The following is a 144179-nucleotide window of genomic DNA, read 5'->3' on the forward strand; positions in this document are numbered from 1 at the left end:
ACAACTTAAGGAAACTGTTACATCAGAGATGGTATTTTTAATGAAGTACCTAGTGTTTTTGTTTATTTGAGGACTCACCATTTCACCATTCCTGGGGGCCTCGGGCGGGGAGTCTCAGGCCTCAGTTTCAAGGAGAACTGTGCTTCCTTTGAGAGACTGGTATCTATCAACCATTTTTCTCCCTTTTCTTTGGCTTCTAGGAAGCCTGAAGCTACATTCTCAGCTTAGCCTGGCTCACAAATGGAAACTTACATTTACACGTCTAAACCTATTTTACTCTGCCTTGATTTCATTCTGCCACTCCCCCTGCACTTATCTTTGATTTCTTCCTCTGAATTTTCATGGGTATTTCCAAAAGCTACCTCCAGTCCTTTTGCCAAACAAGGTAAAGTGTAAACATACAAGTGCCTGCAACTACCAGTGATGCAGGAAGTTTGTTCTCCTCTGGGTACTGAACGCAGCTCCTTTCTAAGCACAGGTTGCGTGTCTGTAACTTCTTTGCTGTTATTTCCTTTATTTCATCTATAAAATAGGGGCGTGGATTCGCGATGGAAAGCAGCATAGCCAGGCCTTAGGAAAATCTGGAGAAGCCAGCTGAGCCCCAGAGGCTGTGGAGCGGAGAGGCAGAGGAATCTGCTTCTCTAATGAAAGGGCCCTTCTTTCCGGGGGATTATAAGAATATTCATGACCCTTGAGATCAGCAGGTGAGGCCCAGCCCTCCCCACTCATCCTTTGGGCAAATAGTCCAAAAAGCTGAGGTTGCCTGGGTAAGAAAGGAACAGTGGGAGCTGGAAGATTTTCCCGCTCCTCTTGGCCCCCAGCCCCTGTATTTTCGGGGAAGGGGAGGGAGACTTGTCCTGAGGTGAAGCACGGACTGTGTCTTTCATTTCTAAAGAGCAGGCAGCAAGGCCGAGGCAGAAGTCCCGTGACATGACTCGAGACACAAAATGGAATCTTAGCATCGAAGACCCCCTTTGACAACAAGAAGAAAAGCCCTTTTCTTCCTAGCCCGGATTAGGCGAGAAGGGAATTCTCTGGAACATGTGTGCATTGTTTCGTGGAGGGCAGCCGGGCTGGCCCGGGGCTTGCCTCCCAAAGTCAGCCCAAGGAAGCTTGTCCCCGTGTAATTAAAAGGGAAGGGAAACAGCAGGGCGTCTTGTTCCGCTGCTGCCCACCAAAGTGGGGTCCCCAGGGGACGCTGTGGCCCAGGAAACTGGCTAGATGAATGGCTGCCGGAGGGCTCGCTGGATGTGTGGGCCCTGGAGACAGAGAGAGGGCAGGGCACGGAGTCTCGGCAGAGCCCTTCTCGTAAAACGGGAAGAAGAGAAACGCTCTCAGGCAGCAGAGATGCCTGCACTTCTTGCCACCTGACCGGACAGCAAGGCTGCCCTGGGGACAGGGCACCTGCTGCGAGGGGTCAGCTCCTCGCGGAGAGCAGGGCCCAAGGCCGTGTTGCCAGGCCCTCGTTTGTCCAGCTGACGCAGGCTGGCCCCTCGCTTTCTCCCGCTGACAGTGAGGCCGGGAGCCCGGAGGTCACAGGTCAGGGCGGGACGCTGAGGCCCGGGGCTCACAAAGGGGAGCGGGGAGCTTCCCCTGGCAACACGAGTTTCTGGAAAGTGGTCTCTCGTATTTGTCAGTGGTGAAAGTGTCTCACTCAGAAATGATTGGGAGCAATAAAACCCAGAGCTAGAGGCTAAGATATTTGGCATTTATAGAGTTTAATCCAGTTAAGGAAAAAAAAAAGAAAGTTCCTTTTCCTATAAAATAAGAAAACTTCCTCATGAAAAGCTTTCTAATGCCATTTCCCGAAATCTTCGGTTCAAGATGTAAACTTTCTGCTTCAGCTTCCCCAGCTCCCTCTGCACATCTGGCAGGTTGGATTCTAGAGGACTTGAGAGACTCTTGATCGGCAGTCTGGAAATTTGTGACTCCTGACCCCCAGGTCCACAGGGAAGATAAGAGTGACAACAGCCAAGCGGGTGGGTTTTCTAAGACCCCGCACATTCTGCCTAAGGCCACGCACGTCCCAAAGGCCTCAGCAGCGAGCCAGCAGGCCTGGGCGCTCTGCTTTCTCTGGTAAGTGATGAATCTAAGTCAATATCGTAAAGGCGACCCAGCCCTTCTGGCTCCGCAAATATTGGAACAAAGCCCTGAGCACAGCCATGCTGTTGACAGTTACGAGATGGTGGCATTGTTGTCTTTGTCACCATGAAGTGCAGCTTGGTGGAGCCTGGCCTAACACCCTGTGTACACAGAGGAGACAGTGCACTCGGAGGCCCGGCTGTTAGCTCTGACAACACGCGCAGGCGACCGGCCCTCAGCCCCTCCCAGGGGCACAGCTGGGGTGCCGGACACACTGCGCTCTCCACCTACTGGGGGCTGCCCAGCACAGTGTCCGGGCCACATGCTTCCTTTCCTCTCTCTTTTCATTCATTTGTTAAAAATACTTTCTTATTGAAATATAACGTACATGTGTCCCCTGTCCAGCTTGATGGAAACTGCCACAGCCTTGTATCCCTCAGGTCAAGAACCTGAACGTTTCCGGCATCCCACAGCCCACCTGTGCTCCCTCCCAGGATCACCTCCTGCAACAGTGACCACTCTCCTATTCGGACTTCTAACGTAAATTACCTTCCCCTGTTTTAAGCCTTCTGCGTTTGAAACTTTCCCTTGGCAGTTGAAGCCAAGGTACTGTGTGTTTGTCCAGCAAGGCGTGGTTACAGTGCCGTGCTCACGCTGATCTCACCTCCGCCCTTGCTTGGGCAAGCCCCTCAGTGCTCTGGTATCAGGTTGGCCTTGCCAAAGGACAGAGTTGGTCTGAGTCTCGTGGGGCCCTTCCAGTGCCAGCGTGTGGTCCCGGGCTCCATTATGGGGCCGGATGGGCTGTGCATAGGAGGACTATAAGCCCATGTCCATGCACGGGCTTGGGAGTATGTTCTAAGAAGGAGGCGCTGCCCTGCCCATCATGCCTCACTGTACCTTCCATGCCGCCATCCAGAAACATCAGGAGACAGGTCAGTTCAGGATTCTTTCCACACCACTGGAATACACCCGATTCGTTCCTGTCCTGAATCTGGTCCGTTCTCCTATCTGAAAACTGTCCCAGGCAGATGGAGAGAGGGAGGCTGGAAAATTCCCTCTTACTACACTCTGCTGAGTGATAGATATCCCACTCCTTTTCGCACTCCTAAAGCCTTTTTCTGTGTGTGCGTGTGGAGTGGTAGTGGTGGGATAGGGTGGCAGGGAGAGGAACTGGCTTACAGACAGCATGCCAGAGCTGGGAGTTCAACTTCTTCCCTCACAGGTGAGGAACCAGACTTGAGTCTGCCCGCCTGGTATGCAGCAAAAGCCAGTCTACTTACACCGGGTGGTGGTGAAGGACAGTACAGCCTTTATTGCAGGGTCCCGAGCAAGAAGAATGGGCAGCTGGTGCTCAGAAGACCTGAACTCCCCGATAGCTTTCAGAGAGGGTTTTGAAAGGCAACATTAGGGGTGAGGGTTGCAGGTGGACATTCTTCTCATTGGTTGGTGGTGAGGTAACAGCCTGGTATTTCTGGAGTTAACATCATCAACCTGGTTCTGAGGTCCGCATGCCTGTGGTCAGCATAGTTAACTTCTTCCACCTGCTGGGGGTTTTATTTTATTTTGTTTTTATTAACATCTTTTTTTGGAGTATAATTGCTTTGCAATGTTGTGTTAGTCTCTGCTGTATAACAAAGTGAATCAGCTATACGTATACATATATCCCCGTATCCCCTCCCTCTTGCTCTGCTGGGGTTTTTTTGTTTTGTTTTGTTTTGTTTTTGTTTTTGTTTTTGCGGTACGCGGGACTCTCACTGCTGTGGCCTCTCCCATTGCGGAGCACAGGCTCCGGACGCGCAGGCTCAGTGGCCATGGCTCACGGGCCCAGCCGCTCCGCCGCATGTGGGATCCTCCTGGACCGGGGCACGAACCCGCGTCCCCTGCAACAGCAGGTGGACTCTCAACCACTGCGCCACCAGGGAAGCCCTTCTGGGGGTTTTAGTATCTGCAAAACAACTCAAGGATACGGCTCAGGATATTACCTATAGCCCTTGAGGAGGAACTGAAGGTCCTTGACTTTGTTTTGTGGCTAAACTATTATTATTTGTCTTGCTTGACTGTTTTCCTTTGCTTTTGCATTTCCTCACTTCTCTGATTAAATTTGTTCTTTCGAACTCAGAGAGTCTAGGAGGCTCAAGCTTTCCTACAAACAGTTTGGTAGGGATTGAACATGAGGAGGAGAGTAATAATGCTGGATCATAGACAATAACTTTAGAGAACAAGCACTCCTAAAAGGGGCATGGAGTGCTGTGGGAAGACAGACCAAAGAAAGCCCATCAACTTAGGTGGCCTTTTTGGAGGAGGTGGCATTTCAACTGCACAGAAGGATGTACTTCAAAAAGTGAACTGTCATATTTCACCTTTGGCGTAATAAGCTCTTAATTGTGATAATGGCTAAGAAACTTTATACAGTGTATTGATGTCATACATTTTACTTCGACCTATGTTATAAAGTCCCCAATACATTGCTATTATTTTTGCTTTAAACAGGCAATTATGTTTTTAAAAATGATCTTTGAAAGGGACTTGTAATAAGAAAGATCATATACACTTACTCATGTAGTTACCATTCCTGGGACTCTCCAGTCCTTTCCATAGATCCAGATTTCCATCTGGTATCATTTTTAATGAATTTCTGTTGCTATTTCTTATAGTATAGGCCTGCTGCTGCTGAACTCTTTCAGCTTTTTATTTATTTAGTTTTCTGAAGTATAGTTGATTTACAGTGTTGTGTTAGTTTCAGGTGTACAGCAAAGTGATTCATTTTATATATATATATATATATATATATTCCTTTTTAGATTCTTTTCCATTATAGGTTGTTACAAGATATTGAATATATAGTTCCCTGTGCTATCCAGTAGGTCCTTGTTTTTTAATTTATTTTATATATAGTCATGTGTATCTGTTAATCCCAAACTCCTAATTTATCCCTCCCCACGCCCCACCCCTTTGGTAACCATAAATTTGTTTTCTATGTCTGTGAGTCTGTTTCCATTTTGTTTTGTTTGTTTGTTTTTCCTGTAGAAAGCATCTCTTTTTATTCCTTTTATAGCCATCTAAACCGACAAGGAAGGAACTTCCTAAAAGATTTATGAACACTAATTTAATGAAACAGTGACTTTTACAAACCAAAGACAGAATGCAACACACATTATTTTGGTAAAAAACTGAGAAACAGAATATTAAGCCATTAGTATATTAAATAAAAACAACTTTTAGTCCCCCATACCTTGTTCCTATATCAACTAAAGATTCTTAAAATAATTTAAAGCACTTGGATGTCCTTGGAAATTAATATTAAAACGCACAATAACATTTCTGTATTACATTTTTTTTTCATTGTTTGAGAAGAGCTTTATTTTTTATTTTTTTGCGGTACGCGGGCCTCCCACTGCTGTGGCCCCTCCCGCCGCGGAGCACAGGCTCCAGACGCGCAGGCTCAGCGGCCATGGCTCACGGGCCCAGCCGCTCCGCGGCATGTGGGATCTTCCCGGACCGGGGCACGAACCAGCGTCCCTTGCATCGGCAAGCGGACTCCCAACCACTGCACCACCAGGGAAGCCCCTCTCTATTACATTTTCATAGATATGATTATAAGGGATAGTAAATTGCATATTCTTTCGTTCAAAATATGGAAATCTGAAACGCTAAAACAAAATTGACAAAGTTATTATCGGTTTGTGCTGGGTTTTACCTAGTTTTAACCCAAATAGTGATTTTTATTACATACTACATGCATTTGAGGGTATAAGAAATATATTTTTCTTTGTTACATAGAATGCTTAATTGTAAAATGCTTAAATACAGCTCTCGAGGAACATTTCCATGTTCTTATCAATGACCCTAAAGTGAATAGAAGGCATTTTTCAAATTTTGGAGTGTGAGTTTAGGGGAAAGCAGGATGGCAGGTGACTGAGATCCAGAGTTTAGGTGACGTGGCGAGGTCGTCCAAGTAGCAGGCTGCAGAGGGATGGATGGGACCCAGGGTTTTCTTGTCTAAAAATGCTGCAGATTAAGGGGAAGAGAATCTAATTACAACTGTAGAAACTTTTAATTTTTCAAAACTCAATTAGGTGTGTGTATGGACCATTGGTGTCAAGCTTTAACACCTGCCTGTTGCCGTAAGTGCCATGTTGCACCACAACCCCCAGCTTCGGCACACTTGCTGTTAGCAGCTAATTCTTTTTTACAGAGAGTCACAAATTGGGAATAAAGTTCTAACCCCTCTTCTTTTCCAGAGTTAGAGTGATACTGCACGCTTCTTCCTTTTACTCCCCGCCCAAGGGTGGCTTGAGGGATGGTAAGAATGTTGCCAGATAGATCCAATATAGAGACGTGCTTGCCATTTTCTGTTTCACTTAATTTCACATTTAACAGTGTATTAATCATTTTGGGAAGAAGCTCTTTATCAGCTCCCTTGAAAAATCACACGTAGATCACTAATCCTCTCTGGACCTCCACCCACTGGGCCGCAGTGTCCCCCTCGGCAGGGCGTACTTGCAGCTGGGCGTGCAGGCACTGTTGCAGGAGGGCCCGGGCCTGAGGGGGCTGGCCACTTTCAGCGATGGCTCAAGCCCACGCGGATATCTCACAGGTTCCGGCCTCCCGCTGCACAAGCTCACCCCCCGGGGCTCAGGGCTGTTTCCATTTTGTAAATAAGTTCATTTGTAACATTTTTTTTAGATTCCGCATATAATTGATATCGTATGATATGGAGGTTCATTTAAAAAACTAAAAATAGAGTCACCATGTGATCCAGGAATCCCACTCCTGGGCATATATCCAAAAAAGACAAAAACTCTAATTTGAAAAGATACATGCACCCGATGTTCATAGTAGTGCTGTTTATAATAGCCAAGACATGGAAGCAACCTGAGTGTCCTTTGACAGATGAATGGATAAAGAAGATGTGAGATATATATACATATATAATGGAATATTACTCAGCCATAAAAAATGAATAAAATATGGGAATTCCCTGGCGGTCCAGTGGTTGGGACTCAGTGCTTTCACTGCTGAGGGCCTGGATTTGATCCCTGGTTGGGGAACTAAGATCTCGCAAGCCTCCTGGCACAGCCAAAAAAACAAAAAAAGAATGAAATAATGCCATTTGCAGCAACATGAATGGACCTAGAGATTCACATACTAAGTGCAGTAAATCTTCCAGCTTTTATATGTCTGCAGAAGTCTTTATTTCACCTTCATATTCAAAGTTGTTTTTCTGCTGGGCAATGAATTCCTAAGTGGTTTTCCTTTTCAGAACTTTAAAGATGCTTCTCCACTGTCTTCTGAGCGGTGGTGTTTTCAGTGTGAAATCTGTTATGATTCTACTTTTTGTTCCTTTGTACATGCTGTGTCTTTTTTCTCTAATTGCTTTTTAAATTTTCTTTTTACCACTGGTTTTAAACAGTTTGATTGGGATATGCCTTGTACTTTCCTTCCTGTTTCTTGCGTTTGAGGGGTTGTCCACCTTCTTGTATCTGTGAGTATACAGTTTGTTTGTTTGTTTTAATTAAGTTTAGAAAAACTTCAGCGATTATTTCTTCAATATTGTGCTCCTCTTCTGTGATCCCCATTACACATGCATTAGGTCACTTGCAGCTGTCCCACAGCTTACTGATGGTCTGTTCATTTTTTTTCCTGTTCTCTTATTATCTCTTTGGCTTTCATTTTGTGTTTCTGTTGCTATGTCATCAAATTCGCTGATCTTCTCTTCTGTAGTTACCTATCTGCTGTAAATCCCACACAGGGTATTTTTCATCTCAGACCCAGGTGAATGAAAACTTGGGGTGGTGGTGGAGAACCTATGCATGCAGCTGGGGGAATCAGAGAAGGTTTCATGGAAGAGGTGGCATTTGAGATCAGCCTCAAATGACGGGGAGTGAAGGTATTTCAGAAGAAATAGATGCAGATAGAAAAAGATAGATGCAGATAGAAAAAAAAAGTTCATCACTAGCTGAAGACAGCAGAAACAAAGCGCAGAGATCAGGAAGGGCTCTGCTGGTGTGGGCACAATTTGAGTGGAGTATGGTAAAGGGACAGGGGATGAGCTGGAATGCAATTGAGGAGAGCCTTGAATGTCACAGTGAGTCTTTTACATTTTTAGAGGCAAAAACATTAGACCAGACTGAAATAAAAATCCTGAGATAGAGCCCAAAACCAAACAAAATCAAACCCAGAAAATCTGTTAGAGGTGGTGTTACAAGATGTCCCTTCCTCTCCTTGGTAATCAGCTCTCGCATATGAAATAACAAGAGTTGAATATTGCTTCACCGCTGTTTGGTATACATGATCTCTGAGGTCTCTTTCTACTCTCAATATGCTCCAGGAGTCAACTTAATTTCAGTAAGACTGGGGAGTCATCAATTGTTTTTCAACAGGAGAGTGACATGCTTTTCAAGGAGATGAATATTTGAACATTTATAAACAAGTCTAGTAAGTTCTCATTATAATAACAGTTAGTGAGACTTAGAGGGAACGTATTATACCCATAGATGAGAGTGTGCATTTTTCCCCATTCACAGAAGAAATGAGGATGAAGAGGACCAGAGAGAGCATGAAGAATATGTTTTTGAAGGCCTATTTTGCAATCAAGTGAACAGCAAATGATGGCTTCAGGTATTAAATACAATCCAAAACTGTTCCAATGGGGAGTGCCAGCTGAGAGCTGGGACACCATATGACCCAGCTAGCTCCTTCGAGCACTGTGGTAGAGTGGTAGCAAGAATTACAGCAGACTTGGGTTCAAATTTTTACTGTGTCACTAATGAGATTCTATAACCTATATGAGTCTTGGTTTCTTCATCTATAAAATACTAAGAATAATGCCACAGCTCAAAGAATTTTGGTAAAATTTAAATGTGATTAGCGGGACGTCCCTGGTGGTGCAGTGGTTAATAATCCGCCAGCCAATGCAGGGGAGATGGGTTCAATCCCTGGTCCGGGAACATCCCACATGCCGCAGAGCAACTGACCCCATGCACCACAACTACCGAGCCTGCACTCTAGAGCCCGCAAGTCACAACTACTGAGCCTGCACACCAAAACTACTGAAGCCCACGTGCCTAGAGCCCGTGCTCCACAACTAGAGAAGCCACTGCAATGAGAAGCCCACGCACCACAACGAAGAGTAGCCCCCACTTGCCTAGAGAGAAAGGTGAGAAAGCTCGTGCACAACAACAAAGATCCAAAGCGGCCATAAATAAATAAAAAGTTTTAAAACTGTGATCAGCATGTAATTAAGGGTAGTTTCATCAATATCCCAGCACATTTTTTTTAGTAGAAATTGACAAACTGATTCTAAAATCCACATGGCAGTAATTCAAAGGACCTAGAAAACCAAAACAGCTTTGCAAAATAAAATAAACCAGAACAAGATTAACAATACTTGATTTCAAAACTTACTGTAAAGGTAGATTAATTAGGACACTGTGATGGTGGCATAAAGACAGACAAATAGATCAGTGGAACAGAATAGAGAGTACAAAAATAAACCCATGCACATATGAACACCTGATTTTTGACAAAATTTCAAATATTATTCAATAAAGAAAGGACTTTTTTCAACAAATGGTGCTGAAACAATTGGATATGCAAAAAAATCTTCAACTTGTGATAAACACAAATTATCATGAAATGGATTATAGACCTAAATGTAGAAACTGTAACTATAAAACTTCTAGAAGAAAACATAGAAGCGTTGCAAGCTCAAGTTAGGCAAACACAACTAAAGCACCATCCATTAAAAAAAGAAATTGATAAATAGGACATCATCAAAATTAAAAACTTCTGTTCTATAAAAGACACTGTTAAGGGAATGAAAAGACAAGCCACAGACTGGAGAAAATATTTATGGATCTGAGAAAAGACTTGTACTCAAAAAATATTAACTCTCAAAGGTCAATCATAAGACTCAAATAACCCAATTAAAAATATGGGCAACAGGGGCTTCCCTGGTGGCACAGTGGTTGAGAGTCCGCCTGCCGATGCAGGGGACACGGGTTCGTGCCCCGGTCTGGGAAGATCCCACATGCCACGGAGCAGCTGGGCCCGTGAGCCATGGCCGCTGAGCCTGTGCATCCGGAGCCTGTGCTCCGCAATGGGAGAGGCCACAACAGTGAGAAGCCCGCGTATTGCAAAAAAAAAAAAAAAAAAAAAAAAAAAGGCAACATATTTGAATAGACATTTCAGCAAAGAAGACATAGAATGGCAAATAAGCACGTGAAAAGATGAGGTACAAATATACACCTATTAGAATGTCTAAAGTTGAAAACTGACCATGCCAAGTGTTGACAAGTATCTAGAGCAACTGGAACCTTCTTACACTATTGGTGGAAATGTAAAATAATACAACCACTTTGGAAAACAGTTGGCAGTTTCTTAAAAAGTTAAATATATAGCCCACCATATGATTTAGCCATCCCATTCCTAGGTGTCTACCCAAGAGAAATGAAAGCCTGTGTCTAAACAAAGATTTGTACACAGATGTTCTTAGCGGCTTTATTTCTAACAGGCAGAAACTGGATATCACTCAAATGTCTACCAACACAGAAATGGATAAGCACACTCTAGTATATCCACACAATAGACTACAACTCTGCAATTAAAAAGAATGGACAGGGCTTCCCTGGTGGCGCAGTGGTTGAGAGTCCGCCTGCCGATGCAGGGGACACGGGTTCGTGCCCCGGTCCGGGAAGATCCCACATGCCGCGGAGCAGCTGGGCCTGTGAGCCACGGCCGCTGAGCCTGCGCGTCCGGAGCCTGTGCTCCGCAACGGGAGAGACCACAACAGTGAGAGGCCCGCGTACCGCAAAAAAAAGAATGGGCATGCATGCAACATGGGTGAATCTCAGAATGATGATGCTAAGTGAAAGAAGCCAGATTAAAAAAAAATTAAAAGAGGACATATTGTATGATGCTAGGAATCATACATTCTCGGAATTGCAAACTAATGTGATCGAAGATCTGTGGGTGGCTGGGGACAGGATGAAGGTATTATAAAAGGCGCCAGGGAACTTTTGGGCCAATGAGTATGTGCACTATCTTGATTTTGGTGATGGTTTCACATATGCAGAGACTTACCCCTTGTACAGTTCAAATATGTGCAGAATATTGTATGTCGATTATACCTCAATAAAGAAACAAAGAATATAGGCTTCTCCGTTGCACAGACATGGATTCAAATCCTGCATTTAAATCCTAGCTCGCCACTTAAAGGCTGTGGGAACTTTGGCAGGTTGCTTAACCTCTCTGAACCTCAAATTCTCATCTGCAAAATGAGAATGATAATATTCCTACGTTCCTTAAAAGATGATTATGAACATGGAATGAAACAATATAGATAAATTGCCTAACAGAATACCTGGGACATAGTAGATGCTTAATAAATATTAATTGTTATTATATCTTGATAGTGCATTAAACCTGTCCATCAATTTGTGATCATTTGACATCATTTCTATATTATGCCTTTCAATAAATGGCTATGGTATGTCTATTTAAAAACAAAAAAGTGCTTCCCACAGCACCTGGCATTTGGTAAATACTCAATAAAATTTCACCCTTTTTCCACGCTTACCTTCCCCGACTGAATTTTCCGTGTTTGGTTAGGAAGAGTCTTGGCACTCTAGATCAAGAGGGGACGCCCGCTATACCAGGCAGGAAAAGCCATCTTCTGAGAGAGACAATTCAGCTGAGTCTAGGTCTCCCGTCTTGTCCGCAAGAGGATGTGGCTGATGTTGACTGCACCTGATGAGGCCTGGAGGTACCCTTCTCTCTGGGTTGTGACTTGGCCTACGAGGGGCCTGGCACTGTGGAGGCCCAAGCGCTCCTTTTCTCCCAGGCCTCATGGAACTTTCCACATCTACAAGTGCTGGGCCGCCAGGCAGTTTGTAAGCCTCGGCTCTCCCTCCAGGGTGGAGCAAGCTCTTTGAAGGAGGTGGCCTTATTGTCCAGGAAGATTCTTTGGCCACAAAGGCCCTGCCGAAGTCTCCACAACCCTGGAACAAAACTGGGACTAGAACTTTCACAAAAGAACAAGGCTTGCTCTGTGTGGCCGCAGCAGCTGAAACTTCAGCCAGGAAGGCTGAGAAGGCAACCCCACCACTAGTTTGTTCGGGCAACAAAGACGGCCCCCTTTTGGTTAACCTTTCAGTTCCTCCGAGTTCCCTGACAAAGGGCCCTGGGGGAGCTGGGAGGTGTGGTCGGGATGGGGTAGTGGCCAGGACTAGCTAGCAGGTTTCAGATGCGGTGGAAATAAAGGGAGTTTGTTTAGCTTCTCCTGGAAGATTTGCCTGTTTGCCTGGTGGCAGCTGACTGTGCCAGTTTTGAGAATCAGATCGGACCCACAAATAAGCCCCAATGGGAAGTGAGCTGAGCTCTGAAGCCCAAACCTCTTCAAAAGGAGATCTGCAAGCATTGTCTGCAGTCTGGGATTTGGGGAATTCTGGAAGGCAGGTGGCTTCCATACCCCTATGTTTACCAAATTTTAACTTCACACCAAGCCCATCTGTTTCATGTTATTTCTGGAGGCAATGGAGGCTCAGAGTGCATCTGAGCTTTGGAATCAGAAGAATCTTGTCCCAGTCCTTCATTCAACAAATACTCAAAATTGCAGTGTGGGCAGGTTGTGGAGGATACAATAGCGAACAGAATGCAATCCCACCTTAAGGAGTTCACAGCATAGTACTTTGGGTCTACTGGATCTCGTTGTATGGTTGTGGGCAAGTCACTGAACTTTTTGAGCCCCAGCTCCTACATTTAACAAGTGGGATTATAACCCTTTTAAAGGATTGTGATAAAGATGAAGTGGAATTAAATGAGATGATGTATGTCATTCCCCCAAGGCCTAGCACAGAGCAGATACTCTACAAATCTGGCCATGATGGCTCTCAGTGATTGGCAGGCTTTCGGTCCAGGCTGGTCTCATGGTCCCAGGGGACCTACATCAGCTGGGAAGGGCCAAGGCAAAGTCTGAAGAGAGGCACCTGGAAGTTTCCCAGAGCCTTATCCACCCTGGGGAGGTGGAAGGTCCAGGGGGCCATGTTACTGAAAATGTAGCTCCCTCACAAAGCAGGAGTCCTAGCTTCACTAAGAGCATAAAAATGAGTCACTCTCATTCATTCCACACACATATGTATTAGCACCTTCCATGGGCCAGATGCTGGGCACATAATATTACTATGACACCTGTTTCAAGGAATGTATGGGCCAGTGTGGGAGACGGACAAACCACAGACAGCTACAATGCCTTGCACGGATGGGGGTGCCCTGGATGACAGACGACCCAGCCTTGGTGTCCTGCGGGCTGCCCCCTCCCCCTCCCCCCACCCAGGCAGTGACCTGCAGAGTCCCCTTCCTGCAGTGTGGGTCTGAGTCTGCCTCTCTCCAGCATCTCCCTTCCCCGTCCAATGTGCCCTGCCGCGCTGACCACACTTGGAGCTCACAGCACCCTGCTTCATGGCTCAAAGATCCTCAAGGGTTAGGGAGCCACTAACGTGCATGTGGGCCTCTACATCCCCAGCCTTCATGTCCAAACGTACATCGCACGTCCTCTTGGCTCCAGGAAAACCGGTCACCATTTCACATTCAGACCTACCCAGGTCCCTTCCCTAATGTCCTCCCACCCCGCTTCTGGCAGCAGGGCCACCATAATTTTATACATAGATTCTTTTTCTTAAAAAAAACAGTCTTTAATTCTGTTAATTCTCAAACCCATTTCTAAGTAGTGAGAGCAATGGCTTAAGGAATAACATTTCCCAGCACAGGAAAGTTTGCTTTGCAGTCGTTTATATGATAAATGCTCTTTACAAAGTGCTCTTCACAGATATTCTCTTCACAAACACTCGGAGAAGGAGGCAGGGTGGACGGTATTACCATGATTATGCCCATTTTACAGATGAGCAAATAATATCAAGAGCTAATGTGACATGGCCCAGTTAAAATGCAAATTCCAGGTCTGTGAACTCACACCCCATGTTCCCCACTCCCCACCCCCCACCATGTTAAATTTAAGCCCAAATGAGCTCTTTTTCTTTTTTTTTTTTTTTTTAATGAGCTCTTTTTCATTGGGAGATCGGCGTAATGAATACATGTCTACTGAACAAATTGGCAGAAGAACCTTCCAGTCAGCACGGCTGGTATCCTGGTGAAGGCAGGGGTGCCTAGCAGCCGGGCTAAGCCTGCTGGAGTCTCAGCGTCACCTTCTGTCACCTGCAGTTCTGCTCAGACATGTTGGATACCTATTATGCGGCAGGCCAGTGGTGGTAGGGGGATTTTAGGGGCATCTCAAATCCCACCCCTGCCTTCAAGGAGCAAGCGGTCCTGGTCTTTGGTGGGTAAAAGCCACGTGGGCAAGTCTGCTCTGTGAGAAGAGAAGGGATAACATGGCATCGGCAGATATGGACCAGGGCGGCAGTGATGCTGAGGCAGCCATCAGAGGGGCAGGGACAGAACCCCAAAATGCTCTGTGGAGGCAGTGGGACTCACGAGAGCTGAGGGAGGGAACCAGAGATTCAAGGAAGGGGCAGAGGAGCAAAGGAAAGGATGAGGATAGGATGGATGCAAGTGGAGGGGGCAAGTGGGGGACCCGTTCCAGAGAAGCCTGTTGCTCTCTTCCTTCTAACTCTCTGCACTCTTTCTAACTGAATTTTCTTTCTTTCCAAACTAGGCCTAAGTCCCATTTGATACCATAGCTTCAGATTCAAAATAGACATCTTGTATTAAGTTTCAGGCCTTTAATTTTATTATCGGATAAATGGAAAGTTTAGGATTTTTTAAAACAGAAAATACGAGATGATTTTGAATGCACATGATCCCTGATGGATCCCTAATAGGAAAAATCCCCAAACAAACCATTTCCTTGCTCCTGCTATAAACCGGCCTACACTCGGAATGAACCCTCTTTGCAGCCATATAAAAGGCCAGCGACGCCAGCGGCCTGCTTTCGGCCTTCTCCAGGGACTGGCGTTTTTTTCCAGCTGGAGCCCGGGCTGCTTGTGTCTGGCTTGGACGCCCCTGTTGCCGGGAGTGCCACCCACTCCTCCAGAGGAGCCCATCTGGCTGGGTGCGGCCGGAAGGAGCTGCTGGAGAGAGACCTGCAGTGTGGAGAGGGAAGTTGCTCTGAGTGCCAGAGTGACCGTCCTTACAGGCAGTCAGGGGACAAAGCCCTGGAAGGAGATATTGAGATTTAATTGTGCAAACCCACGTGGCTGATGGGAAGGACACGGGAGGCGCTCTCGGGGGCTTCTTTCTCCTTTCTTCCCTTTCTTTCCTCTTTCTCACTTTTTTCCCCTGACTGATGGAATAAAAAGAAACGATGCGTCTGTCTGTCGTGGCCTGGGGACCTTCTTAGGGGTTATTTGAAAAGAAATAAAACTCCCAAACAAAACACAGTTGTATTAGCACAAAAGTCCAACGCCATGGTTGAAGTCTCCCTTTCCATTCCCAGGGACGGGTTTCCCAAATGAACCCCAGCTCATCCGTGCAGACAATGGGGTCCCCAGGGAGCTGCACGTGATCAGAGCAGTGAGCGAGGGGACAGGCGGGTCAGTGGGAGGGGAGACTCTCCTGCCTGCCAGCAGGGTCTCTGTGACCTGCCTCCCAGCCCTGTGAACAGGGCATATGAGTTTCCTATTTTCAGCCTATGTCTCCTGTGTTCAAATGTGATCCCAAATGCCCAAAGATCAAGGTACGGGGCTCGTCCTGACGTCGCTTTCTGTTTGCGTGTCTTGTCTGCATCCCCCATGAGACTGCAGCCTGTCACCCAGCGCAGGGCCTGTGCTGAGGGTACTGGATGCATTTTGCTGAACAGATGTGTATGTTTACCTATGCCTCTTCTCATGTATTTTTTAAAGTTTATGAAGATCCTAATTTACCTTCATAAATTAGGAGTTTGGAATTAACAGATACACACTATTGTATATAAAAATAGATAAAAAACAAGGACCTACTGTACAGCACAGGGAATTATATATACTCAGTATCTTTTAACTGCCTATAATGGAAAAGAATTTGAAAAATTATATATCTGAATCACTTTGTCATACACTGGAAACTAACACAACATTGTAAATTATACTTCAATTTAAATAAAAGGGGGGAAGTTTATGAAGATCCTTTACAAAAAAGCAAAAAACAAAAAAGATATTCCTCAGATGCTGGACTCTGGGAAACCATGAAACCTGGCACCAGAACCTAAAATGGGAGCTTTCAGACCTGGAGGAATCTATGGGGGTGCTCCAGGCAAAGTTTTGGCTGAATTAAAGGAAAGAGGTAAGAACTCTTACTTATATTATTATATTAAATAACCATGTAACTGAATGTAGCTGAATTTGGGGCTGTCACAGTTAAACAGAATATTTTCTTATTTTTGATGCTGAGAACCCTTGGTAAGCAGTGGCCTCTCTCTGTGATAAAATCTCGTGTGTGTCCACCAGGAGCTACTGTGTCTGGGAATGGACATAGCCTTGCAGAAGTGAAGGTGTGGGATTTCCAGAATCATAGGAGAGCAGAACTGGAGAGACTGGAAAGTTCCTTCTGTCCCTCATTCTGCAGATGCAGAAATGAAGGCCCCAAGAGAAACCCTACTTAGAAGGAAGATGGATTGGATCCTCTCCTGCACCTTCTCAGCCCAGGAGGAGTTTACCTGGGGGAGCTTCCAGATCCCACCTCAGACTCTTAGGTTGTCCATTGTGCTGATATTTTAAGTGGGGAAGTTTAGCCTGCTGGGCAGGTACCTTGCCCATTCTCAGGCTGGCCCAGGGCTTTCAGCCACTTGAGAAATGCTCCAGAGGAGACACAAGTCCCATTTGGGGTCCGCATCAGCTGCAGTGTAAGATGGCACCCTCAGGGGTTCCTCCTTACCCAGGGTCCCTTGGTGCTGGTTGAGGCTACATCCCCACATGGCCTCTGGTCCACCTTGGGCAGTGGGCACCCTCCAGAGCAATGCCAGGGTGGAGACTGCAGAGTAGAGTCCCAGCTAGCAGGGAGGGGATGCCCACACCAGCCTCGCCTTGCTTTCCTAGATGCTGAGGGCCTGAGCCCGGGGGGGGCCAGGTGTAAGCATGGGGACTGCCTGGTGTTCCCTTTTTCTCTCTCTCTCTATGATAAATGATGTTGCTGAGTGAGGCTGCCATGGCGATAGCGGTCCGTGACTTTGCCTCCTTCATCTGGCAGCTTCCCTGCCCTTCTTCAAAGTACAGCTTAAGGGCTCTAAAGCTCTTGTGTGGCCTCGGGGTGGACACTGCGGGCCCAGGGCAGACCTGCCCATCTGTATCCTCTTCTTCAGTTGTATCATGGAGCCTCATTAGCCGGCCTCTGTTAAGCCTTGAGCAGAGTGACCGACCATTCACAGCCATCAGGAGGACCTTGGCTTTACTCTCAGACTCTGGGAATCAGCCTGGATAATCTGGGGCTTTCACAGGATGGACAAGCCCCATGTTCGTTTTTGCTGCGGCAGCTCCCTGGGCTTCCAATAGTTTTCTGTTCTGTCACACTTTCCTTTTACTTTTCTTCTCCTAAAAGAAGACTTCTCTTCCCCATGGTAGCGAAAGATGGTAGATTGAAGAGGGCAGAGGAACTGGTTTAGGAACAAAGACAGGAGGAAAGGATGAAGCTGCAAAGGGGCCAGTGGGACAAGAAAGAACATGCAATGAGGCGCTGGGAGAGCTGGGTGTCGGCCTACGTCTGCACTTAGGTGAGTCTTCCCTGTCTTTGCCTCACTGTTCTCATAAGTAAAATGGGGATCAAATAGACCTCCTCTCTGGGTTTATTGTAAAACTGAATAAAATAATGAATATGATGGAGGTTTGCATACTCACATGGCCCAGGTCTGCAAACTTCCATTGACCCACAGAAACTTCTCTGGCAGAGCGAAGCTAGCAGACAAGGTGAGCATCCTCTCTTTGCTAATGAAGTGGTTACATAATACTATGCCAAGCCTCCAGGTGTTGTGGGTGCAGAGAGGAAATCTGATTCCCCCTCGTGGTTGGGTAGGGAACAGGTGCAGGGGGCGGGGCAGGGCGGGGCCATCGCCCCAGGATAGGAGGAGGCCCTCAGTTGGACCCTTGGAGTGTCCTGAAAGGGAAGATGACTTGCGATTGCCCTGATGGTCACGCATTAAGTTTTGCATGAGAGATGTTTGGCCAACACTTGGGACTTTGGGGAATTTTTTAAATGACAGATCCAAGAATTCCCATCAATTCTGGATCCCGAGCTTCATTTCCAAAATGACCTAAACCACCCCTTGTGGCCAGTGAGTTTCCTTTGGTCAAGCTCTGGGACTGACCCTCTCTGAGACTGGATTAGCAGGTAGCTAGGAGATTTAATCAGCAGAGCCTCTGCACCTAAACTCTCTTCTATTACCTACCAGCCTGCCCTGCTGCCTAAAACCATGGAGGGGCGGGGCAATCACACAGAGGGAGGGGCCAATATCTGTCATCGGTCGCTGAGCTGTCTCAGGGCTGAGCGGGGCAAATCCTATTTTTTTAAACACATATTGCTCTGCAGCTTGATCTTTTTCATTGCATATACCTTGGGTACCTTTCATTCTAGTATAGTAGACTTCCTACATGCACATTTTAATTGCTGCATAGAGAAGGAAGGACCATCCAATAATCAGAGCTGTCCAGTAACAGCAGAAGAGCCTTGGAAAGTAATGAGCTTCCCGTCATTAGAAGTGGTTAAGTGGATACGAGCCACACATTAGTCATCGTGAGGATTCCTGCACTAGGTGCAGGGATAAGAATATGCATTGGACACTGAACAAATGCTGTGTCCTAAACACCATTCTAGATACAGTTGACACTTGAACAATCATGGGTGTTGATCTGTGTATAATTTATAGTCTGCCTTCTGCATACACAGTTCCTCTACATCTGCGGATTCAACCAACCATGGACTGTGTAGTACTGTAGCATTTACTGTTGAAAAGTATCCACCTATAAGCGGACCCCTGCAGCTTAAACCTGCAGTTGTTCAAAGGTCAACCGTGCTTTCCGTGAGCTCTCTCATGGAACATTCACGGAGCTCTATGAAGTAGGTAACATTATTATTCCCATTAGTACAGATGAGAATATGGAGGCCTGGGGAAATTAAGAAACATGCCCAAGGTCACAGAGCTGATAGATGGCAGAGCCCAGACTCAAACCTGTGCAGGATGCCTCCAGAGGCCAGGGTCTCAATCTTATTTCCATGACACCTATCCTTATAAGAGATCTCCACGCAAGCACCCTTCTATTTCTGGGATTCAATGAATTCCCAGTTTGCCAAGGAATGGCTCCATTGGTGTTCTTGTGAAGTTGGACCTAACTAGCTGGTACCTTCCCTTGTTCAGCTAGGTGGTAAGGCCAAAAAGAGAGGCATGTCTTTGAGGAATGAGAGGCTGCCCCTCGAGAAAGGAGACAGTAGGAATATCTACCCTGTTGCATGATCTGCCTAGGGAGGGGCAGGGGCCATCAGGGTGTGTCCTCCAGTTGGCATCCAGGGCCCAGTCCTGGGGCAACAGATGTTCCCCCCCAGGGTCTTTGCAGTCCTGTGAGTGCTACATCGGCCGGCCGTTGGGCATTTTAACCTGGCACTCCATCTGGTTTGTGTGCACAAGGCTTAGCTTCAGGCCTGCAAGGAGATGAAACCAGGTCCTGGCACATCTTGACTTGGCAGCTGAGTGGAAGTCAGCCGGTCCCAGAACTCCTGACCCTCTGAGGACTGGCTCTTCTGTGGCCAGAACACCTAGCTCCACGGGTACCCATGCCTGCTGATTGGATTTCCTCACAAGGGCTCCTAGGGGCCTTTTAAAGAAAGAGTAGGAACAGTAGAAAACACATTCCCAGACACAGACTCTTCAAGCTACCATTTACTGAGCACCTACTATAACCCAAGCTACCATTTACTGAGCACCTACTATAACCCAATCTACCATTTACTGAGCACCTACTATAACCCGAGCCTTTGACAAAATGCAATCTCAACTGTTGCTTCTGGTGTTGCCTCTACTCATAGTAGGAAAAGTGGATGGAGCACATGTGTCAGGCATTGGGCTGTGCAGGAAATTGAAGGCAGTGGTTAGAAGTGAGCTGGTCCTGGCTTTTCCACTTACCGACTGTGTGACCTTGGGCAACTTATTGAACCTTTCTGTGCTGTGCTTTTTTTCATCTATGAAATGGGGATAAGAATAGTATGTTGTTCCATATAGGTGTTGAGATAAGATAAAAGATATATGAGAGACTGATACACTAGAGATTGAGATAAGACATATAAAACACTTAACATAGTATCTAGCCCTTAATAAACATCATCTTTATTATTATTATCTCACTTTTTTTTTTTTTTTTGGCTGTGCCACGTGGCATGCAGGATCTTAGTTCCCGGACCAGTGATCGAACCCATGTCCCCTGCAGTGGAAGCACCTAGTCTTAACCACTGGACCGCCAGGGAAGTTCCAGCATCTCACTTGTTGTTAGCAATAACTTATTAGGTCAGTGTTGTTATTATCTCCATTTTATACATGATAAAAGCGAGGCACAGAGAGGTCCAGTAAACTGCCCCAAATTATATAGCTCGTGCATGGCAGAGCCAGAATTTAAACTCAGGTTTAAATTTCTGGCTCCAAAACACTCCCTCTTACCTGTCAACTGAAAGGTTAACATGAACTTTCAGGAATGTTCCTTAAATTCCTTCTAGTCATTGACATTACATGGAGATGTCAGCAATTCCCACTTACAGGCTATTCATCTGGAGAAATTGCTTAAACTGGTCAAAAGGTCGAGGGCCTTCCACAAGGAATTTAAGTAGTAAATCTTCCAAAGAAAAAGCAGTGGCAGATGTGAATTGAAAGGTAATATAGTTTGTTGGAGAGACCCCTAGGCTGGGTCAAGAGATCCATGGTCCCTTTTAGATCTGCCACTAATTTGCCACATGTACTGTATTGGCCTTCTCTGGGGTCATTTTCCTTATTTGTACAGTGAGGGTTGAGTCTCAGTGCCCTTCAAGGGACCTTCTGATTCAAAGAATTTTTATACTCATTCATGCAACAAATTTTATTGAGCACCTACTATGTCAGGAACCATTTTAGGAGCTGGAAGTGCAATAGCAAACAGCACTATGAGTGTGGGCCTTGCCTTCCCAGGGCTTGGAAGGAGACAGAAGGAAGCAGACAATGGCCGCAAAGTGGTGGATGTCCTGAAAACACAGGGCTGTGGCACCCACAGGAGGACTCTGAATCCAGCTTGGGGGGCCAGGTGAGTTATCCTAGAAGAGGAGTGTTCCAGTTGACACCCCAAAGATCCAGTAGGAGCTACATGGTGCAGGGACGGGGAGAGGTTTCTGAAAGACACGTTTGTAGAAGTGAGTGAAGTGTAGGGTGGCTAGGTCACAGAGGGTGAGGGGAGAGGAGGTGACTGGACAGGAAGCAAGGCCCTGATATCGTGCCAGACTTTGGTCACCTGGTAAAGCATTTTGATTTTATCTTTAAATCATTCAGGAACATACCAGAAGTTTTGGGCCAACTTGTAATTCAGAAAGATCACCCCGACTCCATGGTGGAGACTCAGAGGACGTAAGAACGGAAATGGACAGACCTGAAAGTAGCTACTGCATCAGACTCTACAGCAGAGATGCTAGCCCTGCCGCAGAGGGCAGGCCATGGGGAAGAACAAGACGGGAGGGAGTTTAGAAGGTGGAACAGGCAGGAATTGGTTTCTGGTGACTCAGTGTGTAGCAAGAGTGGAGGAGGGAATCAAGTAGCAGAGCGACAGCAGAACTATGTGAAGGGGATTGGGTCGTAGTTGGGTGCTGACCTCCAGCTGGGCCACACCCGGGGCCCTGAGCCGGGCCTTCTGCTCTTTGCTCTCAGCCTTTGCTCTCAACACAGCCTCTCTGGATGATCACGTGCCCCTCTAGGCTCACAGCTCCAGCCCAGACCTCTTGGGCAGGTCCTGAGCTCCAGATCCATCCATCCAGTCGCCAAGTGGTCATTCCTTCTTGGCCGTCGCTGAGCACCAGACACCAAGGTGTCAAGCCAGAGCCGTTCATCTCTGCCACCCTCAGCTTCCTCTCCTCCTTTTGGGACCCACATTTCTGCAGAGGGCCCCACCCTCCATCTGGCCCACTTTCAAACACAGGTTGTCCACAGCCACGGGGAGCAGTGTGTGCCTGCAGAACCACCGTGCATCTTTGAAACCTTGGGCCTGGCTTAGCAGGTGGCAGTGAGGGGCAGCGGGGAGAGAGCAATTATCGGCCTTCAAGACTCCGCCTGCGCTGTTGGCAGCAATGTTTCTTTCCTGGGTGTCAATACGAACCCAGGGTCATTTTTCAGCATTTGCCCGTGGCTATAATTGCATAAGGCTGAGTGGCTCTCCAGAGAATCCCCGCCGTCCTCCATTCTCTGCCTGGACAGTGCTCTATAGACACGCCCCAGGCCATGGATCATGGTTTTCACATAACCCATTAATTACTAAATAAAACAACCCAGCTTTCAACCTGATTAGCCCAGATTAATGGCCAGCAGCGGGTTTCACGCGCCTGCAGAATTTATCACTGAAAAGAACTGTGTTTTTAATGATTTAGCTACCTGGCCTAGTAGGGCCCGCTCAGGGCCCCCGGCCCCCGAGAGGAGTTAATTGCTGTTCTTCGTTTCTGACCTGTGACAGTTCCCATTAGCCAGGCTTGGCCTGCTTGATGACAAAGGATGGCAGGAAGCCCTTCCCTCCTACTTTGTTCAGAAGATATATCGAGGTCAAATGTCCCCCAGCTGGAACAGGTTGAGTCAACCTGTAAATTTATATGCTTTTTTTCCCCTTCCCCAACTCCTGCCTTTTCTTTCTTTCTTCCTCATTATGTTGAAAGAATGAATGCTTTTTAATTGTTAAATTTCACCAAGAATTCTAGGACCTTTCACAGAAACGAGAAAAAATTGTATATCCCCTATTTCCTTTTCTCTACATTTTGCATGATTTAGCCCTATTGTGGAGGAGATAGAGTGAAAAAATTTCTTTAATCATTTATCATTGAAAGATCCTTTGATTAATAAGCTATTCAAATATCAGAAGTGATCACCAGCATCTGACCCAATTCTTGTGTTTTCCAGACAAGGGCGCTGGGTCACAAGGTCAGGGAAGTGAGCTATCCAAGGTAACATGGAGAGTTAGTGGTAGCACTGAGGATCGCCAGGGCATCCCAACAACCAACACGGCCCACTCCTTGTTTATGAGTCATAAAGATACCACCACTTACTGAACACCTATTCTGTTCCAGACATCATTTTATTTAATAGTCACAACAACCCGTGAGATGGAAACTATCCCAGTTTTTGAGGTGAGGAGACAGAGCCCTCATTTTGTGCTAGGTTGGTGCTGTCCAGTAGAACTTTCTACAGTGATGGGAATGTTCTATGTCTGTGCCATCCCATAGAATGGCCACTAGTCACATGTGGCTGTTGAGTGATTGAATTAGGGCAACGGTGATTGAATTTTCAGATTGTTCATTGCTGTTAAATAGAAACACTATGGGGCTTCCCTGGTGGCACAGTGGTTGAGAGTCTGCCTGCCGATGCAGGGGACACGGGTTCGTGCCCCGGTCCGGAAAGATCCCACATGCCGCAGAGCGGCTGGGCCCGTGAGCCATGGCCGCTGAGCCTGCATGTCCGGAGCCTGTGCTCTGCAACGGGAGAGGCCACAACAGTGAGAGGCCCGCGTACCACAAAAAAAAAAAAAAAAAAAAAAAAGAAGAAGAAAAAAAGAAATACTATATATGTTGATACAGTGTATGGTGATTTTTGTATGTTGATCCTATGTCCTGTAATCTTGCTGAACTCATTAGTTCTAATAGTTCTCTTTTTTTAGTTAATAGAGTTTATTTTTTAGAGCAGTTTCAAGTTTACAGAAAAATTGGGCAGAAAGTACAGAGCATTCTCATTTACCCCCTTGTGACCCTTTCCCACCTTGCACAGTTTCCCCTATTAAAGTCTAACATCAGGTGGGGTCTGTTACAATTAACCAATAATAATACACTATTATTAGCTAAAGTCCTTAGTTTAGGGTTCACTCTTTGTGATGTCAGTGCTATGTGTTTTGAAAAGTGCATAATGTCACCTATCCATCATTAAAGTATCATACGGAATAGTTTCACTGTCCTAAAAGTTACCTGAGCTCCACTTATTCATACCTCCTTCCCTCCTGCAAATACCTGATATTTTTTTAACTGTCTTCAAAGTTTTGCCTTTTCCAGAAAGTCAGATATTTGGAATCATACTATATTTAGCATTTTTAAACTGGCTTTTTCCACTTAGCAATACATACTGAAGATTCCATCATGTCTTTTCACAGCTTGACAGCTTACTCTTTTTTATCAGTAAATAACACTCCATAGTGCACAAAAAATTGGAGATACAACAGTTTGTTTATCCGTTCACCTGTTGAAGGACATCTTGGTTGCTTCCAAGTTTTCACAATTATAAATAGGACTGCTATAAACATTAGTGTGCAGGTTTCTGTGTGAACATAAAATTTTGTATATTTATTTGTTTTAAAATCTTTTTTAAAAATTTACTGGAAGGGCTTCCCTGGTGGCACAGTGGTTGAGAGTCGGCCTGCCGATGAAGGGGACACGGGTTCGTGCCCCAGTCCGGGAAGATCCCACGTGCCATGGCCCGTGAGCCATGGCCCGGAGCCTGTGCATCTGGAGCCTGTGCTCCGCAACGGGAGAGGCCACAACAGTGAGAGGCCTGCGTACCGAAAAAAAAAAAAAAAAAAAAAATTTACTGGAGTATAGTTGATTTATAATGTTGTACTCGTTTCAGGTGTACAGCAAAGTGATTCAGTTACACATATACATATATTCATTCTTTTTGAGATTCTTTTCCCATAGGTTATTATAGAATACTGAGTAGAGTTCCCTGTGCTATCCAGTAGGTCCTTGTTGGTTACTTATTTTATATAGAGTAGTGTGTGTATGTTAATCCCAAGCTTTTAATTTATCCCTCCCCACACATTTCTGCTTTGGTAACTATAAATTTGTTTGTAAATAAAATTTTAGCTTATTTGGCTAAATACCGAGGAGTGTGATCGCTGGATTGTATAGTAAAATTATGTTTAGCTTTGTAAGAAACTGCCAAGCTATCTTCCACAGTACCTGCACCATTTTGCATTCCCACCAGTAATAAATAAGAGTTCCTGTTGCTCCACATCCTCACCAACGTTTGCTGTTGTCAGTATTTTCAGTTTTCACCATCTGCGTAGATGTGAGATGGTATCTCACTGTTGTTTCAATTTGTAATTCCCTAATGACATATGGTGTTGTGTATCTTACCATATGCTTATTTGCTGTCTGTATATCTTATGTGGTGAGGTGTCTTTTAAGACCTTTGCCCATTTTCCTTTTTTTTTACTTTTAATTTATTTATATTAAAAATTTTTTTTCATATTAGTCAACCATTTTATACACATGAGTGTATACATGTCAATCTCAATCTCCCAATTCATTACACCCCACCCCCAACCCTGCCGCTTTCCCCGCTTGGTATCCATACATTTTTTCTCTACTTCTGTGTCTCAATTTCTGCTCTGCAAACTGGTTCATCTGTACCATTATCTAGGTTCCACATATATGTGTTAATATATGATATTTGCTTTTCTCTTTCTGACTTACTTCACTCTGTATGACAGTCTCTAGATCCATCCATGTCTCTACAAATGACCCAATTTCATTCCTTCTAATGGCTGAGTAATATTCCATTGTATATATGTACCACTCTTCTTTATCCATTTGTCTTTTGATGGGCACTTAGGTTGCTTCCATGACCTGGCTACTGTAAATAGTGCTGCAATGAACATTGGGGTGCATGTGTCTTTTTGAATTATGGTTTTCTCTGGGTATATGCCCAGTAGTGGGATTGGTGGGACATATGGCAATTCTATTTTTAGTTCTTTAAGGAACTTCCATACTGTTATCCATAGTGGCTGTATCAATTTACATTCCCACCAACAAGAGGGTTCCCTTTTCTCCACACCCTCTCCAGCATTTGTTGTTTGTAGATTTTCTGATGATGCCCATTCTAACTGGTGTGAGGTGATACCTCATTGTAGTTTCGATTTGCATTTCTCTAATAATTAGTGATGTTGAGCAGCTTTTCATGTGCTTCTTGGCCATCTGTATGTCTTCTTTGGAGAAATGTCTATCTAGGTCTTCTGCCCAAGAAATGGCAGAAGACCTAAATAGACCTAAATGTCTACTTAGGTCTTTTTGGATTGGGTTGTTTGTTTTTTTAATATTGAGCTGCATGAGCTCTTTATATATTTTGGAGATTAATCCTTTGTCCATTGATTCATTTGTAAATATTTTCTCCCACTCTGAGTGTTGTCTTTTCGTCTTGTTTATGGTTTCCTTTGCTGTGCAAAAGCTTTTAAGTTTCATTAGGCCTCATTTGTTTATTTTTATTTCCATTACTCTAGGAGGTGGATCAAGAAATATCTTGCTGTGCTTTATGTCAAAGAGTGTTCTTCCTATGTTTTCCTCTAAGAGTCTTATAGTGCCCAGTCTTACATTAAGGTCTCTAATCCACTGTGATTTTATTTTTGTGCATGGTGTTAGGGAGTGTTGTAATTTCATTCTTTTACATGTAGCTGTCCAGTTTTCCCAACAGCACTTATTGAAGAGGCTATCTTTTCTCCATTGTATATCCTTGCCTCCTTTGTCATAGATTAGTTGACCATAGGTGTGTGGGTTTATCTCTGGGTTTCTATCCTGTTCCATTGATTTATATTTCTGTTTTTGTGCTAGTCATATTGTCTTGATTACTGTAGCTTTGTAGTATAGTCTGAAGACAGGGAGTCTGATTCCTCCAGCTCCGTTTTTTTTCCCTCAAGGCTGCTTTGGCTATTCAGGGTCTTTTATGTCTCTATACAAATTTTAAGATTTTTTGTTCTAGTTCTGTAAAAAATGCCATTGGTAATTTGATAGGGATTGCACTGAATCTGTAGATTGCTTTGGGTAGTATAGTCATTTTCACAAGATTGATTCTTCCAAAACAAGAACATGGTATATCTCTCCATCTGTTTGTGTCATCTTTAATTTCTTTCATCAGTGTCTTATAGTTTTCTGCATACAGGTCTTTTGTCTCCTTAGGTAAGTTTATTCCTAGGTATTTTATTCTTTTTGTTGCAATGGTAAATGGGGGAGTTTCCTTAATTTCTCTTTCAGATTGTTCATCATTAGTGTATAGGAATGCAAAAGATTTCTGTGCATTAATCTTGTATCCTGCTACTTTACCAAATTCATTGATTAGTTCTAGTAGTTTTCTGGTGGCATCTTTAGGATTCTCTATGTATAGAATGATGTCATCTGCAAACAGTGACAGTTTTACTTCTTCTTTTCCAATTTGTATTCCTTTTATTTCATTTTCTACTCTGATTACTGTGGCAAGCACTTTCAAAACTATGTTGAATAATAGTGGTGAGAGTGGACATCCTTGTCTTGTTCCTGATCTTAGAAGAAATGCTTTCTGTTTTTCACCATTAAGAATGATGTTTGCTTTGGGTTTGTTGTATATGGCCTTTATTATGTTGAGGTAGGTTCCCTCTATGCCCACTTTCTGGAGAGCTTTTATCATAAATGGGTGTTGAATTTTGTCAAAAGCTTTTTCTGCATCTATTGAGATGATCATATTGTTTTTATTCTTCAGTTTTTTAATATGGTGTATCACATTGATTGATTTGTGTATATTGAAGAATCCTTGCGTCCCTGGGATAAATCACACTTGATCATGGTGTATTATCCTTTTAATGTGTTGTTGGATTCTGTTTGCTAGTATTTTGCTGAGGATTTTTGCATCTCTATTCAGTGATATTGGTCTGTAATTTTCTTTTTTAGTATTATCTTTGTCTGGTTTTGGTATCAGGGTGATGGTGGCCTCATAGAATAAGTTTGGGAGTTTTCCTTCCTCTGCAATTTTTTGGAAGAGTCTGAGAAGGATGGGTGTTATCTCTTCTCTAAATGTTTGATAAAATTCACCTGTGAAGCCATCTGGTCCTGGACTTTTGTTTGCTGGAAGATTTTTAATCACAGTTTCAATTTCATTACTTGTGATTGGTCTGTTCATATTTTCTATTTCTTCCTGGTTCAGCCTTGGAAAGTTATACCTTTCTAAGAATTTGTCCATTTCTTCCAGGTTGTCCATTTTATTGGCATAGAATTGCTTGTAGTATTCTCTAGGATGCTTTGTATTTCTGCAGTGTCTGTTGTAACTTCTCCTTTTTCATTTCTAATTTTACTGATTTGAGTCCTCTGCCTCATTTTCTTGATGAGTCTGGCTAATGATTTATCAATTTTGTTTATCTTTTCAAAGAACCAGCATTTAGTTTTATTGATCTTCGCTATTGTTTTCTTTGTTTCTATTTAATTTATTTCTCCTCTGGTCTTTATGATTTCTATCCTTCTGCTAACTTTGGGTTTTGTTTGTTCTTTCTCTAGTTCCTTTAGGTGTAAGGTTAGATTGTTTGTTTGAGATTTTTCTTGTTTCTTGAGGTAGGCTTGTATAGCTGTAAATTTCCCTCTTAGAACTGTTTTTCCTGCATCCTATTTGTTTTGGATCATCGTAGTTTCATTGTCATTTGTCTCTAGGTATTTTTGATTTCCTCTTTGACTTCTTCAATGATCTCTTGGTTATTTAGTAATGTTTTGTTTAGCCTCCATGTGTTTATGTTTTTTATGTTTTTTTTCCCTGTAACTGATTTCTAATCTCATAGCGTTGCAGTCAGAAAAGATGCTTGATATGATTTCAATTTTCTTAAATTTACTGAGGCTTTATTTGTGACCCAAGACATGATCTATCCTGGAGAATGTTCTGTGCACACTTGAGAAGAACGTGTAATCTGCTGTTTTTGGATGTAATGTCCTATAAATATCCCTTAAATCTATCTGGTCTATTGTGTCATTTAAAGCTTGTTTTTCCTTATTAATTTCCTGTTTGGATGATGTGTCCATTCGTGTAAGTGAGGTGTTAAAGTCCCCCACTATTGTGTTCCTGTTGATTTCCTCTTTTATAGCTGTTAGCATTTGCCTTATGTATTGAGGTGCTCCTATGTTGGGTGCATATATATTTATAATTGTTATATCTTCTTCTTGGATTGATCCCTTGATCATATGTAGTGTCCTTCTTTGTCTCTTGTAACATTCTCTATTTTAAAGTCTATTTTATCTGATATGAGTACTGCTACTCCAGCTTTCTTTTGATTTCCATTTGCATGGAATATCTTTTTCCATCCCCTCACTTTCAGTCTGTATGTGTCACTAGGTCTGAAGTGGGTCTCTTGTAGACAGCATATATATGGGTCTTGTTTTTGTATCCATTCAGCAAGCCTGTGTCCTTTGGTTGGAGCATTTAATCCATTCACATTTAAGGTAATTATCGATATGTATGTTCCTATGACCATTTTCTTAATTGTTTTCTGTTTGTTTTTGTAGGTCCTTTTCTTCTCTTGTGTTTCCCACTTAGAGAAGTTCCTTTAGCATTTGTTGTAGAGCTGGTTTGGTGGTGCTGAATTCTCTTAACTTTTGCTTGTCTGTAAAGCTTTTGATTTCTCCATTGAATCTGAATCAGATCCTTGCTGGGTAGAGTAATTTTAGTTATAGGTTCTTCCCTTCCATCACCTTAAGTATATCATGCCACTTCCTTCTGGCTTGTAGAGTTTCTGCTGAGAAATCAGCTGTTAACCTTATGGGAGTTCCATTGTGTGTTATTTGTCGTTTTTTCCTTGCTGCTTTCAATAATTTTTCTCTTTTTTTTTGCCAATTTGATTACTATGTGTCTTGGCATGTTTCTCCTTGAGTTTATCCTGTATGGGACTCTCTGTGCTTCCTGGACTTGGGTGGCTATTTCCTTTCCCATGTTAGGGAAGTTTTCGACTATAATCTCTTCAAATATTTTCTCTGGTCCTTTCTCTTTCTCTTCTCTTTCTGGGACCCCTGTCATGCGAATGTTGGTGTGTTTAATATTGTCCCAGAGGTCTCTTAGGCTGTCTTCATTTCTTTTCATTCTTTTTTCTTTATTCTGTTCCGCAGCAGTGAATTCCACCATTCTGTCTTCCAGGTCACTTATCTGTCCTTCTGCCTCAGGTATTCTGCTATTGATTCCTTCTATTGTATTTTTCATTTCAGTTATTGTATTGTTCGTCTCTGTTTGTTTGTTCTTTAATTCTTTTAGGTCTTTGTTAAACATTTCTTGCATCTTCTCGATCTTTGCCTCCATTCTTTTTCCGAGGTCCTGCATCATTTTCACTATCACTATTCTGAATTCTTTTTCTGGAAGGTTGCCTATCTCCACTTCATTTAGTTGTTTTTCTGGGGTTTTATCTTGTTCCTTCATCTGGTACATAGCCCTCTGCCTTTTTATCTTGTCTCTTTCTGTGAATGTGGTTTTTGTTCCACAGGCTGCAGGATTGTAGTTCTTCTTGCTTCTGCTGTCTGCCCTCTGGTGCCTTTTGCCCATTTTTAAAATTGGGTTGTTTCTTTTCTTATTGTTGAGTTTTCAGAATTCTTTTTATATTTTGGATAACAGTCCTTTATCAGATATGTCTTTTGCAATTATTTTCTTCCAGTCTGTGGCTGGGAGTCTTGACAGAGTCTTTTACAAAGCAGAAATTTTTAATTTTAGTGAAGTTCAGCATATCAATTGTTTGTTTCATGGACTGTGCCTTTGCTTTGTCTAGAAAGTCTTTGCTGAACTCAAGATCATCTAGAATTCTGTTATGTTATCTTCTAGGAGTTTTATAGTTTTGTCTTTTAAATTTAAGTCTCTGATCCATTTTGAGTTAATTTTTGTGAAGAATGTAAAGTCTGTGTCTAGATTCTGTTTTTTTTTTTTTTTTTTTTTTTTTGCATATGGCTGTCCCATGGTTCCAGTAATATTTGTTGGGGTTTATCTTTTCTCCATTGTGTTGCCTTTGTCAAAGATAAGTTGACTCCATTTATGGGGGTCTATTTCTGAGTCTGTATTTTGTTCCATTTATCTATTTGCCTATTCTTTCATCAATACCATACTGTCTTAATTACTGTAACTTTGTAATAAGTCTTAGGGTAGTGTCAATCCTGATTTTGTTCTTCTGCTTCAATATTGTGCAGGCTCTTCTGGGTCTTCTGCCTCTCCATATACACTTCAGAATCAATTTGTTGATATCCACAAAATAACTTCCTGGGACTTTGGGGTTGCACTGAATCAAGTTGGGAAGAAATGATATCTTGACAATATTGAGTCTTCCTATCCAGGGACATGAAATATCTCTCCATTGATTTAGTTTTCCTTTGATTTCTTTCATCAGAGTTTTGTAGTTTTCTTCATATATATCTTGTACATATTTTGTTAGATTCATACCATATTTATATTTCATTTTGAAAGGGTGCTAATATGAATGTTATTATGTTTTAAATTTCAAATTCCAAATGTTCACTGCTAGTGTATACAGGAAAGCTATTGACTTTCGTATATTAACTTATATCCTGCAATTTTGCTGTTACTGCTTATTGGTTTCAGGAGTTGTTTTTGCTTTAGGGTTTGGTTTGTTTTGCTTTGTTTTTTGGTCTATTTGTTTGGATTTCTACATATACAGTTATATTATCTGCTAACAAAGACAGTTTTTTTCTTCCTTCCCAATCTCTATGTTTGTATTTCCAAACATTTTCTTATAAATGATATTCACTTGCTTTGTTGTTGTCTTTCTTCTTTCTTTTCCTCCTTTTTTAAAAAGATCTAAAATTTTACTATGAATAAGTGGCAAAAAAAAGTCTTTAACTTCTAACATTTATTTTCAAATCCTTAAACTGCATTTAAATGGTCAAAGTAGTGCAAATTTGTGTATAAACATTTAATAATTAGGAACTAATAAAGGAATCCTTGTTCTAAATGGAAAATCATTTCTTCTTGAAGCTCAGAACTTCCTGACAAGACTGTCTTCTCCTTTTGAAGTACTTCTTTTTAAGAAATTCCTTTAGTAACTATTCTGTTTATAATAAAAGTTCTCAGTTTTTGTTTGTCTGAAAATGTCTTTGTTTTGTTCTTTTTCTTACATAATATTTTAGTTGGGTTTACAGTTCTTTTTTTTTTTTTTTTTTTTGGGGGGTACGCGGGCCTCTCACTGTTGTGGCCTCTCCCGTTGCATAGCACAGGCTCCGGACGCACAGGCTCAGCGGCCATGGCTCACGGGCACAGCCGCTCTGCGGCATGTGGGATCTTCCCGGACCGGGGCAAGAACCCGTGTCCCCTGCATCGGCAGGCAGACTCCCAACCACTGCGCCACCAGGGAAGCCCGGGTTTACAGTTCTTGGTTGACAATTATTTTCTTTTAGCACTGTTTTTCTGTTGATTCCAAAAAAATATGTATTCTGCATATTCCATTAGATCTATCTTCCAGTTCACTAATTCTTTCTGCAGTGTGCCTAATTTCATGTTTAATGTCCTCCTACTTTTTTCCTCATCCATTTAGTTTTTAATTATAAAAATTATATTTTCTTCTGTTTAGAATTCTATTTGGTCTTCTTCCACAAATGCCTGAGCCTGTTTTAGAGTACAGTCAACCCTCAGTATCTGCAGGGGATTTGTTTCAGCTCCGGCTGCAGATGCTAAAATCTGTAGATGTTCAAGTCCCCTGATTAGCCCTCAGTATTTGTGTATTCTGCATCCCACAGTGAAAATCTGGTGATTTTCCTTACTTTCAGGTCAGCTTAGTTCTGAATCTAAAAGTGTGCCTGTTATATTTTATACAGAATATCTATGTGTTCTATTTCAGGAGGAATTTTCAAGCTCTCTAGCTATTTTCCAGAAGTGCCATAGCATGGGCATCTTTCTAAAAGTAGTCACATTTTCACTTATTGTAAAATATCACCTCTTCTTTGAAAAAATGAGTCTTGTGTGTATGGAAAATATCTACTAGACAACATACTACTGGTATACTACCTATCACTGAAAAGGCAGCAAATTTGGAATAAGTTGTCTTTTTGTAAGAGAAAAAAATGTGCCTCATTTTTAAGTGCCTTGCCATGAGATAACCTGTGGGGTCTTTATTGTTACCATCTGCTATTTAAAATAATTACTAATTCATCTAATTGTGCACATGTGAACTGCAACCCTTTGTAATAAGCCTAGAGGGAGAAAACAAATGAGGGTTTTTCTGTCTACCTGTCCAAGTTATGTGTATCTCAGTGACATATCTTGGATGAGGGCATCATTAATGTTAATAAGATTTAAATTCTATAGGTTATAATCAAATAAAAATATATAGAAGTACTAATATTTTATTTCCCTCCTCCTAGTCGCTAATCTCACCTTCTCTCTGAGGTACAGGTACCAGCCCCCACACGGAAAATATTTTTGGTTGTCACAGTTGGGGGAAGGTACTCCTGGCATCTAGTGGGTGGAGGCCAGGAATTCCGCTAAACACCCTGCAATGCATGGGATAGCCTCTGAAAACAAAGAATTATTTGTCAAAAATGTGAAAAGTGCTCAGGTTGAGAAACACTGATTTAAAGACAAATTCCTCAGTGTGGCAATTCCAGTGTTGTAATTTAATTCCACACTGCTAGCCTTCACAGTCCTCTGATTCCGATACACTGGGTGATATATGCTTCTCTCAACCAAATAATCCATATGTTGCTCATTTCTGAACTTCCAGTTTTTAACACAGTTCGTGGGGTTTGTTGTGTGAATTGTTTTCCAGCTGTAGTATTTCTAATTTAGTCTCTACCTCAGAACTACATGGTTTACCAGGTTTAAGAGAAAGGCACTTTTCCCAATGCTTTACTTCAGGCAATTATTCAGGTAACACTGTTATTCTAAACCATAGAGACTTGTAGGTTTTTACTTTTCCTGTGAAAGTAAACTCGGGGTGACTACAATGCAATAGTGATATCTTGTATGGCCACAGGTTCTGGTTCCTGTGGGATCAGAGGTGGGATGGAGCGAGATGGGGTGAGGGGTACAAGAAGGGAATAAACATGATAGAGTGTGTGTATTAGGGGCAGATTTTAAAAGTTCCATATTTGGGCTGGAGGGCATATGAGGTTCAGATGGCATATGTGAACCTCAGGTTAGTTTGGGTGAGCTGGTAAGCAGGGTCCAGGGCAGACAGGTAAGGCAGGCCAAAGAGCGGGAGAAATGGAATACAGACTCCAAACCGCTCATTAAAGAAGGCTTGGAAAAACGTGTGTTAGACATTAGCAGGGAATTCTTCACCTGTTTCTGTTCAAACATGATACACACCCGGCTCAATCAAAGAGTGAGAGGTCCATGGATGGAGTAAAATAAACCATTGTGGTGAGGCGTGCCCCGGACTCCACTGACCTGTGGACCAGGCGACGTGTTCCTCCCTTTTCTCTCCTCGTGACCTCACCCGAGCGTGAGCCCACCCTGCCTCCAGATGCTGCCTGGACCACTGGTGACTTTCCACTTCACGGAATGTCCAGATCGGAAGGCCCTTAAGCCTCGTGTTTTCCATTTTTGCCCTGTGTTTCATTCCCTTGGAAGAAACCAAGGGAATGGTGGCGTCTGGTTCCCTTTCCAAGTCAGGCTTTTATTTTTGAGGGCAGTCCTCTTTGGTTGAAGAGGCCTGAGAACAGGCACTATCCTTGATCTCAGAGGCCCAAAAAGGGAAGTGAGTCAGAAGCGTGCCCAGGGCTCGCTGGCATGGGAAGCATCCAGCTTGTGCCTGGAGAAACCCAATTCTCAGCCTCAGGGAACAGATACAGAGAAGCTCCTTAAGCCAGAATCAATGTCTTTTCCCACAAGGAGTGAGAAAATAAAATCCATGTTGAATCCTCTGCTAATGAAAAGGAGACAGGACCGCTGGGGTAGAGGCGGCCAGGAAGCATGGGAGCAGGTATTTATCCATTGAACTTTTTCTGCTTATGCAATAGATCTTCATTATCTACACTGTCCTGTGGTTCTCCAGCTCCCCTGGGAGAAGCTTAATTGACATAAACTGCTTAATAAGTGGTGGCTGGTGCCCCCGAAGAGGTGATGGAAGGGGAAGGCTGTGTCTTCTATCTCTCAGTTCAGTGTGTTTCCTTTCTCACAGCTTATCTTTGAGATACTGGCCAGAGTCAGAGAAAAGAGGCAGCTGGCCCCCATAGGCATTTGCTCTGATAGAAGCTGACTCCAGGGCAAAGCTGCCAGTCACTTTCCCTCATGAAGGGACACAAGGCATCCATTCTATGTCCTCTTTTGTGCAGATTTCCTCCTTGGGCACTGTCTTGGGCTCCCCACAGGAGTCATGCTTCCCTTTATTTTATTTACCAAACACTTAGATATCACTCACAGTGTTCCAGATCATATTGTAAGTGCTTTATAAGCATTAACTTATTTAATCTATAGAAGAGGGTTACAAAGTTAGGTATTGTTCCTAAGCTCTTCTTAAAGATGAGGAATATGAGACACAGAGTGTAAAGTCTGCCAACCACAAGGAACGTGGTGGCCTCCATGTAGCTTCTGATCCCTGCTCTGGGCGCAGGCATGGCCTGGTGTCCCTCTGCTCACCATTTAGGTTGAGTCCTACACGCATTCCTCCTTTTCTAGGGGTCCTTCACATGCTGCTCCCCACTTGCTATTCTGCCCTTTCCACATCTCTCAGCCCTGGAGGACACATCTACATGGTCCTTGCACATACACTTCCATACACTTCCAGCTAATTCACTGTCCAAGAATTTCCTCAAACATCAAGCATCAAGAAGAGACATTTCTCTCCTAAGAAATAACCTGAAAAAATGTCAAAGATTTATGCATAGAGATATTATCTCAATGTCATTTGTAAGACTGAAAAATTGGGAACACCCTTAATGTTCAGTAAGAGGGGATTGGTTAACAAAATACGAAGGAGTATCATGCAACCATTAACATTTCCTATTTCAGGAAGATTTTTTTTTTTTTTTTTTTTTTTTTTTGTGGTATGCGGGCCTCTCACCGCTGCAGCCTCTCTCGTTGCGGAGCACAGGCTCCGGACGCGCAGGCTCAGTGGCCGTGGCTCACGGGTCCAGCCGCTCCGCGGCACGCAGGATCCCCCCGGACCGGGACACGAACCCGCGTCCGCTGCATCGGCAGGCGGACTCCCAACTACTGCGCCACCAGGAAAGCCCTCAGGAAGATTTTAAAGAGGGAATATATTAATTAATGTTAAGGGGGGACATGGGATCTAAATTATATATATCACAAGTGCTTAACTATCATCAGTGGTAAATGGGTGCGGGTAAGAATATTTTTTCACTGATATTGTTTAGAATCGCTGTCACATAATGAAAGGCAGGCAGCTTTTAATTGTTTTTATTATTGTTTTAAAATTTTCTACAGACAACTTACCTCCTTAGGGTACTCCCGGCTGACTGTTCCCACCATGACCACCCCCTTGGTATGTCACTGCTATTTTGGGATGTAATTTTGTCCATCAAATGTCATTTAATTGCTTGCTCAAAGTCTATCTTCCCTACAGAACTTCAAGCACTATGAGGGCATCTCTCCAGTGACTGAAGATGTTGAACCTCCTTTCATGCACTTATTTGCCATTGATATATCTTCTTTTGTGAAATGTCTTTTGCCCATTGAAAAAAACAACTGGACTCTTGGGTTTTCTTTTTTTTTTTTTTAATTCTTAATACAGATTTGTAGAAGTTCTTTATGTGTTCTGGATACAAGTTCTTTGTGGGACATTTTTTTAAATTGAGATATAATTGACATACAACATTCTATTAGTTTCAGGTGTACAACATAATGATTTGATATATGCATATATTGTGAAATAATCACCACAATAAATCTAGTTAACATCCATCACCATACAGTTTTAATTTTTTTTTTCTTGTGATGAGAACTTTTAAGATCTACTCTTGGGCTTCCCTGGTGGCGCAGTGGTTGAGAGTCCGCCTGCCGATGCAGGGGACGTGGGTTCGTGCCCCGGTCCAGGAAGATCCCACATGCCGCTGAGCGGCTGGGCCCGTGAGCCATGGCCGCTGAGCCTGCACGTCCGGAGCCTGTGTTCCACAACGGGAGAGGCCACAACAGTGAGAGGCCTGCATACCACAAAAAAAAAAAAAAAAAAAAAAAGATCTACTCTTTCAGCAACTTTGAAATATACAGTACATTATTATTAACTATTGTCACCATGCTGTACATTACATCCCCAGGATTTATTTTATACCTGAAAGTTTGTATCTTTTGACCCCCTTCACCCATTGCAACCACCAAACAGTTCTCTGCATATATGAGTTTGTTTTTATTGTTTGCTTGTTTGTTTCTAGATTCCACGTATAAATGAGATCATCTGGTTTTGTCTTTCTCTTCCTGAATTATTTCATTTAGTGCAATGCCCTCAAGGTCCATCCATGTTGTTGCAAATGGCAGGATGTCTTTTTTTTAATGGTTAAACAATATTCCATTTTATATATTAATATATATGTGTGTATTTTTTTCTTTATCCATTCATTTGTCAATAGACAGTTATTTCCATGTCTTGGCTATTGTAAATAATGCTGCACTAAACATAAGGGTGCACATATCTTTTCAAGTTAGTGCTTATGTTTCCTTTGGATTAATATGTAGAACTGGAATTGCTGGATCACATGGTAGTTTTATTTTTAATCTTTTGAAGAACCTCTATACTGTTTTCCACGAACAATCTGCACCTATTCACACTGCCACAGTGTTCCCTTTTCTCCCCTAGTGAGACATTTTATTATACATATTTTGCCTCGGGCTGTGGCTTGTTTTCCCTTTTCTTAAAAAATTCTTTTAATGAGTAGAAATATTTAATTTTGATAAAGTCCAGTTTATTGATTTTGAAATTTCATAGTTGGTACTTTAATGTCATCTTGAAGAAATCTTTGCACACCCTGAACCTCAAAAATATTCTCCTTTTTCTAGAAGTTTTAGCTTTTAGGTTTAGATATAGGATTTATCTTGAATAACAGTTTGGCCCTCCATATCTGTGCATTCCAAATCCATGAATTCAGTTAACCATAATCGAAAATATTAGAAAAAAAGTTCCAAAGAGCAAAACTTGAATTTGCCAAGTGCTGGTAACTATTTACATATCATTTACATTGTATTTACAACTATGTACATGGTATTTACATTGTATTAGGTATTATAAGTAATCTAATGATGATTTAAAGTATACAGGAGGATGTGTGTAGGTTCTGTGCACCATTTTATATAAGGTACTTGAGCATCCTCAGATTTGGGTACCCGTAGGGGTGAGGGCATCCTGGAACCAATCCCCTGCAGATATCAAGAGACAACCGTAATTTTTGTGAGCTGTGTGAGATGGGGTTCAGGGTTCATTTTTTCTAAAGTATGTCCAGTTATTCCAACATTATTTATTGAAAAGACTTTTCTTTCACCATGAATTTGCCTTGGTGCCTTTGTCAAACATCAGTTGATTGTATATGTCAGGTCCTGTCAGGCCTGTTTCTTTTTCTTTGTGAAAGGAGGGAGTCTGTTTTTTTGTTTTGAGGCTAGTTTTAGGCCCTAGTTCTAGGTCATGGCTTCTACTCTTAAGGCATAGGCTTTCTGAGGGCTCCAATCAGTCCTCAAGGTACTTTTTAGAAGGTGCGTCCACTCTGCTCGGGCCAGAAGTCCACTGTCTCTCAGGGCTGCAGGACTTCTGGTGTGTCTGTTCAGGTCTCAGCCTTGCAGTGTGTGACCTTTGCTAGGCCTCGTGGATTTTTAGTTGTGTACGTGTAGCTCAGTTCTCAGCCACAGACCCCCCAGTCAATCCCCATGCGGACTTCAGGGGTGTGCCTTTTTGTGGAGCTCTTTCTTCTCTGATACCCTGTCCCACGAAGTCCAGCCTCTTCTGTAGGCTGGAGCTCTGATCTCTGCCTTCTGAGCTCTGAGAGCACTACTCAGCTTAGGCTCACTCTCCACTGTTGCAGGGCAATACCCCTGGGCAGAGAGCTGGGGTGAACACGGGAGTCTCCTCATACAGTTCACTTCTCTCCAAAATCACAGTCTCCAACTGCCTGTTGTTCAGCGTCTGAAAACATCTGCCTCGTATGTTTTGGCCCTGCTTGTGGTTGTTTAAAGCAGGGAGACAAATAATGTACCAGTTACTCTGTCACAGCCAGAAACCGAAATCCCCATGTGATCTTAATTCTTTGAGAAGGTAGCCTCCTGATGTTGCAGAGGGAAAGGGTCCAAGTCCTCTTAAACTATTGCATATTCTTTAATAAGTCCCTTTAGCTCAAAGCAAGAAGTCACGTGTCACTCAGCCTTGGTTGACTGAGCTATTTAACTGAGATGGTTATGAGGATTAACTAGAAACTGGCCAAAATGTACTTATAAAGAGATAAATGGCTGCTTTATTGCTTAAAAAAAAATGTCTAGCTGCAAACTCCCAAAAAGGAAGAAGGTTCAATATCAAGCAGACTTATTCTTCTAATTTTCTCTCCTACATCTAGGAAATAAATGTGGTGTCAGAGCATATGAAATCATTGTTCCCCTCTATACTCGTTACCCTCTGCCAGAATCCCTGCTTCCAGGTTAACAGAAAATTGAGCTCTATCTGAAAGCAATGGGCACTGAATATCCTCATGAAAACCTATCTCAGGGGCTTCCCTGGTGGCACAGTGGTTGAGAATCTGCCTGCTAATGCAGGGGACATGGGTTCGAGCCCTGGTCTGGGAGGATCCCACATGCTGCGGAGCAACTAGGCCCATGAGCCACAACTACTGAGCCTGTGCGTCTGGAGCCTGTGCTCTGCAACAAGAGAGGCCACGATAGTGAGAGGCCCGCGCACCGCGATGAAGAGTGGCCCCCGCTTGTCACAACTAGAGAAAGCCCTCGCACAGAAACAAAGACCCAACACAGCCAAAATAAATAAATTAATTTATAAACTCCTACCCCCAACATCTTAAAAAAACAAAACAAAACAAAAAAAACCTATCTCACCATAAGATGTCACTTCCTCCTTGTCCAGTGATTAGTCGTACCTATTATGCTTGCCCTTCACTCCCTCTTTTTTACTTCAGAGTGCTTAGAACAGTTTGTAATCACACATATATCTGTGTTGTTTCTTTTTAATCTCTCCTAATTTTTCATCTGCTTTTAATAGATTACAAGCTCCACGGAGGCAAAAACATTGCCTGCAACCCCAGTGTCTAGCAGAATGATTGGTATATAGGACCTAAGGATTGTTTGTTGAATGGATAAATAGAGGAATGAGTCTATAAATGAACAGACCCTTTTGGAATAAGACCACAAAGGATACAAGTGGAAGGACTTAAAGGATTCAAAGAGAAAGGACTAGTTCGTAAATAACTTCAGTTTTTAATCTTAGCCACACAAAGACCGCTTAGCCAGAGATAACTGTCAGTAGCTATTGTTTTGCTCGAAACAGAAATTGTTCCTGGAGAGTCCATCAAAAGATGCTGCTACTGAGAGCTGTCTGCCCTTTCCACAGGGGCTTTTGTGACACACTGGATTTTGTACCCAGACCACACAACCATAATGGTCCTCCCCGACAGTAGCATGTACCAGGTAAAGACGTCTTGTTCTCTATGGGAGGGCTCAGCATGCATGGGTTTTAATACCTCCCAGGGCACTGAAGTTTCCACACCTGGCCCAGAGAACATCTTGTCTTCTCTTGGTTACAGTAGCAGAAGAAATCAAGAACAAAGGCAGAACATTCTTTAATTGAAGGAGCCCAGGACACAGAACACTAGGGACTATTTATCAAAACGTCCCATCATGTGGGTGGTGAAACTTGATCTAGGGACCAGGATGGGACAAAATGAACCCAATGTCACCCAGTGAGTAAAGAGCGTCATGAGAACTAGCCTCCTCTAGATGACATCTGCCTCTAGTCAGGCTGTTACTGTTTGTTTGTTCCTCCTCTGTCCCCCTCCCCACCCACTCCTGCCAGTATACAAGGCTGCGTTTCAGCTTCAGTCACTTACACTCCCAAGTAAGAGCATGATACTTTCTAATCTGGTGTGACTGGAAAAAGTCAGAAAAGACGCCTTTTTTATTTTGGCAACACACTCCCAGGTCAATGAGACCTTGGTCAAAAGTTCAATAACTATTTAGAATCAGTAAACCCTGCAATGGGGATCAGGGGAAGATGGAGAGAGAAGCGGCCCAGGAGTTTAAAGGCCTGAACACATGCTATTTCTGACTTGCTGCGCGAGCTACAGGTAGTCCTTCCCTTCTCTGCCTCTTAGTTTCACCATATGTGAAATAAGGGAGCTAGAATAGATCATCTCTACCTTTCCGTCTTACTTACATCTTATTCTAAAAGGAAGGAAATGTATACTGCCATTTTATAGATTTAGAGAATCTCTATTTCTCTGTATGTTCTCAGAAACAGAAAAGATCCCTTGTTTCTGTGGAACTACGCATACAGAAGCCGAAACTTGCAGACCCGGGAGGTCCAGTGATGGTGGACGTCCTGGATAAGTCTGCAAAGGCTGATGCAATCACAAGAGCCATCCCCGCCAGCCCCACTGTGGGTAACAATAACTTTTCTGCACACCCCCACTCCACTGGGGTTTAGAACATGAGGATTCTACTTCTCGTTTTTCCTCTGACCTGCTGGAAAGTCTAATCAGCTCCCTTTCGTGATAGGACGTCATCTACAAGCTCAATAAAGACAGAAACAAACCACTCATAACTATTATTTTTATCCTAGGATGAGAGTCGTGTTGGATGAGGAAAAAAACCTAAAAACTTCTTTAAAATGTTAAGGGGGGCATAACGTTACCAGCTCAAAGTTTCTATCAAAGACAGTCTTCTATGAAGTCCATTTAAATTTGCACAAGTTTTTTTTTTTTTTTTCTACAATGAGTCTTACAACATCTTTCCCATAAGGAGAAACAGCTATGGCCAATAGAACCATGATGAAACTGATTAGCAACTGTGACCATCACAAAGTTGTCAGCTATTACTACCCTAATTCATCTTACATTTGTATATAACAAGACCTGATGCAGAGGTATTGAATATGCATAACTTAAAATATACAATGCATATGATTATAAAAACAGAAGACCATGTGTGTCCTCGCCAATGGTCCGTGCTTACAGAGGAACCCGGTGGCTGTCTAACCTCCTCATGAGATGTCACCTAATATGGAGGGAGAGGCAATGAAGAATGCTGCATGTGACTGACATGAAGGAGTTTATGAAAGGCGGGGGAAACATTCTGGGTGTAATTAAGAAACTGGAAACTAACAAGTTGAGGTCATTAAAAGTGGGGGAAAAAATGGAACAAGACAGCCTTTTTGTCATGCTTGACCATAAAAGCCATGTTTTTGTGTAAAGTTGAAATGTCATTCTTAGGTGGAGCTGGGCTTTTCCAAGTGTACTAACTCTCAGAACATGTCAGTGGGGTGGAGTTGTTCCAGTAGATTCTCAGGATCTTCTCCAGCAGCGGATTCTCAGAGTTGGGTAGAGGTAAGGCAGGGCCTTGACTGCCAAGTGGCTTTTCTCCTGACGACTCTGGCCCCTCCCATGGGGAGCACCGCCATCCAGCAAGCTCAGCAGGCTAGAGACAAACTGCTGGAGAATCTCAAGAAAGCAGGAGATCCCTGCTCAGGCAGGGGCAGGGAGGTGCCTCCGTGGCCTGGTTGGAGAGGGGATGGTGGGGTGGATCGCAAATCCAGAGGGAGGAGAAGCCCTTTGAGTCTAGGCAGTCTGAGCTGGAATAACTAGATCCTGCCCCTCTCATCTACCCAAGGACATTATTCCAGTTATTTTCCTCTCCTGTGTCCTCAACTATCCCTTCTCTGTTAGATCATTGTCAACAGCCTAAACAGAAATCATAAGTAGGAGTCCCAAAGCCCCTTGGACTATCGCTCTCTTTCTCTCCTTCCCTGTCCTGCCAAACACCTTAAGAGATTTGCCTTCTCACCTTATCACCAAATTCCACTCCTCCAATTCTTGCTTGATCCGCCAGCCAGACTCTTTTCCCACTCACCGTCACCCTATTTCTCTACCCAAACTGCTCTTATCAAGGCCACCAAGGGTCTCCATGTGGCTTAATCCCATGGCCAATGCTCACTTCTCATTTTCTTGACCATCAGCATCTCACCCAGGGAGTCATTCCCTCCGCTTGAAATTCATCTTTCGCTTTGCTTCCTAGACATCATACTCTCTTGATTTCCTCCTCTTGGAGCCTCGACCTCACCTCAGTATCTCCTGTTCCTTCCTCTTCACAGCCCCAACTGCTCCAGGTCTCCGTGTTTGGATCCCTTTTTTGTCTCTATAATTGGCCCCTTGGAAAACTCATTGTTCTTATAGCTTTAAATAATAAGCTTTCAATTTTATATATCCAATAGTATTAGTCTTCCTTTGTTGCTATAATGATACTATAAGCTTATTATATTAAAATAACACAAATCTATTATCTTGTAACTCTGGAGGTCAGAGTCTGGAATGAGTCTTACTGGGCTGAAACCAAAGTGTCAGCTGAGCTGGTTCCTCCAGAGGCTCCTGTGAGAATCTGTTCCTTGCTTCTTCCCACTTCTAGATGCTGCCAGCATTCCTTGTGTTGTGGCCGTATCACTTTGATCTCTGCTTCCACCGTCATATCCCCTTCTCCTCTGACTCTTACTTCTTCTGTGTTCCTCTTATATGAACCACTGAGATCACACCTAGATGATCCAGGATAATCTCCCCATCTCAAGATCCTGAACTTAATCACATGTGCAAAGTCCCTTTTCTTGTATAAAGTAACATTCGTGGATTCTGGAGATTAGGATGTGGCCATTATTCCACACCAGCCTAGACTTCTCTCTAACTCCACATTGGGATACCCAACTGCCTATCTGCAAATCTGCTGGGATGTGTAATAGGCATCTTAACACCAGCATAATGGTCAATGAGCAGTTCCTCTTGCAGACTTCCTCATCTCAGTTAATGCCAATCCCATCCTCCTAATTGCCCAGTCCCAAAACTCTGCAGTCCCCCCTAATTTCTCTCTTTTCTTCCCTCACATACCACATCCAATTTCAGCAGCCAATTCTCTTGTCTCTCTCTTTAAATTATACCAGAATCCTCCCACTTCATACCATGTCCAATGTTATCAGACTGTCTCAACTCACCGTTAATGTTCACCCGGATTATTGCAACACCCTCCTAACTGGCCTCCTAGCCTTTTGCACTGCCCCACCCACTGCAGTCAATTCTCCATACAGTCGCCTGAGTGGTCCTGCTAAAACCAAAGTTAGATTATGCTGGGGTTTTTTTTCCTTTTTTTTTTTTTTTTGTGGTACGCGGGCCTCTCACTGTTGTGGCCTCTCCTGCTGCGGAGCACAGGCTCCGGACACGCAGGCTCAGCGGCCATGGCTCACGGGCCCAGCTGCTCCGCGGCAAGTGGCATCCTCCTGGACCGGGGCACGAACTCGTGTCCCCTGCATCGGCAGGCGGACTCTCAACCACTGCGCCACCAGGGAAGCCTGCTGTTTTTATTTTTTTTCTCAAAACTCTTCTTCAGTGTCTTCCTATTTTACTAATAATGACCACCAGGCCTTGTGTGACCTGTATCCTCATTAGCCCTCTGGCCTCATCTCCCACCACTGTCTCCTTCACCTACTCTGCCCCAGCTACACTGAACTCCTGGATGTTCCTTGAAAATGCCAAGCATCTTTCTACCTCAGGATCTTTGCACACACTCTTTCCTCTGTCTCCGAGGCTCTTCGCCCAGATGTCCATGTAGCTCACTCTCTCACATCTTTCAAGTATTTTCTCAAACGTGTTCTCAGTGATGACATTCCTGACCTCCATAGGGAAAAGCCCAGCCCATATCCTCCCCCATCCCAGCCTCCCCCACCCCAGCTCTCTCTCTCTCCCTTTCCTGCTTTCTTTTGTTCCATCACTTTTTTCTCCTCCAGTCATTGCTATTTCTCAGTCTATTTTACTTACTTGTTTTGTTTGTTGTTTTCTTCTTCTCCTTTTAAAACTATAAATTCTATGAAGGTATCCATTTGTGTCTGCCTTGTTTCCTTTTATAACCAGGAATGGTACTTGGCATATAGTAGAACTCAATACGAATTTGTAGAATGAAGAAAAGAGGGTTTCGCCACATAGGTGTCCAGGAGATTAGTGAAATGTGGCATTTACTGCACCTGTTCTTTTATTAATTTAACCACTCAGTGTTTGCCGAGGGTCTGCCCTGAGCCTAGACCTCAAGGAGCTCATAGTCTTTGGGCTCACATACGTGCTGTGATATTGATTTATAATAAATATAGATTTGGAGCTCCCAAAACCCTTGGAATTTCCTGTGCGGAGAGTGATAAATGTGTCTTATGTTAATAAGGTGAACTTTGGAAGGCACCCAAAGATGGGGGTTGGTTGTCTGTGGAGCCCACCGAGTAATTAGAGGGTTGGAACTTTCAGTCTCACCCCCCTGATTTCTGGGGAGGGGAGAGGATCTGGAGATTGAGTTCAATCACCAAAGACCAACAATTTAATCAGGTGTGCCTGTGTAATGAAGTCTCCATAAAACCCAAAAGGACAGGGTTCAGAGAGCTTCTAGGCTGGTGAACCAGAATGCTTCCACATGCTACTGTGTTGGCCCCCAACTCCATGGAACAGACACTTCTTTGTTGGGGACCTTGCCCTATGTATCTCTTCATCAAGCAATTGATTTGTATCTTTTCATATCCTTTTGTAACAAACTGGTAATCTAATGAGTAAACTGGCTTCCTGAGTTCTGTGAACCACTCTAGCAAATTAATTGAATCCAAGGAGGGGGTCATGGGAACCTCTGATTTATAGTCAGTTGGTCAGAAGCACAGGTAACAACCTGGACTTGTGATTGGCATCTGAAATGGCGGCAACCTTGCGGGACTGAGCCCTTACCCTGTGGATTCTGATGCTACCTCTGAGTAGATAGCGTCAGAATTGAGTTGAATTGTGGGACACTCAGCTGGTGTCCGAGAATTGCTTGGTGGTGTGGGGAAAAACCCCACATACTGGAAATGGTGTCAGAATTGGACATGCAAACACCTAACTTTAACACAAAGCTGACTTAAAAGTGCTACAGTAAGAGTTCAGAGTGCAGTGGCGGGCACAGAGGAGTGAGAGAGATATTCGATCCTGCTGGTGGCTTTGGGTAATTGGAAGTAGCTTCATGGGGAAGGTGGCATTGGAGCTGCACCTTGATGGATTTCTAGTTGTACTGTAAGCCTCAGTACGGTAGCTTTGCCTCATGGTGCAAGGCAGTGTCGGTGTTCCTTCAAAACCCAGCATGGGACCCGGTTCCAAGACTGGGACCCTGACACACACCAGTCTGATGGCGGAAAGGTTAAACTTAGGAGAGCAACCTTCTCCACAGCCTGGCCCGTCTCAGAGGCCTCTGGGGAGAGGATTGAAAAGATCACATCTGCCAAGCAGAAGGCAATGCCTTCAGCGAAGTCCAAGTAGAAGTAGTGTCTTCATGATGTTATCCCCAGGGTCTGGGCAGAGAATCTGGGCAGGAGATCGAAGCCTTGCTGGAGAGGGATGCAGGGTAGGCAGAAGCCAAGCCCCTGCGGCCCCGAGGCTCTGTCGTGAGGGCTGAAGGGAGTGTCATTTGAGAGCAAGGATAGAGTAACGGGCTGTGCAGTCCTGAATGGCTCCCCTATCTCTGTCTCCCTGTGGCCTTGAACTCCCACTTGTCCACAAGAGGACAGAGGTTTTCTGAAATAACAATGCTGGGTTGCCCTGGCTTTCTGGAATCTGACCTTCTGTTCCCGTGTCAGACTTCAGAGTGGGGTCGTCTTGGTCTCTTGTTTCTCATTTTCTTCTTCATTCACTCCAATGTCTTTAGAGGCAAAGGCAGAACAAGTAAAGGGGAGACTAGGCTTTGTAACTGCCATGGTTTGTAAGTGCCCCTCCCCCTTTGGCTGATTTCTCAGGGTCATTGGGCTTTCTCACGGGTTTGAGTGTGTTATGAAACCGGTCCGCAGTGGGGGAGAAGCTCTGTGTAGATGTGCCCCTTGACCGTAACGATGGTGGCATTTAACACGCACTCTCTGCCTGCCTGGCCCGGCTCTGGGCTCCGTGAGGCTGCAGAAGAAGGAAAACTGGTGGCCATCCAAGCTGAAGATGGTGGTGGCCTGTGGCTGGGTGCCAGGTTTCTGGGCTGCTCGCTGGGTCCTGGCCATGGCCAGGGTGGCCTGTATCAGTGGTGCCCATGGCAGAGCTCGGCTGGCACGTGGAAAGACTTTACCTGCTTATCGGCGCTCCCCTCTGTGGGAGTGAGCGTGCTGAATGCCTCCCAGAAGTTGCTCCACGCAGAGCGCCAGACACCCAAGGTCATGGCCTATCCCATGTCTGCAGCAGGTGTAACCCTTCCCCTGGGGTGATGGTAACCAGTCTCTATTTGACAGCCCTTGGGTGAGTCCCTTTCCGACCGGCTATGAAGTTGAATAAACAGCACCTAGGTCACTCTCCAGACACAGGGACCACTGCCCTGGTTGGGACCATCACTCGGCAACATACTCTGTACAGGACCTTCAGCTTGCTTTGCTCACTCGGATTAACTGATGACCAGGAGACTGGTTGTTCCTCCCTTTGCTTGTGGCAGGAGATGGCTTAAATATATAACCAACCTTAGGAGAACAAAAAGTGGTAAAACCCATGCTTCTGCCTCAAGGAGCTGGCCTCTGTAAGTTAACCCCTAGACCCAGATGTTCTGGGTTGAGGCAGAATTCGGTGTTTGAAAAGACGGTGAGGCTGAGGCGGTGAGACTGAGGGAAAGTAGATCCCAGAGCCGGGCTGCGGAAGATAAGAGGCCAAGAGGACATCAGAAACCCGCCGTCTGCACCTCGGCCCTGGACAAGCCACCACAATAGACCCAGAGTCAGAATCGCCGCTTTAAGGCTAAGCACACACTTGTCCACACCCTCAGTGCCGGTAACTTAGTTTTAAATTATTTATTTGAATTTTCAATACAAACTAATGAAAAACGCTCAAATGACAGAACAAAACTAGCCCCATCTCTTTTCCTCCTGTGATACCACCTCTAGCCTCCTGCGATTCTTCTGATTATACACACAGGCGTTTATACCGAGCTAATTGGAGCCGGGCTGCCAGGGGAGGAAGCCCCGCTCTGCCACTTACTAGCTCCCTGTGTGATGGAGGGAATCTTCTCCCGGCCTCCTTTTTCTCATTTGTAGAATGGAGATAATAACAGAACCTACTTTTCAAGGCTCAAATGAGTGAAATGTAGAATGATCTGTTAGATGGATGTGAAATAAAATCAATACTACAGGCGGATTAGGCAGCCTGCAATCCCCCCAACCCCCAGGCCTCCTCGACCCCCGCTAAGCTGCTCTCCTTCGCCCTGTAAGCGCTCCATCTGTGGGTTTGCAAACACAGAACCCATGCCTCTGCCCCAAAGAGTTTCCCCTCTGCAGGGAAGCTCCTGTACCCGAGAGCATTCAGGCACTGGCCTCTGCAGGGCATATGGCCCCAGTGCTGGTCACTTCTTAGGCTTAAGGCTCTTCCGGAGCAAGGGGTGTCATATTTATCTCTGTATCCCCTGTGCCCTCACGGTACATGGCATACAGAAAGAACTTAGTCAATGCTTGTTGGAAATAAATAAAAATATCTTCCCACCTAATGGTTCCTGATATGCCTTTCCCAGTGATCTCCCAGCAGCTGCAAGGCAGGACTGGGACTACTGTCTCTACTTTCACAGGCTCCGAGAGGGATGCAGGAGTCCAAGTTTCCACGAGCGGCAGGCTAGGCCATGGACGCAGGTCTCCATCAAGGACACTTCCCGCCGGGTCGGCCTGTCCTCTTAGACTCTACGCCGTTTCTATCCCAGTGGTTACCTTCAGCTCCTGACTCACCCTAGCCATCCCCACAGGCCCTGCTTATAACGCGGAAGAGATGCTCTCTTGGGGCCTGGGAGCTCCGTGAGGCAAGGGCTCCCCTTGAGGCAGGGAGCCGGGCTGGCTTGTCCACTGGGCCCTGGACCACAGCCTGCTCTCAGAACAAAGCCGCAGCAGTGAAGCGGCCATCCGGGCCCAGCTGCTCTGGTGTCGCTGTCTCCAAACACCCTCATGCACCAGGCAGTCTGTGCAGCATGCGTCCTGGCCCTTACCCCTCCTTGAGCCTGCCCCACCCCATTCCCAGGCCCCCGGGGCGGAGGAGGGGATGACTATACTAGATATTATTTGGTAATTAAGAAGGAAAACACGAAGAAGTGTGTTTTTTATTTTTTTCTGTCTGTCGTTTGGTTGCATCAAAATGCTTCTGCTTTCCAAATGGCCACATAGGTTTACCCCACCCTCCCCTCAGATGCAGCCTGTCTCTGCTTCTGGCTCCTGGGGCTGTAGAGCTGAGTCAGCAACTTCGGCTGTGTGGAGAGAGGCTGCTATTGAATCTTGTGACCAGGGTCCCTAGGAAACACTGGAAAAATAGTGCTTCGTAACTGTATATCACCTATCCCTTTACAGGTCACTTCCTCATCCATTATTCATATGACCCTCACAGCTCTCTGCCTAGGTCAGCAGGATATTACTAGGGGCAAAAATGGATTTTGTAAAGTAAATTGGATTTTGTCAATGAAATTGGCCGTGACCCTTATCACAATCCTTTGGTGTGAAACTGCTGCACAGGAGTCTAATACAGCCCGTGAAAGAGATGATGAAGTTAATCCCCAAACCAAAACGTAGCCTGGTGCAGAGCCAGCACACCTGGCTTCTAGCCTCGATGGCCAAGAGAACGTGGGCAACGCGCAACCCCCTCTGGGTCTCAGTTTTCCTATCCGTGAAGTGAGATTTACGATATTCAAGATCTTGCCTAGTTATTTGGATGAGCTAACACGATAGGGCTATTATACACCTACCGTTGAATCCCCCCACCCGACACACACCTACACACTCTGAAGTGGGGTAAATGTCTGCTGAAATCAACAAATTCTTGAACTTTTCCCCAACTGTTACCTAATCGGTAGGCAATGCCTGTCTTAAGCATTCGATCCTAACCTGACTGTGTAATTTTCTTTTTAAATTGATGGCTTCTGTGCTCATGAGTGTTCAAACTTCTCCTGGAAGTTCAAAAGGGTTGTAAGAAGATAGGGAGGCGCCCAGAGAACCCAGTGGGGCCTGTACATTGTGACATCTTTGGTGTGACCTCAGAAAGTGATGCTCCCTCTGTTTCCTTATTGGCAGCAGAGGGAGAGGGGAGCAGGACCTAGAACCCTCCTCTTCACTAGAAGACCGAAGGAATAAGCAGTATGGTGGCTGCTTCTTTCTGGGTCCTCTGCTTCTTAGGAGAGGAGCAGGTTTGAGGCTGCCCTGTTTGCAAGTTCAAACTCTACTCAGGGCAGCAAACATGGGAAAGCGTGGTGAGTACACAGCAAGTCTTACTTGTGCTGTGAATTGAATCTTAATCTCCAAATACCCTTAGAAGCAAAAAAAAATAAACAGGAGCTCAATCAATCATTTTGCCAAGCTCAGTCCTGTACAGCTGGGGTTGGGAAGTGCTAAACCCCATGGAAACGACAAATGTCATCAGTTCAATGAACAAAACCCAAGGTTGAAAAACAGAGCTTTCAACATGTGTTTATCCTCAATGGACCTGAATCACATGGTCACATATCCCTTTCTACTGGGCAGAAACTGACTCCTGACTGAGTGAAGATGAAGAAAAGTTTGAATTTAGTTTTAAAAAGTGGTATTATCAGAGCAAAAAATTATAATGATTTTATAAAATGTAGTAGCAGTCACTTAAAACAAATACAGTTTATTAAAGCATATATATTGTGATAATGTTGGAGAGGGAATTAAAATAAGATGAAAATTCATGGAAAGGCAAAATTGTATTAACTGCTTTTGAACTTAATAGTGTTCTTTTAAATTAAATTAACTGTTCTGAGTCTTCATTCAGACATTTTTGGTAGCCCTTGCAGAAATTCTAACTAATATATATTGGTTATATACTAAAAAGTAGAGAATCAATATAAGCTAGTGACATTAATATTTGTTACATATCCAACAGATATAAAAAGATGCATTTTAACTGTGTTAATAGAATTTTAAAATTCCATAAGAGATATTTGAAGTATAGGTCCTAGAAAAAGGAATGCGTTCAATGATCTACTTTGTATGTGTTTAACTATAAGAGCTTCTCACTTAATAGAAGGAAAAAAAAAAAAAAGAGGTTTTTATTGTGGTTCCTGAAAATTAGGATACAAATTCTTGCAACTGCCTAAAGGAGTATTTGGAAAGAATGAACAGAAAAGAAAGAAAAAAGAAGCAAGAGTCAGCCGCAGTCCACTCTCCGCTGACAAGTTTTCTTAAAATAAGGCTGTTCAAAGCTACGGAATCCGAACACCGGGGTCACAGGGAGAGGCGCCCTCACACCCTCCACCTGACGCCTGGCCTATTACAGCTAATTCCTTTCACGTGTTGGGTAGAACAGGCGCTGGATAGAAACTGTAGGCGCAGCGGATTCTTTCATCTAACAATCCGCAGTACTTCTTGTTTTATGGAAAGAGCTCCAGAGGTAAGCAAGGTTAATGACTTGCCTAAAGTCAGGGGGAAAGCAAGGGGGGAAAATGGAAACAGAACGGTCTGCCCTGACCTGGCTTGGTCTTCACTTCTCCTCTGTTCCTTTCTGTGACACACAAAGCAACTGATCAGGAAGCAAGATGAAATGACATTTTTCCTTTGCTTATCCTTTTCGACAGTTGGAAAAACTGCTCTGCTGAGATGGCGCCCAATTTCTTTCTAAAGCATGCAATAAATAAGATCTCCTGAAAGTGCCTATAAATGGCATCCACGTCGGTCCATCATCATCACCATCATCGTCATCATCATCATCGTTCTTCTTCTTCTTCTTGGTGATGGTGGTGGTCCTCAGTAGTAGCATTTTAGGCTTTCTACCATCACAGCCCTTTTGAACCACAAAGCCCTTAAGGCTTCTGATCCCGAGGTCATGAAGGCTGCTCCTTCCACACATCCTGATTTGTGAAGGCTCAGAGGAAGGTCACCGAGTGGGCCAGTTAGAGGGATCCAGCCTTCTGCTAGGTTTAGTATCCTGTTCAAGGCCTGGTGGTAGCTACGATTTGTTTTTACCACCTCTCACTTCCTGTCCCAAGAGGCACCCTTAGAATAAGGTCCTTATATTCAGACTGAGAGTTTCCAGGAAAGAGAATGTTAACTCTGTTGACAAATTCCAGTGTTGGGACGCTCCAGGTCTTAATTCTTTGCGCAAACTTTCCATCCTGAGTTTGCATGTCCCCTCGTGCTCCTAATTAGTCTTGTCACGGGCTCCTACGCTATTGTTTTAAACACCATCCTGTGTCCCAGGAGCCAAGGGGTCCTTCGGGGTGAGTAGTGTTGTATTTGTGTATATTTTAAAAAAACGATCGTCGCTCTTCTCGCTGTGGCGGCCATCAGTCTTCAGTGGAGGTGTTGCCATAGAGATGTTGTCTGATCCATCTCTATTGCTAGCCCCCTTTACAGGGGGCCGTGAATAGGCACTGAGGTAGGTAAATGTATGCAGTGACATTGAGCGGATGATTCTATTCTGAAAAATTCCTGCACAGTTTGTTTCTGTGCTTGTCTGAGGGCTGGGACAGGGTGTTGGGTTTTGTCGCGCGTGCTCTCCTCACAGGCCCAGAGTTAATGCAAGCCTTGTTTGGAACCACTGAAGCAGAAATTTCCCTGCTGCCAAGGACAAAAGCTTCACAGGCCACCTCAGAGGCTGCTTTGGGAAGGCTGTGTCTCCTGGGCTCCCAAAGGAAATGAGAGATAACGTGGAACACGGAGGAGCGCCCTCAGAATTGTCCCAGACCTCCTGGTCCCACCGGACACATCTGGCCCTGTCGGACACATCTGGCACCATGGAAACTCCTCTGGCTAAGTGCGGGCTTCTCCAATCAAGGGTTTAATTTGATTTGTCTTTTTCCAGGCTGTTGAGAGAAATCATCTTGAAGATGTGTGTGCTTTTCTGTTTATGGTGATAAGTGTGTATTTGCACAGCTCTCTGCTCTGTCTTTTCCCTCTCGGGCGCGGGGGTGAGAAGCTCTCTTAGGAAAAACAATGATCGTTTCGTCGGTTCATGCCTTTATGTTTAAATCAAATAACACCCAAGTCTTCTTCCCCCTCTGAGAAAAAGAAAGGGAGGGAAGAATGGAGGAAGGATTTATTGAGAGTCTTGTGTCCTTGGAAAGTCACCATAAATGAATTTTGTTGAAGAATGAATGAATGAATGTTTAAAGCTAGCTTGATGCAAGTTAGGAGTTTCCACAAATATTTTTTCCGTTTACTCTTCACAACCCTGTGACACAGGGGTGATTAGCCCCTTTTTACAAAAAGGTTAAGTGACTTGACCAAGGCCACGTGGAAGATGAATGGTGGTCCTTGGAACTGAATCTGGGTCTTTTGATTCCAAGTCCAGGGCTCTTTTTCCAGGACCTCCGCAGCCTTGCTTCTAGCTTCTGTGTTTGGTGGCCTCTGCCCGTGGGCCAGAGATACTTTAGCAAGGTCAGCTTTCTCCCTTCAGGCGCTAGCATAGCCTGGGTGAAGCCCATTTCCTCATGCTCCTTGCCCTGACCTCTGTCCTTGGCCATTTGGCCATGGCCAGCCCCTGCCTGATGTTAGCAGCATCAAAGAAGGGAAGGGCATGAGACACAAGTGGAAACTGCAAAGCTACACACATTTCTTGAACTTCGGGAATAGGTCCAGGGTGGGTTGTGTGACGGTGCTTCTGGCCCCCAGATGTTTGTTTGTCTGTTAAGTTGCTCCATGTGTGGCTCATGTCAGCTGAAAGCTGGAAAGCAGGGGAGGGAAAAGCTTTGTCGCATGGCCTGGCAGAGCTGTGGTGTATGGATCTGGGGACACAGAACTCCAGTGTTCAAACATCCGTTGGTTCATTTCCTCACTCGTTTTCTCACTCGCTTTTAACCTCATTCACTCATTCATTCACATACTCAGTATACACCCTGGGGAGGACTTGAGCCAGGCACACGTGTCCAGTGCAAAGGGTGCAGAAATGAAGAAGACGTGTGCCCTGTTTCCCATAAACTCAGAAATGTATAGTTATAGCACCAAAATAACAGCAATTAACATCCGCCCTTTACAGTTTACAGAATACGTTCACATCTCATATCCAACCTTCACCATATTCTATGTGGTAGGAATTATTGCTAAATCCATTTTGCAACTTTGCAGATGAGAAAAACGACGATCAGAAAAGCTATCCCAAGTCCTTTGAGCGCAGGTCCCGTGTGATTTTGAATAGTTCCAGTCTGGAAGCGTTTTTTCTTAATCCCTCTGCCTGCCTTTTTATGACCAAGGAGTCAGCTGGTTTGGGATAATAAGAAGTCACTTGTACCAGCTCTATTTGACTCCTTCAAATAGCTGGGGAGTAGCAATATTTTACAGCACTCTCCCAGAAAGACTGCTTTTGTTATGTTCTTGAGAGTTCCAAAGTGGGTGGCAAGGTTTCCACTATTTGGGGCTAAAGTAGTGATTTCTAACTTGGTATGCACATTGAGAGCTTAGAAACACTCAGGTCTGTACCCCAACCCAGAGACGGTGATTAATTGGTCTGAGATGGGGTCCAGGCATTGTGTTTTTATCCATGTCCATTCTAAGCTAAGGTGTTCCTTGACCCTTTCAGTTTCACCCTGTCCTGCAGGTGTCCCCTGACAAGGAGTGTTGGTAGAGGGGATGTATGCTCCAGTGACCTTGGCTTGCGGTGTCTCATGCCCTGCTGGGCTCCCTGCTGCAGGGTTGGAACCCTCACGGACAGTTGTCTGGACACTAGAAGGTAACATCTAAATAGCAGTGATCTGGAAAGTAGGATGAGTGACCAAGGTTAAAAATCGCCTTCAGTGACCCAGGAAATTCCTGTGAAATAGTCATATATGATTTCCCCACTTTCATATACAATACTTACAGAGGTAGTGTAAATATTGTACATGAAATGTGCCCAGGAGAGGGGGCACAGAGATGAAACAGACATACCCCTCCTTTCATGGAGCTCATGGTCTGGAAAGGAAATACACACAGAGATCATTTCAACAGAATGTGACATAGTAAATGGGGTGACAGACGACCTGCCTGCAGAGCCTCAGGGAGGCTGCACCTCGGAGAGGACACGTGATTTGGTTTTGAAGGGACAGCTGGATTTTTCCAGGCCCAGCTGTGGGAAGCACGTTGAGAGTAGAAGGCATGGCAGGAAGAGAGGCAGGCAGTGAACAGCAAGAGTGAGAAATCCAGCAGGATAGCTAGAGGGGGAACTGGGGAAAGATGAGGCTAGGGCCAGAGATTGCTGCTTTGCACCTTATTCTGGAAGCAACGGAGAACCAGGAAATGATTTCAAGCCTGGGAATGACTCAGTCTGTGTGTTGAGAAGATCACTGGTGCAGTGGCCTGGGGGATGCATTGGGCTGGCAGTGATTCCAGCGAGCAGAAGAGGCTGGAGGAGAGACCCATTAGAGCTTAGGGCCAGAATGGGCCACGGCTGGAGGTTGGAGAGAAGGGGCCAGAGAGGGATGCTCTAGCCAAGGCCCCAGGGAGGAGGAAATGATCCTTCGCAGTGAGTGAAGGGCCAGCAACAGCTCCTATAACTGCTATTAGAAAACAGACCCTCCCAGGCAGGCTCCATCCTGAGCCCATCTCCAGAGTCATCGCAGGAGATGCCCCCCAGGAGCCTGGTCCTGCTGCATCACCCCTCCAGCCCCTCAATTCCCTGAGGAGGCTAGGCTGCATTTGAATGTATGGTGCAGGCATGCCCACGGGTGGGGTCTTAAACATTAGGGTCTGCCTAGTTGACCAAATGCTCCGGGCTCCCCAAGGCTGAGAGCTATTAGGGAAACAAAAGAGAACCCTTTTAATTAGACTGCATGTCCCTGCAAGGCGGGGAGAGAGGAACAGAGCCCCAGTGATTCTGGTGATTATATGCAACAGGGGAAATGTTTAAAACATCTGGGTGTATTTATACCTCCAAAGCCATGACCAAAACACAAGAGGATTTAAGCGAGCTGAACCTTCCTCTCGGCTTTTGTTTAAACTTATTTGCAGACGCCTGGGAGGATCTAGTGATGACGGGAAACCTCAGGGTCAGCCCTCCCTCACTCTCTGGGGGTGCTCACCTGCCCTCTAGCAAAGCTAAGGCCTGGGGAGGAGAAGAGGGGAAACTTACTGGTCTGAAAATGTTACCTTTATACTGTTGCTCAGGGCACCTTTTGTTGTATAATCAAATATCCCACTTTGTACGCAGCGGGCACACAAGGGCACCGAAGCTGGGGTAGCAGTAACGGGCAGAGAGATCTCCAGAAGGTTTAAGACTTACATCTAAGAATTATATAAAGCCCCACACCCAACATTCTGTAATATATAAATACACGTGCTAAAAAAGGAAGGGGAAAAGGAGCGAGGGCTTCCCTGGTGGCGCAGTGGTTGAGAGTCCGCCTGCCGATGCAGGGGACATGGGTTCGTGCCCCGGTCCAGGAAGATCCCACATTCGTGGAGCGGCTGGGCCCGTGAGCCATGGCCGCTGAGCCTGTGCATCCGGAGCCTGTGCTCCGCAACGGGAGAGGCCACAACAGTGAGAGTCCCGCGCTACCGCAAAAAAAAAAAAAAAAAAAAGGAGCAATGAATTATTAAGAGATCTCTCCTCAAAAGTCACTGGCAAACGCAAACCAAAGGTTGACTTCCCTTCATCCCAGAAGGGTCTGTTTTGCAGAATCTGGCAAAATTCACTGAGACCCTTCCGAGTGATTGACTTTTTAGTGCAAATAACAAAGAAGAATGCCCTTTTGTAAAAGTTGCTCCCAGTATAAGACCTAGATGTCATACTAAAGCTAATAGAAAAAATAAGGAAATGAAGACGGCCAGTTCCTTCTCCCTTGATGAAATGCCCAGGGCTCATCTTCTAGAATAGTCAGCTCTAAGCAAGGCCCGTCACCCTGAGAGTCACAGAGGATAGAAAGCTACTCTCCTGACTGATGCTGCTTTTTTTGTTTCCTAAGAAAGACTGCTTTGCAAAAGCGTTTTGAACAAATTGTGCCATTTGAAAGAAAGCGGGAATAGAACAGAAGCCGTCAAGCTTTAATTTCTCTGCTAATTAATGGTTGATCATCTATCCTTTTATGATTCTTGACCCCAGAAGGAAAATTTAGTAGTACTTTCAGATTTTGCACAGTTGTGCTAAATGAGGTGTGTAATGCACTAATTTAGTGCCTTGTTAGCATAAGTGGGGCTGCCCCAGCCCCTCTGCTCCCCACGGAAGGCTTTCTCCAGAGCCGTGGGGGAATTTTCCTGGCACATGCATGGCTTCTCTGGGCTCAGATGCCTGAGACGTCATAGCCAAGTTGGGGGCTCGTCCCACCCACCCGGGGGTTTCAGACATGAGCTTGGTCCTTCATTTTAATGAGACCATTTAAACCCTCAAGTCTACAAGCCGCTTCACAACAGTGTCCCCCCCAGAAACCAATTTTACAGCCCGTGCAGCTGTTTCTCACATCTCAGTACCACCCCTCCAAGGGAAAACCAAATCTTAGCCCTGGGAGAGGATTTCTGTTTGTTGAGATGATGGACAGTTGGTGACGTTTATATTTAATACAGGCATTTAGGCCAGACGTTCCTCTGGCATACATGCCAGCTCAGTAAATGTCCGGGCTTGCTGCATATATGTCTGAAACCCTGAGAAGCCTTGGCCAAGCTGATGGATTTCCGGGTCCAGGTTGTAAGAAATTGCAGAAAGACACTTGCCGTTTGTGGACCTCTGCTTTCCCATCTGTTAAACGATCTGTAAATCTTCATCCCTAAGGTCCCTTCCGGTTTTGACGTCCCATCATTCATCAAGTTGAGAATGCCAGAGGCAGCCTGGGTGACTTAGCCCCTGTAAGGGGGTCAGTTCAGAAGAAGAGTTTTGAAATATCAGAACTCTTCAGAAAGTCCATATCCTTTGGCCCACCAGTTCTATTTTAAGGAGCATAACCCAAGAAGAAAATTAGACAAATGCATGAAGAAAAGGGTATTTATGAGACTACAGAAATTATTTAAGGGAAATAAAATCTTGGCTCTGAATATATGTATTTTTTTCCCATCTCAGCTTTCACAGATATACAATGGCAACTATCAAACATCTCAAAAGATCAGGAAATAAATGATTTATTGGCTGGAGGTTTTTCATGAAAACTTTGGATGACCGAAACTGTTTGATATCAACACAACTCTGGCATCTTTTTTCTTTTTTGGCCCCATTGAGTGGCATGCTGGATCTTAGTTCCCTGACCAGGGATCGAACCCGAGTCCCCTGCAGTGGAAGTGCGGAGTCTGAACCACTGGACCGCCAGGGATGTCCCTATGCAACTTCATTTTAAAACTGTAGAGACAAAATGTGTGAAGGTTTTTGAATGCAGAGCCACTTGCCTGGTTCGTGTCCTTACGATTCCCGAGTGTCAGTCTTGCAAAGGCATTAAAGATGATCCAGGCCAGCCGCTACATTATACGGACAGGGAGGGAACTCGCCTCAGGTTTGAGAGCTGGTTACAGCAAAGCCAGGGCTAGTACCTGTCTCCCAACGCCCATCTCTAGACCAATGTTGTAAAAACACCTTTTTTCTCCAGGCACCTATGGAGAATGCAGCAGGTTGAGACTTCCTTCTGGAGTTCTCCAGCTATGAATTCTGAGAGCTCAGGTTACTTCCTTCTCAGTGGAGGTCCTCGGCTCTGGAATGAGGCTCCCTGCAGATCCTGAGTCTGGACCAGGCATGCCAGGAGCTGGGGCATTCACAGCACAGCGACTGCCGGCACACTGGGGCTTTGGGCCAAGTTCTCCTCTGAGAAGGATGATGGTGGTGAGTTTTTCTCCAAAGTAAGCTGCTCTTTTGGGTTAATGTGTCCTTTTGGGAGGGAAGGAGATGTTAGAAAAGTCAAAATATTGGATCATCTCAATACCATTTACAAGTTCCCCTGAGAACATCTTCACTGCTGGGAACAGTGCTGGGTCATTGGGTGGAGGGAGAAAGGGAGAAGGGGGATGCAAAAGAACAAGACTCTGCCCCTGCCCTCAAGAAGTTCAAAATCTAAGAGAGGGAGTAATGTGGGTGAGAGGCTGCAGAATAAAGGAGCCTACAAGAACCTGAAGGTGTACAGACCCAATACATTCTGGGAGACCCAAAAGACATTCTGTTTACTTTGGAGGGAGGAGATCCCTGAAGGCTTCCGGGAGAAAGTGACCTTTAATAGGCTTTCGAAAAACAGAAAAGATTTCAACATTTGGAGGTAGAGGAAAGGGCATGAAGTTGAAGGAAGCAGGGGCTGACAGTAGTTGCAGAACGGTACTGTGGGAGAGGGATCGGAAACAGGGAAGGGACCGACGTGGCTGGAACTCGTCACATGTGTGGAAACATGGCAAGGGAGCCACGTGTTGGTGGGAAGTGGGGCTCATGTCTTCAGGGGCTTGAAGACCCTGTAAAGGTGTTTGGACTTATCCTATAGGCAGAAAGGAGGCATTGCCTGCAGGATTTTGAGCTGAGTTGTGTTTTAGGAAGATTTTGCTCATGGTGGAGGGGAAGAAACTTAAGTCAGAGGCAGTGGTTTCGGAGAGAATACAGGAAGATACCATTCCCGCCCACCTCCCTCCCCCTTCTTCCAGGTGATGTGAGCATAGGGACCAAGCCCTTCAGTTTTCCTGGGTCTTTTGGCGGTTCTTACAACCTGCAGAGAGAACTTTCTGGTCTGGTTGTTTCCACAACATTTGTTGGGAGCCAGGAAAAGTAAGGAGTGTCCTTGGTAGCCCCTCAGGGGGCGATGGAAGGTTGGTGTCCTTCCCACCACCATCCAGGAGAAATTCTGCTCCCACCTGAGAGCTGTGACCCCCAATCTGGTTCTGAGCCTGAAACTAGAAAGCCACATTTTCCAACGAAGAGATGCCACAGGAAATAATAATTCTCTCAAGATTTATGGGCCAGGAAATTCCTTCGGGAATAGAGAGAAGAGGTGAGGCAGAGGGGGGCAAGGCAGGGAGCAGCTGCCCGGGATCCTCCTGGCACACATACCGGGCTGGGTTGCGGTGGGGATTTGTCCAGAACTGATGGTTGAGAAGGACTTTAAAGGTAGTCTCATGGGATGTCTCACGCGCTTCTGCCGTTGGATTCATGGTTCTTGCTCTGCAAATGGTGAGGGTGAGCTAAATGACCTGTAGGGTCTATATCACAGGGTCATTTGATGTTTGTAGTAAAGACCGGTATTCTTGCTCTGGGCCTTGATCGCACTGTCTCACTCTGCCCAAATGAAAACGCAATCAACAGAGTCTCACACATCACCCACGTTTGGGCTGAGGATTCATAAGAGGACATCTGGAAACTTCCCTTGAAGGGATACATCTGGGCCTGATTACCTTCTTATTTACTGTCTTTTTACTCTGGAGACAGACTCGAAGACTCACCCCAGGGAACAATAACAGAAGCATGCACACCATCCCAACACACCTTCCAGATTGCCCCCAGCCCGGCTGCAGGCGGAGACCGTGGAGGAATCCACACACGCACGAACTCAGAACACACGCGCGCGCGCGCGCAAACACGCGCCTTTTCTCCCCCTTTTTCTGTCTCGTGTCGGTGAGACAGTGAATTGCCTTCACTGTCAGGGATGCGAGACCAGGCTTGTCCCTGTCACTGGTAAAGTCCTGCCCTCCCCCGCCTCCCACTCCAGGCTGCCTACTGGTTTCCGCCAGCAGATGGCGCGCGGAGCTCTCAGACCACCGGCCACATCCTCGGGACTGAACTCCTGGCTTCCCACACCACCAGCCTTGGAATGGGATACTTTGGGAGTCATCTGTGGGAGGGCTGCCAAGAACTTAAATTTACTCTTTGGAACTTGGATAAGTTTCCCCAGGGGCACTGGAGGGGAGAGAGGAAAAGGGGAGGGGGGCAGCGTCTCCCAGGTTTGGGGGGCAGATCTGGTCCAGCTCTGGCAGCCAGACAGGTCCTTCCTGCAAGGCCCCGCCCAAAGAGGTATCTGAAGCCAGGGCGGGTCACACCCTGCAAGGGAAATGCTTTCACTGGTGTGAAAACCCAAGAGAAAATGATTCGCAGACCAAAAATGAAGCCAACAGGAGCCTCGAAATCATGGGCATTCCTCCCACTCCCAAATCTCTGACTCATTCCTGAGCCCCGGGTTTCAACCTCACCTACTGCACGAAGCTATCGCTGACCTGTGCGCCTGGTGTCAGAATTAATCACCCGCTGCCTCCTTGGGTCTCTGGTGCTCCATGTCTGCGCGTGGATCACAGCCCTCCCAGGGTGAGGGTACTTGCATAAGTGTCACCCCCATTTGACTGTAGTTATCCCAGCCCAGGGGCCAGACCCCACTTATCTGAGAATCCCCATGAGCTCAGAACGGCACCTGCTCAGAAGTCCTGGAGAGTCAGGGCACAGCGAAGAGAATTCTTTCTAGAGCCTGGAGAAAATTCTACCAGTGAGGTCAAAGGAGAAAATCCCTCTTAGGCAGGGTCACAGGACTCCTGAGGCAGGTGAGACACACACACACACACACACACACACACACACACACCTCCTGGAGCAGCAGAGGAGGGAATGCAAAAAATGTTGTGGTGCCAGCTGCAGAGAGGTCTGGAAATGCCTTCTTAATTGAGCCTTTCTGGGAGCAGGCTGGCTGGAGGAGGGTCAGGAACGGAGAGGAGCTGGAGAGGAAGGGCCTAGGGGCTCTGACCCTGCCTCCTTTTGGAAGCTTACAGACAGCAAAGGCGGGGCCTCTGGTTTCTTCCTAGGAAGAACCATGTGGCAATGCTGCCCCTCAAGAGAGATTTGCTCTCTCCTTGAACAGTTCTGTCTGTAGGAAAGTCTTTCCTAATAGAACCCCGAGTCCATTTTCTTGCAGCTTTCACCCACCGGGGCCACCCAGGACAGATCTACTTGCTTGGATAGGAAAGTTATGTAGTAGAGATGGGGTGCAGGAGCCTCTGCAGAGTCCCTACTAAGTGCCAGACATCCTGCATACATTATGTCCTGATCAAGAAAACCCTGGGGCGGGGGGTGGGGGCGGTTGGAGGGCTTCCCTGGTGGCGCAGTGGTTAAGAATCCTCCTGCCAATGCAGGAGACACGGCTGGAGGTTGGAGCCCTGGTCTGGGAAGATCCCACATGCCGCAGAGCAACTAAGCCTCTGCACCACAACTACTGAGCCTGCGCTCTAGAGCCCGCGAGTCACAGCTACTGAGCCCGCGCGCCACAACTTCTGAAGCCCGCGTGCTTAGAGCCCCTGCTCCACAACGAGAAGCCACCGCAATGAGAAGCCTGTGCACCGCAACGAAGAGTAGCCCCCGCTCGCCGCAGCTTGAGAAAAAGCCTGTGCACAGCAATGAAGACCCAATGTAGCCAAAAATAAACAAATAAATTTTAAAAAAAGAAAAAGAAAACCCCGGGGGGATTGCTGCTATAGGTGTTATTGTCCCCTTGTGGATATGGACGAGGAAGGCAGCTCCGAGAGGTGTGTAGCCTGCCCAGGACACACATTTTGCCCGGGCTTTCATCTTGCCTGTTCTTCCAGCTTCCCTTCACACAGCTGGAGATGGGGCGCTGGCTCCACAAACCCTCTCGTCCCCAGGCTACATGATGATGTCTCCAACACTCCCTCCTGGTGCATGCGTCCCAGTCCATCCTGGCCGGCTTCTGGGATGCCCTCTGCTTGGTCTGCATCCCTCTACAGCCAGGTTCCCAGACAAGGACATAAGGAGTCTTGTCACTTTGCTTGAAAAGCATTGCAAGCCAGTTGGCAACTGATGTCCTTCTTGTTTTGCTTGAAGAAATAACATGAGCCTTGACTCCTGGACACACATTGGCCTGGGCCCACGGGAGGGCGCTGAGTGTGAGGTCCACGGGCGTCACGACCATCATCCGGGCCGATGGCTGTTCCCTTCCTCCCCGGCCTCTGAGCCACTGACCCTGCCACTTGGAATATAGATAGCATTAGGTTTTTAATTAAATGTGATTTATTTTTTTTGGTAAATAGGTAATACATTCTCACGGTTTAAAATTCAAAAGGTAGAAAGTGGAAACTCTCCCTCTTATCCCTTATTCCCACCACCCGTTACCCCTCTTCTAGTAACTGATGTTACCAGGTATATCCATTATGCTTATAATACAAGTAAATATGTAAATTTTCCATATTCATTTTATGTAAATCCATATTCATTTTTCCTTTTTTAAAAAATGCAAATGTCAAGATACTATATCCTCTCTTCCACACCTTGTCTTTTTCCTGAACGTTTATATCTTCCAGTTTATGGACTGGGGTTTAATTCACCCTTTTCTGCTCCATGACACCAGCAGTCAATCCTGGAACCCAAGTCCTGTGTGCCCAAAACGCAATGCACATGAAACCTTCAGTCAGTGCTTATTAAACAAATAATCGCCATGTAGATGTTGAGAGATCACTACTACAAATACATTCTTGTTTACGTTTCCTATGACATTTTCCAGGAATTCAAGAGACTTTGTGCTGATCCTTGGGGGATGTGACCCCTACTTTATAAGAAAAATCATCTAGGGATTGAAATGATTTATTCAAACCAAGTTGCTGCTCCATTTCAGCCACTCTGATTTTGTGCTTTGGAGGCATTACAGTTGAGCTCTGGAGAAATGAGAGATTTGGCTGAGTTTTCTCAGTAATAATTTCAATGTATACAGACAGGCAAAGATGGAGTCAGGCTGTCAGTATGATGCAGTCATGGGACGCTACTTCCTGCTTCTACCTTGAGCTGAAGACAGAGCACGCACCTAACCATTTCTTTTAACCTTTCTTCTAGCTTCCCTGGCTATAAAGCTGCGATAATTCAACCTACTGTTAGGATTCTAAGCGCTCCAAAGTATTAAGTACCTAGCATTAAACAGCACAAAAAATATATATAAAAAAATACCAACTAGCAAAGTGCTAAAAATGACACTCTGTCTTTCCTTAAGTATATTCTAAGAAATGGAAAAGCTGGCCTCTGGGGGGCTGTATGCAGAGCCCAGGGGTCTAGGAACCTTTCCATGATATATGTGCAATAACTTTGTTAGACTTGAGAAAAGATCTAAAACAGACATCGTTTTACAGCATTCATTGTAAATGTTTCTTCACAGATTGAAGCTGATTATTTCTCTCCCTCGCCTACCCAGAGAGGTGGTCCTGGCCTTTAAACATGGTTCATTCCTGGAAATGCCATCTTAAAGGCAAATCCTACTTTAATCGTATGGTTAAAGGCCTCTCTCTCTTCATGAGAGAACCGAATGGATGAAGGTGACAGGAAGAGGGAAGAGGCATTTCTAGGGCGTGTCTAACAAGAGTGGGGACAACCGGAGCCCGCCTCAGATGACGCTCTATGAAGAGAATGCAGTTGACTGTTACAAACGGTGCACTTACTGAATTACGTAGATGGCTGTTGAAATAAGAAAGAAATACCGATTGAGACCATAGTGAAGAGCTGGAGCCCCCCTAGATTTGGAAAGTCGTTCCCCAAAGAAGCTTACTCCTCCGTTTTCTCCTTCCTTCACCTACCCATACATCTTGGTCCAGTGTAAGTGACCACCTTTCCGTGCCTCAGTTTCCTTCCCTGGAAAGCAGCCTTGCAGTGGTCCAAGGAGGAGGGAAAGGCCTGTGGGTCTCCTGAGGGGGAGGAAATCACATCCAACACATGATGCCGAGCTTGGAGATCAACTGCAGGCTGGGCCTCCTCTCCAAGCCTAAGGTACCAGGAGCACCTGACACCAGAAAACTAGAAGGCAGCTAATTAAGAAGTTAGCTGCGGGGCCAAGTCAGTCTCTGTTGGCTATACATTCTGTGTCTACCATTCTCAGTACCGACTTTAAACATGTAAGGGTTTGCTTTTTGAGTTGATGCATGGCTTTGCCGCCCAGCAGGAAAAATCTGGGGAGGACTCAGTGAACTCTTTCCCTGGAATAGAGGGCACATCCAAATGTGGGCTGGGCATCTCCCCTCCTCCGTCCACCCCCCAGTCGGGGTAGAGGACAGGGACAAATCACCACTATGGCCTGCTGGGAAGCAGTAGACCTGGCAGCATGCACCTCGGGGGTGTGTCTGAAGTTGGGCTCAGGTCCTCCTGGGTGAGCTGGCATAGTTCTCCCTAGGGAAAGTACCAGAGAGGCCTGGCTCACAGGAAGCTGCCTGGCATCACATTCGGGAGAGAGTGATCGGGCAGATACCGTCTCTTCACCAGCTTGGCAGGAGTCTGGTCCTGTGCGGGGAGGCGGAGCGTTTTCTTGCATCAGGTGAGCGCTCGCAGGGCTCCTGTCCTTTCTGCAGGCAGAGGGAAACCAGTGTCCGCAAGACAACAGCAGAGCCGCGCAGCTGCTCATGGCTTCTCTCTGTACAGCCGTCTAGCCCTTGTCTACCCAATGTCCATTCTCCCTTCTCCCTTGGTAACAGACGCCGGTTTTATGCAAAGTGTCCGTGAGACTACATTCCCAGCCATCCCTGCAGCTGGAGTGGCCCATGAGATGCAAGCGCAAGCCGTTAGGTGGGTCTTCAAGGGGGCTGACCGCGAGGGAGGGGACCCCGGGGACCCTTGCCCTCCCCCTTCTTTCTCTCTGGGAGCAGAGGTGATGGCTAGAACTTAAGTGGTCGTCTTGGTCCACGAGGCCCATGAGGGAGTCATGCTCTAGGAATGGCTACAGAAAAATCTAGAAGGAGCTCTAGTTCCTGATGATTCTGTGGACGGTAGCTATCTGCCAATGCCTTTTTGATGAGCAAATAAACCCCCAATTTGACAAGTCAAATTTGTGATCTGAGCTCTGTTACTAACCATACAAAATCCCTACCAGATACAGGCTGACTCAGAAAGTAGTGAGCGCCTGGTCGCTGGAGATGTGCAAGCATCCTCTGTGGGGTTAGGGGGTGAGGGGGCCGGCGGGGGGTGGGTGGGTAAGAGCAGAGTGTGAACCAGAAGCCTTTGGCATTTGGTACCGGTGACCCCGGCTGCACTGTGCGTGTACCATAGGAGCCCTACGGGGTGCTCCACCCTGGCCTGTTGTGGCTCTAAGTTCAACAGCTTTACTCTGAGCCTTAAAGCACCAGGCTACAAACAGAGAGAAATTCCCCACAACTTAGGGGCCAGTTTGAACTGTCTGCTTCTAAAACCCGAAGATTTGCAGTAGAAGAAACCTTGGATGAAGGGGTGCAGGTGGCTGCCTGGATAACTCCAGTTTCAGCATGACCGCCAGTTGGGCCTATAGGGGGCGCTAAGGAACTGTGGGATCCCTGTCTCCTCTCTGGCTGGGTGTCCAACCATCCCTATCCCCTGCCAAGGAGACAGGAAAAATGGGGCTGGGGCCGGGACTAGGTTACAGTGGATGGGAATGAAATCCTCTCCCTTTCCCCGGTTCTTCTTAAAGATCTAAAAATGCACAGCATCTGGTTTTGAAGTTCGGAAGAAAATCCCCCCCCCTTCCCTGCCCACAAACCCTGCAATGAGAGTTTGATATTTCTGTCCGTGAATCTGGGGCTGGGACGGGGCTCTTGGAGACCTGCCAGCAGTCCTCACCACGTATTTAGCAAATGAGGAAATTGGCGGCCCGAGAAGGGAAGCGATGGGTCCAAAGCCACACAGGGCAGGGCGTTAGTGGCAGTGCAGGGACAAGAATCTGGGCCTTCCAATTTCCAGTCTAGAGTTCTTTCCACCACACCCACCACCGTGGCTGCGTTTGTTTTCTTTTCCAGCCCTTGGGGGACTCTGGCAGGGCTGGGGGTCTGATGTGAACTGGAATCTGTTTAATTTCACCTCTCATTGCTTCTGCTAGCTCGCCAGCACCGGCTTACAGAGGCAATTAGAACCAGACATCCCAGAAGGGCATTCCAGGGAGATCTCTTAAAATTCCACAGCAGCTGGGGACTTGCCTTTTCCTGCAGGGATCATCTGGTGTGTAAATACCCAGTTGTGTAAGTCACGGGGTGGAGGGGGATTTACACACACACACACACACACACACACACACACACACGCTATCTCTCGACACACACTCACCCACAGACAGAAAAATAGAGAAATATTCAGTAGCAATCTCTTTCCTTCCTACCTCCCAAAGAGAGAAGTTAGCAATTTACAGGCCGCCCTGGGAACATCTAATTACTAGCTTCCTAGGGGTGAGCACTGTTTGCACTGGGCGTGGTGACGGAGGGGTGAGGGGACATTCCTGTTTTTCTTCCACCCCCTGCAGTTGGCTGCTTACTGCTGGGCTCTGGGCAATGGCCCAGGGGTGTTGGTGACCAGCTCAGGGAATACACAACCACCGGACCCTGGCTCAGAGGTGTTATGTTCCTCTGTGGGAAGCTGAGCCTCCAAAAGACAAGACAGCAGAGCAAAGAACCCCAGCCCGGGCCCCCTGACCTGGACTTAGCCGCCTATGATATCCAGGGGCAGGGACATCCAAAACTGAAGGCGGACCCTGGGTCATGAGTTGACAGCAGCCCTCTCTGCTTCTCGGGACTCCCATTCCACACTTGTCATCAGGAAACCTTGCTTCGGTCAACGATGCGCTACTGTGAAGTTGACCAGTGTTCGAGTACACCCGGAGGGCCTTTGGTCAGAAGTCAGTGGGAAATGGCTTGAAGGCATTGGGGAAAGTTGGGAAACCCGCGCACCTTCCTTATCTGAGGATCATGTAAGAGCACCTGCTCTAACTATGATTTACAGGAGGATAGACAGAAGGGGACCAAAATGACATCCTTCTGACATGTCTACATACCCAGTTAGTTGCAAAGCTTGGCCTAGAACTTCCGTTCCCAGACTAATGACGAGAAACAATATCCCAAAGCTAGTGTTTGGTGACAGACGCTCCCCCTTCTTGCCTGGTTGGCCAGGGTGGTGCCACCTCTAGGCTGCCACTCCCAGGTCCTCCCTTTGAGGTTGGATATTTGCTTGAATATCCTGGAAGAATAGCTGTAAAACAATAAAAAATTAAATCTGTTCATGATTACTATGATTTTTATTAAACATGCCCTGTAACTCTGGCTACCTTTTAAAAATACACCCTGGACTTTTTGGTTACTTGGTGATTGACCGTCAACCCATGTGTTATTTCATGTTACCAACTGACTTTCCATCTCTGTGTTACCCGCTTTCCTGTGATCCCCACTTGCTGATGTCCCTGAGATCTTCTGTCTGTGTTCCAGATGCAGCATTCTTTACCAACCCCACGCTCAGGGAGAGAGGTCCGTTTTGCTGTTGGTATTTGTGTTTGGAAGGAGAAGTGCGTTCATTCATTTGTTCCTTCAACACCACGCCCTTGCTGCTGCTGGGAATTGTACAAGGTGCTGGGGTGGGGTGGGGGGGATGGACAGAGAACTTGGTCTTGAGGAATTCCAACTTTGGTCAAGGGAGAGAGAACATGCCCACAAGTCACTCTAATAGAAAATAGACCCTATAAGAGAAGGATGATAAAGTGAGTTCAGAGGAGAGGAAACCACTTCTGTTGAGGGTGGGTGGGGTAACAACCAGGGGGGACTTCCTGGAGGTGGTGGCATTAAAATTGTGCCTTGAAGGATGGGTAGGCTTCTGATGTGCAGAGGCTGTGGAGGCTGGGGAGGTGGGGCAGAGCATTCTAGGTGGGGGAAGGTAGGCAGAAGGAAAGCTCGTTGGGTAACCATGACAGTGTCGGTATGGCTGGTTAGGCTGGTCAGCGGGGTCAGTCCTTGGAAGGTTACAGATGTTGGTGAAGGAGCTTGGGCAGCGGGTGTGGGGCAGCTGCTATGGCTTTCTGCGTGGACAGGCATGAAGGCATAGTTACCTCTGAGAAAGACGAGCTGGCAGCCGTGTGTGCATACATGTGACCAGGCTCAGCCATGTGAGTTTCCCAGAAGATCCCTGGAGTAAAAGCCTGGTATTAATAACTTCTATTTGAGCAGTACTTTACAGTTTGCAAAGAGCTTTCACAGCCTTTACCTTCTAATGCACACAGCGCTACTGTGAACAACTGTGTGACGTTTCCATTTTACGGATCGGGAAACAGAGGACTTGAACAGGTTGAACGCTGAGTCAAGTTTAAGGCCAGAATCCTGGTCCCGTTTCTTCTGACTCCAAATCCTTGACTTGACTCAGCACCTTGCCAACCAGGCAAGAAGGGGGAGGGTCTGCCCCCAAACACTAGCCTTGGGATATTGTTTCCCTTCATTAAAAATGCATCATGGGGGCTTCCCTGGTGGCGCAGTGGCTGAGAGTCCGCCTGCCGATGCAGGGGACACGGGTTTGTGCCCCGGTCTGGGAAGATCCCACATGCCACGGAGTGGCTGGGCCCGTGAGCCATGGCCACTGAGGCTGCGTGTCCAGAGCCTGTGCTCCGCAACGGGAGAGGCCACAACAGTGAGAGCCCCGCGTACCGCAAAAAAAAAAAAAAAAGCATCATGGGTATAAAATTTGTTTAATCAAAGGGACAGGATAGTGTGTGTGTGTGTGTGTGTGTGTGTGTGTGTGTGTGTGTGTACGCATGCCTGCATGCATGTGCGTGCATATGACCATGGGGGTACTTGATATTAGACTGAAATATCTGGATGACAGGTTTGGTTCTCCATTTTTCTTCCAGCAGTATAGCCATGGCCCTTATCTCAGGCAAGTCAGTCTGAAAGTGGTGGAGCCATAGTGCTGTCATCAGCACCATGTTTTTGAGCAGTTGAACTATTGTGCCAATAAGGGCAGGAAAACCTATAGGCCTTGTCATTGATAATAGGATTAATCACGAGAGGCCATTTTCCCAGTGGTCCTTTGCCAGCCTATCCTACGAGAGCAAGGAATGCGTTCAGTCAAACACCTCCTCCATCAGTCCCCAAGAGAAAGGCCCGTCATTGACTGTCCTTCACGTTCTTGGTTGTAACCTTCTATCCAGTGGTTTGGGGGTCTTGTTTTCTTTGTATGTAGAATGGGCATCGGTGTTGGAGGTAACATGAACCTTTGTTTTAAAAGAACCTTCCAATTCTGAGAGAGGGAAAATGTAATGTCACTTGTTCCAAAATTGACCAGAGTGACTCAGGTGGAGTGATGAGGGAATGGATTCATCTGTGTCCAGATTCCGAGGATGGAGAACCACAGGCAGGCCAGCAGCAGCAGGTAGGTGCTCATTAACCCCGACACTGTGTGTTTCTCTGGGAGTTTGTGGTTCCAGCGTTGAGAGATATTTGAGCGCTAGGTCAGAGTCAAGAGGCTAAAAACAGCCCTCTTGGGTTACTTGTTTCAGGAAGCCTCTGAGGAGCTGGAATTCCAGAAGTTGTTTGGGAAAGAGGAGGACTCTGGCCCCTAGGCGGAAGGAGGGCTCAGTAAAGCATGGGGAAGCCTTGAGAAAGGGAAGGGAGAGAAGAAAGTGTGTTGGCTGGAGGGACCCATGTCAAAGCTGCTAGGGCCACCAAGTGCAATCCTCCCATTTAACTAATGGGAACCCCGACTGGGGATATGACTGGCCCAACATCACCCAGCTAACTGATGATCCAGTTGACTTTTAGGGAGTGGGTCAGACCCTTTGCAGGACAGAGAAGGTCTTAGGAGGGAGGTGAGGAGAGGACCGGTGGGAGCTGGGTAAGATCCCAGAGAGGAGGTGATGGAGCCCCTCACAATGAGAAGGACTGATGTGCCCTTGGGTGATGGTGAGCAGGATGGTAGCTAAGGACTGGATGAATGAACTGGGTGAGCTGTGATGAAGAGGGAGAAGCGACGGGGTCAGCTCATCCAGAACTGCTAGAGGATGGGACAGTAGGAGTCCACAAGGGGCTGCCCTGGAGGGCACCAGCCAAGGGTGTAGACCAAACACCTGTATTCAAGTTCTACCTCACTACCTCCTAGCTGTATAACCCTGAACAAGTCACAGCATCTGAGATTTAGTTTCCTCAGTTGTAAAATGGGAAGACTACTCCCTACCTTACAGGGGTTTTGAGAGAGTTCAATGACATGGGATGTGTGGAAATTTATAACAAAGTTTGCTCCTACCTGAGTTGGTTAATTTATGCCTACATTCAGCAAGCATGTGTTACGTACCTACTGTGGGGCTGGAAAATAGTAGGCACTCAATCAGTGTATTAAAAAAATAAAGTGGGGTTAGAAAAGGAATTCGATTTGTCTGCCTTTGATGTCCAGCACAGTCACGAGCATTAGGGAAGTTGGGCTATGGAACCATCAAAAAGATAAATGAGCTGCTTGCTATTTATCATTTTGGATATAGTTGATGGAGAGATCTGGGTTATTCGTGAATACAGCGACTGGCAAGATTAAATGGAGGGGAAACGTAGATAGATATCATCCAGAGACACATAATGGTTCTCCGTCAACAGAGAAGAAAGACAGAGGTCTGTCTAGCTCGAGCCTGGGCCATTTCAGTCAGTTGTGGAACACTTTTTCCCCTAGTACAGGGACTTGGTGTTCTATCTCCTCAGGCCTAAGCTTCAGGACACTGGACACAGCTGGCTTCTCTAAAGATATTTTACCCTATCTGTTCCTCCATTTGGGATCCTTAGGATTTTTAGGGGTCTATGAATATTGCAGTAGGGATTTGCAACCTATTTTCAAAAGTTCAAACATCCTATAAGCAACTACATGCCCTTACAATGAGATTTTATTTGCCAGAATAACATCAATTAGCCATGTTGATCAGAGCCTCTGGTGTGTGCTTTGATGAATAAAATAGAGAAAATAAAAGCTGTTTAATAAGTTCAAAGTGCATAGAGTCAAAAAATCTTTCAAATATGGGGGCCTAGAGCAGTAAGAATATAATAATAACAATAAAAAAGATCGAAAATAAACCTGAAAACATTGGTAATTCAATTCAACTCTCCCATTTTCCAGTTGAGGACCCAGAGGCCAGGAACCAAAGATACTCGTTCAAGGTCACAGAGCTGCTCACTGGCAAAGTCAGACCCAGAACCCAGGTGCCTGGCCACTGGGCTTTTTAATGCATCTGTGTCCTTGAACGCGGTTTGGAAGTCTACTTAAATTGGTGCGTGGGTATTAGTAAACACAGGTCACCTTCCTAAAATCACTGCCTGGGTATCAAAAGGGAAAAGGATTCTGCAAAAGGCTTTTCCTTGGGCTCCTCCTCTTTGGAGTCCAGTCACCTGAGTGGTTAGTCCAGCTCGTGTTTGCCTGATGGAATTTCCCAAGGCAGGGGGAAGACTGAAGGCAGGAACGCCCTGGGAGGTTCTTGGGGAAGATGAACATCCTCTCTTTATTTTCAAAGCAAATATTCAGGAAGGGAAATGGCAACACTTCCCAGAATTCAGGCTGAAGCAAAACACAGATGACGTATCAGACTGGCATCTCATTCATGAGATGGAGGGACACTGTTGCCAGGGGTCGCCGAGGAGACTGCTTGTCTGTAAATAAAAGATTGGGAGAGGTGAGAGACAGCTCCTACCTGAAAAAGGAGCATCTGGGTAAATCTAGGTTTTCCAGACAGGGAATTATGTGTAAGGACTAGAAGTGGTGAGCTGTTCAAGAAAGAGGATTTAGTTGAAATGTGTTCCCCACAGTTCCTCAGTAAACAGCAGAACACATTTAAATTTTCATCAGGGTACGCGAATTCTGGGAACATTAGGCAAGATGAATTTAAGTTCACAGTGGCCAAGTAGCTGTATATTTTCCTTTGGGAAGGCTAGCGATGTCCCTTGGTGACTTTTTTTTTTTTTTTTTTTTTTTTTGCGGTACGCGGGCCTCTCACTGTTGCAGCCTCTCCCGTTACGGAGCACAGGCTCCGGACACGCAGGCTCAGCGGCCATGGCTCACAGGCCCAGCCGCTCGGCGGCATGTGGGATCTTCCCGGACCGGAGCACGAACCCGTGTCCCCTGCATCGACAGGCGGACTCTCAATCACTGCGCCACCAGGGAAGCCCCCTTGGTGACATTTAATGATTATGTTTGGAATGTGCAATTCATTTTTCTGTTTGGGGGCTTTCAAAATTTAATAAAGTATTTTTCTTTAGCTCCTTTCAAGCTGTTGGTCTCTCTAGTTTCCACAGATTGGAGACTTCGTCCTGGCCATGCTTTCTTCCAGTGAAGTTGACATCCTCAGATTCCAGCTGGATATGCTTAGTAGTCACTCAGAACTTGGGCTCCCTTTCGCCTCCTCCACGTGACAACCACCTGTCCCTGCTTAAGACCCCCACGTTGGATTCCTATCGTTCTGAACAGTTAAACCCTCCTAATGTGCCCTATTTGTCCAGGCAAGTCCCAGTGGCTCCCTGCCTCTCCGGCCCTCGACTCTTCTTGCTGTAGCCATACTGCTTTTCTTTTATTCCCTTGTAACCATCAGGGTCCTTCCCACCACAAGACCTTTATACAGGCTGCTCCCTCCGCCAAATCCCTTTGCTTCCCTTTTTTACCTGATTAACATCTACCATCCTTTAGATAACCGCCTACTTGTCAGTCCCCGGAGGGAAACTTCCTCCACACCCGTCTGCATTAAATTCCCCATTTACATGTGCTGAGAGCACCAGGAACCCCTCCTTTAACAGTCCTGAAGACTTGAATTTCGTGTGCAGTTACTTGATAGTGTCTAATCTTTCCATTAGGGCTCCATTGGGTGCTCATGAGGACAGACACATGACTGTTGTTACACACTGCTCTGTCTCCAGCGATGCGGACAGTGCTTGCTGTATAGTAGACACTCAGAGGTGCTTGACAGAATGAAGGGCTGAGCTCACGTTGGCCCACAGTAGGTGCTCATTAGAGTAGCTGGATGGGAGTGGAAGGAAGAGAGGCATGAGAAGTCACGGGAGCTGGTGATGCTACACTGACTTGTACGTGCTGCTTCACCGGGCAAGACCTGTCCTCTAGGCAAGGCCTCCTGCAAGGTGAGGGCCTCTCTTTAACCAAGGGGCAATCAGAAACTTTTCTGTTTTTGGCTCTTGTTGTTAAGAAACTTTAAAAAATTGTGAAGTAGGGTGAAATTAATAGGCTGTTTTTCAAGATTCATGATCTTTGATTATCTAAGGATCACCATTCTGAATAGTGTGTAGAAACATATAAATCTGGGTGGGTAAGATTAGGATGAATATAAGTATTCCAAGATGGGTTCCTGATTTAGTTCTTCCCTTCTTCCCCCTTTCTTTCTTTCCTTCCATGAATAAATCTCTGCTAAAATTAAAAAAAAAAAAAAAAAAGAGGTGCCGCATGGGGTCTGAGGACTTGAGGTTGGATCCTGAATCTACCACCTTCCAACTGTATGACTTTGAGCCTGTTACTTCACTTTTTTGAAATATTATGTTTAAAGTCAAAGTTCTAAAAGTTAAAAAATCTGTGAGGACACAAACTAAGCCAGTGGCAGTAAGAATGGAGAAAGAGGGCTTCCCTGGTGGCGCAGTGGTTGAGAGTCCGCCTGCCGACGCAGGGGACACGGGTTCGTGCCCCGATCCTGGAAGATCCCACATGCCGTGGAGCAACTGGGCCCGTGAGCCATGGCCGCTGAGCCTGCGCGTCCGGAGCCTGTGCTCCGTGATGGGACAGGCCACAACAGTGAGAGGCCCGCGTACCGCAAAAAAAAAAAAAAAAAAAGAATGGAGAAAGAGTTCAAACAGTGATGAAGTACATCAATGGGTCTCAAAGCGTGGTCCCAGGACCGGCAGTATCCTCATCACCTGGGGACTTGATAGAAATGGAAGTCTCCAGCCCCATCCCAGATCTAGTGAGTTAGAAACTATGGGTCGGGAAGGTGGTCCCAGGAAGCTGTGCTTTAAGAAGACTTCCAGGAGATTGTAATGCATGTTGAAGTTTGAGAACCACCAGATTAGAGGCTGAGGGTGAGGGAGAGGAAAATGTTGAGGGCAGAGGAGGTGCTGAAAGGAAAATGAAGTCAACCAGGACGGTTTGAGAGCTTGGATTTCCTGTCTGTAACAGGAGGGATGCCTGACTTGTAGGAGCTGTCTGTTGTGCAGCATGGGTGGAGGGGAGAGATTCAGGGTAAGTCATCTACAGATACAAACCCTTCTTTTCTGAGGGACCTTAAGGGAGTTCTAATCTGGGAGAAACCCACATCTTGATTTCCTGAGATGTCCCAACACAGCTTGAAACAGAACAAGGCCCTGGGAAATGGGACCATCCCATGCACCTGTGTCCTGGAGTATCTGGCAACCTCAGACACAGGGAGAGTTAAACAGCATTGAAGGGACTTAGCTATTTCCTTTCCCCGGAAACATCCCGGGCCTGAGCGATCTGTTTGTGCTGGAGTAATCGCTTGCCTAATGAGGAGTTCAAATAGGCACTGTGCGGTTCACAGGAATGCTTTCTATTCTTGCCAAATAATCAGAACGTTTACTAGGTAAGACCTTGAGGGGATCTGAGCACAGCCCCACCCATATCACCACAAAGTATTGGACAATAAACCCAACATCTGCTTTCTTGCCTGTGACATGAACACGGACGGGGTTGCTGCTGAGACCAGGGAGCCATTGTTATAAATCCACAGACTTTGGAATCCAATGAACTCTTTTTTCACTCTGTGCTGATGTGTTTTGCACATGCTTTGGCTATATTTTTTTTTGTGTTTGCTTGTTTTAATCAATATGTTGTACATATATATGTTGACAACAGTTATCTCTGGTTCTTTTCCACTTTTGTCTATGGCAAAGTTTTTTCAAGAAACATTTATCATCATCATTATTATTTAAAAGCTAGTGTTCAGTGGGAGGGACCTCTGGAAGATGAGGGTAGAGAAGCATATTCATTTATTCACTGGTTTGATGAATATTTATTGAGCATCTATTATGTACCAGGCACTGGAGATACAGCAGTGAATAAAATAAACGAAGTTCAGATCTAACGGAGATTATATTCCATTTGGGAATGTAGACTATAAATAATAATAAATTATTAGAAAAGTATATTAGTACATCAGAAGGTTATGTGTGTTCTTTAAAAAAAAAAAAGGAAGCAGGAAAGGAAGGTTGGAAGGGTGAGAGAAGAGGGTACTACTGTTGGGTAGTCAGGGAAGGAAGTGGGCCATGTAGACATGTGGGGGAAGAGTTTTCCAGGCAGAGGGAGTGGCTGGCAACAAGGTTCTGTTGGAAGCTTGTGAAGGGCCAGATGAGTAGGACTTTTTAGGCCACTGTAATGAAATTTGCCTTTACTCTGAGCAAGGTGGCAGCTATGGATTTTGCACACAAGAGTTCCGTGATCCGGCTTCTGGGTTTTAAAAAGGAGCCCTCTGGCTGCTTTTTGAAAATAATAGTAGTGGGGCAAGGGAGGAAGCAGAGAGATCAGTAAGGAGGCTCCTGCAATAATCGCAGCGAGAGATCAGGGAGATTTGGTTCAGGGTGGGAGTAGAGGCAGTGAACAGTGTGGATTCTGGATCTCTTTGGGAGATACAGACAACAGGGTTTGCTGATTAGATTGGATCAGAGAGAAAAGTAGAGTCAACTACAACCCCCAATTTTTGCAACTAGATGAAAGGAATGGTCTTTAGTTGAGACAGCAAAGGCTGTGGAAGAGGGGGTGGGGCGGGATGTTTGAGAATTCAGTTTGGAGGGTTTAAATTGGGACAGTAATTACACACATTGAGCCTAGAATTATGAAAGACCTACTAATGAATTTTCGGTTTAACACAAAGACAACACAGAAATACAGTTTCTAGTGATCTTGTGAAAGATAGACTGGAGCCACAGAGATTAAAGGCAGGGAACACGCTAGGAAGCCATGGCCTTGGAGTTGATGACGAGACCCTGAACAAGGACAGAGGGGAGTAAGGGGAGGACACAGCTGAGAGATATCTAGGAGGTAGACTCAACTAGAAAAGGTGGCAACATTAGATGTCAAGGCTGCGAGATGAAGGCCAGCCCTAACCATGTTTCCCAGCAAGACTGGGTCATGAAGATTCACAACCTAGTACAGCAGACACTGGGAAATTCCCACATGGCAGCCAATGGCCCACTTCTAAAACCATACCCAGCATTGTAAAACAACTATACCCCAATTAAAAAAAAAAAAAAATCATACCCAGGACATCAAAACTACAGGGTCACAGAAGAACTGAGGCGATTATTTCAAGTTCTGATAATGGGTCAAATACAAGAGGCGTTACTCATTTGAATACTAATTAATGGCACTCAGACTTCCATTTAAATAGTACTCGACCCTCCGCATAAGGAAAAACTGAGCAGAGTTTTGTTATTTCTAGGCTGCTGTGTTACTGTTACCTTCTTCTGGCAGTGACTTGTTTTCCTGTTAAAACTTTTAGGCATTCCTTCTGTGCTGTATCTGTTACCCAAAGCAATACATAATGGACTAGACAGGATTATTGGCCCAAATGACAAAACCAGATGTAACATGGAAGAATTTTTTCCTGTAACCACACATAGGTCTTTGGCCTCACACAGCTGTTCATTGTAAGTAGGAGGATTCACACCAGGGACTCCAAAATGGGCAGTAAGGGATACACAATCACCCATCTGCAGTCCTTTGGGAGTAGGAAGTAGTGAAGGGGGGCTGGTCCTCTGGGCTCAGCTTCTGGTGAAGGTAGCCTTAAATTCTTGCCTACAGGATATGATTTGCAGACTGTAAAGGGGCTGCTTTCTAGGCGACAGCATGGTGAAGAGAGTCTAGGGTTGAAAACCTGGGCTGCTCTGCCACTTCCAAATCCTGAGATTTGGGATAAGTCATGTTGCCTTTCTGAGCCCCAGTGTTCTCATCCATGGAATAAGGATAATATATTCCTTTACTTAAATGTCTTTGTCAGGTTTTTCTATCAAGATTATGTTAGCCTCATAAAATGGATAGAGAAATGGGGCCTTCACATCTATTTTTCTAAAAGAGTTTGTGTAAAAATAGTACTATTAATTCCATAAATGTTTGACAGAACTCACCGGTGAAACCATCTGGGCTGGAGTGATCGATGTGAAAATGTTTTTGACTAAGATTATGAATTGAATATTTTTAGTAGAGGTTGGGCTATTTAGATTTTCTGTTTCATCTTGAGTCAACTTCGGTTAGTTATGTTTTTCAAAGAATTTGCCCACTTGATCTGAATTACTGACCTTATTCACGTAGAGTTCATAGTATTCCCTTGTTAGCCTTTAATGTCTGTAGGATCTATAGGATGTCTCCTCTTTCATTCTTGAAATTGGTCATTTGTGTTTACTCTTTTTTTCTTGATGAATCTTAATAAGGAATTATAAATTTTATTAATCTTTTCAAGGAGACAACTTCTGGCTTTGTCAATTTTCTCTATTTGAGGTATGTGTTTTATTTCACTGCTTTATACTCTTATGCTTATTATTTCTTTTCTTTAATATCAGATTTAATGCATTCTTCTTCTAGTTTTTTAAGCTAGAAACCTAGATCATTGATTTCAAAACCTTCTTCCTTTTTAATATAGGTAGTTAAACTATAAATATCCCTTAAAGTATTGCTTTAGTTGATATATTGTATTTTCACTATCAATCAGTTCAAAAATTTTCTAACTTTCTTTGTAATTTCTCTTTTGACCCATGTGTTTAGAAGTGTGCTATTTAATTTCTAAATATTTGGGGGATTGTCTAGATATTTTATTGCAATTGATTTCTAATTTAGTTTCATTGGTTTAGGGAAGACATTCTATAAGATTTCAATTGTTTGAATGTGTTGAGATTTATTTTATGGCTCAGAACATGTTTGATCTTGGTCAGTATTCTATTTGCACCTGAAAAGGATGTGTATTTTATACTTATTGGGTGTGGAACGTTATATACATATCAATTAAGTTAAGTGTTGTTTGGATCTATATATTTACTGTTTGCTTTTTTGTATTCTTGTTATACAAATCACTGAGAGAGAGGTTCAGAGCAATCTTCTAAAGCATAAATAAGAATATGTCCTTCCCAATGTAAAATTCTCAAAGGCTTCTTCTTCTTCTTCTTCTTTTAAAATATTTATTTATTTGGCTGCGCTGGGTCTTAGTTACGGCACGCGAGATCTTCGTTGCAGGATCTTTAGTTGTTGCATGAGGGATCTTTACTCGTGTCATGTGGGATCTAGTTCCCTGGCTAGGGATCGAATCTGGGCCCCCTGTATTTGGGAGTGCAGAATCTTAACCGCTGGACCACCAGTCCCCCTTAAAGGCTTCTTAGTATGCTCAGAATAAGATGCAAACGTCTTCGGTTCTGTAAGAGACCATGTGATCCAGTCTATGCCTTTTTCTGAGATCTTCTCTTCTAGTACTCCACACACCCCTCCTCTACCCCACCCCCACTAACTACACTCTAGTCACTCTGGCCTTTTTCCTGTTCTCTGAACCCACTAAACTTATTTCTATCTCAGGATGTTTGCATTTGCTCTTCCCTTTGTCTGGGATTATGTTTTCACCCAGATAATCACATGCTGGCTCCTTCACACCCCTTCAGCCTCAGCTCAAATGTCACTGCCTCAGAAAGGCCTTCCATAACCTCTCTATCTGGAGCAGTCTTTATCACATCACCCTAATTTATTCTCTTTGTAGAACTGTTCACTATTAGAATTAACTCTGTTTATTAATTTTTTGGTTTATGGTTTGTATGCTGGTTTTTTTAGTGTTGCATCCCTGAAGCTGAAAATAGAGACTTCCTGTGGTAGACATTTAATAAATACTTGTTGGATGAAGGGTTAGTAGACAGCAGGATGGGTAGATGGACTGTCGGCATTTTATGTCATTCAAGATTATGTATCTTATTTCATAGCTCTTTCTATCTGGGTGTTAAGACTGCACTGTGAGGTCTTGGAAACTCATTCTACTTTAATTCTGTGTCTCTGGCACAGCCTGGCAACTGCTCAGTAAATAATTGTTAGACAAAACCATGGCTGGCCCAGCATTGAAAATGCTCCATACATACCTGTCAGCGGTCACTTTACTGCATCTCTCTTTTGAATCAACTAAACCAGAGTTTGGTACATGACCTTGTACATAATGTGTACTCAATATGTATGAAAGAAGAAAGAAGGAAAGAAAGAAAGAAAGAAAGAAAGAAAGAAAGAAAGAAAAGAAAGAAAAGAAAGAAAGAAAAGAAAGAAAGAAAAGAAAGAAAGAAGAGGGGCTTCCCTGGTGGTGCAGTGGTTGAGAGTCCGCCTGCCGATGCAGGGGACACAGGTTCGTGCCCCGGTCCGGGAAGATGCCACATGCTGCGGAGTGGCTGGGCCCGTGAGTCATGGCGGCTGAGCCTGCGCGTCCGGAGCCCGTGCTCTGCAATGAGAGAGGCCACAACAGTGAGAGGCCCGCATACTGCAAAAAAAAAGAAAGAAAGAAAGAAGAAAGAAATAGGAAGAAAGAAGGAAAGAAAGGAAGGAAGAAAGAAGGAAAGAAAGGGAGGGAGGGAGGGAGGAAAGGAGGGAAGGAGAGGGAGGGAGGGAGAAAGGAAATAAGAGAGAAGGAAAGAAAGAAAGAAAGAAAGAAAAAGAAAGAAAGATGTAAAGAAGAAAAGAAAGAGAGAGAGGGAGGGTGGAAGGAAGGAAGAAAAAAGGAAGGTAGGAAGGGACATGTCACAGCTCTGATGGACGCATTGGCTGCAAGTTTCAAATCTGGGTCCCCAAAGCCAAAATGTCAGAAAGGGTCTCCTTGCACCTTTGCTATCCTCAGACGTCATGAGAATTTCAGTTCTTCAGTGCATGGTCCATTTCACCTCCAATCACAGGCACAGGAAGCGGGGGATATGGAAGTAAGCTTAGAAAGTCATGGTTCTTTCCCTATAGCACCGCAGTATAGAACAGATGTCATGGCAGCAGCCTGGAAAAATGATGACCAAAGCATTTCCATGCACTTCTGATTAGCCATGAAGGCTTAATTGTTTCTTAAATGCTTTTTGGAAATGAATCCTTACTAGTGAAGAATAAAGGATGAGAAATGTGTATCACAGACCATGAAATCATTTCCGCCCCTGACTATTGAACATCCAGTGTGCTTTTCCTTTGAAGGATTCAAATCAACCTGGAAACTTTAAAATTTTGTCACTGTTCTGTGTACTCCTGAGTTCATTAGAACTCCCAGAACTTCTTCCCCAATAGACTGCAAGTCCCTTGTCTGTAACAGCTTCTTCACTTCCTGAGACTAGCCACCTGCTTGACCCCAGATTGCACTCAGCAACGGGGCCTTACTTTGGAAAGATGCAGGCTTGGAAGCTGCATTGTTTGCACCTGAGGTGCACGAATATTAAGAGGATCAGTCAGCCTGGGTAGCCCAGCTGTCCCTCCAGCCACATGCTTCTGCTATGGCTGTGCAGATCCCATGGTAAGGGCTGCCCACGTTGCTCCTGAACTTCACTTCGTTCTCTTTGTCTAGAATGGGAGGGAGAGCAGGGGGTAGTTGAGGTTCTGACATACGGTATTTCTGTTTCCATCCAGTAACCAGCCAAACCATTACAGAATATTAGGGATTTTAAAGAGTGGAAAATCTACTGCAATTGGGCTTACTTAGACAGAGATATATAATTCTGGAGAGGCATGAATATTAGGACTAACCTCTTTTGGATTAAAAACCTGTATTATATTCCAATCATAAAAATCAGTAAATGCTACATGTAGAAATAAAGGCTGCCCAAAGCCAGGGTGGAAATTGAATATGATTGCAAAGCTAAATCAAGATGCAAATGCATTGGGACTTCCCTGGTGGTGCAGTGGTTAATAATTCACCTGCCAATGCAGGGGACACGGGTTTGAGCCCTGGTCCGGGAAGATATCACATGCCGCGGAGCAACTAAGTCTGTGTGCCACAGCTATTGAGCCTGCGCTCTAGAGCCCGTGAGCCACAACTACTGCAGCCCACGTACCTAGATCCTGTGCTCTGCAACAAAGAGCCACCGCAATGAGAGGCCCGCGCACCGCAATAAAGAATAGCCCCCTCTCGCCGCAACTAGAGAAACCCCGTGCACAGCAACAAAGACCCAATGCAGCCAAAAATAAATTATTAATAAATTAATAAAAGATGTAAATGCATGTAATTTCCCATCAGATCCTAATATAATACTACTGTAGGATTCATAAAATCTAAATCTCTGATATTACACTGTAAGAAAAATGAGGTTTAGAATAAAAAATATTAAGATTAAGAAACTGGAGTTATTTCCTCATATGTGACTTTTGACAGGCATTTTAGGAGTGTAATATGTAGATCCATGATTCATATTAAAAACATTTAGATTCATCAGGTTATTTTGAAATTAGAGAAAAAAAGTAATGTATCAAAAAATCAGAGCTGGAAGAGACCCTCACAATCAGATTGTCCAACACTGTAAAATAAGAAGTTTGGCTTACCCAAGGGGTTTCTGAACTCCACTTCTTGGACTGGAGCCAGGTTCCTGCAATGCATTGTATCACCTTGCAAGCTTATTAAACAGGCAGATTGCCAGGCCCCATCCCTGGAGGTTCTGAGTCAGCCAACTAAGTCTGGGAACCACTGGATTCAAGGCACTCTCCCAGACATGACATTCAAGGAGCCTGTGACACCAGGCTTAGCCCTACCCTTCATCACTAGGATGGTCAGAGTGAGGATGGAAATGGCATTAGGGTCCATCTGCACTGGGACTGGGCCCCTGTGTTTTAAAGGACTTTGGGTCCCCAATAAGTTTTTCAAACTCCTCGATTCATAGATGCCATCCTTCTGGATCACCACTGCAAACCTATAGCTCCAGCCACCCTGATCTCATTCATCCATTCATATAGCAAATAGTTACTGAGTGCCTACTGGGAATGACAGACAAATACACAGAGAGTGACAATCCAGCGGCTGTGGAGAAAGAGTTGGCTGCTAGGGCAGCATCTTGGAGGACCACCTCATCAGATTTGGGGGAGTCAGCTGGTGCTGATGGATGCGTGGAAGTTAGTCAAAGTGAGAGGGAGAGACCATCCTTGATCCATCCTCTGGAGGTGGACACATTTCCATTTCCAGCTAATAAAAGGGGAAAAAAAGATTCTGGGGAGGCACTAGGCAAACAGGAGTATCTGTCACAGAAGCCATCCAAATCATCCAGTATGCAATGTTAATTTCTTCATTTTGATAACTGTACCATGGTTATACAAGGAAGCTGGGTGAAGAGTATAGAGGAACTCTCTGTACTATCCTGAAAACTCTTCTATAAATTTAAATTATTTCAAAATAAAAAAGTTTTTAAAAAACAATCATTCAGATAGAGAAGTCAGAGGACAGACCTAAGGTGGTGACTGTGGGGGTGGCTGATGCAGGCATATTTGAGAGACACTTAGAAGGTAGAATGAAGAAAATTTAGGAATTGATCAAATGAAGGAGGATAAAGAAGAAGGATGCTTTAGCCAACAGGGGATATGGAGGGCCATTCCCTGGGATGGAGAACAGAGGAAGTGAGGTCTGGGGGGAAAGATAATGAGACCAGATATGCACATGGTGACTTTGAGGTGTTTGTGGGAGTTTCAGGTGGAAATGATTGTGAGAGCACCAGGTATCTAGGTCTGGAGCTCAGAAGAGGGGTCCGCATTAGATGTAAATATTTGGGAATCAACAAGAAACAAATGAGGAAAACATGACCAAGAAAGTAATTGACATCCTTGGAGTAGATGGGATTTTCCTGGAGAGGGTACATAGAATGATAAATGAAAAATGGATGGAGGGCAGAACCTTAAAGAAGGAGTTAGAAAAAGAGGAAATTGAAAAGAACACCCAAAGAGGAAGAAAGAACACCAGCTGAGCATGATGTTGTGGAAGGAAACAGAAGAAGGATTTTCAAGAAGGAGACAAGATCAGCCCTCAGGAAGGTCAAGCAAGATAAGAACAGCACTGGCTGTGTTTTTGGCAACCTTGGTGAGTTTAATCTTGATCTTCCCACTAAATGTTTTTGTTACTGCAAAAACAATATGAAAAAATCGCTGAATGTTTTTAAGTGCTTACTTTGATGAAACAAGCCCTGGGCATCAAGAAGCCTGGCCTTTTTAAAATCTTTATTATTCATTTCTGACCTAATACTTATTGTTGTCTGTGTGTGTGTGTGTAAGTGGGGTGTGTGTACTACGTTTTCGGTTTTGAATTTTATTTTAATACAGCAGGTTTTATTAGTTATCTATTTTACACATATTAGTGTATATATGTCAATCCCAATCTCTCAATTCATCCCACCACCACCACTTGCCCCCACCCCCGCTTTCCCCCTTGATGTCCATACCTTTGTGCTCTACATCTGTGTCTCTATTTTGGCCTTGCAAACTGGTTCATCTGTACCATTTTTCTAGATTCCACATACATGTGTTAATATACTGTATTTGTTTTTCTCTTTCTGACTTATTTCACTCTGTATGACAGTCTCTAGATCCATCCACGTCTCTACAAATGACCCAATTTCGTTCCTTTATATGGCTGAGTAATATTCCATTGTATATACGTACCAAATCTTCTTCATGCATTCATCTGTTGATGGGCATTTAGGTTGCTTCCATGACCTGGCTATTGTAAACAGTACTGCAATGAACATTGGGGTGCATGTGTCTTTTTGAATTATGGTTTTCTCTGGACATATGCTCAGTAGTGGGATTGCTGGGTCATATGATAGTTCTTTTTTTAGTTTTTTAAGGAACCTCCATACTGTTCTCCATAGTGGCTGTATCAATTTACATTCCCACCAACAGTGCAAGAGGGTTCCCTTTTCTCCACACCCTCTCCAGCGTTTGTTGTTTGTAGATTTTCTGATGATGCCCATTCTAACTGGTGTAAGGTGATACCTCATTGTAGTTTTGATTTGCGTTTCTGTAATAATTAGTGATGTTGAGCAGCTTTTCATGTGCTTCTTGGCCATCTGCAGGTCTTCTTTGGAGAAATGTCTATTTAGGTTTTCTGTCCATTTTTGGATTGGGTTGTTTGTTTCTTTAATATTGAGCTGCATGAGCTGTTTATATATTTTGGAGATTAATCCTTTGTCCGTCGATTCATTTGCAAATATTTTCTCCCATTCTGAGGGTTGTCTTTTCATCTTTTTGTAGTTTCCTTGCTGTGCAAAAGCTTTTAAGTTTCATTAGGCCCCATTTGTTTATTTTTGTCTTTATTTCCATTACTCTAGGAGGTGGGTCAAAAAAGATCTTGCTGTGATTTATGTCGAAGAATGTTCTTCCCAGGTTTTCCTGTAAGAGTTTTGGAGTGTCTGGTCTTACATTTAGGTCTTTAATCCATTTTGAGTTTATTTTTGTATTTGGTGTTAGGGAGTGTTCTAATTTCATTCTTTTACATGTAGCTATCCAGTTTTCCCAGTACCACTTATTGAAGAGACTATCTTTTCTCCATTGTATATCCTTGCCTCCTTTGCCATAGATTAGTTGACCATAGGTGCGTGGGTTTATATACTGGCTTCCTATCCTGTTCCATTGATCTATATTTCTGTCTTTGTGCCAGTACCATATTGTCTTCATTGCTGTAGCTTTGTATTATAATCTGAAGTCAGGGCGTCTGATTCCTCCAGCTCCGTTTTTTCATTCAGGATTGCTTTGGCTATTCAAGGTCTTTTGTGTCTCCATACAAATTTTAAGATATTTTTTGGGTTCCAGTTCTGTAAAATTTGCCATTGGTAATTTCATAGGGATTGTACTGAATGTGTAGATTGCTTTGGGTAGTACAGTCATTTTCACAATATTGATTCTTCCAATCCAAGAACATGGTATATCTCTCCATCCGTTTGGGTCATCTTTGATTTCTTTCATTGGTATCTTATAGTTTTCTGAGTACAGGTTTTTTGCCTCCTTAAGTAGGTTTATTCCCAGGTATTTTATTCTTTTTGTTTCAGTGGTGAATGGGATTGTTTCCTTAATTTCTTCTTCTGATCTTTCGTTGGTAGTGTATAGGAATGCAAGAGATTTCTGTGCATTAATTTTGTAGCCTACGACTTTACCAGATTCATTGATCAGCTCTAGTAGTTTTCTGGTGGCATCTTTAGGATTCTTTATGTATAGTATCATGTCATCTGCAAACAGTGACGGTTTTACTTTTTCTTTTCCAATTTGTATTCCTTTTATTTCTTTTTCTTCTCTGATTGATGTGGCTAAGACTTCCAAAACTATGTTGGATAATAGTGGTGAGAGTGGGCATCCTTGTCTTGTTCATGATGTTAGTGGAAATGGTTTCAGTTTTTCACCATTGAGAATGATGTTGGCTGTGGGTTTCTCATATATGGCATTTATTATGTTGAGGTAGGTTTCCTCTATGGCCACTTTCTGGAGAATTTTTATCATAAATGGGTGTTGAATTTTGTCAAAAATTTTTTCTGCATTTATTGAGATGATCATACGGTTTTTCTCCTTCAGTTTGTTAATATGGTGTATCACATTGATTGATTTGTGTATTTTGAAGAATCCTTGCATCCCTGGGATAAATCGCACTTGATCATGGTGTATGATCCTTTAATGTATTGTTGGATTCTGTTTGCTAGTATTTTGTTGAGGATTTTTGCATCTATATTCATCAGTGATATTGGTCTCTAATGTTCTTTTTCTGTAGTATCTTTGTCTGGTTTTGGTATCAGGGTAATGTTGGCCTTGTAGAATGAATATGGGAGTGTTCCTTCCTCTGAAATTTTTTTGGAAGAGTTTGAGAAGGATGCGTGTTAGCTCTTCTCTAAATGTTTGGTAAAATTCACCTGTGAAGCCATCTGGTCCTGGACTTTTTTTGTTGGGAGATTTTTAATCACAGTTTCAATTTCATTACTTGTGATTGGTCTGTTCATATTTTCTGTTTCTTCCTGTTTTAGTGTGGGAAGGTTATACCTTTCTAAGAATTTGTCCATTTCTTCCAGGTTGTCCATTTTATTGGCATAGAGTTGCTTGTAGTAGTCTTTTATGATGCTTTGTATCTATGCAGTGTCCATTGTAACTTCTCCTTTTTCATTTCTAATTTCATTGATTTGAGTCCTCTCCCTCTTTTTCTTGATGAATCTGGCTAAACGTTTATCAATTTTGTTTATCTTCTCAGAGAACCAGCTTTTCGTTTTATTGATCTTTGCTGTTGTTTTCTTTGTTTCTATTTCATTTATTTCTCCTCTCATCTTTATGATTTCTTTCCTTCTACTAACTTTGGGTTTTGTTTGTTCTTCTTTCTCTAGTTCCTTTAGGTGTAAGTTTAGATTGTTTATTTGAGATTTTTCTCGTTTCTTGAGGTAGGACTGTATTGCTATAAACTTCCCTCTTAGAACTGCTTTTGCTGCATCCCATAGGTTTTGGGTGGTTGTGGTTTCAGTGTCATTTGTTTCTACGTATTTTTTGATTTCCTCTTTGATTTCTTCAGTGATCTCTTGGTTATTTAGTAATGTGTTGTTTAACCTTCACATATTTGTTTTTCTTATGTTTATTTCCCTGTAATTTATTTATAATCTCATAGTGTTGTGGTTGGAAAAGATACTTGATATGATTTCAATTTTCTTAATTTTACCGAGGCTTGATTTGTGACCCAAGATGTGATGTATCCTGGAGAAAGTTCCGTGTGCACTTGAGAAGAAAGTGTAATCTGCTGTTTTTGGGTGGAATGTCCTATAAATATCAATTAAATTTATCTGGTCTACTGTGTCATTTAAAGCTTGTGTTTCCTTATTAATTTTCTGTCTGGATGATCTGTCCATAAGTGTAAGTGAGGTGTTAAAGTCCCCCACTATTATTGTGTTCCTGTTGATTTCTTCTTTTATGGCTGTTAGCATTGGCCTTATGTATTGAGGTGCTCCTATATTGGTTGCATATATATTTATAATTTTTATATCTTCTTCTTGGATTGATCTCTTGATCATTATGTAGTGTCCTTCCTTGTCCCTTGTAACATTCTTTCTTTAGAATCTATTTTATCTAATATGAGTATTGTTCCTCCAGCTTTCTTTTGATTTCTATTTGCATGGAATATCTTTTTCCATCCCCTCACTTTCAGTCTGTATGTGTCCTTAGGTCTGAAGTGGGTCTCTTGTAGACAGCATATAGATGTTTTTGTATCCACTCAGTGAGCCTGTGTCTTTTGGTTAGAGAATTTAATTCATTCACATTTAAGGTAATCATCGATATGTATGTTCCTATTACCATTTTCTTAATTGTTTTGGTTTTTGTTTTGTTTTGTTTGTTTGTTTGCGGTACACGGGCCTCTCACTGTTGTGGCCTCTCCTGTTGCAGAGCACAGGCTCCAGACGTGCATGGCTCACGGGCCCAGCCACTCTGCGGCATGTGGGATCTTCCTGGACCGGGGCATGAACACATGTCCCCTGCATTGGCAGGCGGACACTCAACCACTGCGCCACCAGGGAAGCCCTTGGGTTTGTTTTTGTAAGTCCTTTTCTTCTCTTGTGTTTCCCACTTAGAGACATTCATTTAGCATTTGTTGTAGAGCTGGTTTGGTGGTGCTGAATTCTCTTGGCTTTTGCTTGTCTGTAAAGCTTTTGATTTCTCCGTTGAATCTGAATGAGATCCTTTCCGGGTAGAGCAATCTTGGTTGTAGGTTCTTCCCTTTCATCACTTTAAATATATCTTGCCACTCCCTTCTGGATTGTAGAATTTCTGCTGAGAAATCAGCTGTTAACCTTATGGGAGTTCCCTTGTATGTTATCTGTTGCTTTTCCTTTGTTTCTTTTAATAATTTTTCTTTGCCTTTAATTTTTGTCAGTTCGATTACTACGTGTCTCAGCATGTTTCTCCTTGGGTTTATCCTGCCTGGGACTCTCTGAGCTTCCTGGACTTGGGTGGCTATTTCCTTCCCCATGTTAAGGAAGTTTTCAACTATAACCTCTTCAAATATTTTCACAGGTCCTTCTCTCTCTCTTCTCTTTCTGGGACCCCTATCATGCGAATGTTGGTGTGTTTAATGTTGTCCCAGAGGTCTCTTAGGCTGTCTTCATTTCTTTTCATTCTTTTTTCTTTATTCTGTTCTGCAGCAGTGAATTCCACCATTCTGTCTTCCAGGTCACTTATCTGTTCTTCTGCCTCAGTTATTCTGCTATTGATTCCTTCTATTGTAGTTTTCATTTCAGTTATTGTATTGTTCGTCTCTGTTTGTTTGTTCTTTAATTCTTCTAGATGTTTGTTCTTTAATTCTTCTAGGTTTTTGTTAAACATTTCTTTCATCTTCTCAATCTTTGCCTCCATTCTTTTTCCGAGGTCTTGGATCATCTTCACTATCATTGTTCTGAATTCTTTTTTTGGAAGGTTGCGTATCTCCACTTCATTTAATTGTTTTTCTGGGGTTTTATTTCGTTCCTTCATGTGGTACATAGTTCTCTGCCTTTTCATTTTGTCTATCTTTCCATGAATGTGTTTTTCGTTCCACAGGCTGCAGGATTGTAGTTCTTCTTGCTTCTGCTGTCTGCCTTCTGGTGGATGAGGCTATCTAAGAGGCTTGTGCAAGCTTCCTGATGGGAGGGACTTGTGATGGGTACAGATGGGTGTTGCTCTGGTGGGCAGAGCTCAGTAAAACTTAAACTGCTTTTCTGCTGTTGTGTTGAGTTGAGTTCCCTCCCTGTTGGTTGTTTGGCCTGAGGTGACCAAGCACTGGAGGCTACAGGCTCTTTGGTGGGGTTAATGGCAGACTCCAGGATGGCTCATTTCAAGGCGTACTTCTCAGAACTTCTTCTGCCAGTGTCCTTGTCCCTGTGGTGAGCCACAGCCTCCCCCCGCCTCTTCAGGAGACCCTCCAACAGTGCAGGTAGGTCTGGTTCAGCCTCCTATGGAGTCACTGCTCCTTCCCCCTGGGTCCTGATGTGCACACTACTTTGTGTGTGCCCTCCAGGAGTGGAGTCTCTGTTTCCCCCAGTCCTGTCAAAGTCCTGCAATCAAACCCTGCTAGCCTTCAAAGTCTGATTCTCTGGGGTTTCCCCTCCCATTGCTGTACCCCCATGTTGGGAAGCCTAACATGGGGCTCAGAATCTTCACTGCAGTGGGCAGATTTCTGTGGCATAATTGTTCTCCAGTTTGTGAGTCACCCACCCGGTGGTTATGGGATTTGACTTTATTGTGATTGCACCCCTCCTACCATCTCATTGTGGCTTCTCCTTTGTCTTTGGATGTGGGGTATATTTTTTGGTGAGTCCCAGTGTCTTCCTGTCAATGATTGTTCAGCAGTTAGCTGTGATTCTGGTGCTCTCGCACAAGAGAGTGAGTGCACATACTTCTACTCTGCCCTCTTGAACCAATCTCTCTGTACTCAGGCAGCCTGGTATTGTGGAGAACCCATGTGGGATCTTAGGTGTCAGGCAGACCTAAGTTCTAGTTGTGGTTCTGTCACTTGGTAACTGAGGGACTTTGCGTGAGTTACTTAGCTAACCTCTTGAAGCTCAATTTCTTCATCTGTAAAATGAGGACGGTAATATGCGTCTTGTTCCTTGAGGATTAGAGATCATGCATGTAAAACCCCACCATGGTGTTTGGCACTTAGTAGATGCTCAACAAATGGCAGCCATTATTATGGGCCAAGTGTTCCTCTTCTGGGCTCTAAAGCGCCTTGCGCATTCATCTACTGGGTCACTAACCATGATGGACTAAAACAACTTGGTCGTTATGACTCTGTCCCAAGCCTAGCCTCCACCAGACTGCTAGCTTCTTAAGGACAACTTCTTCAACTTAGTTTCCCCATCAGCCACCCCAGAGCAGATATTCTGGATGGGACCTGCATTTTGCAGGATAGAAGGAAGCCTGGGAGGTGGGCCCTGCCTTAGAGATGTCATGGGAAGATTTGCTTTACTGAGGTGGCATTGGAAGCACAGGTCTTCAAACAAGATAGTCACATGGGACTCCGTGTGAGTCTGCAAGGAGCTGAGGGTCATTTTTCAAACTTTGCAAGCAATCTACTTGTGGAAATCTCAAGGAAAGAAGGGTGGATCAGGAAAACTAGCAAGAACACTTGGCACTAACAAGTTGGGTGATTCACCCAAACTCACACATATGGCTCTATAATTCTGGAGAGTATATCTTTCTGAATGAAAAAAAAGAAAGGAAACTCAAAAGAAAAAAAGACATGAAAATCAGGATACATAGTCTGATTAGAGACCGTTTCCAGGTACCAGGTATAAGAAGGAATACAAAAGAGTAGTAGCTTGGATATCTGGTCATGGGAATTTTCAAGTCATTTGAATGGTTCCATGAGTCATTTGAATAGTTCTCTGAAGTTAGGGACCTTATAGATTACTAATAAGTGGAAACTCAGAGTGGCTCATCTGCTCACTGTAGTAGTTTCCTAGGGTCGTCATAACAAATCATCACAAAGTGAGTGATTTAATTTGTTGTGTCCCATTTCTGGAGGTCACTTCTGGAGGCCAGAAGTCTTATATCAAGGTGTCAGCAGGGTTGATTCCTTCTTGGAGATTCAGAGGGAGAGTCTGTTCCATGCCTCTCTTAGCTTCTGGTGGCTGCTGGCAATGCTTCATGTTCCTTGATTTTTAGATGCATGATACCAATCGATCTTATCTTTGCATGGTATTGTCCCTGTGTCTAAATGTTCCTCTTCTTATAGGGGCACCAGTCATTGAATTAGGGCCCCCTCCCCGCAGTGACCTCTTCTTAACCTGATTATGTCTGCAAAGACCCTATTTCCAAAGAAAGCCATGTTCATATGTACAAGGAGTTAGGATTTCAACATATTTTTCGAGGGGGCACAATTCACCCTGCAAAACTTCCAGGCCCTCCTGCTGCCCTTCCACCCCTGCCCACTGTCCACTAGCCTCTGCGAGCTATTTACAGTTCTGCAAACTGGCCGTATTTTCACACCTCCGTGTCTGCACATGTGCTGGGCCTTCAGCCAGGATTGCTCCCATCCACCCCTTCTCTTCCACCTGCGTAACTCCCAAATATCTTTTAAAACGTGAGGAGTCTTCCCCTTTTTTGTGACACTTTGCCTCCCTCCCGCCATCTTTCTGAATGAGTGACTAGATTCTCAGTGCCCCCTAGATCCGTCTCGAATGTGACATTTAGCGAGACAGATGGCAGATTGTTGGCACACTTGCCCTTCCCACTAGACTGCAAGTTCTGTGAGGACAGAGCCCATACATGTGTATCACTGTGTGCCCTGGGCCCACTACACGGTGGACATCCCATGACACAAGACTCAGCACGTGGTAGGAGGCTTAACTCATGCTTTTGGCTTTCCATGGTCTGATTGAACGGGACAGCCTGGCCAAGCCAAATTGTGCCATTTCTTCTAACCCAAACCAGCGCTTTCCATGGGGGTCAAGTGTGGGTTGCCAGTGAATTTCCAACCTGATTTCCTCTGCTCCCAGCCTCCCTGGGAGGTCTCCCTGCTGGACCTAGTCAGGCCCAGCCCAATGCAAGCTGTCAAGCCGTGCCGGTCCGTCCCTCAGTCTGCTTTCACAGAGACTGCAAATAGGGGCTTTTGGCCCATGGGTCTCAGTGCCACAATGCAGCATTCAGTGGTTGCTGTGGGGTGCCCCTGTGTGTGTGTGGGCAGCTCGTGGTCCAAGGCCAGCAAAGCCCCATAAAAATGTCAGGCCTGTGCAAAGGCCAGTGCTTTTTGCTCTCCTCACTAGTGGTTTTCTTCTTAGTCACCTGTATCCTTAAAATAGGCCCTTCCTTCTCTCCATCCTGGATTCCTGCTCTCTGATTCTCTTACTGACAAGCACAGCAAAGCAGAGGTCAGAAGAGAAACTGTGCAGATACTCATGGCATCTCAGAGCTTGCAAGTGCTCTGGAAAGAGAGTGTCTTGTCCCATCCTTCTTCCTGTACATGGAGAAACAGAGGCTTGGGATGGGAGAGGGACTTGCCTATGATTATACAGAAAAGTGCAGAGAGAGAGAGGGTGGAGCCTGATTCTGTGACCCAGACCAGACCTCTTTCCCTTCAATCACACTGTTTCCGCCTGTCTCTTCCATGAATTAAGAGAGTTAAGGTTTAATTGCCTTTAATAGCAGAACAAACTACGTAAAAATTTGCTTAAACCCCTCCTCTGCCTCTGTCCGCTTAAAAGGGTACTACCTATTCAAAGAGGTACTGTCCCCATTGGAAGGGACTTCTGCCCAGGACAGAGCAGAGACAGCATTTGCTGTCCAGGGCGTTGGCATCCACACATCACTGTTAGTGGAGACCACATCTCGTGGGGTATTACCAAGATAAAAACGGACCTGGATGTTGACTCTCAATTCAAAGTGAGCCCATTTAAACCTCTCATTAAAATAAAAACTGGTTCATCCTTTACCACTTATTTATAAGGCCCAAGTGTTCACTTCAATTAAGTGCCTTAAAAATAAAGGGGGAAAAAGGGATACTTGGATTCCTTTGAAACTCAAGTCAACAAGAGCAAAATGAAACAGCAACTCTCAACTTGTGGGCGTTGAGCCTGTCACCGCTTTCCTCCAGCTCTTCCCCTCCCCACTGTTCCCCAGTGTAAACCCTAATGTTGCGATCAACAGAAGCTCACATCCCTCAGTCTGGCTTCAAGACCTCCACGTGGGTCTGCCTTCATCCACTTCTGCTTCCATTCTCCCACCTCACCTATTGATGTGCGTTCCTTCACTCTACCTGTGCTTCCTCCTTTTCTTATTTTATTTTTTGTTGTTTTTGGTTTTTTTTTTGCGGTACGCGGGCCTCTCACTGTTGTGGCCTCTCCCGTTGCGGAGCACAGGCTCCGGATGCGCAGGCTCAGCGGCCATGGCTCACGGGCCCAGCCGCTCCGCAGCATGTGGGATCCTCCCGGACCAGGGCACGAACCCGTGCCCCCTGCGTCGGCAGGCGGACTCTCAACCACTGCGCCACCAGGGAAGCCCGCTGCCTCCTTTTTTTTCTTTGCTTGGATTCCCTCTCCTGCCTTCCTCCCCAGCCGCACCCTCCCACTTGCTTCTATCTCTAGCTGTCTAAACCCTCAATCCACTCTCCAGGCCATAAAACAGTCTTGCTTCTTTCCAATCCAATATTTCCTTCATGGAATGTCCCAGGCACACGATTTGCCTCTTCTATGGACCCTGCGGCTTCCTGCCTCTTGATGGATTCTCTCTTCACTCATGTGTCCCTTGGCTGTTTCTCTAACCATCTACCAAATGTCTTCCACGTGCCAGCCACTGTGCCTGCCCCAAGGAGCTCCCATCCCAACACGGAAGACAGAAGACAATTATCACAGAGCAGCCACTGTCACAAGATTTCAAATTCATTCTGAGGGCAATGGGAGGTCATTGAAGGATTTTAAAGAGGCAAAGCGGTGATAGGAACAGATCTGCATTTTGAGGGGTGTTCTGGGAATGACACGGAGGACAGATTTGGTGAGGGTGGGAATGTGGGCATGAGGGAAATGAAGGTTGAAAGGTTAATTAGGAGGATATTGCAAGAATTCCAGCAAAATGTGAAGATATGTCCCAAGGGAGTACCAGAAGGAATACGGAGGGGGAAATATGTGGGCTAGAACTGACAGGAAGTGGTGATTGTAGGCAGGGACGCTGTATGTCCACGACCCCTCAGTTTCAGGGTGGAGCTCTTGTGTGGAGGGTGACGTCAGCTCCGGCACAGGAACAGTGAGAGCAGGATTGGGTCTGAGGGAAGCGCTCACTCCAGCCCGTGTAGAGGAGACTGGGGGTGGGAAGATAGAGATCTAGGCAGTGACACAGATCTGTGGATGTGGAGCTGAGGTCCCCAGCAGGCTGTACATACTCACAGACATATTTTCCCTGTTGACCCTTGAGGTCAGGAAGAGGAACTGGGCATCACTCCTGTCTATTTCCTTTCTCTCTTGAATATAATAGATTCTCATTTGCTCTTTAAATCAACCAAGGATTGAAACTCCAAGATAGACAATGTAAGTGGGAAGAAGGTAGCTACATTTATGGGGCAGACTAACTAGTGGGGGTGTAATCACTCTGATTTGCTACTCGCTGCAGCTCTTTGACCCAGGTTTCTTCCCCTACACCCGAGATGCTGATACCCAGGACACAAGACCACCATGAGGCCATGATGTCACGATGGCATGTGTTCTCATCAGCCAGTCCCGTGAGTTTGTGGAAGAAGCATGGGCACCAGACTTGAGAGTCTGCAGTTGTATTTCTGGCCGTGCCTTTGGATAAGCCATTTTTCTTTACTGGATGCTAGTTTCCTTTTTTGTAAACCGAGGAAGATTGGATGGCAGGATCTGGAAGGCTATCTCCAAGTGAAGATGTTACAACCCAGAGACACCATGAGAAAATACTGACTTAAAGAATCGTACTGTTTTGCTTTGCTGTGCAGCAGTAATTAACACAGCATTGTAAACCAACTATGTTTCAATAACAAAATTAAAAAACAATAAAGTCCAACAGAACAACCCGCTCACCCAAAAAGAATTGTAATCGCTCCAGACACACCTCCAGGCTCATGAAATGAGAAAAATGATAGCAAAGTGACTATCAAATGTTCCTTACTTAAGACAGCCAAGCCTTAGAGGACTACTCGCTGAAGTCTGCTCCTCCCTAGGGGAACGGAAGTTCATATTTTCTTTCTTCCACAAACAGATTAAGGGACCTCTTAGCATTGCGGACGTCTAGACCTGCACTGATGACAAATGAACCATATTCACATTTCCCGTCAAATAACAAGTCACTTTGTGCGAAGAACGCAGAGATTTGGTAATTGTTGATGCCAGAGGAAGAGGATGGGGCTGTGGAAGCATGGAAGCTTTGGACAGGGGTGGAGCCATGGTGGGGACACCCAGTTGATTGGCGGATTCTGCCATGATTGCACGTGTTGTGTTGAAAAGACCATAGGATCGAATTCCCAGCATGATGGGGCTGGAATCCTGCCTCTGCCACCTCCTCGCAATAGGAACTTGGATACTTACTCAACCTCTCTTAGCCTCTGTCTCATCTGCAGGATGAGAATAGTAACAACCTGGGGAGAAATGGTGAGGATGAGATGTGAGAATGTAGGACCTGGCACAGAAGATATGGCCGTGAAGCTTAGCAGCCTCTGTAGTTTTAGAAACATTATTTTTCAATCACCTTCCACTTTTCCAAACCAAATCCGAGCTGCCAGTGTGGGTGGATGGGTGGCCAGGTCGACTCAGGGTCCTCAGGCTGTGGTAGGGGATGAAGGTGCCCAGGTACACACAAAGGAGTAGGCTTGCCGGGCCTAGGGGCTTCCAGGCCAGTGGGTGAGGCAAATACAAGTCACATTTTTAGAAGCAGCCTGTCTATCTGTTGAATGAAACTTTTATGAGGCCCTCGTTAGCTGGTGAGACTGCATGCTCTGACGTGGACACCTCTCCATCACGGGTCAACCTGCGGACAAGGATTAATTCTGTTTGTTCCTTCTTAGCCTCCCAGGGGTGGGGCGCCCCTTCAGATGAGCTAGCTTTTTTTTTTTTTTTTTTTGCAGTACGCGGGCCTCTCACCGTCGCGGCCTCCCCCGCCGCGGAGCACAGGCTCCGGACGCGCAGGCCCAGCGGCCATGGCCCACGGGCCCAGCCGCTCCGCGGCACGTGGGATCTTCCCGGACCGGGGCACGAACCCGCGCCCCCCGCATCGGCAGGCGGACCCCCAACCACTGTGCCACCAGGGAAGCCCTGAGCTAGCTTTTGAATTAAATCCAGGATTTGGTTTTCTGGCGTGGAACAGAGCAGGAAAGTGTCTGCGTTTAAATCAAGGCCCCTGGCACGATCTCAGACCTCTTCCTGCGCCACCTGCAGCCTGGGGTGGAGGTGTCAGAGTGTGTGAGGGCAGAGGGTGCAGTGGGAAAGGATGAGCTCCATCCGGGATTTTCAGGTTGACATTCATTGACTTCTCACCTAGTTTGGGTGCTAGACACAGGTGGAGCCGCTGGGGTGGCCACGGGGAGCTGTGGGGTTTTGCTTCAAGACACAGAGGCTGAAGAGGAAGACAGCAGCTCTGCACAGGCACACAGCAGAGTGAAACACAAGCACCCAAAGAGGGCTTCAGAAAAGGCCTTTTGTCCCGGCCATTGCAGACTGCATTCCGGGGTCACTGGCCCTCATACTTCTAGCCTCAGGCTTTGAAAGACATTTGGGCTACTTTCCTTTTTTTTTTTTTTTTTCTGGCTGCGCTACACAGAATGTGGGATCTTCGTTCCCCCTGACCAGGGATCGAACCCTTGCCCCCTGCATTGGGAGCGTGGAGTCTTAACCACTGGACCACCAGGGAAATCCCCTGGCTACTTTCCTGAAAGAGTCCATAGTCCATGCACCTTAGTCTGGAAGGGGAAACAAAACCAGCACCTGCCTGAGAGATAAGCAGAATACATGCTTATATTCATCTTCTCAGTGGTAATTTATGGAGCTTCTGCAGACCTGGACCTTGTCTGTTGCTTCTTTGATTTGTCCTCGGCTTTCGTGGTGACCTGGCATGGAGGAAACCTCAGTTGGAGGCTGACAAATGAAGAATGAACAAACGAATGAACGAATGAAGGAGTGGTACAAAGACGAGCCTACCATGGTCTGCTGCAGAGTGCCAGTAGGGGGCAAAGCCCAGAGTCTCAATCACCAGTCAACCACCTGCTTGTGCAGACTCAGGCGGACGCTTATGCTCCGATCACATATTGGCTCCTATTCTGAGCCTGTCCCACCTGGGGGAAGAAGTCCAGCCTCCTACCTGGGCGAGAACAGAACTCAGGTTCCTGAGCTTAGACTCATCTGGTGGCAAAAGTGACCAACAGCACAAACACATCTGCCTTTTAGGTCTCCATGGAGAGTCCAGCTGAGAATTGAAGTGTGAAATCAGAGCAGCCATCCGAGCAGCTTATCATGGCATCCAAGACCACCCACTGTCTTCCCTCCCCCAGCCCTTTCCTGCTCCTCCCTCAGAGCTCACCTCTCCCACCCCCACTGCTCATCTGCTCTTTCCTCACCGTCTACCTGATTTCAGCACACGCTTCTCAACCACGCCCACCTCTACCTGATTTCAGCACACGCTTCTCAACCACGCCCACCTCCTTGACTTGGCTCATGGATGACCTTCCATTATGTCTGCCGGCTCAACCTTTAGCCACCTACAAAGTTCCTCACCAAGGACGGTCCTCCCAGTCCCTCCACAGCTGAGATCAATCTTTCTGAGTCTGCTGATTGTACTCTGAGAATGAGACCCATTGACATGGACAGGGGCCAACAGAGCTGACACTGAGACAGTGTCTGGCTGGGTCAGGAGAGTCAGGGAGCCAGGGGGCTCCAGGCATACATGTGGACCAGCTGCTGTGCTGTGGGGACAGAGGCTCTGGGTGCTTTGACTCCCGGGCAAGTCACTGAGGTCAAGGTGGTGCTAATTCAGGAGGCTGCTCTCCGGAGGGAAGCTGCAAGCCAGGACAGTGCGAGAGACCTTAAGGGACTGTGAATGTTCCCCCGTGGCCTCCCCTGTGTTGGTCCTTATACTCACCGGGCTGAGTTTGATTTTCTTCCAAAACAACCAGGCTAGGCTGGGTAGGCTTTGCACTGTACAAGGGGCCTCAGCTGTACGCTCTGCTGGGGGTTTCACGTGTCCAGAGAGAGGGACTCCTTTTTGTAATTTGCATAGAGGAAAAGTATGCCCCTCACAGTCACAGAGTCCGGAGCGAGAGTACAAATGGAGAGCTATATGCTTTATGCCTATTAGTTAAAATAAGCTTAAAATTATTAATGAAAAGATGTTCTACCCTCTCACTCTGACAAATATATCTTTATGATGACCTGAAGGCCTAGTCTTAGTTTGGAATTCTCAAATTCTGGGAGTTTTGCCCCAGAACTCAGTAGCACAAGGGAAGCTTACCCCTGACCTGTGCCCTGCCCCTTCTTTCCCCCATCTGCTGTCTCAGCAATAGCCATGTCCACATGGGCTCTGTCCCCAGATCTGGACACCTGGCCCCCACAAATGTCCTAGTTCTCCTCCAAGTCCCTTGGCTGCAACTATCTCTTGGTTATACCTGAGGTGAACGATGTACATACTGGCAGTGTATTCCTTAGTGGCCTCTGGGCCAAGGGTGCACAGACTTGCAGCAAGACCTCTACTCGGGAGGACAGACCTAAGAAAGGCCCACGCAGGCCCTCGAAGTGGTCAGTGGTGTTTTGGCAGGGGATGGAGGGGTCCCGGGTACCCAGGGTAAGCTCTAGAATATGGAGCACAAGCTCCTGGTGGCTGTGTGCTCTTGATCTCTTGGACTCCTTGCCCCTTGGAGATGAGTGTGGCCTATAAAGTGTGAGTCCTCTTGCACAGCCCTAAGGAGGGGATTGCTAGACTGTAGCAGCCTCAGGGGCTGAGCACCACAGCTGAGCAGGTGGGCCAACGAGCCAGCAAATTTGGGTCCCCATCTAATGCCCATCTGCCCAAGGCCAGATGGTGACCTTCAGGGGGTGCACGTCTGCCCCTCCATCTCTCTCTTGGAGAACAGGCGCCTTGTCTCATCCTTTTTAAATGCCTGATTGTTTTTGGTAGCAACAAGCACTGTCTTTCAAGGCCCAAGTGTTCAAGGGGTACTTTTAAACTTTGCTCTGGTACGTGCAGTGAAAACAGCGCTGGGCTTGGAATCAGGACACCTGGGCTCTCGGCCAGCTCTGCCACAGCTCACCCCGGAGGCTAGACTTAGCAGGTTCCCAACCTGGCCCTTACGTTTCTCCATCTATAAAATAAGAGTGTTGGGCGGAACGATTTCTGAAGTCCCATTCAGATCTGAAAGTCTTGGTTTATGACTCCCGAGAGCTACGTTTTTCTTTACCGGTCAATAGTTCTCAACTTTGGGTACTCATTAAAATCATCTAGAAAGCTTTCCAAAAAAAAAAAAAAAAAAAAAAATACCAGAGCCCAGGCCCTCCGCCTAGAGACTCTGATTCAGTCATTCTTGGGCGGGGCCCAGGCCCAAACTCCCCAGAAGACTCAGATCGGGAATCACCATTAGCCTTGCACAGGCATCTCCCCCACCTTCCGCCCACACCTAGACGAGGGAAATGCAGCAGGACTGACGCCTGTTGCACAAGCAGAGTATCTGTAGGCAATGCCAGATGCCGGGATCCCGGGGTGGGGGTCTCCTGGTTCCTCGCCAGGGAGACGTGGATAAACAGAGCCGATTTCCTGGCCTCTCGCTCCTTACCTCCCATCCATCTTCCCATCCTCCAGCTGAGAACTGAGGGGGAGGGGGAGAGAGATCAGGCAGCTGCCTACTCTGGCGTGATGTTCTCAGGGGTGGGGGGAGGCTGACTTTCGGCTCCAGACTTCCTCGTCCCTCACAGCTGGAACTGGAGCTGCCAGACGAGTGCTGGGGTCGGGCTCCCAGCTGCCGGCTGTTGTTCCCATGTTATCTCCCTGACAGCTGCAAACCTCCTGACGTGTGTTCTGTGTGTGCACGCGTGTCCACGTGTGAGCGTGTACTCTGCGGCAGAAAAAACACGATGAAAAGGTGGAACGCAGAGCCCACAAGGTTGCCTATTCTTCCTAAACCTCAAGACACCCCTTAAGCCTTGCCTGACCCCCACCGACCTCCAGTCTGTGCGACGCCCCCTCCTCACTGCAGCCCCTAGTCCTTCCCGTCATTGAGATTCCATGACAGGGGCAGCTTCAGTGACTACAACAGCTATCATTTATTGAGTGCCTACTACGTGCCAGGCATTGTCGGAAGTGTTCTAGATCAATGGTTCTACTTAATCCTCAGAACAACCCTGAGAAGCAAACACTATTGCTGTTTTACAGGCCAGCAAACCAAGGAACAGAGAAGTTAATATTTACTCTGAGGTCACACAGCTGTCAAGATTCAAAGTCAGGAATTCTGATGCCAAAACTTGAGCTCTTAACCGCACAGGTATTTTGCTTCCTGTCCGTAATTGACTATGGATGAAGTTCTGGTTGAATGAACGAGGTCTCTTTCAGCTCTGACACTCTACCGGTGGTATTGCTCACAGTGACATACATTTTATACTTTGATTTATTTAAGATCAGCGTTCTTTTCAGACAACATTGGCTGAACTCAAGGCACAGAGTCACAGGCTCCTTCCCTCTCCGTTGCGGAGCTCTGCTTCTGGGAGGACTGTAGGAAAGGTCCATTGAAGGAGATGGTCGAGGGCAGCACTGCCCACACTGGGCTCCAGGGACCAAAACATTGTTGAAAAACCACTGAAAATGAGAACCTCTGATGGTGCAGAATGTTTGGGTCTGGACCTTCCCACTTTCAGAGATGTCTGCTCACTGGAAGCCTGTGAGCACAGGGTCACTTTCCTAACAGAAGGGTTATGTTGTGTTGAAATCCACATGCCCTTTTTCTCAGTGATGACTCATGGTCTGCATTTTCAAGATGGCAGGTCAGGGCCTGAATGCAACTTGTGACCTGGTGCCCACAAAGCTTTTTGGTTTTCGTGTATTTTTTGCTGAGCTTACTGACCTAGTATATGCATGGCTGTGGGGATGGGGTATTTGCTGAGAGGGGAGTGACAATGAGAACAGCCAGGATCTTCACCTCAGCAGTCCATGTTCTCAAGTAAGGAGTTACCAGTCAGATGAAAAACGGTAGACTATTCATTGCTTGATTTAACTGGTACCTCCCCAAAAGTTCACTTTAGCTCCCAAATTGTTTTTTATGAGCTGAATTCCCTTTCTCCTCTTTCTTTAACCAGATCGTATTTCCATTTGGTTAACTACCAGTTGTATGGGCAAGCCCTTCGATTTTTCCCTTACTAGGGATTTAATTTTTTATTCATTGACAGACACACAAAATTAAAGTTCTTTACCAGAGGAAGCTGAATCCTGCTTTAGGAAAGTGCTTTTTATGGTGTAAGCCAGTGTTTCTCAAACTTTTTTGTACATAAGAATTGCCTGGACGTCTTGTTAAAAATACAGATTCTGCTTCCATAGGTCTTGGATGAGGTCCAGTATTCTCCATTTTTAACAGCTTCGAGGTAATGCCAATGTTGCTGGGCCCCAGACCACACTTTTTTTGATAATATATGTAAAGCATTAATTTTTTCCAGGTTTACTAACATATAATTGACATATAACGTTTATAAATTTAAGGTCTACAATTTGACGATTTGACATACGTATTGGGTTGGCCAAAAAGTTCGTTTGGGTTTTTCTGTAAAATGTTACGGAAAAACGAACTTTTTGGCCAACCCAATAGGTATTTTGAAATGAGTGAGTATAACAATAAGGTTAGTTAACACATTCATCACCTCACATAGTTACCATGTTTGTTTGTTTGTTGCATTTTGCCTGGTGAGGACTTTTTAAATCTACAATTGGGGCTTCCCTGGTGGCGCAGTGGTTGAGAGTCCGCCTGCCCATGCAGGGGACACGGGTTCATGCCCCGGTCTGGGAGGATCCCACATGCCGTGGAACAGCTGGGCCCGTGAGCCATGGCTGCTGAGCCTGCGCGTCCGGAGCCTGTGCTCCGCAACGGGAGAGGCCACAACAGTGAGAGGCCCGCGTACCGCAATTAAAAAAAAAAAAAATCTACAATTGGTTTGTAATAACGCCCAAACTGGAAACAATGCAAATGTCCATCAACTGGTATATTGGTAAACAAAATACAGTATATTTATGTAGTAGAATACTACTCAACAGAGAAAGGGATGAATTACAGATATTCGCAACAGCACAGAGAGGTCTCAAAGACAGGCCAAGAAAAAGAAGTCAGACACAGAAGACTCTATGACTCTATTTGTATGAAGTTTCTAGAAATGGCAAAACTATGATGACAAAAGCTTATCTGTGGTTGTCGGGGCTGGCAGTGGGGTCAGGGATCAATTGTAAAGGGGCACAAGGGACATTTTTGCAGTGATGAAAGTGTTCTAAAACTCGAGTGTGGTCGCTATTACAAAACTGTATAAATTCACTAAAACTCATTGAACCATACACTTAAAATGAATGAATTTTATGACATGCAATTTATACTGCAATAAAATTGTAAAAAAATCTTTAATATGTAAAACCTACCTACTCAAAAAATGAACAAACCCCACCCCCTCAAAAAAAAAAACACCATACACAACTCTCTGCTGGGGACACCTGTGGTTCCGGCTTCCTTCAAATCTCCCTGATGGTTTCCAGCCTGCTCCATAGACCATCTTCCTCTGCTCGCCCAGCAACAACTACCCCCCGCCAGGGTTGGCCCTCAGCCCCCTGTTCTCCAACACCGCAGACCCTCTCTGGACCTTCCCACTCATACTTTTGTTTTAACTACCCTCTGTGAGCAAGTGATCCCCAAAGGTACATCTCCATCCTGACCTCTTCCTTGAGCTGCAGACTCGTTGATGCTGGTGCTTCTTGGCGGGATATCACCAGCCAGTGCCTGTGAGACTGGATACCACGTACTTCACGTATACAAAATCGAACTCACCTTTTGCCTTCTTCACTTGCTTCCTCTCGTATCTGCCTTAGGGTCACCACCATCCACGTGAACTTCAAGCCAGAAATGTGAGGGTCACATATGAACCAATCACCAGACTTTTTTTTTAAGATGAAGTTCACGTACAAAAAAATCTTCAGATTTTAAATGTTCCGTTTGACGAAATTTGACAGCTATATACACCTGTGTAATCATCCGCCAAATAAGTTATAGAACATTTTTATCCTCTGTAAACATTGCCCCCAGCCTCTTACCAGTCAATCTTCCCCACCCCAATACAATTACACCCACTGTCTGCTTTCTAACATGATACCTTAGTTTCATCTGTATTTGGATTTCGTATAAGTGGCATCATGCAGTATGTTCTATTTTGTGCCTGGTTTCTTTCACTTAACATATGATTTTGCTATTCATTTGTGTCATTGCATGTATCATTAGCGTGTTCTTTTTTTATTGCTTACTGGTATTCCATCGTATAGATATACCATAGTTTGCTTATCTCTGCCTTTGTTGATGGACACTTAGGTTGCTTTCAGTTCCGTGATGTTTGAATAAGACTGCCATAAACTTTGTTCATAATTTTATTGGGAACATATTTTCCTTGTACATGTTTTTGAGAGCATATTTTTCTTGGGCAAGTATCTGGAAGTAGAATTACTTGGTCATATAATAGATGTACGTTTGACTCTGCAATAAACTGTCAAAGAGTTCTCCAAACGTCTGTACCGTTGAACTCCCACCAGCCGCGTACAAGAGTTTGTTCCTCCACATTCCCACTGGTGCTTGGTATGGTCAGTCATTCTGATTACAGCCCCTCTAGAGGGTGTGAAGTGCTAGCTCACTGTAGTTTTATTTTGCATTTTCCTGATCACTAACGGTGTTGGGCATGCTTTCATCTGCTCATAGGGCATTTGTATATCTTCTTTTGTGAGGTGTCTGTTTGTCTTTGGCCCATGGTTTTATTGGATCATTAATTAGCCTTTGTAGCTTTCACGTGTTAGACAGTCTTACTGATTTTTAAATTTGAAAGTTTCTCCTTTTGGTCCCTTCCTTTCCATCCTGCAACCACTGTCCTAGTTCAGGCCCTTCCCATGTCTCAACTAAAGGATTACAGGAGAATTCTGACCAGTGTATTCAGTACTAGTTCTGTTCCCCTATGTGTTATATCTTTGATGAAGACAGAAAAAATCTCTGTAAATCAGCCCATGTCACTCCTCTGTTCCTTGCAACTTACAGGAAAACATCAGACATCTTGGAATGACAATAAGGCCCTTAACATGTGTCCAGACTGACCCCTCTGCCTCATGTCCTCCCACTCCCCATCTCCTAGTTTGCAGACCAGTAGTGCTAATCACTTTTAATGGCTGCCATGCAGCTTCCCACCGCCAGGCTCTCGCTGTGTTCACTTCTCTTTCTCTGACCCTCCCTTTTCTTCCTTTATGAGTCAGGTGAAATGACGTCTCTCCCTGGAAGTCTGCTGTAAACCCCCAGACTGAGTTGGGCCCCTCCCCTGAGCTCCCAAAGCAACAGGCTGTACATTCGTCAGGGGCCCAATTGCGTTGACATCCTTGGCTTCGGCCGACCCTCTTCTCTGCTCCTCAGCAGATGGGAGGCTGTATTCTTTATCTTTGAACTTAAAACCCCAGCCTGTGACAGGAGCTCAGCAAATACCTGCTGACTGAGTGAATCAGGGGCAATTCATTTATTTCTTAGACAGTGATGTCAGGAAAAAGCTACTCACACTTTTAACCAAAAAAAAAAAAAAAATGATGTGTGCGGAGGGATAGGCAAGATGGGATGGGATGGATGGGTACAGGTCCCTCAATCTGAACAGCAGATACCCCGTCTGTGGGGAAAAGCTGGGGTGTGGGAAGGAGCTGATTTTCCGTGCCCTCCCCCTGGAGTGGTACCCTCTGCACTCACGCAGTGCTGGGCGACTAAGTCCCAGCATCACCAACACCCGGAGTCAATGCAAGGGAACTAGAGGAGCCGAAGGTGACCTGTTGCCCAGGCCCTCCGTTCTCTGCTTTCTTGCTCTCTTGCTTGTCACCTTGTAAAGACACAGGCAAGAGACTCCCCCTCCTGCTGAAGTGTGGTTTGTCACCCTCCGGAGGCATTGGCACTGGGGCAAGGCGGAGCTCAAAATCCCACCTTCAGGCCGGCAGAACGATTCTGCTTTCCTCCCCGTATGCCAGCGTGCCCTGTGGGAATTTGCTATTCATCTCCCCGCCTGTGGTGCCAGGCCTCCCCATTCACACCTCTGTTGTTTAAGAAGCTATGTGTTGGTGTTAGCAGCTCATTAAGCTAGAGCTGAAGGAGGAGGAGGATCCAAGGCTGTCAGGGAGGGTAAAGCTTAAAGGATCAAGCCGTCTCCCCTCCTCCCGAGCTGGGTTCTTCTCTGCAGGACATCCTATTCCACAGCTCTGACTACAGAGGACTCTCAGTTTGGAGCTACAATTGGTCCCCCTAGATGCATGCCCCACTGCGTGTGCTCTACCCTTGGGGGTCTTCCCCGTGGTGCTCTCTCAGGTATATGAAAACAGCTCTCCTGTTCCCAAGTCTTTTCTTCTCCAGGCCAAAGGCCTTCCATCCTACAAATCTTCTCCACGTGACATGGTTTCCGGTTCCCTCAGCAACCACCGTGCTGTTACCATGCCATCGGCAAACTTTGCTTGGCTCCCCAGGGGTTCAGAGCTTGGTCATTACCTTACCCTCCCAAGTCCAGTCATGGCACCAAATCAACTTCTTCTTGTTTTGCTTTGCTTTGTTTTCATTGAGTTGGCCATGCTTTTGGCAAATAAACACAAGCTATAGGCTTACTCAGCGGCAGAAGCAGCCGAAAGGACTGTATCCCCTTCACCTTCGTCTCCCCGTGGCACCCACTACAGCCCTGGGGAATGGGTGGGTGTTAAGGAATTGTTTGTGAAAGTGAATTGAATTAAGAGAACTGGCTGGAACCTTGGAAAAGATCATAGCTACATGGATTATAACGTATGTAATTGACCACATGCATTTTTTTTTTAAGTCCTTAGGTCTCATCACCAACATGGTCCATCCCTTGGTGATGAAAGGAAGATAAGAGATCCTTTCAGCTAAGGCAGGTCTACGAAGTGTCTGCTATGAACCAGTTTCTGTGCCAGATTCTACCCTAAAAACATGGCTTTTCACCTTGACTTCAAGGACAGAGCAGGATACACATCTTGCCTTCTCAGATAAATAAATCAGCTTGGAGAAGACGACTCTGGGATTTGGGATTCACATGTATATTAGCGGCCCTGTGGAAAGGCAAGATGTTGGCATCTGCCTCTCAGAGAGGCTGAATGTTTTTCCAGAGATCTCTGGCTTGTCTGATGCAGCCCACAAGGCGTCCCCTGCTCTGGGCCTCAGACTGTTGACTTTCTCTTCAAAATAAACTGCCAGGAAGATTAACAATTCAAGGCAGTTCCTCACAGCTCATGGAGGGGAGAGGCTGTCCCAGCGCGAGTCCTGTGTCTGAGGTCAGCCAGGGGGCCTGGGCTTCCTGGGTTTGTCATCAATTTCCCTGGTGACCTTAGGCCTGTCTCTCTGGAACCCAGGCTCCACATTTGCAGTGAGCCCTGGAGGTTCTTAGGAGTTGGAAGCAGTCCCCTGAGACTGATATAGGGCACTTGGATTTCTGGAAGCATTCCAGATCTGAAGCAGAAAAAAAAAATAACCTCCTTGCCAAGATGCAAATTTCAGAATCAGAAGTGCTCTTTTGTGAATTTACTTTTTAGCCTTAAAGGTTGTGGCAGACATGACCTTCTACTTCTGCAAGAGGCACAAAACCTCAGGTGCCAGAGCTCCTTGGTCTGAAAGTCTTTTTTTTTTTCTTTCTTTCTATTTATTTCTTTTAGTTTTATGGGGGACACTGCGGGGGTGGGGGGGATGTTACTGAGTCTGTACACTGTAGTGTACCGGAGCATGGAAAAAACTCTGCAAGAGACCTGATTAAAATAGAACACACTTCTAAGACAAAAAGCCCAAGCAATGTCACACGAGGCCTTCAATGTTAACATTACATTCTGATCCAGAGTCTCAGCAGAAAGTGACCTTTCTTCCTCTCTCAGATCCGTGGGAGTGAGGGACCCGCGAGGGGTCTGGGCCAACCAGGATCACTCAGAGGAGAGCAATGCTCTTGGTGACATTCAGGTCACATTTGTCCGAGGTTCCCACACATACCCATGGAATCTGGAAGATTAACAGTGAAAAATGACCTATTTTAACAGGTGCATACTTGTGTCTAAGTGGAAATTAGCCGAGCGTGGAATTATTTTAACATGGAAATAAGTTGTGGACCTTCAGAAACATCGCTCTTTTGACCACACAGGAATCAGACACATGGTCAACATTGGAGAGTTTCTCAGGACTGGAAACGGATGTGTTGGTCGGATTTTTCCAGAGGAAGCTACCATGTCACAGACAAATAAACACTAATGTGGCATAAAACATGACTGTTCATGTTCAAATTCCTTCTTCAAAGCATGTCCCTGTTCTCAGTGGAACAGAGAGCAAAACTTCAAGACAGGAAATCTGTTTAGGGAAGATCATCTCAGTCACACCAGATAACAGCAGGTAAAGTAAATCCACGATTCTCAGCACAGGGCTCTGGAAAGGCGCAGTGGTCCAGAGAAAAGAGTCCTGGTCACGTCAGGAGATGGGGTTCAGGGAATTCCCTGGTGCTCCAGTGGTTGGGACTCCGCGCTTTCACTGCCATGGGCCCAGGTTCAGATCCTGGTCGGGGAACCCCTCTGTGCCTCGACTGTCTCTCCTGTGAAATGGGGATCCTGAGCCTACCTGCAGCCCACCTCACAGGGCTTCGAAAAGAACAAATTTGCTGATGAGTGAATGACACTCTGTGAATGTAAAACACTGTCCCCGTGGTGAGGGCTTCACGGCTGGTGGACCCGTCGTTGCTGTGAATGTGATTGGAAGCTGCACACGTCATAGAGCAGAACAGCACAGGAGGAATTGTTGAGGCCCAGTGGTGTCTCCAGGAGGAAATAATTTTTTTTCAGGAGTGACAGCTGTTCTTTTCTGTGGTTTGACTTTCACAGGAATCTGTTCGGGGCATTTGGAGATGGCAGTCATCAGAGAAGTCATGGGGTGAGTGACAGCACATTTCCTTAAAGAATTGAATCTTGCCTTTTCAAAATAGCTAGATGATACCTTTTAAGAACAACTTACATGGCCCTTAAGGTATGATTTCATTGTCTCTTCATCAGAGACCTTAATGAAATGTTGACTCCTGACCATTTCTTTTGGAGAAACACATCGGCTGTGTGGCTTTTTCAGGTCACTTAATCTTTCTGAGGTGAGCATTCCCACCTTTAGAAGGAGGAAGATTTAACTGTGCCTTGTCCATGCCACAGGCCTGTGTGTGTGTGTGTGTGTGTGTGTGTGTGTGTGTGTACATACACATATTGTAGGGTAGGGAAAATGTGCTTACTATGCTGAAAGGACATTTTTTCTTTGTCTCTTCTGGTCTTTTCTACACACACACACACACACACACACACACACACACCCCATCTGAGGCTATGGATAAGGTGAAGTCATTCAGAAAGAGGGTAGAGCACACATATGGAAAGTTGGTTTCTGAGGGTAAGCTTTAAAAGGGAGTGAGTGAGCCATGTTTGGTGAGGAATAGTAATTATGATTATGTATTTAAGGCCCACAATGTGCCAGGCATATGACGACCGTGTCATCATTTAACCTTTGCAACCACCTGGGGAGGTAGACATGTCTCCTTTTTTGCAAACAAGGAATCTGAGGCTCAGAGACGCCCACTAACTTGCCCAAGGTCACACAGCCCATAAGTGCCAGCGCTCTTTAGTTGGTTTAGTGCTGTGCTCTGTCTCCCACAGAACCGTCCTCTCCCTGGCCCCTGCAGCATAGAGAACAGGGGACAGTGCAAGCTTCAGGGATCCCCAGCTGTTCATAAAGAAGGAAGAACTGGTTTCTGAGTCCTTGTGCCTTTGTCGTTTGCTTTGAACGTGTGTAGTTTTTGTCTATCCGTGTTTCCTGGATCACTTTAGCCTTTTCTAGTCCATTTTCCAGTTCTCAGGCCCATAGCTGTGTCACGACTCGGCCTCACATGCTCCACTACAGATGCTCCAACCTCTGGCCTGCTCTATCCTCTCTTCCTTCCCAGCCGCTGGGGTTCCCAGGCTACGTCTGCAGGACCCACAGCCGGGGCGACGGAAGAGGGGGCCTCGCTCAGGAGTGAAGACTGTCAGACTCTCGCCTCCTGCAGCAGGGGGCTCCTGGGCCCTGGCTCTGGCCACCCAGGAGACAGGGCCTGCCTGGGCAGAGCAGCGGCTCCGAGAGGTCCGCGGGCTGCCTTGTTTACCGTTGCCCAGGCTCCCGGGCCTGCCCGCGGCCCCTGGGAAGTGACGGGGGAGCGAGGGGGGCGCGGTTTCAGGCGCTGATGAAAGCTGCCGAAACCAGACCCGGGCACACATGAAAAGAAGAAGAGAAGAAGAGGCACAGGCCAACCGTCGGGCCGCAGGCATGATTGGGCTTGTCTCCCACTCGGGCAGATGGAGACAAAGGTGGCGTCACCCCCCCGGAATGAGTGGCGGTGCCTCCTTGGGCTGCCTGTGAGCGGAGCGTCTGTGCCTGAAACTCCGTAAGAATGACGTCCTTGGTTTCTTGAGTTCCGAGCAATGTCCCCTGGCAGAGTGGGCCGTTCACATCCCTATTCGGGAGTCCCGGGGGTTGAGAAACCTTGAATGGCGCGATCTGAGAGGCAACAGCATTAATTCCTGTCTAGACTTGATTTTTGGAATCCAGGTTCCAAGATGAAAGGGTGCATTATGAAGACAGGGCATAAATCCACTGTGCCAACAAGACCCACATTCACCTCGGATTATTTACACCTTTTTCCTCTCTCTGCTCATTACCTGTCCCACTGCCATCCACTTTCAAGTTTTGACAGATTCATTTCATACATCATACCTATAAGTAGCCAATTACATGTGTTTCCATTTTGGGGGACCCCTCACTCCGGGCCGATTTGCCCCACTCGCAAGTCCTGCAAAGTTGTACTTTTTCCCCTGGGACCTTAAGGCCACCACGATTGCTAAGGAAATGATCGTGTTAGTCATGAACATGCAGCGACCCAACCCAGCTGGGGAGGGCACCCAGTGTGGATTACTAATTCAGCCTCCACCGCACCCTTGGCCCCAAGCCTGGCACCTTTGCGCGGTGGTTACTCAAGGATGTGGGAAGCCTCCGCAGAGAGGGCGCTGACTTGGCCCTTTTCAGAACTGCCAACCCCACTCCTTGGCAACCAGAGTTCACCATCTGCCTGGTCACCCAGGGAGCACACAGGTCAGAGAACTTCTGCCAGGACAGATGGTTCTGGGAGTTGAAAACCAGCCGTGGGGTTCCACCCAATCCGGGGGAGCCAGTCTGCCCCTCGCCCAGGCTTGGTCCAGTATTCCCAACTGTCTATAGGACATTTCGACTGGGATGATCCCTCGATGCTTACAGTTTAAGAGCACGAGGCTGGGTCAGGTCACTTTATCCTTGGAGGTCTCTGTTTCCCCATCTTTATCATGAGAAGATTGGACTAGGTGAGTCTTTCAGGCCCCTCCCAGCACGGTGCAATGGGAAAACATTGTGTGGGCTCTGAAATCGGAAATGTCTGTGTTCATATCCTGGCTCTGCTGGGTGACCGCAGGCAGGCACCAAAACCTCTCCCACCCTGAGTTTCCGTGTCTGTAAAATGGAGGTAAATAGTATCAGTTGGCCCTTAGGGGTTATTATTCCTGGTTTATATCGATGCTGATAACAGCTTACATTCATTGTCTGCCCACTAGGAACCAGGCTCTGCTCTGAGTGCTTTGAACGTACTAACTCAGCATATTTGTAAGAGGACCTCTGTCGACACCAAGGCTGAGAGGGGTAGCATCTGTCCCAAGGCCACGCAGCCATCAGGTACTATGTCTGGGATTTGAACCCAGCAGTCAGACCTTAACTATCATTCTCTCTTCAAGAGGAACCTTGTAAACATCAGTTTCTTTTCCTTTTCCTTCCCTCTTTCAGCTCTGTACATGCTTTAATTTGTTGTTTAAAAGTAATATCCACCTACTCTTCATGTTTCCACGACTGTCCTTCTCACCCCACACAGTCCCCTGTAGCTCCTGCCAGTTCTCTCCACCCGCTTTACTTCCACGGTTAGTAGTGTTCCAGGTAGAGGGAACCACCTGTGCAAATGTCCTGTGGCAGGGGGCATAGAGGGAAGACTAACAGAGGGAAGAGCACAGTGGCTGCCTCAGGGCAGGCTGAGCTCCGCACGCTGATGGGGCTCAGACACTCTGGGCTTTGAGGGTCACACGAAGGCGTTTTTTCTGTATGCTAAGGGAAATGGAAACTTCTGAAGGATCTTAAGCCAAGGAGTGACATGACCCAAGCTCTCTTTTTGAAATGCAATTTTCCCCCTACCAGAAACCTTTACAAGAGTCATTAGTGCCTTCCTTCGCCTCTGAGCCAAAGTTTCTCTGCCTCATGTTCAAGGCCTCAGTCCAACATCCAGTCGGGTCGTATGTCTGGGTTGGAGGTTAGGCAAAGGGCTTCCTGGGTGGGCACGAGGTCTAGGGAGCCAGTGAGACCCGTCCATCCAGGAGAGTCCAGGTGACTCTCGTACCTCCTTCCCCAAATCTCCAAACTTCATTTCTTTCCTGTTCACCTTTTGAAATACTTTTTTTTTTTTAAAAAGATGTTGGGGGTAGGAGTTTATTAATTTTTTTATTTTTATTTTTGCTGTGTTGGGTCTTCGTTTCTGTGCGAGGGCTTTCTCTAGTTGTGGCAAGCGGGGACCACTCTTCATCGCGGTGTGCACTATCGCGGCCTCTCTTGTTGCGGAGCACAGGCTCCAGATACGCGGGCTCAGTAGTTGTGGCTCACAGGCCTAGCTGCTCCACGGCATGTGGGATTCTCCCAGACCAGGGCTCGAACCCGTGTCCCCTGCATTAGCAGGCAGATTCTCAACCACTGCGCCACCAGGGAAGCCCTTGAAATACTTTTAACCCTTTCTGATAAGCTCTGGGCTCCTTTTCAGGGATGTGTATCTCCAATCCTCCAGGGCTAACAAAGACATTTCCTGAACACCTACAAAGTGCTGGGGGCTGTGCTAGATCTTGAGAAGGGTACGGAGCCCGGCCTTCAAGGCACTCACAGCTAGTGTTAGGGAAGGCCGAATCGCGTCAGCAGATAACTGTTACGACGCAGAGAGGAAGACACATCGTTTGCTGGGGCGATCAAGGAGGGGAGTACCATCTTCCCCCAGGACGGAGGATGAAGGGCAGCAGAGTTGGGTCGTACTGGGGGTGGCGTTTGAGTCAGGCCTCGTGGGCAGACCTGGATGCTCACACGTGGGAGGAAGGATGCTCCAGAAGCAGGCAGAGCAGAGCAAAGGCCAGGAGGCAGGGCAATTATTGCTCAGGCCCAGGGAGCTGTGTGTTTCAGGGGAGCACGTCCTGGGCTCCTGAGAGACCAGCTTGCGGGGGCAGGGCAGAAGCCTCAGGGAGCTGTACCACTCTTGCTTCATACAGAGCTTTCCTCTCACATCGAAGATTCTGAACTCCTACAAACAGGGTCTAGCCACTCCTCCTCTTCTTAGAAACAGTGTCAGCGCCTGGAACTGTGATCTGAACAGCACGGATGCAACAGAGATGCTGAGAGAAGCTCCCGGGCTCTGCCTCATGGGCCCTGGGGAAGGAGGAAGGAAGTGGTGGCTGGGCCCTGGGATGTCCATCCTCTCTGCCTTTCCCAGGCCATTTCCATCACCTGTGGTTCTTTGCATCCACCACTTCCAAATCTGCACCCTCAAGTCTCAACTCAAATGCTACCCCGTCCTCTGCGCCTTCTCAGGATCCCCAGCTTCGTCTTTGGAATTCGGGAGCTTCATCAGAACTGTCCCTGCCTCTCCCGCACCCCCGAACACTCCCAGCCCCCATATTATTTGTCCGTGTACTGACCATTCCCACCCTTCAGGGTGAAAGGTGATCCAAGCATCTCAGTACCTCTTCCCTCCTGACATCCTCCAAGACCCTAACGCAACAATGGTCGTGTGGTACTTGCTCCAGAAGTGCATGCTGCTGAGATGGTAGCTTTAAAAAGAAGGCTGGGCCCTCCCCGGGCCCCAGGAGCCCTGTGCTGTGGGAGGTGTGGCGTCGTGGGTGAGGCATGGGACAGCCTCTGGAGTGACCCGGAGCTGCACTTATCTGACTCTGTGCCGACTTGGCAGCTGCCTCCTGAGCTGCCCTCCAGAAATGCTTGTGACTTGATGGCAGAGTGCTGATAAGGGGGGCCGAGGCTGCTCTGTTCACCTGCCCCCTCAGACAATCACGCCCATAATCTCCGCCCTGAGTCACTGGGGCGGGGGGCACCCTCCCACCTGTGCTTTTCTGACCTCTCCCCACATGCATTAAAAGAAGCAGGAACCAAAATATCTACCTAGCTGCCAGGGAGAACTCAGCGGGGCTGTGGGAACGCGGTTAGCTGCTTCTCTGCAAGATCTGGGGTTATGTGTCTTTCCCCTCCAGGCAGAATCTCCTCCCTCCCAAAGGGGTGACATGAGTCACGTGGATCCGTCTCTCTCTGCTGATTTAGAAAGCCCTCAACTCCTTCACGTCTTGAAACCAGGGCAAGTTATCAAATGACTTTGTGAGGCATTTATTGCCCATCTCTATGTGCCCAGTGGTGTTTCAGAGTTTACCAGCACATCGGCGTGTAAGCCTCAACTCCAAGTGCATCTCAAAGGTCCCCTGCTCTGGGCAGAGCCAGCCCAGCTGGCCATCACTTCCCTCACTCTGCCTACACTTTCCCGCCGCCAGCCAGGTTTGGTCTCAAGCTGTTCCCTCCTCCCGGAATCTCCTTCCACCCACATTGTCTTATTCATTTCTACTTATGCTTTTAAGGCCTCGCCCTAGGTAAGCAGTCAGCAGGAGACTGTAACTGTCCCCCTACCCCGCATCAGAATTCCTGCCCCCTCACCGCCTAGCTCTCATCGAAAATTTCAGTGCCCCTTAGAAAGCATCACCTGGTGTCTGCAGCCAGTGCTCCCTCCCTCACGCACAGAAGACGTGTCAGTGCTGTGAAGAGATAGACAAATACCCAGAGGAGAAGAGACCCGGGTTCTGGTCCAGGCTGAACCTGGAGAAGGATGGATGACCTTGAGACTAGAGTCTTCCTCTTCAGCCTCTCATGTGAGAAGAACAGGGTTCCCTGGAACCCAGAGCAGGGTTCCCTGTCCCGGCTTTACCTCGACCCTGTCTCCTGGGGCACTTGTCCAAAATACAGATTGCTGGGTTCCTTCCCCAGACTGATGAAATTAGACTCTCAGAGGGTACAGACTAGAGTTTATATTTTTAGAAAGCTTCCCAGGCAACTTGGATGCAGCCCATCTGGTGCCTGCCTCAGGACTGACCTAGAGGACCCCTAACATGCTACAACCCAATGCTTTCTTGAATGATGGTTTTTTGTTTCTTAATTTGATGCTCCCTGGAATAAACTACATCAAAACCACCCCCGTGAGAACAAGTCTGGTGTTTGAATGGGAAAACCCTGGGTCATGACTCTGCTTTCATGTCTCTCTAGGGGCTACTAGTTTTTGTAGAAATTTCAGGTAGTTGAAAACACATAACCACCACCAACCCACCTGTCTTAGCTCAGGTTGGCTGGCTTAAACAACACACATTTATTTCTCACAGTTCTGGAGACTGGGAAGTCTGAGATAAGGTGTCAGCAGATTCAATTCCTGATGTGGACTCTCTTCCTGACTTGCAGATAGCTGCCTTCTTACTGTGTTCTCCCACAGGAGAGGGGGTGGGGGGAGAGCACTCTGGTATCTCTTCCTCTTCTTATAAAGTCACCAGCCCTGTCAGAGTAGGGACCTACCCATATAACCTCATTTAGCCTTTATCACCTCCTCACAAGCCTATCTCCAAATATTGTCACATTGGGGGTTAAAGCTTTAACACATGAATTTGGGGGTACATAAACACTTATCCATAATACCATCTATGCCTGATGCTCTAGAGAAATACAGGCTGACCTAATGAGGCCAGATTCGTGTCTAGATAAATTCCATGACCTATTTTTCCCAATAAGTTCTTGAGAACAAGCCGCTGCTTCCTCCATTGCATGGGTAATTAACACCCACAGTTTACAAAGACTGTGGCTGCTCTCTCCTTTGTGGTGGTGTGGGTTCCATTTGGCCGGTCCTATGCCCTCCTGGGATGCTTCTGGGAAAGTTTCAAGGTTTCTGGTTTCTGCCAACTCTGTGAACAACTCCATTTCCTCTTAACAGCAATGTCTTTTCTATCGAAGTCAGCTAACACGGACTTCTGCTATCTGTCACTGAGAACTTTGATACATTCATCATGTAAGGAACGACTGAAGGAGTTGTCGGTATTTGGTCTGAAGCAGGGAGGCCTCAGAGAGTTGCTGTTTATCTGCAGATAGCTGAAGGGCTGTCACGTGGAAGAGAAACAGACTGCCCCTATGTGGCTTCGGAAGGCAAAACTGACCAAGGAGGAAAGCTCTGGGGAGAAATATTTCAACTCAACACAAGGCAATATCAGTGAAAGTCCTCAGTCACAAGTGGTAGAAGCCCATGTTCTTTATATTTTCTAGGTACAAGTCACTTATCAGATATATGATTTGCGAAAATGTTCTCCCATTCTTTTGGTTGACGTTTCGCTTCCTTGATGGTGTTCTTTGAAGTACACAATGTTCTTAATGTCGATGAAGTCCAAGTTACCCATTTTTTCTGTTGTTGTATGTGTGTTGTGTCATATTTAAGAAACCATTACCTAATCCAAGCTCAAGAAGATTGACCCCTATGTTCTCTTCTCAGAGTTTTACAGTTTTAGCTTTACATTCAAGTCTTTGATCCATTTTTGAGTTATTTTTGTGTATGATATGAGGAATGGGTTCAACTTTATCCATTCCCATGTGGATATCTAGTGGTCCCAGCATAATTTGTTGAAAATATTGTTCTTTTCTCATGGAATTGTTTTAGCACATGTGTCAAAAATCAACTGGCCATAAATATGAAGGTTTATTTCTGGACTCTGAATTCTATTCCACTGATCTATATGTCCTTACACCAGTACCATCCTGTCTTGATTACTGCAGTTTCACAGAAAGCTCTGAAATTGGAAATGTGAGTCTCTCAATGCTGTTGTTCTTTTTCAAGATTGTCTTGACTTTTCTGAGTCCCTCAAATTTCCATAGGAATTTTAGGATCAGCTTATCAATTTCTGCAAAGAATCCAGCTAGAATTTTGACGGAGTGCATTGACTGTTCAGATCAGTTTGGGGAATATTGTCATCCCCAAAATATTATGTCTTCTGATCCATGAACATGGGGTATCTTTCCACTTATTTAGATCTTAATCTCCTTCAACAAGGTTTTTTTAAAAAATAATTTTCAAAGTATAAGTTTTGCATTTATTTTGTTAAATTGCTCCTAAGTATCCTATTATTCTTGATGATATTGTAAATTAAATTGTTTTTAAAATTTCCTTTTGCTGAACTCAGGCATTAGTTCTAAATTTTTTTAGTGGATTAAAAGCATTATTTTCTTAGGACTTTCCTGGTGGCACAGTGGTTAAGAATCTGCCTGCCAGTGCAGGGGAACATGGGTTCAATCCCTGGTCCGGGAAGATCCCATGTGCCACGGAGCAACTAAGCCCGTGCATCACAACTACTGAGCCTGAGCTCTAGAACCCGCGAGCCACAACTACTGAAGCCCACGTGCCCTAGAGCCTGTGCTCTGCAACAAGAGAAGCCACCACAATGAGAAGACCATGCACGGCAACAAAGAGTAGCCCCCGCTCACCACAACTAGAGAAAGCCCACGCAACAACGAAGACCCAACACAGCCAAAAAAATAAATAATTATGAAACAAAACAAAACATTATTTTCTCTATATAAAATCATGTCACCTGCAAATAGAGATAGTTTTACTTCTTCATCTCCAATCTCAGTGTCTTTTATTTTGTTTTTTTGTCTAATTGCCCTGGCTGGAACATCTAGTACAATGTTGAATAGAAGTGGCAAGAGCGGATATCCTTGTCTTCCTGATCTTAGGGGGAAAGTAATCATTCTTTCCACATCAAGTGTGATATTAGCAGTGGGTTTTTTATAGGTACCTTTTGTGAGGTTTAGGAAGTTCCCTTCTATTCCTAGTTTGTGGAGTGTTTGATCCTGAATGGTGGGTGTTGTTTTTGTTAAATGATTTTTCTGCATCTACTGAGACGATCATGTATTTTTTGTTCTTTATTCTATTGATTTGATATATTACATTAATTGTTTTCTGGACTTTAAGCAAACCTTGCATTCCTGGGATAAGTCTCACTTAGTCATGGCATATAATCCTTTATATATGTCGCTGGATTTGATCTGCTAGTATTTTATTGAAGATTTCTGTGTCTACATTCACAACAGATATTGGTCTGTAGGTTTCTTTTCTTGCAATGTCTTCGTCTGGTTTTGGTATCAGAGTAATACTGTCCTAACAGAATTAGTGGGGATGTATTTTCTTTTTGTGTTAGTTTCCTAAGGATGCCGTAATGAATTACCACAAACTGTGGCTTAAAACGACATAAAGTTATCCCCTCACAATTCTGGAAGCCAGAAGTCTGAAATCAAGGTGTCAACAGGGTTGGTTCTTTCTGAGGGAAAATCAATTCCATGACTTTCTCCTGGCTTTTGGCAACTCTTGGTGTTCCTTGGTTCCAATCTCTGCCCCTGTCTTTGCATGGCCTTCCCCTCTGTGTGTCTCTGTATATTCCCTTTTTCTATCTCCTATAAGGATTTAGGGACCACCCTAAATCGAGGATGATCTCCTCTCAAGATCTTTATCTTAATTGTGTCTGCAAAGACCCTATTTCCAAATAAAGTCACATCCACCACAGTACTGGGAATTAGTACTTGGACATGCTTTCGGGGGTCTATTACTCACCAGTCCCATGAACTGCCAATCCTTGCAAGGTCACTTACTCACTCATCTGCTCACTCCTTCAACAGTTACCCCAAAGATCACAGGAGGAAATGGGGATATAGTAATAAATTGTATAGAGTCCCTACCCTGAAGAATAACACTGTCTTGTAGGGCATTGGTGCACAAATATAAAGAAGGGGATGCTAAGAGCCATAAGATTTGGAAGCTGAAGGGCTAGTGGAAGCAGCCCAGAAGAGTGATGGCTTTCAAAGCAGAGGGTAACGCCGTCAGCAAAAGCAGGTGTTAAAAAGCAGAGGCGGGGCAGGGATTGCTGCAGTTGTGTTTGGCAGGATTGTGGGGGGAGTGGGTGGGAACACTGGGAAAGAGGCCCAGAGAAGCAGCCACGCAGAGAACTCAGACTCTGACCATCGCTGGTCATCTTAAGGCACGTGAGGGTGGGTTTGGGTAATCTCAACATGCAGGACCCCATATTCATGACTTCAACAGCCTCCAAAACTAGCCTGAAGGTCTATGACTTCAGGTAGAGATCATCTTGAGCCGATCCTGCAGCCAGAAGACGTGCGCTGACCATGAACCTCATATACCTTCCCGGGGGAGACCTCTGCGGCTGACTCCTCAGAGCCAGTCTAGCTCCCCAATCCAGGCTCGTGTCGAAGCCAATTCTGAACATCCTACTTCTTCATCTGGCAAGAAAACCTCTGTGGCAAACCGGTTCCCAAGCTTCACTTCTTTCATGCAAATTTTGCTACAAAATCCTATCATAACAAACAGCCCTGGGACTGCTCCTTGGAGCTCAGTGACTATGGATGGGGTGCATTTTCTCACTTTCAGGAGTCATCGTGGTGGCGGTGGTGATGGGGGAGTATTATTCCTCCAAAACCCCGTGGCCAGGGTCCTGTCAAGGGGTCCACGTGGGGAGTGGAGAGCAGAGTGTGGGGAAGAGAATCACACTGGCTGGACTGCGGGGCCTCTGAGATTCTGAGTGAAAGAGGTGTCACCCCACCCCCACTGGACATTATCCATGGCCTCTCCCCTCTAGAGAGCAAAGGCTGGGGGCAAAGAGGAAAACAGATTCACATCGTAAAAGCTGCTGGGTCTTCAGCCAAGGAACAGCAAGTCCCAAACAAATTTACACAAGGCTGTTTGAAGGGAAGCATGTCACAGAAGCGTAACAATAAACAGCCGCACTGGGCCAGCCACGCCGCTTCTGCCACGAAAGAACAGGCCCAGGAGCCAATCTCCTGGGAGGAGCCCCCTTTGGTGGAACATTTAGACACACAAGAAGAGCACACACTTGTGGGGCCTTCCTCCCTGCAGCACCAGCTGGGTGAAAAGGAGGTTAACATGTGCAGATTTAGAGATCTGGCTCTCCTAAACCTCAGCTCCCCCAGATTCAAAATGAACAGCGTAGTATCCTCTGCCTCCCCCCCACCCCCCTTCTTCCTCTGGTGTCCTTTAACTCATTGAATTCAGTCTGGGGCCCTCACGGAAACAGGCAGAGAGCACTGCTTCCCATTCCCCTGCACCCGGCAACGTCGGGAGAGCAGTTCCTGGGGTAACTCCCACATGCCCCAAACAGCCTGTGCTTTGCCCTGGGAAGAATCAAGAGTCACAGTGGACTAGAGCCAGGGGACTTCTAGCTCCAGCTCTGCCACTAACATGCTTGGTGGCTTGGGCGATGTCATTTAGCATCTCTGGACCTGAATTTTCTCTCTGTAACATAATCCAGGATTAAATGATATTTGTTCATTGCAAAGCACAATGAGCTCCTTAGAGATCTAGTCCAGGGCTCCAAAAGCTACAGCCCACTGGCCCATCTTGTTTACAGCCTGTTTTTGTAAATAAAGCTGTACTGGGACCCGGCCACACCCATTCATTCGCATATTGTCTGTGGCTGCTTTCACACTACATGGCAGAGTTGGGTAATTGAGACAGACACCAACTGTGTGTATGACCCACAAGCCTAAAATATTTACTATTTGACCCTTTATAGAAAGAGTTTTCCAACCACCGCTTTAGGCCAACACTGTCATTATACCGGCAAGGAAACGGAGGCATGGACAGGGCAATCAATTTGCTAAAACTCATAGAGCGAGTCAGGGCAGAGGCCAGGACAGCCCAGCTGTCCTGATTCACGTCGGCCAAAAGTTCTCACTGGGCCCAAAGCTCTCTATCCACTTCTAAATATTGGGTGGAAGCTGTGTTGGGGGACAGAGGAGGCGGTTCCAGGAAAGTGAGTTCTGGCCGGTGAGACGTGGGTCAGCGCCAGGCTGCCGAGACCAAGGGCAGAGTCAGGTGGCCCTCTTAAAAGGCAGAGGCATTTCAGGGGGGAATCAGATGAGAGCTGGCCTCTGGGGACATTTTAACCACAGGTCACAGATCTTGGTAAACTTTAGCTGGCCATTGAACTACAGGGAGACATTTTTTCTTGCCTCTTTCCTCCCTGGCTTCTTCCTTCTTCTAGCATTTATTAATCTGACTGGTTAACCATTGACCCCAAATGCAGCCTCCTCTTGTTTCAAGCCTTGTTCTCCCTGTTGGCTTCAGAAAAGAAGCCAAACAAACCTACTTTTCTTCTCTTTCTTTTCACAGCCAGAGTCAAGTGATAAAGAGGGTGGGGTCAGGGGTGCCATGTTTGCTGTAAAAGACACACCCCTAGAACCTGGGTCCCAGGACGGGAAGGGGCCCTTCTGATGCAGGCCAGTCATGCTCAGAAGGAAATTCAGCAGGGCCAACACGCACAAGGCAAAAGCAACTTAATTTCATTCGTGTGGGGCGCATTTTAGAGAAGAGATTTATAAAGCGTTAATTTATCGTACATTGAACAAAGTATCATATTTCCTGCTTCTAAACATGATTGCTGTTTTGCTTTAACTTCCCCCAGTTAAAGGGGAATGGTTTAGGGAAGGAGAACCGTAACGACAGAGGAGGAAATAGAGACAGTTGCTGCTGCAGGGTCTGTGGCAATAAGGGAAGAGCCTGGGGACAGGAGGGCCTCAGAGCCTGGCATCAGCCCTGTTACCACTTTCCTGAGAAATGTTAGAATCCTCTAGAATGCAAGCTCCATGAAGGCAGGGATTTTATTTGCTCACTGTTGTGTTCCAAGCACCTAGAATAGTGTCTGGCATGAAGCAGGTGCTCAAATACTTGTTGAATGAATGAATGAATGACTGAATGCAAGATTATGGTCTGATCACTGGCCGCAGTCTTTCCTCAGGTGATGGAGGCTCCACAGTGGTTCATTCAGAAGTTGCTCCACAGCTGGGAAAGAAGCCACCAGGGCAAACTTCGTGAAGGACCAGAAGACAGACTCTCTCCTGAACCATCAAGACAAGCTCCAGAGGAATATCACTCCCAAGGGTCGTATTTCCACCAAGTACCCAGTGACACCCAGTGACCAACACAGCCTTTTCATTGTGATTTCACCTCTCATTTAAGGGGACTGCATGTCTATAGGCAGTTACACTTTATTCTAATAACACCTACTAGTCAGTGAGCACTTATTTTGTGTCAGGTATTTGATATATATTTTCTCAGTTAATCTCACAATGAGCCTCTTAGGTAGGTATTATTATACCCATTTTACAGATAAGCAAACAAGAGTTCAGTGAATTTATCCAAGGTCACACAGCAGCATTTGGATCAGTGATAGGCTTGTCTGACCCCAGAGACAAGGTCCTTCCCACCAACCACACATTCAGCTCCTATCTAGCTCTGTGACCTTGGATACAAGCACAAGGCAAAGCTCTGACCATCTTCCTGGGCCTCGGTGTCTGCATTCTCAAACCCAAGGAGCCAAGCAATGTTATGTAGGAATGTTTTCCACAAGTGGGTCTGTGAACAGGTGCCCTCATTCCTTAGTGGGCCACAATGTAATTTTGCTTTTGGAAGTTGAAATGACAGCACCCTTTTTGAGGGTGGCTCAAAATGTTTCCTCCCCACTCAGTCTGGGGACATTTGGGGTCACCCTGCTAAGTCCTGGCCCTGCTTCCTTTTCGAAAGTAGAAACGAGCCGAGTCAGTCTCCCGGTACCAGACTTTTTCCTCCGGTGGCAGGTCTTTACAAAGGTCCCATCTTCTTTTCCATTTGTTCTGCGGAAGAGTGAGAATAAGCAGGTCCCCCCCGGGGGGCTGGACACAGGGCTGTGCGCTGACGTGGGGCCCCTGCGTTCGGTGAACACTTGTCTTCAGGCAGCCTCTCTGGCACCTGCACACGTGTTTCCTTCTGCAGCCGAACTGGTGCGGGGGAGAAGATGGAGGTGAGGGGGGCAGCTTCTGAAGGGTGTAAACGCAGGAGTCCTAATTTACCTGTTGCCCAACTGAGGAGATGGAGGGAATTCAGATCCTTAGATTAGAAGGAACGTTAATGATAATCACATACCTGGTCTTCAAGCTTTTATTAGCTGCTGAATCCAGTGTGTAAAACAACTAAAAGACCATCTTTCCAGTCAAATCTAGAGAAGTGGGGCTGACAGGTCTCTTGTCCCATCACCTCAACCTGCCCTGCTTACAGGGGGACTCCAGGGATCTCTGCAGAGCACTGTTGGAAATGAAAAATAATTATAAAATAATAAAAAATAAATAATTATAAAATATTAAAATAAAAATAATTTAATCTGACCAGAATCCCCCAATTTTTCACCCAAAGTCCACTAAGGTGAGCCGTTTACCAAGCTTGACCTCCTGGCTAGTGGCAACACTGGAGCTCACATTCAGGACTGAGCCACTGTATTGTTAAGCCAGTGAGAGGGTCAGGGAAGGGTCAAAGGTTGTTCTGGTAGGACACTACAAACTGGATGTGAATACCTGAGAGCCAGGCATTTCACCTGAGCCACACTGAGAACAGGTCACACTGAGAGCAAGGCCAGGAGTGATGTTCCCGCTTTGCTCTACTCTGGAGCTTTTGAACCTCCAAATCCATGCTCTTATCACAACCTCTTATTCTCCCAGTGCCTCACTCTTTGACCTTTCTTGCACCTGTTATGAAACCTCATCCAGATGTCCAGGTCCTTAGTTCCCCCATTTTCTCTAAGTCTATAGCTCTCTCCCAGTTTCTTTCTTTTCCTTTCTACCCTAGAGCCTGGATCCATCACTCTAAGCAATCTCTAGCCAACACCCTAACCCGTCACTTTCAGGAGTACTGATCTGTATGCTCATCGATGACTCAGTGTTCTGCACCTCCAGAACTCAGTGTTCTGCCTCTTCCGTTCCTATCCTGTAAACAGATGCTACATGGGACTGGTTGGTGGGTGAAAATAGCAAGCCCAAAAGACGGGGGCCAATAACCAGGCACAGCTTGACCTCACATTAGAGTCACTTGGAGAACTTCTAATCCATTGAGAATCCTCAGCTCTACCACAGATCCAGTGAAATCAGAGTCGATGGGGGTAGGGAGCCCAGCACTGGTCTTTTTAAAATAAACTTTTAAGTTTAATGATAATATACATCAGAAAAATTATATAAAAATCTTGGCAAATTTTCACAAAGTGAATACCCACATGTTACTGCCACCTACATTGAAGGGAGAAAGCACTGCCAGCAGCCTTAAACTTTCTGTACATTCCTTCAGCCCCTCGTCCCCAGGTGAGTAAGACTCTCCCGATTTCTAACACGGTATATTTGCTCTGACTATTTTTGATATTTGTAGAAACAGAATTGTAGAGTATGTACTCTTTGTGTCTGGCTTCTTTGATTCAATATTTTATTTGTAAGACTCACCTGTTGTTTTGGGTAGCTGTTATTTATTTTCATTGCTGTATAGTATTCCATTGTCTGGCTATCCACACAATATACATAATTATTCTACTTTTGATAAACATGTGCATTGTTTGTAGTGTTTAGCTCTTACAAGTAGTGCTGCTATGAACATTCTTGTGCATGTTTCTTGGCACATATGTGCATGCCTTTCTGCTGAGTCTATATGTGGAAGTGGAATTGCTCAGATACATGCATATATTCAGCTTCCATGGATAATAGCAAACAGTTTTTAAAATAGTGTACCACACTGGTGTTTTGCAAAAGCTCCTCAAATGATGCTAATGGGTGGCTGAGGTTGAGAACCCTGCCCAAGCCTTACTAAGGGTAGCCAACCGTCACTCTAGAACCCTTCTCTTGTCTAAAGACTGGCAAGAGGAAGGGGGTGGGGAGTCAATGACCTCATTCCAGGAGACAGAATCCTCCTTCTCTGCACTGTGGGGAAAAAAGGGGGCTACATCCAACTCTAAGGCCAAGTGAGATGGGGTCTCCATAGGCATCTCTCTTAGAGATTGAGGTGTCTTCAGGCAAGAGGACAGATACCTCATTGTGAGCCTACAGACAGTGCCTACTTCCTTTCTGGCCTTACCAGACTGGCTGATACCACAAGGGATTAGAAAAGATTGTGGAGTCTAAGCCTGCAAAGAGAAACAGGCACCCTTCCCGCCTACCACCGCATCCTGCAGCCTTCTGAGTGTGAGTGTATGTATTCCTTCTGCTCCCAATGAGCAAGAACAGAACGGGGAAAGGACAGTAGTCATGGGGCTGCCCAGCAGCTGCCCAGTGAGGGAGGCCTCCTCACAAAGAGGGCACTGGGGATGAAGGCTACCAGCAGGGCCCTGGTCTGAGGGGATGCTCTGTACCTGGAGGGACCAACATGGGGCTGAAAATAGCAGTCACTCATACCAGAGAGACGACCATATTGGTGGAGGCCACCAGCAACTCAAAGAACCAGAGCGAGGCCAGGGATACCTCCTTACCATACATGAGACCAGAAACACAAAATGACCTTTACCTCCCTGGGCTCTCCTTCCTGCACCAATTCATAAATAGAGAGGCCTGGAATAGGAAGAGGAGGCTGGAAAGAACTGGCCTTGCCCCTTCCCCACATAAATCCTTCCAGGAGAGCCTGTACTGGGGGAAGGTAAACCTCTGGACCAGATGAGGGATTGATAAATTAAAGGAAGTTCAACTGAATTATTATTTTTTTAGATAAAATTCTTGTAACATAAAATTCACCATGTTAACCATTTGAAAGTGTACAATTCAATGGCTTTTAGTATCGATACATTCACTTGACTGAGATTTAATTAACTGAAAATGATGAAGTCTTTCCAAGGTGCCATTATGAGCTAAGATGAAAAGCAGGTATTTTCCCCTCACTGATTAGGGGAGTATGAAGAAAAAATGTATGAGAATTCAGTAAACTTTAATTAACACTGAGCATCTCCACTCCTCTACCCTACGGGCAACTCGAAACTCAGCATACGCCCCAGAGTGAATGCATATCTTACCCCTCTACTCAGCCCCTGGGGTGGAGGGGAAGACACCAGTTGATGCATTCGATCAGCCAAGCCCAAGTCCTGATCATCTTCCAGATTCCTTCCCCCAGACCTCTTGTCAGTCACAAAGTCTGTATATTCAACTGCTGAAATATCTCCCTGGTTCATCCTCTCCTTTTAGCCGTCACTGCTGCAGCCTTTACTGCAAGCATGGCTGTCCCTCCCTGGACTGTGGCAGTAGCCTCCTCTCTGGCTGTCCTCCCTCCATGGCGCCCTCCAGATCTTCACAGGCTCTGCCCTGAGAGCTTTATACACCTGGCGCCCAGGTGTCAGCGTCAGGGTCACATTCACAGCAAGGCATTGCCTGACCACCAGCTGCTTGCCAGGCATGCGCCACCATAGTCTAATGTTTTCGTTCTACTTTCATCCTTTTCACACTGCTTATCACTATCTGAAGCAATCTTGCTGCTTTAGCTGTTTACTGGTTTATTCTCAGTCTCTACTCTTCAACCCTAGAATATAAGCTCTATGAGAGCAGAGACCTCACCTGCATTGCTCTCCACCTCATCCCCTGCATCTAGAGCTGCCCTGCCCAGTACGATAGCCACAGGCCACGTGTGTGTGTTGAGCTTTTGAAATGTAGCTAGTCCAAGTTTGAGATGTGCTATTAAAAGCGTAAAATGTGTACCAATTTTGAAGACTTAGAATAGGATAACCTAAAATATCTCAACAATTTTTATATTGATTGTTGAAAATGCTTTGGAACTATTGGGTTAAATAAAATATATTATTATAAAATTAGTTCCACTTGTTACTTTTTCCTGTTTTAAATATGGCTACTAGAAAACTTAAAATGACATACATGGCTTACATTGCATTTCTACTGGACATCACCGCCCTTGACCATTACCGGCTCAATGAAAGGTAGATTCTCAGTGAACACTTGTTGAATGAAGGAAGGTAGCCAAAGTGGTCTAAGAGCAAATCTCATCTTGTAACCACCTGCTAAAAACTCTTTTTTGATTCCCCATTTTCAGCTAGGCCAAATTTCTGTTTTATGACCCTGCATATGAGACTGTCACAATCAGGTCCTGCATCTCCCATTGGTTTTATTACCTGCTCTTCCCCAACCAGGATATAGTGTCTCTTTGCACATGGGTCTCCCTCTATTTTGCTGCCCCTCCTTCAGTGTGTCTACCGGTAAGCTCCCAGGCAGTTTTCAAGATGCAATTCAGTGTCTTCCTTTCAGAAAACCCTTCCCTACTCTATAGGCAGCATCACCTCATCTTCTGGCAGAGCGACCAGTCCGCTGTTAGGCTCCTTATTCCTGTGTATCGGATCCATTCAGGTCACTGTCTCCTCTGCATCCTCACCGTAGATCAGAGCTCCCCGGGGGCAAGCAGGGCCGTGTCCTTGTCATCATTTATTCTGCAAACCTGGCGTAATCTGCAGGGTGACTGGGTTCAGCTGCTGTGTGTGGTTCCCAATGGGGTCTGGAATTACAGTCAGATGGAGGCCAGACTGGGGTCATCTGAAGACTCGACTGGGCTGGGCACCAAAGAAGGCTTCTTCATTCACATGCTTGGTGCCTCAAATGGAGTGGCTGAAGGAACTGAACCTGGCTAGGTGGCCCCTCCATGTGGCTAGCTTAGGAGTCCTCCCAGCATGACAGTCTCAGGATAGAGAATTTGTTATGTGCAGTGGCTTTCCTCACAGCAAATGTTCCCAGAGACCCAGGGCACAACTGCAAGGCTTCCTATGACCTGCCTCAAGTCAAGCAGCATCATTTCTGCTGCGTGTGATTGCCCCAAAGTGTGTCACGGGGAATTCAAGAAGGGGGCACTTCTCAAGGATGTGGATGTGGGAGGGGGAGATTCATTTGGAAGCACCTTTGAGGACCAACCACCACCAGTCTAATCTGAAACTTAAACCAGGAAAGGCAAGTGAAACTCAGATACCTTACGTATCTCTGGGAACAACACAGGGCAAAAATAAATACTTAATGTAAATACATGTGTTTAAATCAAGTACTTTCAACAGGGCTTTGGGCCTCACCTGTGTATCATATTCTACACCATTCAAGTCATCTAACACTTTGGGACAAATTAATATTTGTGAGTCTTCACAAAAGACAAGGCGCAAGAGTTTGAGAGAGTGGCCAAAGTCATCTGGAGAAATCTATAGGAAACATTTGCTTAATGGTGGGGCAGCACTTAACAGTACAGAGTACAAGAATGTTCAACACTGTTATGTACAATAGCAAAAAATTAGGAAAGAACCTTGATATCCAATATAACCGGCAGACCATTATGCAAGCATTAAACACTGTCTAATGAATTTTAATGGCAAAGTGCATAACAAACTGTTAGGTGAGAAAAGAATCAATGTGCAAAACTGTGCATAAATATTCCGGTTATGTTCAAATATGCAAAGGCATAGAAAAAAGACTAGAAAGGTATATATCAAAATTTCAATAATTCAGCAGAATCATGGGAAATGTTTTAAAGTTTTCTTCTTTGTGCTTTTTGTATTCTGCAAGTTTCATACAATGAGCACATACTATTTTTATAATCAGAAAATAAAATTAAGAGTGAGATGAAACTCCACTGAGAAGCTGGGGCTGCATCATGGCCCCAAGGTCCCCCAAAAGCCTTTTCTCCCAGGGCTTCCAGGGGTCAATATAATTATGCCTGGTCATCATATCAATATAATTATCCCTGAGGTCTTATCAGCTATTACCTTAGACCAACATTGTCTGGTCTCACATAAGTTTCTTAACCTCTCTAGACTTTGGTTATCTGCTCTCTAAAATGAAGGGTTTGGACAATAAGATTAAATCTGTAGAACTGCAGAATTTACAAGCAGTTTCCCTTGTCTTATTGGATTCTCACAATAGCCTGATGTTAGAAGCAAGCTCGATCTTATCATCGCCATTTGACCCATAAGAAAATAGAGGCTCAGCAAGGTAAGGTCACTAGTCCAGGGTCACATAGATGATAATAAATTAGGAGTCAGGATTCGAAATCAGGTCTTCAGGCTTTATATCTGGGCCCCTAACTACTAAGTCAGGGTTCCTTTTCTATAATGAGCTGCAACGTCCCATCCTGTGACAAAATTCCAGCCAAACTTTCCATCTTCTGAGGCCACATGTACTAAGACTAATTAATCTCTCCTTCATGTCCAGATCCAGGGATCTTCCAGGCCGCTCTGATGTCTCCTCTGCGTCACGCACAACTTTAATTCCATCTGCTCTTCCTCAAACGGCATCGTTTGGGGGCCACGCAGCATTTCGAAATCTTAGCATTTCAGAACTGGAAAAGATCTCTAAAGGTCATCTGGCCTGAGCGGCTCCTGTCAGCCTTTTACAAACGCCTTCTCATCTGAAAGCTATGTCCCTCAGCAATGCTCCCGAGGGGGTGCCCAGGGCCGGGACAGACTGATAAATGCGCCCTTTCCCTGACGGAGCCGCCCGACATCTGCCAGGTTACCTTGATTCACAGAGGGAATGTGGAGTCTGCAAGGCACAGTGACTCAGCCTTTTAACAGGGACATGGCACACAATGGAAAGATCTGAGAGTTCCGAAGGGAAAGAAAATCAGAAAGGCCAAGACAACTCCCACACAGACAGAGCCAGTTTAGAACAAATCCCAAGGGCCAAGAAGAAACCCAGGGGGGGAAAAAGAAATCTCTCTTCTGAGAGAGCTCTATTGTACGTGCTCTGGGTCAAAAGAGGCTCACTGTGGTGCGAAGGGGCTCCGCCACCTGCTGGGACTCTCCAGAATGAGTTCTTTTTCTTCTGTCTGGGTTCAGCAAACTTCCGGCCTCCTCCGTCCAGGGCAGCGCTCACTGTGGCACCGGTCAGCCGGGGCGCTGGGGCTTGGCAGTGTGGTGGCAGCTTGCCGGGCACTGGCACAAAGTTACTTAGTAAAAACCACAGCTTTGATAATTTCTTGCTTCGTTAGTCTCTTGGGATTCTTTCCATCCGCATAAGAAAAAGAAGTTGCCCTTCCCTCTGCCCACAGACTCAGATGCTTTTATTTGGTGGACTTAATGGAAACAGGTATCTATTTTTAATACCAACCCATTGAATAATATATTTTTAAACAGGTGGCAAGCGCAATTTTTATAAAAGGAAAGTCCTCCCAACTCCCTCAACCTCAGTGAGAGCTTTGTTAATATAGGCATTCAAAAAACTTTCTTCAGGTTGAAACAGAAACTTTTTATGGCTGGAGTCTCTTCTGACCAACATGGCTTATACCTGTGAAAAACTATTCAGCATAAAAATCCTACAATCGTTTTCCTCTCCAAATAACATCGTTTTGTCTGAATAAATGTTCCTTCACTATGTCCAGTTTCAGGGAGATCGCAGACTCCGAGGTCATATGCCTTTGTTTCTGGAATTCCGTGAAATCATGTCATATAAGGGAAAGGATTCCCATTAGATATCTGTATCAGAGAACCGTAAACCCAGACCCCAGAAGTCCTTTCTCTCCACCCCACCTGATGTCAGAGTCCCTGTGAGGCCGGCAGGCACCAACTGTGTGTCAGGCTGGTGCATGCTAAGAATTTGGACGGCATTCTCATTGAATTATCACAACAGTCAAATGAAAGATGTGTAATCCCCATTTGCAAATGATGAAACCAAGTTAAGAGAGGTCAAGAAATGTGTCCAAGGTCACAGAGCTAGTTAATAAGAGAGCAGGGCAGAAAGGCTCCTGAGTCCTTTTCCTTCAGTCGGTCATCCAGCCGCTGCTCAAACCCCCCCACTGGTCAGAAACTCATCTCCCTAGACAACCCAGTCCAGTTTGAGGCTGTTTAGATTGTTTCTGAGATTTCTTCCTTGTTCTGAGCTGAAGTCTGTCTCCTTGGAACAACCAACCACAAGGGTGATTTTATACCTCGGGCACCGCAGGAACCAGATTCGTCATTGAGGATGTTACCTAGAGGGCATTCTAGGAGATGTAAACTGGTGACTGCTTACTACGAAGTATTATTTCCAAGCTGCGGGTCAGAAGAAGTTGAGGGTGGTTTCATACCAAGCCCACACACTGCCAAGGATATGGAACGCCGGGTTTTGAGATGCTTTGGGGGTGTTTAACACAGGAGAGGGAAGCAGACAGTACATCACAATCCTCACGCCACACTCGTTCATAGGAAGGCAGTCACTTCAGGAGGGACACACATGCTCTGATTCGACATAAGCTCAAGACCCCACCTTGATTTGTTTGCAAGCCATTTCCTGGTTCTTGGATGGCGGTGACCTGGAAATACAGGCCACAGAGGCCTGGTTCTTGAAAGGTCACATGGAGGCCTCACCAAGCTCCCCAGATACTTATACACTCTGCCTGCCCAGCCCTTTGTATATCCTCTTTACCACGTCATCTCATCGTGGGCTGTTTGCATTAGTCTCTCCTCTAGACTGTGACCCTGTAGGGCAAGGGTAGCAAACTATGGCTCACAGGCAAAATCTGTCCCACCACCTGTTTTTGTAAACAAAGCTTTGTTGGAACGCAGTCTCTCTCATTCATTTTTGTATTCTATGGATGTTTTTCTCCGTAATTGCAGAGTGGAGCAGTTGTAACAGACCGTATGGACCGCAAAGCCTAAAATATTTACTATGTGTCCCTTTACAGACAAAGTTTGCTGACCTCTGTTCCAGAGAGCAAGGACAGGGTGTCCTTCATCTCTGTATCTCCAAACTTATAGGCATAGTTTCTTCATACGTAAAATAGCAATGATACCTTTGTCACGGAGATGTAGTGAAATACACAGGAGATGCCATATTTGGGGGCAACATACGTAAAACACCTAGCACAGTGCCTGGCATAGGACAGATACTCAATAAGTATTTAGTGAATGAGTGAATGAAATGGAAGGTCAATACACCCAAAATGAAACAATGGATGTGAAAGCACTTCACGAAACATAAAATGCTCTCTGCAAGAGCGTGGTGGGTGCTCATCATCGCTGTCAATAGAGAAATGCCTGGAGCAAAGTTTGCCCTTCCCTCGGGTTTCCCAGATCCTGACTGTATGAGTAAAATCTCACAGACAGTCTTAATTTAGGCTGATTCATATTCCAGTTTTTACGTGGTTCCTCTCCATGCGTCCCTTTGACATCTCCCTCTAGGTACTTATTCTTAGGTTAGAGCTTGAGCTCCTTAAATAAGAGTCACACAATATGGACAGCTGTGGTGGTTTTGTGCTGGACCAGTCTAGCTGAGCTCAAATGACATTCCCCAGACTTCTCTTCTTTGTATGACCCTCTTTCCAGTTGGCCACAGAGAAACCGACATGGGGTTTGGAAGGCAGAGGGTGGGAACAATCATTTCAGCTGAAGGTCTGTGCTACCGCAGCTCATGCATGTGCTTGCCACTTAACCTGTTCGCTCCCCTCCTTGGTGTGGAGAAGGACCCCATTCTGTAGCCTCTCCAGGTCCTGCTGAATCCTGGGTCGGGCATGTGTGCAACTCCGTGGCAGACGGCACAGGCTTCTTCTGTAGACCACCCACACCGTCAGGCTTGGATGTGATGAGAGATAGGCATGGATCCCGGGTTGTCCTTGCTCCCTCCCACTTCAAATCCAGCTGGTCTTCCTGACTGGCTATAACCCTGCAGCAACCTCACAACCACCAGGAGACACAGAGGTAAGAGTCTCCCCCAGAATTCTTCACCAGTTGTCCTGGTTAGTAACTTTCCTCTTCTGGACCTTTACTTCCTCAGCTTCTCTCACAATAGTGTCAAGTCTAATCCCTATGAGAAATCCATCAAGAGTAGCTCTGTTTCTCTGATCAAACCATGAGGAAGAGAAACTCAAGGATGGGTTCTCTGAATTGGTTCTGGAATTGTCCTACGGAATGGGTTCTCTGTTTTCTGGAAAGGGTTCTCTGGTCTGATTATATTTAAAGCATTAACGATCCCGATGCCAATGATAAAGAGGACACTGGTAGTCCACAGTAGACAGTGGCAAAATAGCTACCTAAGTGATCACCTGTAACACCTGTAATTAAGTGTCCAGAGAAGGCAAGGCTTTGGACCACCAAGTAGTTGCTGTCACAGAACATTTTAGTGAAAACCCGGTGGAGAGAAGAATTGCTAAATAGCTCCAAAGTGTGCTGGAGAACTTACAGGAAGAAAATTAGGTTCTTCAGGGCTTTTAAGTCTCCAACTCAAGGTCTGGCTAAGGAAAACCAGTAGCTCCTATGGCTACGGGACCAAGATTTCTCACAATCAAACCCAAAGTCTAATCTTGGGGTGAATCATGCAAATTGAAATCATGACCTCACAGGGTCTCTTATGTTAAAGTTAGGACATTGGCTGGGGAGAAAGCGACCCTGAGTATTGGGATAGAGACCTACGGGCAGATTCATTGTTCGTTTTAGGAAGAGACATACACGGCAACTAGTAGACTCTCCACATTGTTTCCCTTATCCATGGAGTAAGGGTCATTAAGGCCAGAAAAGTCAAGTGGAAGCCAACAGAATCACTCCTACTTACAAGAGATTAAAGAAATACCACAGTCCTGGAGGTATGGCAGAAATCAGTGCCACCATCATGGACTTGAAAGATGCAGAGATCCCACTACATCCCCATCCAACTAGCTTGTTTGGCCTGATAAATTGATGTTGGAGAATAACAATGCATCATCATAAACTTAATTGGTGTAACTCCAATTGAAACGCCTTTGCCAGGTGTGGTTTTTCTGCTGAAGAAAGTCAACACAACCCTGGGCAGCTGTTGATGTGGCAAACGCTTTTTCCCTCTATTCCTCTTGATAAAGACCACCAGGAGCACTTTGCTTTAAGCTAGCAAGGCAGGCAATACACCTTTGCCGTCCTGCCTAAGGGCTAGATTAACTCCCCAGCCTACTGTCACAATCGAAATCCCAGGGACCTTAATATCCTCTCCATTCCATGGGAAATCATACAGGCCTACTGTGCCGATCGGTCCTGGAGGGCAGGAAATGGCAGCTACTCTGAATACCTCGGTAAGAGAAATATAAGCAGATGGAGGCGAATGAGTCTCACAAAAAGTCAGGAGCCAGATCTTTCGGTGAAATTTCTAAGAGTCCAGTGATGTGGACATGTTGAGAGGTTCTGTCCAAAGTGAAAGAGGAATTGCAACATCTGGCCTCTCTTACCTCCAGGGAAATGGCCGAATGCCCATGAACCTCTGGATTTTGGAGGCAACTGTACTTCATCTGGTCATGCTGCTTCAACTCATTTACTGAGTAACTGAAAGGCTGCTAATTTCGAGTTGGATCTAGAAAATGAGAAGACTTTGCAACAGATCCAGCCTGCCACACGAGGTCCTCTGCCATCTGAACGGAACATAAGAGTCAGTAGAGCCATGTCTGCTAGAAGTGTCTTGTGGCAGACAGGGAGCTTTATGGAATCTTTAGCAGGTCCCCCATACATAAGTAATAGCATAAACCTTTAGGATTTGAGTGCTAACCTGTGCCATGCTCTGCAGGTAATTATTCTCCCTTTAGGGAAGTTTCTATCTTGCTATTGCTATTGGGCCTTCCGTAGGCCAGCAAATTACCCTGAGACCTGAGCTGGCCGTTATGAATTGAGTTTTGTACTTGTGAGTTCCAGATTGTCCCATGTTCTCTTTCACTTCGTGTCCAGTGTTTCTTCCCAACTCCTTTCCTGCTGACCTACAGTAACTTCAGGCCACCATCAAATGCAGAGCTTTCTGTAGTCATTATCAGCTTGGCTTTGTGGTCCCTGGTGGGTGACTTTTCTCTGACCCTCCAACTGTCCCCTTTCAGATCATCACTTTTCCAGCTTCCACAACAATTGTGGAGGTCAAATTCCTGTAACAGATTCTTTATTCTGTACACTTATAGTGGTTCTGCTTTCCTCATCAAACCCAAATGAGTATAACTCCCTGTTACGTACATGTTTACTTTCAGAACAGCTCTGCCTGGAAGAGTTAATCCCCCGAGTTTTACTGATAAAGAGGCCGAGAACCAAACAGTTTGCCAAGGATCTCATTCTATGAACAGTGGAATCGGATCCCACCCATGTCCATCTAATTCCAGAACTGCCATCTTTGGGGCTTGGGAGGAGCCTAAGGTCTTTGTCAAAATGCTACCAGGTCCATCCTTTGGGTGTCTGGTCTAAGTTGTTTCCAAAGGCATCTTGGTCAACCCGGCCAGTAAGATTTTGGAATCTGCTCATTTAAGTGCTCTTCTTTCTCTGTGCCCTGTGTGGGTTAATATTAAATATTAAAACATGTTTCAAGTATGAAATATTTCAAATATGCAGAAAAGTCCAGAAAATAATATAGCAGACATTCTTGTACTCAGCCTCCAAAATTGACATACTCGCTTCAGCTTGACTTTATTTCCTATCTTAAAAAACAGAAGAACAAAAGAATATGTTGCAGCGTTGTTTGCCAATAGCCACCAACATAGGAACGGATAAATGAATGTGACGTTCAAGTGCAAATAAATACCACCTAGTAATTAAAATGGATAAACCAGATCAATATTTTAGAGGGAAAGGCAAATTGCAAGTGTAAAAGAACAATACAATAGGACTTATGTACATGTTAAAAACCAACGGACCCATAGCAATAATACATGGCTACAAAATCTTGAATTCTTTTCCAGAACTGTTCCCTCAGGGTTTTTACCTTGCCTCAGTGCATTCTTGATTACTTCTATCCCTGCCTCCGTTTCCGTCTCAAAGATTTTTCTGAGATATCATTTCATCTCCTTATAACTCAACCTCCCGGCACCAGCCGCTGCCCACAAGCAGCCTGCTTCTGTAACCCCATTCAGAGATTGGCAACAACCTTCTGCGTATTAAAGCGTAAATTATGGGCCTTTCCCTGAGAAAGTAACTCATCATACTTATTTCCAATGTTATAGCTCTTTAGACCTGGAATTGATCTGGCAGCACACTGACCTCCAGTTATTTGTCTGGGATGCCCTTCAAACACACTTTAGTCCTAAAACCTCAAAAAGATTGGCGACACCAGGTTTTGGTGAGTATGGAGAGGTGGGAATTCTTGGGCCTTGCTGGAGGAAACGTAGGTAGACAGGTGGAAGCACTCTGTAAGACTCTTTAGCAGTATATACAACGATGAAGCTACGACTATTTCTTGTGACCCAGTAACTCCATTCTCAGGACAATCCCAACAGAAATGTATCCACATGGATAAGAACATTCCCAGCAATACCATTCAGAATAGTCCTCAAAAAAGAGCAACACAAACGCCCATCAAAAGTCAAATGGGGGGCTTCCCTGGTGGCACAGTGGTTAAGAATCCACCTGTCAATGCAGGGGACACGGGTTCGAGCCCTGTTCCGGGAAGATCCCACATGTCGTTGAGCAACTAAGCCTGTGCGCCACAACTATTGAAGCTCGCGTGCCGAGAGTCTGTGCTCTGCAACAAGAGAAGCCACTGCAAGGAGAAGCCCGAGCACTGCAACGAAGAGTAGCCCCCTCTTGCTGCAACTAGAGAAAGCCCACGTGCAGCAATGAAGACCCAACACAGCCAAAAATAAATAAATAAGAAAATTTATTAAAAAACGTCAAATGGGTAAGTAAATTGTGGTATATCTTTATAGGGCTGTGGTGGAAACGCAAACTGCAGGCTCACACCACCATGGACGGTCTTGTTCTTAATGTTGAGAAAGGGAAGCCAGACACAGAAAAGTACATGCATGTGAGTCCATTGTATGGAGGTCAAATATAATCAGAAGGAAATCTTGGTGTTCAGGAACCAGGGGTATATACTTAGGTGATGGGAGGAGAGAAGAGCAGCGAGGTGGCTGCCATAAAATCAAGACAAAAGTTATTTTTGGATGGAAGAGGTGTGACAGGAAGGGGCTCTGTGGTGCTGACAGTGTTCTGTTACTTGACCTGAGTGGTGGTTATGCAAATACTCCTTTTATAATGGTTTGCTTTGCTGGTATGGTTTACAGACTTTTTCTGCATGTATGTTGTTTAATGGTTTTTTAAACCCCACGTATCACAGCACCCTGATCATTTTACAGTGAGAATGCAGAGGATCATTTGCAGGATTCTTTGGGGAAACCTCAAATTCTCAGATGCCATTCTGGCAGTGTTTTTTCCCATCAAGCTTCATTTTCTGCCCAAGAAACGACACTTTCTTAAACCTCTTCACTTTCAAAAGAGGCTTTTTTTTTTTTTTTGCAAAAAAACATTGTAGCACTTAACAGAATTGTCATGTGTTTCCAGATGGAGAGTAAAAGCAGAGGGGATGAGGCCCTCCCACATAAGCAAAGGGATGCACCGGGCACCCCCTCTTCACAGTGCAGCCTGTTTAAAGTCTGATTCACAGACCCTCGGGGATGCTGGGGAATGACTGATACCAAAAACAAAAAGCACTAGGCTTGTCAATACAGTGATAGCCGACAGAGTTACTATGCAATTTGTTCATTCCCTTTCACAGAAGAGGAAACTGAGGCATGGAGAAGCTGGTCAATTTCCCATCTAGGAAGATGAAAACCCAGGCATTGGATAGAGGCCTTCTGACTCTGGAGCCTGTGGGAGTAACCACCAAACATCCTACCATCCGCCTACCATTGTCTAAACTGGGGCTCGGCACATATTTGAGAATCTTTAAATTCTCCCTCTCCCCATGGTCAAACAATCAATTATTTTTCTCTTCCAAAATATCTTTTGATTCTGTCCTTGATTTTAATTACCTCAGCCTAGCATTGACCAACCTCATTCTTCATCTGGTTTATTGCAAAAACCTTCTACCTGTTCTCTCTACCTCCAACTTCTCTCTCTCCAGCTCTGAGTCCTTTGATGACTGTCCATTGCCATCTTGTCAAGTCTAGACCCTCACCATGACTTAGGGCACCCTTCAGGGCCTGGCCCCTGACTTTTCTTCAAGCCTCACCTCCTACTCCTCTCTTTGCATATCTACCCACTAGTGACCCCAGACTATTTACTGTACCCCCATGCACCAGGGATGCTCTAACCACAGTACTTTTTTCTGACAGCCCCTCCCCCTGCACCTTCCACCATCTGTCTAGTCCCAGTCATCCTTCCAGACCCAGTGCAAATGCCAGCCCTTCTGGGAAGCATTCCCTGATGCCTTCCAGCCAGAACCTATCTCCCCAATTTCTCTGTGTCTCTCTTGTCATCTTTATCAGAGCCTGCCCTAGCTGATATTTGCACAGCTGTGACTGCCTCTAGACTGTAAACTCTTGAGAACAAGGACTGTGTCTTATTTACCTTCTGATCTCCAAAGTCTGGCATAGAGCCTGACATATACTAGCAATTCGGGTAGTATAAACGGATCTATATCACCCACTTGAGTCTGTATCCAGTGGAGAGGACTTACACGGCACTATGGTATTCTCTTGTCCTGACATGCTGGCCTGGTTCCTCCCAGTGCAAACAGCTAAAGCAGGAGTCAGGTGGACGGAGTCTTTTCCCGGCCAAAAGGAGACACCTGATACTGGAACGGCACAGAAGACTATTCATTTGGGGTGCAAATCTGGCTGGATGCCCACCTGAAATAGACTTTTTCTGCTCCAGTCTGGGACTCCAAAGATTCCGCCGAGGTGAATCAGGACAAGAAGAAGTGGAAAATTCCTCATTCACATTTCACTGAGAAACCTGAACGAGAAATCAATGTTTCAGGCCCAGCCTGTCCTGCTTTCCCAGACAGGACTCCCCGATTCTCCAGTCAGCCCTGAAAGGAGCTGTAGCGGGAATAGCACAAAGCTGCGGTGAAGACTTTCGTGTGGCTTTCACTGTTAGAAAAACACCATCCCCCTCTGGATGCCTTCAGAACACAGATTCATTGAGAATCTGGCTTTTCTTCTAGGCAGGGCATGGGGACCATTTTTCAAAAGACAGGGCAAGCATAATTGCTGGAGAAATATACATGGTTAATTTCCCTTGAGCCCTTGAAGCTTTCTTCCTTCAATAAATCATCCCCTGTGATTGTGTGCCCTGAGGTCTGGAAGTGGTTTTGTCCTGGCCCTCCAGCGGTGGCCTCCAGAAAGAGGGACTCTGTCCCATTTGGACACCCATATGAACACACACGATACACAAATGGGCAGAGCAGATGGAGTTGTTAGAGCCTTTTACCCGTAGGCCTTTTCAAGAGCTGAGCAGATACCTGACGACCTGCCTACCTTGTAAATTAAAAGGCACGGGAAACAATCGCGTGGAGAGAGAGACTGAGGACAGCAAACACGAACAAAGAGATGCCGTGGAAGCCTTGGAGAAGCCCAGTGTCAGAGCTGGCAGGGACAGTAGGAACTGTCCTTGACAAACCCCTCAGTTTACAGAGCAGATCACAGACATCCGCAGAGGAAAATCTTGTTGCCGGTGTTTTCTAAGGACTGCCTCTTAAGATCACCTGGGGGAACTGGTCACAAATGCCACTTCTGTCCCATCCCAGACTTAGCCTCTGGGAATTCCCCCAGGAACCAGGGTATTAACCAGCTTCCATGTGATTCTAATGTGCCCCCAAATTTGGGAACCTGTGCTAAGCTCTCTGGTCTTTCAGCTTAGGCATGGCTGGGTCCAACCTTCTCGTAGGCCTCATCTGGCTCTGCCTGCCTGTCCCTCCATCTACCAACAGCCCATCCTGCGCTTTCTCGCCTCTAGATCATTTCTCTCCCCTGATGATGCTCTCCCAGCCTCCCTCCCCAGCCCCCCATCTAAGGTCCTGGCATTCCTAACTGCTAATGTCCCCCAACGCCGATCTAACTCCAGGAGTGTTCCAGCTGGACAGAGCCCCACAGAGGATCTAAGGCCTCCTCCTCCTGTCCCCCATCCAGACACATTCCTTCCTCCGTTTCCCCTTGTGTATAAAGTGATGACGTTAGTCATGGAAGCAACAGCGCCTGCTGTTTCCAGAAGCACTGTGTGGTCTCAATAGCGGTTTGTAAGATGATAAGGGATTTTGAATTTGGGGACTTGCTCGAGGCATCTTATAAATTGCCTCATGGGATGATTTTAAGAGATAACCATTTTGCCAAATGTCTCTGTAGACTTCTGGTAGATATGGTTTAGAGCTTTGCTAAATTCCTGCAATGAAGCTTTGGTTGTTACACTCTGTTTCCTCCACCCACCCACTTGCAGCCATCAGCCATTCATTTAAGTGAAGGTCATTCTGAAATTCCTTCACGAGGGATATTTGCTTGAAGGCAGGCCTGTCTAGCCTTAAAGGAAGCACAGAAGAGGGATGGAAACTCATGTCTCTGGTAAACCTGGGCCACATTCCTGCTTCACCTCTTACAGCTGTCAGACATGGAGAACTTTCCTACTCCTGCCTAGAGCTTCAATTTTTTTCATCTGAAAAGGGATTGTCACATCTACCTTGCAGATTAATGTAATAAAGTCTAAAACACAGTGCCCTTTGCAGCCTGGAATTATAAACGGAAGCCCCCAGAGCTCCAATCTGAAGTCTCACCCATGGGGTGGGTGCACCGCCCAGGACCCTTCCCAACTGGGGCTCCAGACTGCTGTCACTCGGGACTTCCCAGCTACTGTTTGGATCTGAAAGTAGGTGTCGGCCCAATTTGGTGAGGTATACCCTGTTATTTTCCTCTAATATTCTTATTCCTTTCCTTCTAATGATTGTATATTAAAATTAAGTTAAATCACCTTTCATGAAAGAGTTGATTAAAGCTGAAAAAAATTAAAAAATAATAAAAAAAATAAAACACAGTGCCTGATGCTGGCTGACACATAGTGAGTAACCCTCCCCTGTTTCTTAACTTCACAGATGGCTATTTCAGACCATCTACTTCAAAATTCTTTGGCCTGGTTCCCTAAGCTCTAAGATCCTTCCTGGTAGTGAGAAGGTCCTTCTGGAAAGAACCAAAAGTTGTTGAAGAGAGAAGAGTAGTTTGAGTCATTACCATGGAAATGACAATATCTCAAATAAGCACTTGGGACGCCTTTGGTCTTGGTGGCTTCCTTAAGAGATATAGGGACAAATTACCTGAGTTAGACTTGACGACCACCAAGGTTCTTCCCATTTTTATGATTCTGTGACAACCAATTTGACATGGCATTCGAGGCCCTCATAATCACAATCAAATCTGTCTTACAGATTCATCTAATATTATTCCCCTAAACCCCATTATTCTTACAAGCCATTCAGTTTACCATGTTCCATGAATATCACACCCCTTCCTGCCACCAGACTTCTGATTCTCATATTTTCCCTCCCTCCTTCTTCATTCCAATATTAAATTCCACCCATCCTTGGAGGCCCTGTTCCATCAACTCCTCCTGCTTCCCCAGCTGTGGTCCACCCCTCCAGCCTCCCACCTGCCTTTCTCTTAGGGTGCTGATGTTAAACCACCTTGTGTTCTGGGTATGAGGGAACACATTCTTCCAGTCTGTGGATTCTTTGAGGATATATAGTGGGTCTCAAGTTTATTCAAAGCGCCCCTAGAACCTCGTACGTGGAAGTTGTCCATGGAATGTTTGCTGAATTGAGCCAAGGAATCCCAAGATTAATTCACATACGGTAAATCTTAGGCTTTATTATTTTTCTTACTTAGGGCATGTTGGTAACAAGGATCAGGTACCCTCTCAAACGATTTCAAATGACAAGAGTGGTCACTGAAAGGATACAGGGGGCTATCACTGACCTCCAAGGACAGGAAGGGAGTGATGCTGGGTCACAGGGGAACAGAAAAGTCTCTCTGTCCTTTAAGAGCTACAGGATCTCTCATCTCTAACTCTTTCTGCATATCAACTCCATTCTCCTCTTGGCAGACTAGATGGGCCACTCTGCAAGACTCTTATTCTTCTCTCTTGCATAATTTAGGCTTGCTGTGACTCCTACTTTGTCACACACAGTACTAGCTACTATCCTGATATCTCAGGACCTTTCAATTCAAGCATACTCCTAACTTGAGTCTCTATGTCTCTCAGCTCGAATTATTTCAAAAAAGAAGCTGATGGGCTTGCCCAGACAGTAGCCCAATGTCACGTGTCCATTCTTGAGCCAATCAGCTGATGAGGAGCCATGATACATGATACCAGTATGACTTCCTGGGTCCCACCCTTTCATCAAGAAAAAAGTTTGTCGTAATTAAGTTAATTGTAGTGAGGTGGATGGACATAGAGTCTGTCATACTAAGTGAAGTAAGTCAGGAAGAGGAAAACAAATACTGTATGTAACACATATATATGGAATCTAAAAAAAGAAAATGGTTCTGAAGAACCTATGGGCAGGACAAGAATAAAGACACAGATGTAGAGAATGGACTTGAGGACACAGGGAGGGGGAAGGGTAAGCTGGGACGAAGTGAGAGAGTAGCATGGACATATATACACTACCAAATGTAAAATAGATAGCTAGTGGGAGGCAGCCGCATAGCACAGGGAGATCAGCTTGGTGCTTTGTGACCACCTAGAGGGGTGGGATAGGGAGGGTGGGAGAGAGGCGCAAGACGGAGGAGAAATGGGGATATATGTATACGTATAGCTGATTCACTTTGTTATAAAGCAGAAACTAACACAACATTGTAAATTGTATTGCGGGAGGGTTGCACTGCTTTTCAATGACTGGTCATTGGTTGGATTGTCATCCGTAAATGAATCTAAGACAACAACGTCTACAAAAAGCAGTGAAGGATACAGAGAGATTACAATCTGGGTCTTCAATGTGGACCTAAAAGTCAAAGTGTTGGTTGTTTCCCAGTGGTTTCACAGGAGGCCCTTGGACGCTGCCAAACATGGGTCTCTGGAACCTGTGGGAGCTGAGGCCATTTGAAGGTTGGCTCGATCTCCCTTAGGACCTTCCACTTGTATTTGGGTTTCCTTCCCAGGAGACACATGACTGGAGTGGGGAGGCCCAACTTGATGGTATTTCTCGTCTGCTTTCCTGGTAATTAGCAGCGGTGATGCTGGAGTTGACAGGATGAGGACCTGGGAGAAAAGGAAGAGAGTGGGGATGGAGGGAGAGGATCCTAGGAGTCAAGTGCATACCCACTAAGTCATGCCGAGCATGCTGAAAGAGGACCCTGGATGTCAGTTAAAGCAGGTTCGGGCTGATGCCGCAAGTTGATGCTTGGGCACTGTTTTGGCTATCCTTCTGGATCGTACCCTTCAGCATAAGACATGCTGTAGTATCGCCCATCTTAAAATAATTCTCCATTGACCCCTTTCATCCCTCTCCACTGACTACCCCAGTTTTGTATTTAACTGATGATGGTTCCCAAATTCACACTCCCTCTGGAGAGTTGCCCACAGACCAGGAGGATCAGTTCTTTGCCACAGAGATTTGGTGAGGCCCAGAGGATGGTGCTTTGCAGGAACTTCTAAGCCCTTCAGATTTACAAACCACTGTATCTGCTCTTCTTATCCTCATTGGCTTAAACATTGAAATACCTTAGTGCCAAAGCGGGGAGACATGTGGTAGCATGCTTCCTCCACCACGGTCCCCTCTCACTGAGTTCTCCCCCCATCTTCTTCTATCTTCAGGAGACTCTTACTCACCCTTCAATGCCCCATTTAAAAGTCTCTTCTGAGAAGCCTTCCCTGACTTCACAGCCAGAACAAACCTCTCCCTCTTCTAGACTCCATTATCCCACTTATCATGAAGGTAACATTTGTTATTCTCTACTTGGGTCTCTCTGACAAGCCTGCATTCTCCCTGGTGGCAAGAAACACATCCCCCTCATTTTTATGGCGCTTGACACCTATAGCCTCTGAGGATTGATTGAAAGAAGACCTGGGTTCTTTTTTTCCCACTTACTCTTTGTGGGATATCCAGGAAGACTCAATTTCCCTAAAGCTTAGTATATTCATCTCTAAAACAGGGTCAGAAGTTAGCTTCACCCCACCTACTCAAACCCTGTTGAGACCAGCAATGGTGAAAGCTTCACAAATCCTAAAGAACTGCTGGAGTGTGTGGGGATTCTTCTAGGTGCCTACTGCACTGTTCTCAGGGACGCCTGCTGACCTGGCCCAAGAGAGAACGTCATTACAGCCATGCATGTTTTTGTTTCAATGGCTGGATTACAAATCGTGAGTTGCCCTTAACCCTGAATACTGATGCCAGATGCACCTCCCTTGCCTGTGTGGATCTCTCCTTAGTCCAGGGCAACAACCTCACGCTAGCACCTGCAGTTTTTCATGAGATGCCTAAAAACTGTAAAAGGAAGGACAGAATTAGAGCCATTTTCTTAGGCTTCCTGTAGGGTTTGTCTTAGGCCCCATCCACAGGGCACTGGTGGGGGAAGCAATTTCTTTTCTCAAGCTCTCCCTTCATTCACTCACTCATTCACTCACTACTTCAGTGCCCTCCCTCATGTAAACAAGCAGGGGATGCTGAGAAGGGGGTGGGGTGGGTAAGCGCTTTGACAGGGCTATAGGGGACCCCAGGGAGAAGCTTCCAGTGGAGGGTGACACCTGAGCTGACTCTTGAAAGACAAGACTAACCAGATGCCTTTTAGGAGGATGGAGAGGGCTTTCCTTGTGGCAGAAACAGCTTGTGCAAAACCTGGAGGTGAGTGAGAACGTGGTGCGCTCAGCACACAACAGGTCGTTCAGAGCGGCTGGAGTGTAATGCTAAGGGGCGCGTGGGCAGAGATAAAGCCAGCGCAGGAGGCAGACGCCAGACCGGGAAGGGTCTGAGGAGCCACGACTTAGGACCTGTTGGGAGAGATGCCTGAAATTCCACCTCTAACACGGGCCGGAGGTCACGCAGTTAGCCTGCGGAGGAACACGTCTCAGGCTCCTGGGCCGAGTTCTTTGGCTTCCTTTACTCTTCCTTAGGTGGCCGCTGTGTCCGG

The 144179-nt window shown here is 45.7% G+C and overlaps 1 pseudogene; it reads right to left on the minus strand.

Annotated features, from left to right (window-relative positions):
* Positions 1-6143: 6143 nt before the first annotated feature.
* Positions 6144-51912, minus strand: LOC136122002 (D-aminoacyl-tRNA deacylase 2 pseudogene; annotated as a pseudogene).
* Between the last annotated feature and the right edge of the window lie 92267 nt (positions 51913-144179).

Source organism: Phocoena phocoena, chromosome 4, assembly GCF_963924675.1.
Source record: "Phocoena phocoena chromosome 4, mPhoPho1.1, whole genome shotgun sequence".
Taxonomy (NCBI): domain Eukaryota; kingdom Metazoa; phylum Chordata; class Mammalia; order Artiodactyla; family Phocoenidae; genus Phocoena; species Phocoena phocoena.